The following is a 121,372-nucleotide window of genomic DNA, read 5'->3' as shown; positions in this document are numbered from 1 at the left end:
CCTGCACCTCTGGACCCCTTTACATTACACAGCACCCTGCACCTCTGGACCCCTTTACATTACACAGCACCCTGCACCCCTGGACCCCTTTACATTACACAGCACCCTGCACCTCTAAACCCCTTTACATTACACAGCACCCTGCACCTCTGGACCCTTTACATTACACAGCACCCTGCACCTCTGGACCCCTTTACATTACACAGCACCCTGCACCTCTGGACCCCTTTACATTACACAGCACCCTGCACCTCTGGACCCCTTTACATTACACAGCACCCTGCACCCCTGGACCCCTTTACATTACACAGCACCCTGCACCTCTGGGCCCCTTTACATTACACAGCACCCTACACCTCTGGACCCCTTTACATTACACAGCACCCTGCTCCTCTGGGCCCCTTTACATTACACAGCACCCTGCACCTCTGGACTCCTTTACATTACACAGCACCCTGCACCTCTGGACCCCTTTACATTACACAGCACCCTGCACCTCTGGGCCCCATTACATTACACAGCACCCTGCACCTCTGGACTCTTTTACATTACACAGCGTCCTGCTCCTCTGGGCCCCTTTACATCACACAGCACCCTGCACCTCTGGACGTGCCCAGCCCCTAATCTCCATATGCCGGCCCCTAATCCCCATGTGCCCAGCCCCTAATCTCCTTGTGCCCGGCCCCTAATCTCCATGTGCCCGGCCCCTAATCTCCATGTGCCCGGCCCCTAATCTTCATGTGCCCGGCCCCTAATCTCCATGTGCCCGGCCCCTAATCTCCATGTGCCAGGCCTCTAATCTCCATGTGCCCGGCGCCTAATCTCCATGTGCCCAGCCCCTAATCTCCATATGCCGACACCTAATCTCCATGTGCCCGGCCACTAATCTCCATGTGCCCGGCCCCTAATCTTCATGTGCCCGGCCCCTAATCTTCATGTGCCCGGGCACCTAATCTCCATGTGCCCGGCCACTAATCTCCATGTGCACGACCCCTAATCTTCATGTGCCCGGCCCCTAATCTCCATGTGCCTGGCCCCTAATCTTCATGTGCCCGGCCACTAATCTCCATGTGCCCGGCCACTAATCTCCATGTGCCCGGCCCCTAATCTCCATGTGCCCGGCCCCTAATCTCCATGTGCCCGACCCCTAATCTTCATGTGCCCGGCCCCTAATCTCCATGTGCCCGGCCCCTAATCTTCATGTGCCCGGTGCCTAATCTCCATGTGCCCAGCCCCTAATCTCCATATGCCGACACCTAATCTCCATGTGCCCGGCCACTAATCTCCATGTGCCCGGCCCCTAATCTTCATGTGCCCGGCCCCTAATCTCCATGTGCCTGGCCCCTAATCTTCATGTGCCCGGCCACTAATCTCCATGTGCCCGGCCACTAATCTCCATGTGCCCGACCCCTAATCTCCATGTGCCCGGCCCCTAATCTCCATGTGCCCGACCCCTAATCTTCATGTGCCCGGCCCCTAATCTCCATGTGCCCGGCCCCTAATCTTCATGTGCCCGGTGCCTAATCTCCATGTGCCCAGCCCCTAATCTCCATATGCCGACACCTAATCTCCATGTGCCCGGCCACTAATCTCCATGTGCCCGGCCACTAATCTCCATGTGCCCGGCCCCTAATCTTCATGTGCCCGGCCCCTAATCTCCATGTGCCCGGCCACTAATCTCCATGTGCACAACCCCTAATCTTCATGTGCCCGGCCCCTAATCTCCATGTGCCCGGCCCCTAATCTCCATGTGCCCGGCCCCTAATCTCCGTGTCCCCCCCCCCATCACCTGGCCCGAACCGGCTTCTTCTATCTGGGCACCGGGTCCAGGGCTTTTCCTGCGGGAAACCGAGCCCGGCAACGTCCCCATCCCCCAGCAACTGGACCTACCAGACGGACAATGAGCTGAGGCTGCCCCGACTGCCCGGGGAGCAGGAGAACGACAATCCCGCCGTCTACCTCGAGCTACTGGACATGACCAGCCGCATGGGGACCTTCAACAACTGGCCGTAACACACCGGGCTCAGGCCCGAGTAACGTCCCGATCCCCCAGCAACTGGACCTACCAGACGGGCACTGAGCTGAGGCTGTACCAACTGCCTGGGCAGGGCCGCCATCAGGGGGGTACAGGCATTACACCTGTAAGGGGCCCGGCTGGCCCCCCTCCTGGTTTTTTTTTGCATTACACCTGTAAGGGGCCCCCGAAGGTCCCTAGGGCCCCTCACAGGCCCAGCTGGCCCCCCTCCTGTTTTTGTTTTTTATGCATTACACCTGTAAGGGGCCCCCGAAGGTCCCTAGGGCCCCTCACAGGCCCAGCTGGCCCCCCTCCTGTTTTTGTTTTTTTTGCATTACACCTGTAAGGGGCCCCGAAGGTCCCTAGGGCCCCTCACAGGCCCAGCTGGCCCCCTCCTGTTTTTTTTTTTGCATTACACCTGTAAGGGGCCCGATGGTCCCCAGGCCCCCCGCTTATTATCTTGCGTCAGGAGAGAATAGATTAAGAGATTACATTTCCGTCTGCAGCACCCCCCCCCCCCCTGGTTCTCTGCTCCAGGGGGGCCCTGCCTAAAGCTGTATAAGGAGCCCCAAAATTTGTGATTGCTGTCCTGTGCCCGGGGAGCAGGAGAACAACGACCCCGTGGTCTACCCCGAGCTACTGGACATGACCAGCCGCATGGGGACCTTCCACAACTGGACGCAACACACCGGTCTCAGCCCGAGCAACAGGCTGATGCTGGATTCTTCTATACCGGTATGTACTGGGGGGGGGGGGGGGGGGGGGGGGGGAGACTGGGATCATACCCCACCATAGGCCCTATCTTTCTGGTTACCATAGCAGAGACCCGATCGAAGCCGATCGCTTGGGTGTCTGTCTAGCCAGCGGACATGCCGACTGGTAGATTGGGTCTCCCCCGGTGGGATGGGAGAGCCTGAGGACTGCGAAGGGCGGGGCCAACTCAATATTGAACCCTAAGGACTAAGCCTGGGAGGCCATTACAGTTGATGTGTGCGCGTAAAGGCCGGCGTCCCAATACTTTTGACAATATAGTGTATCTGTTTAAAAAACATTGGATTTGAATAGAATGAGAAAAGTGTCAGAAGCATTACTGATATAAAGCCTCAGGGAGAGGAAGACTGGAAGACTTATTAGTAAATAAAGTGACAATTAGTGGCGGGGAGAAGAGGAAGTGCTGTTCCCGTAATGCGCTTCTAGCGGAGATCGCAGTGCCAGATACATTCTCTATGTTGTCATTTCCAGTCTCGCTGCGATTATTTCTACAAACGCCGTTCCGCAATTCTGTAACCTAAAGCTCAACTCTAGAATCACTCACTCAGAGCAGCCCCAATCCTTCTCTTCTGGGGGTCCCTGATGATGCACTCCGCTCCCCCCCCCCGGTGGAGTGTCCCCATTACAAGCTACTTGACACACAGAGGGCGACTCGGCTTTGCCCTGCTCTCTCCTCACTGGTTGTGATTGACTGCAGCAGGAGCCAATGACTCCCACTGCTGCCTCTCTGCCCAATGAGAAGAGAGAGCTGTGATCGGGTGTGACAGGAGCCAATGACTCCCACTGCTGCCTCTCTGCCCAATGAGAAGAGAGAGCTGTGATCGGGTGTGACAGGAGCCAATGACTCCCACTGCTGCCTCTCTGCCCAATGAGAAGAGAGAGCTGTGATCGGGTGTGACAGGAGCCAATGACTCCCACTGCTGCCTCTCTGCCCAATGAGAAGAGAGAGCTGTGATCGGGTGTGACAGGAGCCAATGACTCCCACTGCTGCCTCTCTGCCCAATGAGAAGAGAGAGCTGTGATCGGGTGTGACAGGAGCCAATGGCTCCCACTGCTGCCTCTCTGCCCAATGAGAAGAGAGAGCTGTGATCGGGTGTGACAGGAGCCAATGGCTCCCACTGCTGCCTCTCTGCCCAATGAGGAGGGTGAGAGCTGTGATCGGGTGTGACAGGAGCCAATGGCTCCCACTGCTGCCTCTCTGCCCAATGAGGAGGGAGAGAGCTGTGATCGGGTGTGACAGGAGCCAATGGCTCCCACTGCTGCCTCTCTGCCCAATGAGGAGGGAGAGAGCTGTGATCGGGTGTGAGAGGAGCCAATGGCTCCCACTGCTGCCTCTCTGCCCAATGAGGAGGGAGAGCTGTGATCGGGTGTGACAGGAGCCAATGGCTCCCACTGCTGCCTCTCTGCCCAATGAGGAGGGAGAGAGTTGTGATCGGGTGTGACAGGAGCCAATGGCTCCCACTGCTGCCTCTCTGCCCAATGAGGAGGGAGAGAGTTGTGATCGGGTGTGACAGGAGCCAATGGCTCCCACTGCTGCCTCTCTGCCCAATGAGGAGGGAGAGAGCTGTGATCGGGTGTGACAGGAGCCAATGGCTCCCACTGCTGCCTCTCTGCCCAATGAGGAGGGAGAGAGTTGTGATCGGGTGTGACAGGAGCCAATGGCTCCCACTGCTGCCTCTCTGCCCAATGAGGAGGGAGAGAGCTGTGATCGGGTGTGACAGGAGCCAATGCACTGATTACTGTGTAAATGACACTGGCAGGGAAAGGGTTAACCTGTAAGGGGCGCTGTAGGGGTTAAGTGTGCCCTAGTGAGTGATTCTCACTATGGGGGGGGGCGTGGCTTGGTGTGTGACATCACTGATCGTCGTTACCTATGACAGGGAATAGACGATCAGTGACCGTCTCACTAGGAAGAACGTGGGAAATGTTGTGTTTACACTCCCCTCCCCCCGTTCTTCAGCTCTGTGACCCGATCACGGGACACTGGCGGCGATCGGGTCCCGTGGGCGCGGTCACGGAGCAGCCGGCGCCACGCACACGAGACCCATGGCTGGGCTCTTAAAGGGGACGTACCTGAACGTCCTTTTGCCCAGCCGTGCCGCTCTGCCGACGTATATCGTTGTTAAGCAGTCCTTAAGGGGTTAATGCAGAAAGAGCAGTAAGGTAAAAAAAAAAAAACCTTCTACCTTTACAACCGGCTTCAAAGTACAATCGTTCAGAAGAGAAAATATCTGAACCCCCTTGAAGCCGACGTAACACACACTGTAGATGGGGGTGGATGTCCGCTTTCAGTGCATGCAGTGTTAGTACCGGGTCATAAGACTTCTAGGCAGGGCCGCCATCAGGGGGGTACAGGCAGTACACCTGTAAGGGGCCCGGAGGTTCCCAGGGGCCCCCTTTTTTTGTAATTTTTTTTAATATATATTTCTCCATATTTCTTTTTTTTGTAGAAATGGATGGCAGCCCCCCTGCTTCTCAATTTCAAGCGGCAGTACTCCCCCCCCCCCCCCGGGTTTTTTTCTCCAGGGGGGTACAGGCAATACACCGGTAAGGGGCCCGGAGGTCCCCAGGGGCCCCGATGACAACCCCCATTGAATTTTATATATTTTTATTTTATTTTTTATTAAAGGGACAATTTTTTTTTTTTTTTTAGAGGTCCCCAGGGCCCCGGATGGCAACCCCCCCTTTTTTTTATTTATTTTTTATATAGGGGTACGGGGGGCCCGGAGATCCCCAGGGCCCCGGATGACAACCCCCCTTTTTTTATAAAAAAATATATTTTTTCTATATATTTTTTTATTTATTTTATATGTATATATATTTATTATTATTATTTATATATATACATATACAAATATATACTTATTTTTTTATTTTTTATTTTTTTATTAAAGGGTCCAGAGGTCCTCAGAGCCCTGGATGGCAACCCCCCCCCTTTTTTTTTATATAAATGTTTATTTTTTTTATATATATTTTTTTATTATTATTAAAGGGCCCAGAGGTCCCGGATGGCAACCCCCCTTTTTTGTAAAATCTTTTTTTATAAAAATGTATTTATTTATTTTTTATTAAAGGGCCCAGAGGTCCCCCCCCCCTTTTTTTATATATATTCTTCTTTATTTCTTTTTTTTTTTAAAGGCCCCCCCCCCGCTTCTCAATTTGCAGCAGCCCCCCGCTTCTCAGTTTCAGGAGACAGCACCCCCCCGGTTTTCTGCTCCAGGGGGCCCATGCCTGAAGCTGTGTAAGGGGCCCCATAATTCCTGGTGACTGCCCTGGGGGCCCATGCCTGAAGCTGTGTAAGGGGCCCCATAATTCCTGGTGGCTGCCCTGGGGGCCCATGCCTGAAGCTGTGTAAGTGGCCCCATAATTCCTGGTGGCTGCCCTGGGGGCCCATGCCTGAAGCTGTGTAAGGGGCCCCATAATTCCTGGTGGCTGCCCTGGGGGCCCATGCCTGAAGCTGTGTAAGTGGCCCCATAATTCCTGGTGGCTGCCCTGGGGGCCCATGCCTGAAGCTGTGTAAGTGGCCCCATAATTCCTGGTGGCTGCCCTGGGGGCCCATGCCTGAAGCTGTGTAAGGGGCCCCATAATTCCTGGTGGCTGCCCTGGGGGCCCATGCCTGAAGCTGTGTAAGGGGCCCCATAATTCCTGGTGGCTGCCCTGGGGGCCCATGCCTGAAGCTGTGTAAGTGGCCCCATAATTCCTGGTGGCTGCCCTGGGGGCCCATGCCTGAAGCTGTGTAAGGGGCCCCATAATTCCTGGTGGCTGCCCTGGGGGCCCATGCCTGAAGCTGTGTAAGGGGCCCCATAATTCCTGGTGGCTGCCCTGGGGGCCCATACCTGAAGCTGTGTAAGTGGCCCCATAATTCCTGGTGGCTGCCCTGGGGGCCCATGCCTGAAGCTGTGTAAGGGGCCCCATAATTCCTGGTGGCTGCCCTGGGGGCCCATACCTGAAGCTGTGTAAGTGGCCCCATAATTCCTGGTGGCTGCCCTGGGGGCCCATGCCTGAAGCTGTGTAAGGGGCCCCATAATTCCTGGTGGCTGCCCTGGGGGCCCATACCTGAAGCTGTGTAAGTGGCCCCATAATTCCTGGTGGCTGCCCTGGGGGGCCCATGCCTGAAGCTGTGTAAGGGGCCCCATAATTCCTGATGGCGGCCCTGCTTCTAGGTATTTATTACCTCTCACAGAAGAGAACACCCCCCCCCCCCTCAATTATACAAAATGTATTTCTAAAATACAGTCCTGACATACATAGGACCCCCCCACCCCACTCCACCCCACCCCAATCAATGGGAGTAGATGGAGATAAATTCTACTAGATTATCTAAGCGTCATCAGATAGCGCCACCTTGTGTTGGAATCATGTACTGCGCACAATGAGTCATTGTTTTGGCGGCCGATCCTCGCATTACAGTAGCATGACCTGCATGGGATGAGTTATCCTCCGTCTGTACTGACAGCCCGTCCCCGGGGCTCACGGGGTGTTATGTCATCATTACAGGACGTTCCATAACTGCCGCATTCCTGGCCGCTTCATCTCATGTACTGTACATCGCTCTTCACGCTTTGACAGGGACGGCGTGATCAGTTTGCACAGCAATGCTTTTCTTCTATTCTTTCTGCCTAATTTAACCGTTTGAGCTCCAGGAGATTTACCCCCCCCCCCAGAGCCGGCCCTAGGCTTTGTGAGGCCTTAAGTAAAACTTAGACCTGGGGGGGCCCCACTCGTGCCCATAATGGGTAAGAAAATTCAAGCAAATAAAAATGGCTGCATGGGTCTATCACATTAGGCGGCCGCAAGGCCCCTGTGATTGTGAGACCTTAGGCGACCGCCTAATTTGCCGAATTAAAGAGCCTCCTCTAAAATCCCCCCCCCCTCTTGCCCACCCCTTGTCGCAGCCCTGCCCCCCCTCTCCTTGTGGTGCCCCCGTACCTCACACGATACCACAGTGCCCAGGGTAGCCGCCCCTCCTGCACACCTCTTCGAATTTCCCCTCCTAGAACAATTCTTACCTGCTGCCACCCCCACATTCCCCCTCTCAACACAAATCCCCTCCCCCCAATCTCCTTGCGGTGCCCAGGTACCTCACACGATACCGCAGTGCCCAGGGCAGCCTACCCTCCTGCCCACCCCTTGTCCCAGCCCTGCCCCCCCTCCCAAATCACCCACCCCCACCAGGGCTATCTGAAAAAATGGAGAATGGGACCACTCCCCCATCCCCCCCCCCCAGTTCTGGGACAAGGTCATCTAGAGACCAGGGCGAGCATGCTGAATTGCGCCCCCCCCCATGACCAATCTTTACGAGCATTATGTGTCAGCAAAAATCCCCCCCCCCCATAAATAATTTGAGAACTAATCTGCATGCTTACCCCCTAAGCATTAATTTCCCCTCCTCCCAGTGCAAATCCACCCCCTGCTGAAATTCTCCCTCCCAGCATAAATCTTCTCCCCCGGGTAAAATCCTCTCATTCCGCATATACTCCCAGCACAGCCCCCCCCCCCCATTTGTTTCCCCCAAATTCTCCCTACCTAGCACAAATCCTCTACCCCTCAAATTTCCCTCGGAGTACAAATCCCTCCTCCCAGCACAAACTCCCCACCCCCCTATCCTCCATCCTAGCATAAATGTCTCCTCCTTGCACAAATAATGCCCCAAAAGCATTCCTACTAGCACAAATACCCCGCCCCCCTCAAAAAAATAATAATAATAATAATAATAATAATAATGCCTCTCCTAGCACAAATACCCCCCCCCCAAAAAAAGAATAATAATAATGCCTCTACTAGCACAAATACCCCCCCCCCAAAAAAAGAATAATAATAATGCCTCTACTAGCACAAATACCCCCCCCCCAAAAAAAGAATAATAATAATGCCTCTACTAGCACAAATACCCCCCCCCCCCCCCAAAAAAAAAAAAAAAAGAATAATAATAATGCCTCTACTAGCACAAATACCCCCCCCCCCAAAAAAATAATAATAATAATGCCTCTCCTAGCACAAATACCACCCCCCCAAAAAAATAATAATAATAATGCCTCTCCTAGCACAAATACCCCCCCCCCCAAAAAAAATAATAATAATAATGCCTCTCCTAGCACAAATACCACCCCCCCAAAAAAAATAATAATAATGCCTCTCCTAGCACAAATACCCCCCCCCCCCCAAAAATAATAATAATAATAATGCCTCTCCTAGCACAAATACCCCCCCCCCCAATAAAATAATAATAATGCCTCTCCTAGCACAAATACCAACCCCCCCAAAAAAAAAAATTAATAATAATGCCTCTCCTAGCACAAATACCCCCCCCCCCAAAAAAAAATAATAATAATGCCTCTCCTAGCACAAATACCACCCCCCCAAAAAAAATAATAATAATGCCTCTCCTAGCACAAATACCACCCCCCCAAAAAAAATAATAATAATGCCTCTCGTAGCACAAATACCCCCCCCCCCCCCAAAAAAAATAATAATAATGCCTCTCCTAGCACAAATACCACCCCCCCAAAAAAAATAATAATAATGCCTCTCCTAGCACAAATACCCCCCCCCCCAAAAAAAATAATAATAATGCCTCTCCTAGCACAAATACCACCCCCCCAAAAAAAATAATAATAATGCCTCTCCTAGCACAAATACCACCCCCCCAAAAAAATAATAATAATAATGCCTCTCCTAGCACAAATACCCCCCCCCCCCCAAAAAAATAATAATAATAATGCCTCTCCTAGCACAAATACCACCCCCCCAAAAAAAATAATAATAATGCCTCTCCTAGCACAAATACCCCCCCCCCCAAAAATAATAATAATAATAATGCCTCTCCTAGCACAAATACCCCCCCCCCCAATAAAATAATAATAATGCCTCTCCTAGCACAAATACCAACCCCCCCAAAAAAAAAATTAATAATAATGCCTCTCCTAGCACAAATACCCCCCCCCCCCAAAAAAAAATAATAATAATGCCTCTCCTAGCACAAATACCACCCCCCCAAAAAAAAATAATAATAATGCCTCTCCTAGCACAAATACCACCCCCCCAAAAAAAATAATAATAATGCCTCTCGTAGCACAAATACCCCCCCCCCCCCAAAAAAAATAATAATAATGCCTCTCCTAGCACAAATACCACCCCCCCAAAAAAAATAATAATAATGCCTCTCCTAGCACAAATACCCCCCCCCCCCAAAAAAAATAATAATAATGCCTCTCCTAGCACAAATACAACCCCCCCCAAAAAAAATAATAATAATGCCTCTCCTAGCACAAATACCACCCCCCCAAAAAAAATAATAATAATGCCTCTCCTAGCACAAATACCCCCCCCCCCCAAAAATAATAATAATAATAATGCCTCTCCTAGCACAAATACCCCCCCCCCCAATAAAATAATAATAATGCCTCTCCTAGCACAAATACCAACCCCCCCAAAAAAATAATAATAATAATAATGCCTCTCCTAGCACAAATACCCCCCCCCCAAAAATAATAATAATAATAATGCCTCTCCTAGCACAAATACCCCCCCCCCCCAATAAAATAATAATAATGCCTCTCCTAGCACAAATACCCCCCCCCCCCCCAATAAAATAATAATAATGCCTCTCCTAGCACAAATACCAACCCCCCCAAAAAAATAATAATAATAATAATGCCTCTCCTAGCACAAATACCAACCCCCCCAAAAAAATAATAATAATAATAATGCCTCTCCTAGCACAAATACCCCCCCCCCCCCCACCATATTACCTTTCATAGCGCAAATCCCCTTCCCCCATCCCTCCTCTCAGCACAAATCACCATTTACCTAGCACACCTCCTGCCACCCCCAAATTACCCCTCTCAACACAAATCCCCCCCCCCCCCAATCTCCTTGTGGTGCCCCCGTACCTCACACGATACCACAGTGCCCAGGGCAGCCGTCCCTCCTCCCCACCTCTTGTCCCAGCCCTGCCCCCCCCCCCCTCCCAAATTACACCCCCCCCCCCCAAAGAAGAGAGAGAAAAAAGGGGGGTTGAATCTCATAACTTCCTACAATATTCTAGACTTTGAGGTGGGACTTTATATGAGGAATGTGTGACAACAGAAACACAGAGAATGTTTATTGCTACATAATAATTCATTCATAGGTTTGTGTCCATAATGACAACATGTAGCAAACATCAATCGGCAATAACAAGAAATGATACATTGTATAATAAACACGAGTGCTGCATTGTAGGGGAAATACAGCTGTGCTCATAAGTTTACATACCCTGGGGCAGAATTGATGATTTCTTTCACACTTTTCCGAGAAGATGAACGAGAACACAAAATATTTTCTCTCTCTCTCATGGTCAGTGATCGGCTGAAGCCATTTATTATCAATCACCTGTCTTTACTCTTTTTATATCATAATCACAACAGGAACTACCCAAGTGACCCCGATCAACATGGACGCTTTTAACCCTTTCTTCAGCTGCTAGCGGGGGTAAAAGCGCCCCGCTAGCAGGTGATAAGCGCCTATAAAATGACGGTAAAAGCCCTGCTTTACCGCTAACGCACCCCCGCACCGTTAGAGGTAATTTACTTTTCCAAAGCAAATACACTTTTGCAAACTTGTACTGACTAGTATTCCAATGTTTCCCTTCTCCCTCAGTTTTTCTCCATCACCTTGAGACCCCCTGAAGAAACCGTCAAGGCACTCCTGAAGAAACCTCAAGACACTCCTGAAGAAACCTCAAGGCACCCCTGAAGAAACCTCAAGGCACCCCTGAAGAAACCTCAAGGCACCCCTGAAGAAACCTCAAGGCACCCCTGAAGAAGCCTCAAGGCACCCCTGAAGAAACCTCAAGGCACCCCTGAAGAAACCTCAAGGCACTCCTGAAGAAACCTCAAGGCACCCCTGAAGAAACCTCAAGGCACCTCTGAAGAAGCCACAAGGAACCCCTGAATAAACCTCAAGGCACCTCTGAAGAAGCCACAAGGAAGCCCTGAAGAAACCTCAAGGCACTCCTGAAGAAACCTCAAGGCACCCCTGAAGAAACCTCAAGGCACCTCTGAAGAAGCCACAAGGAACCCCTGAAGAAACCTCAAGGCACTCCTGAAGAAACCTCAAGGCACCCCTGAAGAAGCCTCAAGGCACCTCTGAAGAAACCTCAAGACACTCCTGAAGAAACCTCAAAGCACTCCTGAAGAAACCTCAAGGCACCTCTGAAGAAACCGCAAGGCACTCCTGAAGAAACCTCAAGGCACCCCTGAAGAAACCTCAAGGCACCCCTGAAGAAGCCACAAGGAACCCCTGAATAAACCTCAAGGCACCTCTGAAGAAGCCACAAGGAAGCCCTGAAGAAACCTCAAGGCACTCCTGAAGAAACCTCAAGGCACCCCTGAAGAAACCTCAAGGCACCTCTGAAGAAGCCACAAGGAACCCCTGAAGAAACCTCAAGGCACTCCTGAAGAAACCTCAAGGCACCCCTGAAGAAGCCTCAAGGCACCTCTGAAGAAACCTCAAAGCACTCCTGAAGAAACCTCAAAGCACTCCTGAAGAAACCTCAAGGCACCTCTGAAGAAACCTCAAGGCACCTCTGAAAAAACCTCAAGGCACCCCTGGAGAAACCTCAAGACACTCCTGAAGAAGCCTCAAGGCACCTCTGAAGAAACCTCAAGGCACTCCTGAAGAAACCTCAAGGCACCCTTGTTGAAAAAGGATGTCCTAGACCTATGCAGTAATATTGTGTGACATAAAAAAAATTGAAACTAACACTATTTTTTCCTCAAGGGTTCCTGCTGGGGGCAGCTCTGGCAGTGAAAGGGTTACAGTTGATTTAAAAACAAGCGGTGGAGGTCACATGTTTCCTGTGGAGAGTGGAGCTCCAGTCTGCAGCCAGATACTCTCGGGGACATGCAGATGTGACGGGAAACATGTGACCTCCACTTACACGAGTGTCTATTGAATGTTTGTTACATTAAAGTTCATTTTAAAAAAAAGAGTCGTGGAGAACACATGTTTCCTGTCGAAAGTGGAGCTCCAGTCTGCAGCCAGACTCCCTTAGAAAGACGCAGCCGATGTCGGCAGAAGTGACGCCCTAGCTGCATATGCTCAGTTGTGACTTGCAGGTTCCGACGCCATCTTGGAAACTGGCACAAGGAGAATCACACTGACATCACTTCCTGCTGCACATGCTCAGAAGCTTCTAAGTGCAGCTTGGAAGAGGGCATAGGAGCCCTGGAGGACTATAGAGCCCAGAAGAACTCAAGACATAAAGATACAAGCGCTATATAAATCCTGTATAATAATAATAATAATAATACAGGAAAACTGCTGCAACACATTTAAAGCTTACTTGAAGTTTGATTAGTGCTACTTAGCCTACCCCCGAGACCCTCAGACTGGCATCACCTCCATCTAGCTCATTTAGAGGCTGCACAGGATGGGACTTCCACCCAGGAGAGGCTGTACCTGGATGGGGCGGATGCCGTAAGGGGTACTGCGTGATCCCTCCGGTCCTACGCAGGTGAGGACCAAAAGGAGAATGCTGTGGTTGATCCCGGCTAAAGAACTTTTACTGACCGGTTCTTATCAGGTTGAGGGGGCAGAGCCATAACCCAGTGTAAGCTGCCATGACGTGCCAGGAAATCACTCTCTATCGCTGATTGATAGAAGCTTTACCAGGAGGGGGGTGCTTGAAATCATCTTCTTGTGTTAATCATGGTCACCTGCAAGGAAACACGCGCAGTCATCATTGCTTTGTACAAAAGGGGATTGACAGGCAAGGATATCGCTGCTACTGAGATTGCACCTAAATCCACCATTTATCGGATCATCAAGACCTTCAAGGAAAGAGGTTCAATTGTTGTGAAGAAGGCTTCAGGGCGCCCAAGAAAGTCCAGCAAGCGCCAGGACCGTCTCCTGCAGTTGATTCAGCTGCGGGATGGGGTCACCACCAGTGCAGAGCTTGCTCAGGAATGGCAGCAGGCAGGTGTGAGCGCGTCGGCACGCACGGTGAGGAGAAGACTTTTGGAGGCTGACCTGGTGTCAAGAAGGGCAGCAAAGAAGCCACTTCTCTCCAGGAAAAACATCCGGGATAGACTGGTATTCTGCAAAAGGTACAGGGATTGGACTGCTGAGGACTGGGGGAAAGTCATTTTCTCTGCTGAATCCCCTTTCCGATTGTTTGGAACATCTGGAAAAAACTTTGTCTGGAGTAGAAAAGGTGAGCCCTACCCTCAGTCCTGTGTCATGCCAACAGTAAAGCATCCAGAGACCAACCATCAGTCCTGTGTCATGCCAACAGTAAAGCATCCAGAGCCCAACCATCAGTCCTGTGTCATGCCAACAGTAAAGCATCCAGAGACCAACCATCAGTCCTGTGTCATGCCAACAGTAAAGCATCCAGAGCCCAACCATCAGTCCTGTGTCATGCCAACAGTAAAGCATCCAGAGCCCTACCCTCAGTCCTGTGTCATGCCAACAGTAATTCATCCAGAGACCAACCATCAGTCCTGTGTCATGCCAACAGTGAAGCATCCAGAGACCAACCATCAGTCCTGTGCCATGCCAACAGTAAAGCATTCAGAGACCAACCATCAGTCCTGTGTCATGCCAACAGTAAAGCATCCAGAGACCAACCATCAGTCCTGTGTCATGCCAACAGTAATACATCCAGACACCAACCATCAGTCCTGTGTCGAGCCAACAGTAAAGCATCCAGAGACCAACCATCAGTCCTGTGTCATGCCAACGGTAAAGCATCCAGAGCCTAACCATCAGTCCTGTGTCATGCCAACGGTAAAGCATCCCGAGACCAACCATCAGTCCTGTGTCATGCCAACAGTAATACATCCAGAGACCAACTGTCAGTCCTGTGTCATGCCAACAGTAAAGCATCCAGACACCAACCATCAGTCCTGTGTCATGCCAACAGTAAAGCATCCAGAGACCAACCATCAGTCCTGTGTCATGGCAACATTAAAACATCCAGAGCCCAACCATCAATCCTGTGTCATGCCAACAGTAAAGCATCCAGAGCCCAACCATCAATCCTGTGTCATGCCAACAGTAAAGCATCCAGAGCCCTACCCTCAGTCCTGTGTCATGCCAACAGTAAAGCATCCAGAGACCAACCATCAGTCCTGTGTCATGGCAACATTAAAACATCCAGAGCCCAACCATCAATCCTGTGTCATGCCAACAGTAAAGCATCCAGAGCCCAACCATCAATCCTGTGTCATGCCAACAGTAAAGCATCCTAAGACCAACCATCAGTCCTGTGTCATGCCAACAGTAAAGCATCCAGAGACCAACCATCAGTCTTGTGTCATGCCAACAGTAAAGCATCTAGAGACCAACCATCAATCCTGTGTCATGCCAACAGTAAAGCATCCAGAGCCCAACCATCAGTCCTGTGTCATGCCAACAGTAAAGCATCCAGAGACCATTCATGTGTGGGGTTGCTTCTCGGCCAAGGGCGTGGGCCCACTCACAATTGTGCCCAAGAACACCGCCATGAATAAAGAATGGTACAAAAACCTCCTCCGAGAGAAACTTCTCCCAACCTGTCAGGGCACAGACCTTTTACGGTCTCTTTCCCTAGTTGGTCCTGGGTGGAATCGAACCCAGGATCTCTCCATTGAAGGTCCAGCTCTTTTTCTCTGAGCCACTGCTCAGTTCTATTCTGTGTGCTGTCCATTGGAGCCTGGTTCTGAAACCTGTACTTCTGTGGACCAATCAGTGGCCAGTGCGGCCTATTTGAGCCAGCCCCTTCCCCTTTGCTAATTGCTGGTTCGTTGTCAGCTTTACCTTGTTTGAGACACTTTGAAGAAACCTGAACCTTCACCTGTTTGACCCGGATCTGGACTTGACTACTCTTTGCCTTCTCCTGCACTTGACCCCTGGATTGTTTATTGGACCTGCTGCCGTCTCCACTCCCTTTGACCATTGGCTTACTGACTTGGACTCTCTGCCTTCCGGAACCCCTGACCATTTGGCTTGCTTCTTGGATCTCCTGTTGTCCTGACCTGAACGGGCTCTCAGCCTTCTGGACTTTGTTTGCACCTGCATCTCTGCTATATCTACCACAGCTCCCCTGGTGTCTTCGCATCACATCTCCAGTGATTCTCGTCTTACCATCTTCCGCTGCTGGTAGCCGGTGCCTCTTTGTGCCCCTCCTCGCTGTTACCACCTCCAGGGGGTGAGGTGCACAGAGTCGCAAAGGTGAGCCGCCCTCAGCATCTCGGCCTCGGTAAGTAACGTTCCTGACACAACCATCCAAGAACAGTTTGGTGAGGAGCAATGCCTTCTCCAGCATGAAGGACCTCTTTGCCATAAGGCAAAAATCATAACGAAGTGGCTTGGGAAACAAAACATGGAAATTTTGGGTCCATGGCCAGCAAACTCCCCAGACCTTAATCCCATTGAGAACTTGTGGTCAATCCTCAAGAGGCGGGTGAACAAAAAAAAACCCTCAAATTCTGACAAACTCCAGTCCTTGATTATGGAAGAATGGGCGGCCATCGGTCCGGGTGTGACCCAGAGGTTGATTGACAGCATGCCGGGGAGAATTGCAGAGGTCTTGGAAAAGAAGGGTCACCACTGCAAATATTGACTCTTTGTATAAACTTTATTGCCAATAAAATCCTCGGACACTTATGGAATGCTTGTAACTAGGGTTGTCCCGATAACACTTTTGTAAGACCAAGTACAAGTACTTTTTCCCAAGTACTCACCGAAACCGATTACCGATACTTTTTTTAATGTCACATGGCAGTGTTTTTTTTTTAATACTTTTTAAAAAACACAATAATTTTTTTTAGAATGCTTTCTTTTTTTTTAAAGGGGGGGGGGGGGATGGTGTGTTTTTTATTTAAATTTTAATTGTTTTTCACAATAACTTTTTTTTTTATTATTTATTGCAATACTTTTTTTTTTTTTTAATCACAAAAATAGAGCGACAATTTTGGAAAAAAAAAAACCCAATATTTTTTAATAATAAATATCCCCAAAAAAGATATAAAAAACATTTTTTTTCCTCAGTTTAGGCCGATACGTATTCTTCTACATATTTTTGGTAAAAAAAAAATCGCAATAAGCGTTTATTGATTGGTTTGCGCAAAAGTTATAGGGCCAGATTCTCGTAGAATCTGCTGCGGCGTAGCGTAAGCCATTTACACCACGCCGCCACAACTTACTGGAGCAAGTGCCAAGTCCAAGCACTTGCTCCGTAATTTGCGGCGGCGTAGTGTAATTGGCCCGGCGTATCCCCGCATTATTCAAAGGGGGCGGCTTGTATTCCAATTAAGCGCGCCCCCGTGCCGATTGAACTGCGCATGCGCCGGGCTGAAAAATAGCCCATTGCGCATGCTCCAGCTCACGACGGAAAACGTCAATGACGCCTACGTGAGCGTCATTGACGTAAAGTTGTATTCAAGAACAACTTAGGAAAACGACGTAACCGACGGAAAAAGACGATGCTGACCCGACGCCATACTTAACATGGCATATTGCAGACTGGCGTAAGGTTACCCCTCATATAGCAGGGGTAACCTTACGCTTACGCAAACGACGTAAACGACGAGTACGCAACGCAAATTCGTTCGGGAATCGGCGTATCAGGCTCATTTGCATAGTCAAATGAGACCTGAACCTAAACACCACCTAGCGGTCAGCGTTGTATTGCATTTAGGATCCGACGGTGTAAGTGACTTACACCAGTCGGATCCTAGCCAATTCCGGCGTATCATGTTTTGCGAATACAAAACAATGATACGCCGGCGGTAATTTCGAATTACGCCGGTGTATCAGTAGATACACCGGCGTAACTCTTTTGAGAATCTGGCCCATAGTGTTTACAAAATAGGGGATAGATTTATGGCATTTTTATTAATATTTTTTTTTTTTTACAGGTAATGGCGGCGATCAGCGATTTTTATCGTGACTGCGACATTGCGACGGACACTTTTTAAGCTATTTTGGGAACATTCACATTTATACAGTGATCTGTGCTATAAAAATGCACTGAATACTGTGTAAATGACACTGGAAGTGAAGGCGTTACCACTAGGGGGCAATGAAGGGGTTAAGTGTGTTTTAGAGAGTGATTCTAACTGTGTGGGGGCGTGGCTACGAGTGACAAGACACTGATCGCTGCTCTCGATGACAGGGAACAGACGATCAGTGTCCTGTCACTAGGCAGAACAGGGAGATGTTGTGTTTACAAAGGCACCCCCCGCCGCCGTTCTGCAGCTCTGTGACACGATCGCGGGACAGCGGCGGACATCGAGTTCCGTGGGGTCCCGCGGGCACGGTCATGGACCCACACGGCGTCAAATTTAAAGGGACGTGTATACACGCCCATTTGCCTGTCCGTGCCATTCTGCCAACGTAAATGTTCGCGCAGCGGTCGGCAAGTGGTTGTAAAAAAAGAAACGCACCTCTCCATTTAATTAGCGAATTTTCGGATTTAGTTGTTTACGAAATTGTGATCATAACGAATGACCCGAAAAACGAAAGAAAAAAAAAACAAATGAAACGGAAACGAAGTTTTCGGCAGCGCACATGTCTAGTGATTGGCAGTAGGCTGAGGTTCCTGACCAGTAGGACACACCCCATTTGGGAACGGACCAGCCAGGCCACATTCCGCCCCCCCTCCCCTCCCCTCCCCTCCCCCAGAGAGACGCTGTCGGCACACCTGAGACCCGTTCGGCTACACATTGTTGTTATTGCGCTGCGAATGTTCCCGCCTCCTTCCCGCCAGGTTTGCTGGGAATGCGTTCTGAAATAATACAAGTTCTGTTCTCTGCCATCGGAATCTGAGTTTCCTGCCGCCGCAAAACACGCCGCACCTCCCCACACGTGCAGGGCAGGACTCAGGGTAATGGGGGGCCCCTGGGCTTAATAATCGAAGGGGCCCCCTGGAGCAGAGAAGCAGGGGGGGTGGGCTGTTACCACTGACCGATCATAGTTGTTTGTCAGGTTCTGGCGACCGACCTATCAAAGTCGTTGAGGGTGGGGGGGCAGTGCGCCGACTGATCATACTTGTTGAGCGGGGGGGGGAGCCGCCGACCGAACAAGGTTGATGAGCGGGGGGGGGGGGAGCCAGTGGACGCCCAGGGCCACCTTCAGTAATTTTGGGGCCCCTTACACAGCTGCAGTGAAGTTGCCGCGAACGGGGGATTGTCGGGAAATTGCTGGAGGGGGTTGCTGCGAAATCGCGGGAGGGGATTGCTGCGAACGGGGGATTGCCGTGAAATCGCGGGAGGGGGTTGCTGCGAACGGGGGATTGTCGGGAAATTGCGGGAGGGGGTTGCTGCGAAATCGCGGGAGGGGATTGCTGCGAACGGGGGATTGCCGTGAAATCGCGGGAGGGGGTTGCTGCGAACGGGGGATTGTCGGGAAATTGCGGGAGGGGGTTGCTGCGAAATCGCGGGAGGGGATTGCTGCGAACGGGGGATTGTCGGGAAATTGCGGGAGGGGGTTGCTGCGAAATCGCGGGAGAGGATTGCTGCGATTGGGGGATTGCCGTGAAATTGCGGGAGGGGGTTGCCGCGATTGCCGCGAACGGGGGGTTGCCGCGATTGGGCCCCCTAGTCAAGCCCAATGGTAAGTACGGCCCTGCACACGTGTGTTAATGGCCAGATCACCAAGTGGGGGAAAAGGGAATAGCCGCTCCAGGTGGGAACCCAAAGGAACATCCACCGCTGACTAAGCACAAGTTTCAGTGCGAAACGCGTCAGGTTGGGTTTTATTTTACTTTGCTGTGACTTGTAGTGCTGTCCTTCTTTTAATAAAGGCTACAATTTGTTCAGAGTGTGGCTGTCCAGAGACAATTTTTGTTCCATGTCACCAAGTGACAATAAAAAAAAAGAAGAAGAAAAAAGCCCAAAAAAAAACGAATGCAGCTGCCACATTTTATATGTACAACATTAAATATGAAGGAAGACAGTAACAAGAAGGTCGTGAGGCCCCAGCTTACTCTCAATATCTGATATTACTGAGAGTCGGTCTGCCACCAACAACCGCGCCACGTTCAAAGTCACCGGCATCCCCTTTCTTCCCCCATTCTGATGCTCAGGTTTGAACTTAAGCAAGTCGTCTTCACCACGTCTAGATGCCTGAATGCATCGAGTTGCTGCTGCCGTGTGATTGGCTGAATAGCGATTTGTGTTCCCGAGCGATTGAACAGGTGTACCTAATAAAGTGTCCGGTGAGTGTAAATGAAGGGTAAGTGTAATTATTTCTTCCAGCCGCCGCCATTGATGACAATTCATACAGCGGTTATTCTAATAAAGATATAAAACAGCCCTGCAGTATCATCATATGACCACTAGATGGCAGACAAGGCAAAACTTTCACAGGTCTAATAATACTATGTTGGTGCCGAGCTACAGAAATGTCACCACCGACTCGTTTCACATAAAGCTTTGTATATACAAAAGTGGATGAAAGTTCCTGAAGAGTTTATTAAAGAGGAACTGCAGTCCGCTCACATCATGTGTGTGTCATGATGACAACTGCCCCCCCCCCCGGCCGCCGCTACGCCTGCCCCTATACTGCCCCAGCCTGTCCCTATACTGCCCCAGCCTGTCTATGTACTACACTAACCTGTCTATATACTGCCCCAGCCTGTCTATATACTACACTAGCCTGCCTATATACTACACTAGCCTGTCTATATACTACCCCAGCCTGTCTATATACTACACTAGCCTGTCTACATACTACCCTAGCCTGTCTATATACTACACTAGCCTGTCTATATACTACCCTAGCCTGTCTAGATACTACCCTAGCCTGTCTATATACTACCCTAGCCTGTCTAGATACTACCCTAGCCTGTCTATATACTACCCTAGCCTGTCTATATACTACCCTAGCCTGTCTATATACTACCCTAGCCTGTCCCTATACTACCCTAGCCTGCCTATACACTACCCCAGCCTGTCTATATACTACACTAGCCTGTCTACATACTACCCTAGCCTGTCTATATACTACCCCAGCCTGTCTATATACTACACTAGCCTGTCTACATACTACACTAGCCTGTCTATATACTACCCTAGCCTGTCTATATACTACCCTAGCCTGCCTATATACTACCCTAGCCTGTCTATATACTACCCTAGCCTGCCTATATACTACCCTAGCCTGCCTATATACTACCCCAGCCTGTCTATATACTACCCTAGCCCGCCCCGTGGAATTGAACATGATGGTCTGTCATACAATTTTGTATACAGACAGTGGGGCAGATCCTCAAAGATACGCCGCGTAATTTCAAATTTTGCGCGTCGTATCTTTGTTTTGGTATCCACCAAACAAGATACAACGGCATCTGTGTTAGATCCGACAGGCGTACGCCTTAGTACGTCGTTGGGTTTAAGATGCAATTTTCCGGCGGCTGCTGGGTGGCGTTCACGTCGTAATCCGCGGCGAGTATGCAAATTAGCTATTTCCGACAATCCACGAACGTACGACCAGCCGTCGCATTTTTAAATGTCGTTTCCGTTTGTCTTTTTCCGGCGTATAGTTAAAGCTGCTATATGGTGGCATACTCAATGTTAAGTATGGCCGTCGTTCCCGCGTCTAATTTAGAAAATTTTACGTCGTTTGCGTAAGTCATCCGTCAATGGGGCTGGACGCCGTTCACGCCGAAAACAATGACGTCCTTGCGACGTCATTTGGAGCAATGCACCCTGGGAGTTTTTACGGACGGTGCATGCCGTTTGGCGCGGGGACGCGATTCATTTAAATGAAACACGCTCCCTACCCGCCCAATTTGAATTCCGCGCCCTTACGCCGCGAGAGATACACTACGCCGCCGTACCTTACGGCGCAAATTCGTTGAGGATTCAAACCAAAGCCAAGTAAGTTACAGCGGCGTAGCGTATCTTACATCTGCGCCGGGTGCAGCGTATGTATGTGGATCTGCCCCAGAGATTTTTCTTCCAACATTTCCATCCCGCAAGTTGAATACAGTGGCCCAGATTCTCAAAGGGCTTACGACGGCGCGACGTCATTTGCGCCGTCGTAAGTCCTAATCTGGGCCGTCGTATATATGCGACTGATTCTTAGAATCAGTTACGCATAGATATCCATTAGATCTGACAGGCGTAAGGCTCTTACGCTGTCGGATCTTAAATGCATTTTTTTTTCCGCTGCTAGGTGTCGCCTTGTCGTTTTCCCCGTCGTCTATGCAAATTAGCTATTTACGCGAGATTCCCGAACGTACGCGCGGTCGACGCAGTGAATTTACGACGTTTCCGTAAGCGTAAACTTACCCCTGCTATATGAGGGGTAAGTTTACTAAGGTCCGTCGTATGCCATGTTAAGTATGGCGTTGGGTCAGCGTCGTCTTTTTCCGTTGTTTACGTCGTTTTCCTAAGTCGTTCGCGAATAGGACTTTACGTCAATGACGTTCACGTCGGCGTCATTGACGTTTTCCGTCGTGAGCTGGAGCATGCGCACTGGGCTATTTTTACGCCCTGGGCGCATGCGCAGTTCGATCGGCGCGGGGGCGCGCTTAATTTAAATACAAGCCGCCCCCTTTGAATTACGCGGCCTTACGCCGGGCCATTTACACTACGCCGCCGCAAATTACGGAGCAAGTGCTTGGAGAATACGGCACTTGCTCCAGTAATTTGTGGCGGCGTAGTGTAAATGGCTTACGCTACGCCGCCGCGGATTCTACGAGAATCTGGCCCTTTATTTATTCATTCATGTGGCCCAAAACCCAAACTGTCTCCAAAAATAAACAAAAATAAAATAATAATAATAAATGATCTCCCCCCCCCCCGGCCCCCCCCCCGGCCCCGACTGCTGACGCGTTCGTAAACATTCTCAATGTCATACGGCTATCAAAGCCGATCTTGCAAAAATATCGCCCTGTCTGCCAGCAGCCTGCGAACACCGAGCCTGATAAGAGCGGGACCTGAGCGCTTGCCAAATTCCGTCCGCGTAATGACACGGGCGCTGATCTCGAGGTCGCCGACTGTTATGGAGGAATTCTGAATAACGAAGGGCACGGCTCCCCCCTGTAGGCCAATCTTCAGACACAACTGTTGGGCGAATTTTTGTTTTTTGTTTTTCCTCCTCAATATTATCTTTTCTGCGACATTGCCAGGAATGCGGTTTAATCCTTTCACTGCCGGAGCCGTTTTGTACAATTGTTAAAAAAAAAAATCATTTGAGGCCTGGAAATTGCTTAAAACCCGTCAAAACATGATACAAAGACCCTGGAGAATTAAATGGTGGTAGTGTCATTGACAAACCATATTAGCACATTGGCACAAGAGGGCACAGTACAGTGGGGTAAGGAGAACACAGTATAGGGGAGGGGGTCAGGAGGGCACAGTACAGGGGGGTAAGGAGAACACAGTACGGGAGGGATCAGGAGGGCACAATACTGGGATCAGGAAGTCACAGAACAGGGGGGTTAGGAGGGTAGAGTACAGGGGGGGGGGCAGGAGGGCACAAAACTGGGATCAGGAAGGCACAGTACAGGGGGGTTAGGAAGGTACAGTACAGGGGGGGGCAGGAGGGCACAGTATGGAGGGGCAGGAGGGCACAGTACAGGGGGGGTCAGGAGGGCACAATGCTAAAAATCAGAAGGGCACAGAACAGGAGGGGGTCAGGAGGGCACAATACTGGGATCAGGAGGGCACAGTACATGGGGGGGTCAGGAGGGCACAATACTGGGATCAGAAGGGCACAGTACAGGAGGGGGTCAGGAGGGCACAATACTGGGATCAGGAGGGCACAATACAGGGGGGGTCAGGAGGGCCCAATACTGGGATCAGGAGGGCACAGTACAGGTATACTTCTCCACAACTGTATCCCTGACCTGTCTGGTATGTTCCTTGGCCTCCATGATGCTGTTTGTTCACTAAGGTTCTCTAACAAACATATGAGGGCTTCACAGAACAGCTGAATTTATACAGAGATTAAATGACACACATGTGAACTCTATTTACTAATCAGGTGACTTCTGAAGGAAATTGGTTCCACTTCCACAGCTTGTAACATTAAGGCCCCATACACACGAGAGGATTTATCCGCAGATACGGTCCAGCGGACCGTATCCGCGGATAAATCCTCTCAAAGATTTCAGAGGATTTCTATGCGATGGAGTGTACACACCATCGCATTGAAATCCGCGCTGAAATCCTCTGCCGATGACGTGTCGCGCCGTCGCCGCTATTATGACGCGGCGACGGGCGCGACGCTGTCATATAAGGAATTCCACGCATGCGTCAAGTCATTACGACGCGTGCGGGGAATCCCTTTAGACGGATGGATCCGGTAAGTCTGTACAGACGAGCGGATCCATCCGTTGGAATGGATTCCAGCAGATGGATTTGTTGAGCATGTCAGCAAATATCCATCTGCTGGAAATCCATCCCAGGGGAGATTTATCTGCGGATAAATATCCCACGGAGTGTACACACCATAGAATCTATCCGCTGAAACCCGTTTGCACGGATTTATCTGCGGATAGATTCTATGGTGTGTATGGGGCCTCTGTGTATATAATAATTACAATATATATGTGTATACAGTATATGATGATGTAATTACTATTATATCTACAGACGGTACATCTGAAAGGAATGTTTTATTTATATGATATATGACATAATATGTGGTAATTCTCTGATATAGTTGGTAATGTGTGTCGGGATTTTGGTTTATAATACTGTCTGTACGGCCCCATACACACCATAGAATCTATCCGCAGATAAATCCGTGCAAACGGGTTTCAGCGGATAGATTCTATGGTGTGTACACTCCGTGGGATATTTATCCGCAGATAAATCTCCCCTGGGATGGATTTCCAGCAGATGGATATTTGCTGACATGCTCAACAAATCCATCTGCTGGAATCCATTCCAACGGATGGATCCGCTCGTCTGTACAGACTTACCGGATCCATCCGTCTAAAGGGATTCCCCGCACGCGTCGTAATGACTTGACGCATGCGTGGAATTCCTTATATGACAGCGTCGGGCCCGTCGCCGCGTCATAATAGCGGCGACGGCGCGACACGTCATCGGCAGAGGATTTCAGCGCGGATTTCAATGCGATGGTGTGTACACGCCATCGCATAGAAATCCTCTGAAATCTTTGAGAGGATTTATCCGCGGATACGGTCCGCTGGACCGTATCTGCGGATAAATCCTCTCGTGTGTATGGGGCCAGACAGTACATCTGACAGGAAAGTTATCTCTATGATATTATATATATGATATGTATATTAAATGGTTCTTTTGTATGGCCATTTAAATGATATAATATAAGTGATATTTATTTTATAAAGTGATAATTATATGAAGCACTCGTTCTGACAGGAATGTTTTGTTTATATGATATTATTATAGTATATATGATATTATTATAGTATATATGATATTATTATAGTATATATGATATGATTCTTCTATCTATATAAGACATGATTGACATGGTGATTATAATGTATAGCCGGTATATGTGACAGGAGAGTTTTATGTATATGATATGGAATGTATGATAATGACATAATATGAGGTGATTCATATGGGACAGGAATATTTGATACGATAGTAGTGATTATTATTATTGATATATATTGATATTATTGATTTTTTTTAATATTGATATACTTTTATATGAATGTTTCATATGATATTATATATATATATATATATATATATATATATATATATATATATTTATATTTATGATATACACTATAAGGTGATTATTTTTTATCTGCAGATGGCAGTTCTGACAGGAATTGTCTCTATATAAGATATGAGAATATGAGAGATTTATACTGTAAATACATATATATACATATATATATACAGTATATGTATCTATCGCTCTATATATACTGTCTGTATGATTTTTATAAATTGGCAGTGCATCTGACAGGAATGATGTATTGGTATGATGGGTACATACAGTATATGAATGGATTATTCCTGTCAGGAATATGTTTTGTGCACACATACCAATCACCTCATGTCATATACAGACCATACCGGATCAATAACATTGGTATCAGAAATAGTGTCCCTATATACAGTATATACATAAAATAATCTGTACAAAATAATCCTTTCATATGCTGTATGTACCCATCATACCAATACATCATTCCTGTCAGATGCACTGCCCAGTTATAAAAATCATACAGACAGTATATATAGAGAGTGCTAGATACATATACTGTATATATATACAATATAATCTATCTATATATACAATATATGCATCTATCAATCTTTATACACTGTACGTACGGTATAGATATATATATTTATAATATACACTATGAGGTGATTATTATTTATGTACAGATGGAAGTTCTGACAGGAATTTTCTCTATAAGATATAGGAATGTGAGAGATATATACTGTATATAGGGACACTACTTCTGATACCAATGTTATTGATCCGGTATGGTCTGTATATGACACAAGGTGAATGGTATGTGTATATACAGGGTATTCCTGACAGGAATGATTACATATATATATATATATTTATGATTTACACTATGAGGTGATTATTATTTCTGTCAGGAATAGGTTTTGTGCACACAAACCAATCACCTCATGTCATATAAAGACCATATCGGATCAATAACATTGGTATCAGAAGTAGTGTGCCTATATACAGTATATATCTCTCACATTCCTATATCTTATAGAGAAAATTCCTGTCAGAACTTCCATCTGAACATAAATAATAATCACCTCATAGTGTATATTATAAATATATATATATATCTATACCGTACGTACAGTGTATAAAGATTGATAGATGCATATATTGTATATATAGATAGATTATATTGTATATATATACAGTATATGGATCTAGCACTCTCTATATATACTGTCTGTATGATTTTTATAACTGGTCGGTGCATCTGACAGGAATGATGTATTGGTATGATGGGTACATACAGTATATGAGACATAAATAAATAAGTCCACATAAAGTCCATTCAAAAGACCATGAAATGTGATAATGAAATCAGACGTGTAACAATGGGGGTCATCTCATAAACCGTCTTGCAAAGGAGTGAGGGAGAAAACTCTTACCGGAACCGGTGGATCTACTTATTAGGCAGATCGTTCGAGTTTTTAAAATCCCGACGGCAAATCGCATCAAGGAAATCCCGGCCTCGAAGGGACTCGGGGTTCACTGGATGTCCCCGTGGTCCTCAGATGATGATGAAGTGACCTCCAATCTAGGAATCCTTTTCAGGACTGAAGGAGGGCATGATGGGAAAAAACCTCCAAACAGCAACTCAATCATCCCCATGGAAGAAAGGGGGAAAAAGAGAAGGTGCTCCGATAGTGCAAGTAAATGAGGGTTTAGTGAAAAACCAACAAGGCTTAAAAGTGATCACAATACAAAATATGTTAAAAAAAGGGCAATAAGTCGAGTGGTGTACCAAGCCGACGCGTTTCGTACACAAGTACTTCAACTGTGGACTTATTTATTTATGCCTCCTTTTGTGCGATTTGGTCTCTCTTATTTTTAGCGCTGCATTTTAATTACAGTTGTATTTGAATGTTGGTCGCGTTTTGTGCAGCTGCTCTTATTTGGTTTGCATTTTAACCTGTTTTTTGCACCTTTTGGTTTCGTTTTTGGACTAGCGCAATATTCCCCCTCTTATTCTCACATACAGTATATGAATGGATTATTTTGTACAGATTATTTATATATCATATAATTTCAGTCAGAGCCGGTTCACACAGGGGCGGCACGACTTCGGGGGAGACTCGGCCAGGCGACCTGAAGACGACTTCTAAGGCGACTTGCAAAATGAATTCTGTATAGAAGTCAATGCAAGTCGCCCCGAGTCGCCCCTGAAGTCGTACAAGAACCTTTTTCTAAGTCGAAGCGACTTGCGTCGCTCCTATTAGAACGGTTCTATTCACTAGAATGGGACGCGACTTGTCAGGCGGCTGCGTCACCTGACGAGTCGCCCCAGTGTGAACCGGGTCTTAGGAGTACCCTGTATATACACATACCAATCACCTCATGTCATATACAGACCATACCGGATCAATAACATTGGTATCAGAAGTAGTGTCCCTATATACAGTATATACATAAAATAATCCATTCATATACTGTATGTACCCATCATACCAATACATCATTCCTGTCAGATGCACTGACCAGTTATAAAAATCATACAGACAGTATATATAGAGCGATAGATACATATACTGTATAGATATATATATATTTATAATATACACTATGAGGTGATTATTATTTATGTACAGATGGAAGTTCTGACAGGAATTTTCTCTATAAGATATAGGAATGTGAGAGATATATACTGTATATAGGCACACTACTTCTGATACCAATGTTATTGATCCGGTATGGTCTGTATATGACATGAGGTGATTGGTATGTGTATATACAGGGTACTCCTGACAGGAATGTTTACTTATATGATATTGATAGATATATATATACAATATATGCATCTATCTCTATGATGGGGACACATAATATATGAATGGATTATATTCCTATGATGGGGACACATAATATATGAATGGATTATATTGATATGATGGGGACACATGATAATATATGAATGGATTATATTGATATGATGGGGACACATAATATATGAAAGGATTATATTGATATGATGGGGACACATAAAATATGAATGGATTATATTCCTATGATGGGGACACATAATATATGAATGGATGATTTCCTATGATGGGGACACATAATATATGAATGGATGATTTCCTATGATGGGGACACATGATAATATATGAATGGATTATATTCCTATGATGGGGACACATAATATATGAATGTATTATAGTGATATGATGGGGACACATAATATATGAATGGATTATATTCCTATGATGGGGACACATAATATATGAATGGATGATTTCCTATGATGGGGACACATGATAATATATGAATGGATTATATTCCTATGATGGGGACACATAATATATGAATGTATTATAGTGATATGATGGGGACACATAATATATGAATGGATTATATTCCTATGATGGGGACACATAATATATGAATGGATGATTCCCTATGATGGGGACACATGAAATATGAATGGATTATATTCCTATGATGGGGACACATAATATATGAATGGATGATTCCCTATGATGGGGACACATAATATATGAATGGATTATATTCCTATGATGGGGACACATAATATATGAATGGATTATATTCCTATGATGGGGACACATGAAATATGAATGGATGATTTCCTATGATGGGGACACATAATATATGAATGGATAATATTGATATGATGGGGACACATGATAATATATGAATGGATTATATTCCTATGATGGGTGACGTGAGGTGAATTGTTTTGCACACATTCGGTTTATTTATATTGTATTTGCAGCCTGTGATTGGCGGTGACACATGACAGGAAGGGTGACATTTCTTCTCCCCGGGGGGAGGGGAAGTGTCCGTTGTTGTGGTGCAGAAGGCCCGGCCACGCCGCTCAGAGGAGTCGAGCTTGCTCCCGCCCACAAGGCCGCTCTTCTCCGCTACAACCTAACCCTGACCCCGCCCCCGGCTGTCACTGCCATTCCTTACCCGAGCACGCTGCAACCCAACCATCCCAAGCCCCGCCCCGCCCGATGACGTCCACCCAGTCACACCACGCGTCTCAACCGAACCGTCCGCGCCAGGCCCCGCCCCGGTGGGCCGTCGGGCGGTCCTGATTGGCTGCGGGCCGTCGGCTGCGTGCCGCTGGAAGGTTAGGCTGCGCCCTCCCTCCCCCTCCTTCTTTCCTTTTCTGTCGCTGGCCGCCGCCGCCGGTGCCCGGAGTCACCTGAGAGAAGATGGCGGCGGTGGTGGCCCGGCTGGAGGGCCGGGAGTTCGAGTACCTGATGAAGAAGCGCTCGGTGACCATAGGCCGCAACTCGTCGCAGGGCTCGGTGGATGTCAGCATGGGCCACTCCAGCTTCATCTCCCGCCGCCACCTGGAGATCTTCACCGCCGGAGACGAGCAGGACGCCGAGTTCTACCTGCGCTGCCTGGGCAAGAACGGGGTGTTCGTGGACGGTGTCTTCCAGAGACGGGGGGCCCCGCCGCTGCCCCTCCCCCGAGTGTGAGTACCGGGGACACCGGGGAACCGGGAGGGGGCGTGTACAGAGGAGGAGGAGGGGCTCCGCTGCTGCCCCTCCCCCCATTGTCAGTACCGGGGAACCGGGAGGGGGCGTGTACAGAGGAGGAGGGTCCCCGCTGCGGCCCCTCCCCCGAGTGAGTACCGGGGAACCGGGAGGGGGCGTGTACAGAGGAGGAGGCGTGGCCCCGCCGCTCCCCCTCCCCCAAATGTGTGAGTACCGGGGAACCGGGGGTGTGTACAGAGGAGGGGCCCTGCCGAGGCCCCTCCCCCGAGTGTGAGTACTGGGGAACCGGGGGTGTGTACAGAGGAGGGGCCCCGCCAAGGCCCCTCCCCCGAGTGTGAGTAGGGGGGGTGTACAGAGGAGGAGGCACCCCGCCACTGTCCCTCCCCCGAGTGAGTATCAGGGAACAGGGATTGTACCGAGGAGGAGGGGCCCTGCCAATGCCCCTCCCCCGAGTGCGAGTACTGGGGCACCGGGGGTGTGTACGGAGGAGGGGACCTGCTGCTGCCCCTCCCCTGAGTGTGTCATGGTACCCTATGTAAACAGAAGGGGGCGCGTCGTGTCACATGGTACCCTATGTAAACAGAAGGGGTCGTGTCACATGGTACCCTATGTAAACAAAAGGGGGCCACGTTGTCACATGGTACCCTATGTAAACAGAAGGGGGGCGCGTCGTGTCACATGGTACCCTATGTAAACAGAAGGGGGCGCGTCGTGTCACATGGTACCCTATGTAAACAGAAGGGGGCGCGTCGTGTCACATGGTACCCTATGTAAACAGAAGGGGGCTGTGTTGTCACATGGTACCCTTTGTAAACAGAAGGGGGCTGTGTTGTCACATGGTACCCTTTGTAAACAGAAGGGGGCTGTGTTGTCACATGGTACCCTATGTAAACAGAAGGGGGCTGTGTTGTCACATGGTACCCTATGTAAACAGAAGGGGGCCACGTTGTCACATGGTACCCTATGTAAACAGAAGGGGGCCACGTTGTCACATGGTACCCTATGTAAACAGAAGGGGGCCGTGTTGTCACATGGTACCCTATGTAAACAGAAGGGGGCGCGTCGTGTCACATGGTACCCTATGTAAACAGAAGGGGCCGTGTTGTCACGTGGTACCCTATGTAAACAGAAGGGGGCTGTGTTGTCACATGGTACCCTATGTAAACAGAAGGGGGCTGTGTTGTCACATGGTACCCTATGTAAACAGAAGGGGGCCGTGTTGTCACATGGTACCCTATGTAAACAGAAGGGGGCGTGTCGTGTCACGTGGTGCCCTATGTAAACAGAAGGGGGCGCGTCGTGTCACATGGTACCCTATGTAAACAGAAGGGGGCCGTGTTGTCACATGGTACCCTATGTAAACAGAAGGGGGCGCGTTGTCACATGGTACCCTATGTAAACAGAAGGGGGCGCGTCGTGTCACATGGTACCCTATGTAAACAGAAGGGGGCTGTGTTGTCACATGGTACCCTATGTAAACAGAAGGGGGCGCGTCGTGTCACGTGGTGCCCTATGTAAACAGAAGGGGGCGCGTCGTGTCACATGGTACCCTATGTAAACAGAAGGGGGCCGTGTTGTCACATGGTACCCTATGTAAACAGAAGGGGGCGCGTTGTCACATGGTACCCTATGTAAACAGAAGGGGGCGCGTCGTGTCACATGGTACCCTATGTAAACAGAAGGGGGCGCGTCGTGTCACATGGTACCCTATGTAAACAGAAGGGGGCGCGTCGTGTCACATGGTACCCTATGTAAACAGAAGGGGGCGCGTCGTGTCACATGGTACCCTATGTAAACAGAAGGGGGCCGCGTTGTCACATGGTACCCTATGTAAACAGAAGGGGGCGCGTCGTGTCACATGGTACCCTATGTAAACAGAAGGGGGCTGTGTTGTCACATGGTACCCTATGTAAACAGAAGGGGGCGCGTCGTGTCACATGGTACCCTATGTAAACAGAAGGGGGTGCGTCGTGTCACATGGTACCCTATGTAAACAGAAGGGGGCGCGTCGTGTCACATGGTACCCTATGTAAACAGAAGGGGGCGCGTCGTGTCACATGGTACCCTATGTAAACAGAAGGGGGCTGTGTTGTCACATGGTACCCTATGTAAACAGAAGGGGGCTGTGTTGTCACATGGTACCCTATGTAAACAGAAGGGGGCGCGTCGTGTCACATGGTACCCTATGTAAACAGAAGGGGCGCGTCGTGTCACATGGTACCCTATGTAAACAGAAGGGGGCTGTGTTGTCACATGGTACCCTATGTAAACAGAAGGGGGGCCGTGTTGTCACATGGTACCCTATGTAAACAGAAGGGGGCCGTGTTGTCACATGGTACCCTATGTAAACAGAAGGGGGGCCGTGTTGTCACATGGTACCCTATGTAAACAGAAGGGGGCCGTGTTGTCACATGGTACCCTATGTAAACAGAAGGGGGCCGTGTTGTCACATGGTACCCTATGTAAACAGAAGGGGGCCGTGTTGTCACATGGTACCCTATGTAAACAGAAGGGGGCGCGTCGTGTCACATGGTACCCTATGTAAACAGAAGGGGGCGCGTCGTGTCACATGGTACCCTATGTAAACAGAAGGGGGCCGTGTTGTCACATGGTACCCTATGTAAACAGAAGGGGGCCGTGTTGTCACATGGTACCCTATGTAAACAGAAGGGGGCCGTGTTGTCACATGGTACCCTATGTAAACAGAAGGGGGCCGTGTTGTCACATGGTACCCTATGTAAACAGAAGGGGGCGCGTCGTGTCACATGGTACCCTATGTAAACAGAAGGGGGCGCGTCGTGTCACATGGTACCCTATGTAAACAGAAGGGGGCCGCGTTGTCACATGGTACCCTATGTAAACAGAAGGGGGCGCGTCGTGTCACATGGTACCCTATGTAAACAGAAGGGGGCTGTGTTGTCACATGGTACCCTATGTAAACAGAAGGGGGCGCGTCGTGTCACATGGTACCCTATGTAAACAGAAGGGGGCGCGTCGTGTCACATGGTACCCTATGTAAACAGAAGGGGGCGCGTCGTGTCACATGGTACCCTATGTAAACAGAAGGGGGCGCGTCGTGTCACATGGTACCCTATGTAAACAGAAGGGGGCTGTGTTGTCACATGGTACCCTATGTAAACAGAAGGGGGCTGTGTTGTCACATGGTACCCTATGTAAACAGAAGGGGGCGCGTCGTGTCACATGGTACCCTATGTAAACAGAAGGGGCGCGTCGTGTCACATGGTACCCTATGTAAACAGAAGGGGGGCCGTGTTGTCACATGGTACCCTATGTAAACAGAAGGGGGCCGTGTTGTCACATGGTACCCTATGTAAACAGAAGGGGGGCCGTGTTGTCACATGGTACCCTATGTAAACAGAAGGGGGCCGTGTTGTCACATGGTACCCTATGTAAACAGAAGGGGGCCGTGTTGTCACATGGTACCCTATGTAAACAGAAGGGGGCCGTGTTGTCACATGGTACCCTATGTAAACAGAAGGGGGCCGTGTTGTCACATGGTACCCTATGTAAACAGAAGGGGGCCGTGTTGTCACATGGTACCCTATGTAAACAGAAGGGGGCCGTGTTGTCACATGGTACCCTATGTAAACAGAAGGGGGCGCGTCGTGTCACATGGTACCCTATGTAAACAGAAGGGGGCGCGTCGTGTCACATGGTACCCTATGTAAACAGAAGGGGGCCGTGTTGTCACATGGTACCCTATGTAAACAGAAGGGGGCCGTGTTGTCACATGGTACCCTATGTAAACAGAAGGGGGCCGTGTTGTCACATGGTACCCTATGTAAACAGAAGGGGGCCGTGTTGTCACATGGTACCCTATGTAAACAGAAGGGGGCCGTGTTGTCACATGGTACCCTATGTAAACAGAAGGGGGCGCGTCGTGTCACATGGTACCCTATGTAAACAGAAGGGGGTGCGTCGTGTCACATGGTACCCTATGTAAACAGAAGGGGGCTGTGTTGTCACGTGGTACCCTATGTAAACACAGGAAGCAGCACGGTTCCCTACTCTATGTAAACAGAAAGGGCCGCATCCTGTCACATGACACTTTATTTAAACAAGACAGAGCTGCAGCTTCGCATGGCGCTGTCTATAAATGTAGGGGCTGCAGCAGCCTGTCGCATGGCGCTGTCTATAAATGTAGGGGCTGCAGCAGCCTGTCACATGGCGCTGTATATAAATGTAGAGGCTGCAGCAGCCTGTCGCATGGCGCTGTCTATAAATGTAGGGGCTGCAGCAGCCTGTCGCATGGCGCTGTCTATAAATGTAGGGGCTGCAGCAGCCTGTCGCATGGCGCTGTCTATAAATGTAGGGGCTGCAGCAGCCTGTCACATGGCGCTGTATATAAATGTAGGGGCTGCAGCAGCCTGTCGCATGGCGCTGTATATAAATGTAGGGGCTGCAGCAGCCTGTCGCATGGCGCTGTATATAAATGTAGGGGCTGCAGCAGCCTGTCGCATGGCGCTGTATATAAATGTAGGGGCTGCAGCAGCCTGTCGCATGGCGCTGTATATAAATGTAGGGGCTGCAGCAGCCTGTCGCATGGCGCTGTATATAAATGTAGGGGCTGCAGCAGCCTGTCGCATGGCGCTGTATATAAATGTAGGGGCTGCAGCAGCCTGTCGCATGGCGCTGTATATAAATGTAGGGGCTGCAGCAGCCTGTCACATGGCGCTGTATAGACGAGGGCCTCAGCGGGTTGCAGCATCCTGCCACAGCTTATAAATACAAGGGCTGGGGGGCCGAGGAGAGGATTGGCTGCAGTGTCCTGTACACAATGGAGTGCAGCATATGAGAAGGCTGCAGTGTCCTGCCTCATGGTGCGGTATATAACCACAGGCCTAGGGGAGGTGACTGCAGCAGCCTGTCACGTGATGCCATATATAGGGTAAAAAAAATTCCCAAGAGCAGGTGGCTGCAGGATCCTGTCACATGGGACTTGGTGTAAACATAGGGGCCCGGGGGACCACCTAGAACAAGCAACAGAAGAGGTCCTGAGGGAGAGGTGACTGCAGTATTCAGGGAGGCCACAACATCCTGTCGCATGACACTATGAGTACAGGACTCCAATGGAGAGGGGCTGCAGCTTTCTGTTACATGGCACTATGAGCACAGGACTCCAATGGAGAGAGGGGTCTGCAGTATTCAGGGAGGCCACAACATCCTGTCGCATGACACTATGAGCACAGGACTCCAATGAAGAGAGGGGGGCTGCAGCTTCCTGTTACATGGCACTATGAGCACAGGACTCCAATGGAGAGGGGGGCTGCAGCTTCCTGTTACATGGCACTATGAGCACAGGACTCCAATGGAGAGGGGGGCTGCAGCTTCCTGTTACGTGACACTATGAGCACAGGACTCTAAAGGAGAGGGGGGGCTGCAGTATTCAGGGGGGCCACAACATCCTGTCAAATGGCACTATTTGTTATAATGGGACTGCCAATGTTGCAGCTTCCTGTCGCATGACACTATGAGCACAGGACTCCAAGGGAGAGAGGGGTCTGCAGCTTCCTGTCGCATGACACTGAGCACAGGACTCCAATGGGGAGGGGGGGCTGCAGCTTCCTGTTACATGGCACTAGTAGCACAGGACTCCAAAGGAGAGAGGGGTCTGCAGTATTCAGGGAGGCCACAACATCCTGTCAAATGGCACTATTTGTTATAATGGGACTGCCAATGTTGCAGCTTCCTGTTACATGGCACTAGGAGCACAGGACTCCAAGGGAGAGGGGGGTCTGCAGCTTCCTGTCGCATGACACTGAGCACAGGTCTCCAATGGGGAGGGGGGCTGCAGCTTCCTGTTACATGGCACTAGGAGCACAGGACTCCAAAGGAGAGAGGGGGGTGCAGCTTCCTGTCACATGACACTATACATATTGTTTCCTTTTATTGGAGGCGGACACCACACAGTCCCCCCCCCCCCCCCTGCAGGGGGTCACATGACCTTGTATATAAACCTTTGTGCAGTGTGGATATGGGGGGGGGGGGGGGGGGACTTGTGTTGATGGGATATAAAGGGGTCGTAATATTGGTGTTCATCACCCCGGATGTACAGAATGTGATTTTGGTTTCTGTAGTTGTCTTGCCCCGTGATGATTATTTTGGGTTCCGTTGGGACTTCATGTAAACATTGCTCAGACCTCGCACGGGGCGCGGAGGAAGGGCACGCTGCCGCTCCTCATTCAAATGAGTGGAATTTGCCTTTCGGAGTGAATGCCCCTGTGATCGGCGCTGCTTGTGGTTCATGTGATGGTGAGCGACGATCGCAGCCTGTCCTTGCTCTGAGGAGGAGACGTGAGGCTGAGGTTGCTTGGCATCGCCCCCCCCCCCCCCGGCCGTCCTCGCCCCCCCCCCCCCCCCCCCGGCCGTCCTCGCCTCTCTGTGTTTTGGCGTTGCTGCAGGCTCCGTCTTGTCGGTTACAGAAGGCGTTGCCACTTGTAGCGGAGCTCTCTGGGATTTGTCACACCTGCCCCCCCCCCCTGTTCTGGTTGGGGGGGGGGGGCATTTTGGACTTGGCCCAGTTTCTTGTGAAAACTATGATTCTCCTGTCTGCGGGTTTCTTTTATTAAAAAAAAAGGGGGGGGGGCAGCTATAGAGGATCTGACAGGGGCACCAAAACACAAACATTTGGAGAACTTCCTCCTCTTTGTAATAAAACTCCTCCATTCATTGATTGCATCACATGGCCAGACAGGAGGATAGTAATGTTTACACTTCCTTCTCCCATCATGCTTTGCGGCTGGCTGCTTGTTGTATCGCTCTGTATGGCTATAAACACGCATTGTGCAACTCCCGTCGTGTGTGTGTGTGTGTATGGGGGGGGGGGGGGTTCACACCGCATGCCTGAGGTTTATTAGATAATTTATTATTAAATGTCATCGGGCTTCGCATGCTGATGAGAAGATTGCTGATTGGGAGGCGTTTGTTATGCTGTGTGTGGGGCTGCAGGAGATTATTATTATTATTATTATTATTATTATTATTATTATTATTAATGATAATCTTCCTAAAAAGTCTGCCCACCTAGAATGTTGAGGGGCCAAAATCTGTCTGTGCTCAGTCACTGATTAGCTTGATTGATGATAAAGGAATACATATTTGGTTTGGGTTAAAGAAGAATTCTAATCTTTAAGCTGGCCATACACCATACAATTTTCTTAACCACTTCAGCCCCCCCGACCATTTGGCTACAAAACGACCGGGCTTCATTTATTATAAAAAATATATATTTATTTATATAAAGTCTACACACCACTGTTAAAATGTCAGGTTTCTGTGATGTAAAAAAATGGGGGGCAGGTGACCCGCTGCATCTGGGGGGGGGGGGGGGGGCGCAGGTGACCAGCTGAATCTGGGGGGCAGGTGACGATGGCAAGTGACCCGTTGCATCTGGGGGGGCAGGTGACCCACTGAATCTGGGGGGCAGGTGACGGTGGCAAGTGACCTGCTGCATCTGGGGGGCAGTTGATGGTGGCAGGTGACCCGCTGCATCTGGGGGGCAGTTGATGGTGGCAGGTGACCCGCTGCATCTGGGGGGCAGTTGATGGTGGCAGGTGACCCGCTGCATCTGGGTGGCAGGTGACCCGCTGCATCTGGGTGGCAGGTGACCCGCTGCATCTGGGTGGCAGGTGACCCGCTGCATCTGGGTGGCAAGTGACCCGCTGCATCTGGGTGGCAAGTGACCCGCTGCATCTGGGTGGCAAGTGACCCGCTGCATCTGGGTGGCAAGTGACCCCCTGCATCTGGGTAGCAACTGGCAAGTGACCCGCTGCGTCTGGGGGGCAGTTGATGGTGGCAGGTGACCCGCTGCAGTTGACGGTGGCAGGTGACTCGCTGCGTCTGGGGGGCAGAACAAGTGACCCGCTGCATCTATTTGGTTTGGGGTTTAGCCGGGTGGCTAATGGAAAGCTCCCTATCATGTGATCGCCGCAACATTCAATCATGGCGGTCACATGATCATAAATCCCGCCCTGCCTCCCAACATCTGAAACCCTGTTTATCAAATGGGCCAATCGGATATAAGCATGCGTCATCCTACATGGCTACTTGGGCCACAAATCCTGTTTTTTTTGTTTTTTTTTGACCTTCAACTTTTCAGGTTGTTTCTGTAACGTGTCCCCCCCCCCCCCCTCACCTCTTGTATTGTTGTATCGCTCTTCTTCAGCACGCCTCCCGCAATTGTCCTTTTCCATGCTGGTCTCTGGTCATCGCCAGGTCCTCATTCCTGCATAGCAATGAAGGCAATTCTTCCCCCCCCCCCCCCTCTCGTTAACCATTTAGCTCAGTTCTCATTGATTCCGCATTGAGCCGTGTTCTGCGAAGGCCGCGGAGCGCTTAGCTTGCAGCTTGTCGGAGAGGCGAGCGGAAGGGTCTGCTTCCCTCGCCAACCAGTCTGATTCTTGCTTTGATACTGGGAAAAAATGGCCGCTAGACACTGGTTTCCACTCACTATATAATGATGATTGTTTGTTTTTTGTGCGCTGATCCCTTATTTTTTTTTATACTTGAACCCACTTTTTTTTTTTTTTTTTTTTTTTAAGGCGTCAAGTACATTGCAGCATGAAGCTTTGATTTGATTCTTTGTTTCACTTTCCCTTTTTTTTTATCTCCATAGAGTTGTGGAAACATTGCCTAATCTCCGGCTGTATCTATAGAATTCCTTCTGCTGTGGAGATTGTATACGCTGATTACGCTCCTTGCACCCCGTGTATGGGACGTGCGTGTCCGACTGGATTCACACCTATGGCAGTTATAGTGCTTTTTTTTTTATTTTTTGCATTTTTTCAAATTTTTACTACAGTCCATATTACTTTGTTTTCTATCAAACACGTTCTGTAGGGCAAATGTGCAAAAAAAAAAAAAGCACTAAAAATACCATCGGTGTGAATCAGGCCTTCGAGAAGTCCGTCTGTCCAAAGCCACCAATCGGCTCATTTCTAGATTGTAAGCTCTAACGAGCAGGGCCCTCTGATCCCTCCTGTATTGATTGTATTGTGACTGTACTGTCTACCCTGATGTAAAGCGCTGCGCAAACTGTTGGCGCTATATAAATCCTGTATAATAATAATAATAATAATAATAATCCCGTTCATGTTATCGGTGCAGACTAGAAAATAAAAGTGAGGTCCTGGTTGGTTGGTGCAGAAAAAGCCCAGATCCTGAGAAGTGAGGCCTCCTGTGTGGAGTGCCAAGAGAAATCCGCTCATTGAGAAGTCACAGGCCATTCATTCTCATGTGGGAGCTGGAAGGCGGCCTCAGGAAGATAATGAGAAGGTTTCCATTGACAACGGAAACAAAAGGCTCCCAAAAGATTCTCTCTGGCTTATTGGCTGTCTGGACTCCGGGTTTTGTCCTCCCCCGGCTTTTGTGATATACTGGGGGGGCTTTCCCCCTTTACATATCTCTACAGGACAACATGGGTTGTCACTGGGTTACCAGATCATTGCTTTGCCCTGTGTTTGGATGTAATTGTATTGTATTCGATTTTTTTTAATCAATCTCATAAATGTAAATTTTATATGAATTTGTTGGCCATTATTCGCACCTTTTTAGTGCAAGAAAAGCTCAAGAAAAATGCAGTCTGCAGTCTCTGACCATCTCTTTTGATCATGGCAGTAATCTTAATCGCGCTGCTAATAGCATGAGCATTAGCAATATTTCCATTTGGTGCACATCCTAGCACACGTGGTACAGGAGAGGGTCAGGGACTGCACACGTGGTACAGGAGAGAGGGTCAGGGACTGCACACGTGGTACAGGAGAGGGTCAGGGACTGCACACGTGGTACAGGAGAGAGGGTCAGGGACTGCAGACGTGGTACAGGAGAGAGGGTCAGGGACTGCACACGTGGTACAGGAGAGAGGGTCAGGGACTGCACACGTGGTACAGGAGAGAGGGTCAGGGACTGCAGACGTGGTACAGGAGAGAGGGTCAGGGACTGCAGACGTGGTACAGGAGAGAGGGTCAGGGACTGCAGACGTGGTACAGGAGAGAGGGTCAGGGACTGCAGACGTGGTACAGGAGAGAGGGTCAGGGACTGCAGACGTGGTACAGGAGAGAGGGTCAGGGACTGCAGACGTGGTACAGGAGAGAGGGTCAGGGACTGCAGACGTGGTACAGGAGAGAGGGTCAGGGACTGCAGACGTGGTACAGGAGAGAGGGTCAGGGACTGCAGACGTGGTACAGGAGAGAGGGTCAGGGACTGCAGACGTGGTACAGGAGAGAGGGTCAGGGACTGCAGACGTGGTACAGGAGAGAGGGTCAGGGACTGCAGACGTGGTACAGGAGAGAGGGTCAGGGACTGCAGACGTGGTACAGGAGAGAGGGTCAGGGACTGCAGACGTGGTACAGGAGAGAGGGTCAGGGACTGCAGACGTGGTACAGGAGAGAGGGTCAGGGACTGCAGACGTGGTACAGGAGAGAGGGTCAGGGACTGCAGACGTGGTACAGGAGAGAGGGTCAGGGACTGCAGACGTGGTACAGGAGAGAGGGTCAGGGACTGCAGACGTGGTACAGGAGAGAGGGTCAGGGACTGCAGACGTGGTACAGGAGAGAGGGTCGGGGATGGCAGACGTGGTACAGGAGAGAGGGTCGGGGACTGCAGACGTGGTACAGGAGAGAGGGTCGGGGACTGCAGACGTGGTACAGGAGAGAGGGTCAGGGACTGCAGACGTGGTACAGGAGAGAGGGTCAGGGACTGCAGACGTGGTACAGGAGAGAGGGTCAGGGACTGCAGACGTGGTACAGGAGAGAGGGTCGGGGACTGCAGACGTGGTACAGGAGAGAGGGTCGGGGACTGCAGACGTGGTACAGGAGAGAGGGTCGGGGACTGCAGACGTGGTACAGGAGAGAGGGTCAGGGACTGCAGACGTGGTACAGGAGAGAGGGTCAGGGACTGCAGACGTGGTACAGGAGAGAGGGTCAGGGACTGCAGACGTGGTACAGGAGAGAGGGTCGGGGACGGCAGACGTGGTACAGGAGAGAGGGTCAGGGACTGCAGACGTGGTACAGGAGAGAGGGTCAGGGACTGCAGACGTGGTACAGGAGAGAGGGTCGGGGACTGCAGACGTGGTACAGGAGAGAGGGTCGGGGATGGCAGACGTGGTACAGGAGAGAGGGTCGGGGACTGCAGACGTGGTACAGGAGAGAGGGTCGGGGACTGCAGACGTGGTACAGGAGAGAGGGTCAGGGACTGCAGACGTGGTACAGGAGAGAGGGTCGGGGACTGCAGACGTGGTACAGGAGAGAGGGTCGGGGACTGCAGACGTGGTACAGGAGAGAGGGTCGGGGACTGCAGACGTGGTACAGGAGAGAGGGTCGGGGACTGCAGACGTGGTACAGGAGAGAGGGTCGGGGACTGCAGACGTGGTACAGGAGAGAGGGTCGGGGACTGCAGACGTGGTACAGGAGAGAGGGTCAGGGACTGCAGACGTGGTACAGGAGAGAGGGTCGGGGACTGCAGACGTGGTACAGGAGAGAGGGTCAGGGACTGCAGACGTGGTACAGGAGAGAGGGTCGGGGACGGCAGACGTGGTACAGGAGAGGGTCGGGGACGGCAGACGTGGTACAGGAGAGAGGGTCGGGGACTGCAGACGTGGTACAGGAGAGAGGGTCAGGGACTGCAGACGTGGTACAGGAGAGAGGGTCAGGGACTGCAGACGTGGTACAGGAAAGAGGGTCAGGGACTGCAGACGTGGTACAGGAGAGAGGGTCAGGGACTGCAGACGTGGTACAGGAGAGAGGGTCGGGGATGGCAGACGTGACACGAGATCAATGCAGCCTTGCCAGTGCCCATGGGAGGCAGCCTTGCTCGGATCAGAGTGGCGATCTCCTGCTGTGTCACGGCGCTGGATTTGCATTGCCCGAGCCACAGTAACAATGTCCCGCCTCCTGTGATCATTTTCACACCGATTCAGTGTGCCGTCTATCGGACAAGGCGGGACATTGTTACTACGGCCGTCCCGGACAATTCAGCTCCCTGACACACAGGGAGACCACCGCTCTTCAAGGAGAGGCAGGCACCCCACAATATGTGGGACCCAGTGACGAGGCCACCACTGCGGTGCAATACGCGATTATCGGCACTTTTTTCTTTCGGCAAAATGCAGAAAACACAATTTTCGGCCGATAGGTTTCTACTGCCAAAATTTATGTGTGTGTGTGTGTGTGTGTGTGTGTGTGTGTGTGTGTGTGTGTATATATATATATATATTTATTTACACACTTACACACACACTTACAATGTATATACACAAATTGGATTTCTTACTGTTGTGGGTCAGCCGGTGTTGGAATGTTTACATTCTGAATCATTCTAGTATCTGGAGTAAAGTCGCACGTGTCCCAGTCCCGACCACCGGCACTAATGGTTTTCCTGTCAGCGTGTCGCGCAGCTTTTTCGTTGATCACCACGGCCCTGCCTGGTACAGATAGAATGCGGTAGAGAACCACCACTGGCGGGCCGCAGTAATAGTCCTTCTTCTGTTTTGTGGTGGCGGGAAGGATTTTAAGTTGTGACCTTTTATTCACTGAGCCTCTCCAGGGCTGTAAGTTACCCATCAGAATGGAATTCCCAGAGATGCGGTCCGGACCTCAGACTCGTCTTTTTCGGCAGCCAGGAAGTCGGGATTCCCTGAGTGTGACAGAGAGAGGGAAATTGTTCTGTGTGGTTGATGACCAATACAAGGAAATATTTTGGCGATTATAAACGGCCTCAAACTGATAGTTTTACACACCTGCTTTGTTTACAAGGTGTTCTAGCCGGGGGGGGGGGGTGAAACTACAAGTCCCATGATGCCTGCTTGTAACTGTCAGCCTTGCAATGCCTCATGGGACTTGTAGTTTAAGACCCCTGAGTTCTACAGAGAAGTCGTGTATTGGGCTGTCAGACCAGTCGTGCGATTTATTGAATTTTGTGTGAAACGCCCAGTTTATGTTTTAATATGGACAGAAGAATTTTTTTTTTTTGGGGGTTTCTTGAGATTACTCAGCTTCAGTGTTGATTCCTGGAAGTTTTTTGTTTTTGATGGAAGAAGGGAAGGGGGGGGGGGGTTCCACTGACCCCCCCCAACAGTATATGGCCAGCTTTACAGGGAGACAAATCCGCTTACCTGTGCAAAGTATTTTCAGTTCAATTTTAAAGTGTGGTTGTAAAGCAATAAAGTTTTTCACTTTTAAGTGAAAAACCTGATGTGCTGCAGCTCCCTCCCTCCGGAGCCCGATCCAGCGATGTGCACGAGCGCAGTCACTCTCCCCATTGGACCAATTGATAGCAGCAGGAGCATGTATAACTCCCACTGCTGCCAACCAAAAGCTGTGACATGGGAGCAGGGTTCAAGTCCTGTCTGTCAATGTCAGGCCCCAACGGGTGTCCCCATAGAAAGCCGCTTTCTGGGGGGGGGGGCATCTAATGAAGAGGAGGGGCCTGAGGTGCTAGTTGGGGGGGGACCCCAGAAGAAGAGGACTGGGGCTGCTCTCTGCAAAAACCATTCACATAAAATATTGCAACAGCCACCATTTTAATCTCTAGGGTCCATGTTTGGTTAGGTGTTTCAATTAATTTTCTAGCAGAAAATAATTAATTTTTACTTGTAAGCAACGAATGTCAGAAAAGGTTCGGTCTTTAAATGGTTAAACTTCATCTACACGCCGGAGTTCTTTCCTTTGATAAAAGAACGAAAAGATACTTTGTTTCCTCTTATTCTCTGTTGTAATAAAACTTGGCAGACCGCCTGGATTGTGTTTAGCTGGTTAGTGGGCGTGGAGGAGGGAGGGAGTGGCTTATCATTGTGTATACGCCCACATGTGTGACTCTATACATACATGGGCTGCTCAGATGTGATAGGGGGGAAATGCTCAGCATAGAAACTCGCTGAGAACTGAGCATGTACAGAGCTTCCACCACTGCGCTGCAAAATCCCCAACTGCATTGGGGACATGGACAGGAGGGGGGGGGATGGAGAGCAGCCGGATCAACCAGGATTTTTTTTATTTTTTTGCAGAACACAGAAAAGGAATCTGAACAGTGTATATAACCATTTATTGATGTTTATGATGCGGGTTTACTCACCGTTCTCCCCCCCCCCCCCCCCCCCCACATGCTGAGATTTTCCTAAAATGACGGGATCATCGCTTTAAACTATGGCGAGGTTTTCTCTCCATGGTAACCAGCAGATGACGTGACATTTTCTCCATTGTGACAATAGAATTCATGTGTTTTGCACAAAATGTACAGAGTTCTGCTTTCCTATTGGACGTGATTATGAATGAAATGTGTGAAAGTGACTCAACTTTTACTCTGTGAAATCCAAGGCCCAGCAGGTTCGAGCGCCCATACAAATCTCCCGTCTCCCCCCGTCCCGTCCCCCGCTCAGCATTCACCATTCACGCACATTGACCTTCTGCGCAGCACCGTACAGCAGAAATATTCTAAACAAGACCATAAGGCGATGAAGTCATTAATCCGAGATCGCAGCATGCCGGGTCACCGCGATTATCCCGTCCTGTTTGCTTTCTGACCTTCCTGTGATCACCGAGCAGTGCTGAGCTGGACCTCACCCGGGTCCAAGAAACCCGGACAGTGTTGTGAGCCTCGTTTATAACGGGCCAATTAAATCTTTGTATTGTAATATTTCAGGAACTTTACAAAGCTTTATATCGGGGTGGATTCCATTTAAATTGCTCGTAAAAGGGCGTGATTTAAATTATATATTTTAAAGAGTACCTGTTATCTCTGATCCGCTGTTTTCTCCCCCCCCCCCCCCCCCCAAGCTGTTGGCTCCCCCTTTCTCTGTCCCCCCCGCTGTTGGCTCCCCCTTTCTCTGTCCCCCCCGCTGTTGGCTCCCCCTTCGCTCTGTCCCCCCCGCTGTTGGCTCCCCCTTCGCTCTGTCCCCCCGCTGTTGGCTCCCGGCTCGCTCTGTCCCCCCCGCTGTTGGCTCCCGGCTCGCTCTGTCCCCCCCGCTGTTGGCTCCCGGCTCGCTCTGTCCCCCCCGCTGTTGGCTCCCGGCTCGCTCTGTCCCCCCCGCTGTTGGCTCCCCCTTCGCTCTGTCCCCCCCGCTGTTGGCTCCCGGCTCGCTCTGTCCCCCCCGCTGTTGGCTCCCGGCTCGCTCTGCCCCCCCCGCTGTTGGCTCCCGGCTCGCTCTGCCCCCCCCGCTGTTGGCTCCCGGCTCGCTCTGCCCCCCCCGCTGTTGGCTCCCGGCTCGCTCTGTCCCCCCCGCTGTTGGCTCCCGGCTCGCTCTGTCCCCCCCGCTGTTGGCTCCCGGCTCGCTCTGTCCCCCCCGCTGTTGGCTCCCGGCTCGCTCTGTCCCCCCCGCTGTTGGCTCCCGGCTCGCTCTGTCCCCCCCGCTGTTGGCTCCCCGACAGTGATGTGGCGGCAGCAGGTGAGTGGATGCCTCTAACAGGCACAGCCATGATGGATCTGCAATGACAGGTGCTCCTTATATGTAAGGGCTTATTCTTACTGGTAGCTGCAATCTTTATTATTTGCAAACAAAATGAAGGTTTCCTATTTAGAATAATAAGCTGTCGGGTTAGGAAATCAGCAATATCAGAATCGATTCAATCATACAGTTTGTAGTGTACATAGATTTGCAGAGCAATGGGATAAAGAAATATTCCTGAAATGTGGTTTATCTCGTGGTTAGTGTGAGATTGTGTGAATGTATCAGTGCAGTGCATGTTATCTCGCTGATTTCTATCCACCCTGCTGTCTATGATGTGAGGAGAATGTTTTCCTTTATAGGAATTCTGTCCTGCAAAGCAGAATGTTCTTTGATATCACGAAAGACGCAGGATAAGTTTATTGGCTTCCACCCAATAATCCGCTCTAGCGATGGACCGACTGTCATCGGGACAATAGATCGCAAGCTTCTTGGGAAAGTACCGATCTTTGAATCTTTTATAAAAATGTAATTCTCTAGTTTCTGTATTGATAGAGATCGGCGTGTTATAAAGGAGGCGGACTTGCTGCTGCTGAGAGAGTCGTTTTATTGACTCAAGTCCGGGACTGAAGACGTCATTTTATAGACCACTGCATGAAATCTTATCCAATCATTTACACTCCGCAGCCAGGCACCGCGACGTACCGGTAGGTGTTCGCAGCCAGGCACCGCGACGTACCGGTAGGTGTTCGCAGCCAGGCACAGCGACGTACCGGTTACGTGGCGCAGCCAGGCACGGCGACGTACCGGTTACGTGGCGCAGCCAGGCACCACGACGTACCGGTTACGTGGCGCAGCCAGGCACCGCGACGTACCGGTTACGTGGCGCAGCCAGGCACCGCGACGTACCGGTTACGTGGCGCAGCTGCTGCTGAGAAAGTCGTTTTATTGACTCAAGTCCGGGACTGAAGACGTCATTTTATAGACCACTGCATGGATCTTATCCAATCATTTACACTCTGCAGCCAGGCACCGCGACGTACCGGTAGGTGGCGCAGCCAGCCATGCAACGTACCGGTTACGTGGCGCAGCCAGGCACCGCAATGTCACGGTTACGTGGCGCAGCGACGTACCGGTAGGTGTTCGCAGCCAGGCACTGCGACGTACCGGCAGGTGTTCGCAGCCAGGCACCGCGACGTACCGGTTACGTGGCGCAGCCAGGCACTACGACATACCAGTAGGTCGCATTGTACTTCCTGGTATGGTAGCACACATGCACATATACCCCCTGCTGTCGCGTGCTGTGAGTGGATGCAGCCAAAATCATTGTCTGAAATCTGCCGACAGTTCTGTGTTGACAGATGCACAGAGTTCTGTCAGTTTCTTCTTCTTAAACCAACTCTGATTACAAGGAGAAGAAGCAGACGGACCTGTTAGTAAAAGCAGCACACAGGCGACCCCTTTATTGCCCCTAGGTGTTAACCCCTTCCCATCCAGCGTCATTAGTTCAGTCATCAGTCTTCTCATTCATCTCTGTATTGTTGTCCCTAGCAACGTCAGTTAGTGACCCTCCCAGCCGGTGTCTGTTGGCGCCAGATTGCCCGCCACCCTATCACACTATAAGTCGCTGATCACCGCCATTACTGGTCGAGCGTCTCTAGCTGCATAAATTGCAGTATGTACAGTGAGGGGAGAAAAGTCTTTGACCGGCTGCTGAGTTTGTACATTTTTTTTTTACCACTGACAAACAGTGGAGAAACCCTTGTTGGCAATATCGCGGGGCTCTGTGTGGGGGGCTCTCTCCTTGCTGGGATCTCCAGGGGGGGGGCTCTCTTCTTGTTGGGCTCTGCGGGGGGGGGGGGGGGGGCTCTCTCCTTGTTGGGCTCTGCGGGTGGGGGGGCTCTCTCCTTGTTGGGCTCTGCGGGGGCTCTCTCCTTGTTGGGCTCTGCAGGGGGGGGGGGGCTCTCTCCTTGTTGGGCTCTGCGGGGGCTCTCTCCTTGTTGGGCTCTGCAGGGGGGGGGCTCTCTCCTTGCTGGGATCTGCGGGGGGGGGCTCTCTCCTTGCTGGGATCTGCGGGGGGGGGGGGCTCTCTCCTTGCTGGGATCTGCGGGGGGGGGGGCTCTCTCCTTGCTGGGATCTGCGGGGGGGGGGGGGGCTCTCTCCTTGCTGGGATCTGCGGGGGGGGGGGGCTCTCTCCTTGCTGGGATCTGCGGGGGGGGGGGGGCTCTCTCCTTGCTGGGATCTGCGGGGGGGGGGGGCTCTCTCCTTGCTGGGATCTGCGGGGGGGGGGGGCTCTCTCCTTGCTGGGATCTGCGGGGGGGGGCTTGCTCCTTGCTGGGATCTGCGGGGGGGGGCTCTCTCCTTGCTGGGATCTGCGGGGGGGGGGGGGGGCTCTCCACTCCCTTTTTTCTGAAAGCTCAGACAAGCTGTATAAACTTTGAACAGACAGAGAAGACTGCAGATAAACGTGTAGGAGGATTTGTTTCACCTCTGTGTATCACCTGAGGCCAGTCATTTCACTGGGGATTTGTGTAAAGCTCCATTCACAGCAGAGCGGGTGGAATCGCCACGATTTGAAATCGCAGGACGCTTGTGCAATACCATTACTTCTTAATGGCACCCCAACCGCGGAACGTTTTGATGCGCGATAAATCGCGATGCTTGTCGTTTTTAAAGAAGGACCAGCAGCCCCCCATGTTGATTTGCCGCGATTGCAGCGTGGTTTAGCGTGACAAAATCGTGCCGCGTTTGGGGTGCCATTAAGAAGTAATGTCATTGCACAAGTGTCCCGTGATTTGAATTGCGGGCAGAATCGTGGCGATTCGGCCCGTGTTTGGCAACGTTTAGGTGTGGGTGGAGCTTTAAACGTATGTTTCAGTGGGACTTTCCATGAGGTTGTGTCTCTGCGGCGATGGGCGGCGTCTGTTCTGGTGAATGTTGTTTGTCCTCCGGTGTCAGTAATTCGGAGGCAAGTCATTATTCACAGAAAGGAACGAGAAACCGAAATGTGTAAATATTTATCTACAAGTGTGTGACCTGGTTGTGTCCAGTGTGAGCGGAGAATGTGCGACTTCCCCTCCGTGTGACCTCAGACCGCATTCTTTTTACATCTTCTACTTCCTGTTTGAAATGTTTAATGTATTTTTTTTTTTTTTTTTTTTTTACATGAAGTTTAAACTTTCTTTTTTTTTGTAATTTCCTTTAACTTCCTGTCCCAGGGACACACCAGGAAGTGAGAGGATTAGATCTCCAAAGTGTGTTGTAAGACTCGTGTCACCAGCACAGGTGTCCCCATTGGGGGGGATTTGCCTTCACTTCCTGTTCCTGTGTTGATTCTGTTATTTTGGATTTCCGATCACCGATTTGTTTATATGCGGACAGATTGGCCTTTTTCCAGCATCATTTTAATCTGAATTACAGGTGGTCTTGGTAGCAGTTCGGCCGATTGATCGTCACCCCCCCCTCCACCCTCCGGTGCTTCTCAGGCTTGCCCGTGCGACCGGTGACCCGAAGAAAGAAGCCGCTGTCATTGCCGGACGTGGATCATAGAGGTTTCTAGTGACTTGATGGTCCCCAGTCATCTCTATGATCTTCGGAGGCCCGGGTGTGAAGTCATGCTCGGCTGGCCGAAATAAACAAAGCGAAGATCTCGGCTGGAAACAAATTTTGTTAAATTTTTATTTTTTGATCTTTATCTTTCCAGCCTGGAGAAACGAAAACCTTTTTATTTATTTTTTCATTTTGATTTATTTTTTTTTAAATGCCGCCAAAATAAAGCTCTTTGTGTGAAAAAAAATCCAAAAATGTCCTATGTGTACAGAGTTACATAAGCGCAATTGTCATTCAAAGTGTGAGAGCGCTGAAAATTGGCCTACGCAGGAAGGGGGTGAAAGTGCCCGGAAGGGAAGGGGTTAAACTTTGTAAAAAATTAAAAATTGTCTGTTAATCAAATACCACCCTGATGCAGAGCTCCTTGACCAGGGCAAAGGCCACACTCTCAGCTATGTAACTCGCTGTCCCTGAGAAAGGAGTTCACTGCTGGGGGTTGGGTCACTTTCCCTTTACAGGCCTGTTTTGTAAGCATGAAGATTCAGTCAGTAAATGTCTACCCTCCCCCTCCACCCCCCCCCCCCCCCCATTCAACACATTTACTACAAGAAGGGATAGTCCTATGACTAGTACTAGCCCCACAGCAATTATTGTAGCGCGTGTGTGTGTGTGTGTGTGTCAGTTGCCTAAAATTTTAAATTATGCTGGAAACGTGCGGGGCTGCTGCAATCTGAAAATTAGAAAATAATTCCATTTACTTGCATACATTAATAAAAATATATATATATATATATATATATATATATATATATATATATATATATATATATATATATATATATATATATATATATATATATATATATATATATATAAATATATATATATATATATATATATATATATATGTAAGAAAATGGACTTATTTTCTAATTTCAGATTTTGCAATGCATGGTTTTGTGTGTGTGTGTATGTGTGTATTATATATATATATATACACACATACACACATACACACATACACACACACACACACACACACACACACACACACACACATACATATATATATATATATAATTTACACATACATACATACATACATACATACATACATACATACATACATACATACACACATACACACATAATTGGGCACAATTTGGACATTTTCACTTAGGCTGCATTCACACCTGAACGCAGCGTTTTGTCCTGTGATTTGCCACGACAAAATGCGTCGTTTTTTTAGCCTAAAATACGCCGGAGGGGTGATTAAACATTGTCGGCTATGCCGAACGCCGAAGCCGCCTGAAAAAAAGGTCCGGGACTTGTTTTGAGCTTCAGGCGTTCGGCGTGGAGATGTGAACCATCTCCATAGCCGACAATGTTAAATTGCCCCTCCAGCGTATTGCAGGTTGCAATAGCGTCGGGCGTAAAAACGCCTAGGTGTGAATGGAGCCTTAGGGGGGTGTCCTGACTTTTGTTGCCAGCGGTTTAGACATGAATGGCTGTGTGTTGAGTTCTTTGTTATACAAGCTGTACACTCACTACACAACATTGTAGATAACCCCCCCCCCCCCCTGTGTACACTCGCTACACAACATTGTAGATACAAAGTGTCATTTCTTCAGTGTTGTCACATGAAAAGATTTACACAAATGTCACTGAGGGGTGTACTTACTACTGTCAGATACTGTGTGTGTGTGTGTGTGTGTATGTATATGTATATGTATATATATATATATATATATATATATATATATATATATATATATATATATATATATATATATATATATATATATATATATATATATATATATATAATTATATTCACTCTCACACTATCTCACAAAAGTACACCCCTCAGTGACATTTCTTGTATCTTTTCATGTGACAACACTGGAGAAATGACACTTTGTATCTACAATGTTGTATAGTGAGTGTACACGGGGGGGGGGGGGTTTATCTACAATGTTGTGTACTGAGTGTACAGCTTGTGTGTATTTATTTATAGATGGAAGTTGTCCCAATACCACTTTTTTAAGACCAGGTACTGATACTTTATTCTAAGTACTTGCCAATATCAATACTTTTTTTTTTGTTTTTTTTTCTTCAATGTCATGTGACAGATGGGGACTGACAGGTGGCACTTGTGGGCACTGAAAGTACAATCAGTACCCGCAAGTGGCATTTATTAGTGCCCACAAGTGAGATATATATTCATCTTGTTTTTTTTTTTTTTTCCCCCACAAAGGTCACACGGAGGGCTCAGACAATCGGTTATATTCCTGGGAGGATTCTGTTCCTCCATATGAATCGGGCAATCCCATATCTGTGGGTATCTTTGGACAGTCTATTTTATATTTGTTTCCAACTCATTCTTGCCACCCATGTTGTAGGCCGGATTCTCTGCCGGGTTCTGTATTTGGAATCTGTCCGATGCTCGGCCTGTCGGCACATATTTGTATCCTGTGTGTGGTGGGCAGTGCTGGGAACAATGGGATTGTTTACATACAATGCTTATCACAGAGCCGCGTGTTCCGCAGGGATTGGAGATCTGTATATAGCGCTGTGTGTGACAGTGCTGGAAAATTACATCTCCCTCGCCCTCCAATCAGCAGAGACGTCTCGTTATTTATAACTCTCCAATGTTTTCACTCCTCCATGAGCTGCATCTGCTTCATGTCTTGTGGAAGAGTGGAAATTTCCAGATGTGTCTCCTGAACGTCTCCCGGGCTGCACCCAGCCGTGCGTCCAACTGAAATAATAATAATATGCCCTGTCATTGGTTTCTTACAAAAATCGGATTGTTCTATTGGTTGGGAGATTATAGATTTTTACCCTTCAGTGAGAACGGTGATACCTGAAGTCACCTTACCACCTGAAACGCCTCCATTTACTAATGTTACATGATACTCTGCTCCTTCCTCTATAACTCTCCTCTCCTGATATACTCTGCTGGAGGACTCTGCTCCTTCCTCTATAACTCTCCTCTCCTGATATACTCTGCTGGAGGACTCTGCTCCTTCCTCTATAACTCTCCTCTCCTGATATACTCTGCTGGAGGACTCTGCTCCTTCCTCTATAACTCTCCTCTCCTGATATACTCTGCTGGAGGACTCTGCTCCTTCCTCTATAACTCTCCTCTCCTGATATACTCTGCTGGAGGACTCTGCTCCTTCCTCTATAACTCTCCTCTCCTGATATACTCTGCTGGAGGACTCTGCTCCTTCCTCTATAACTCTCCTCTCCTGATATACTCTGCTGGAGGACTCTGCTCCTTCCTCTATAACTCTCCTCTCCTGATATACTCTGCTGGAGGACTCTGCTCCTTCCTCTATAACTCTCCTCTCCTGATATACTCTGCTGGAGGACTCTGCTCCTTCCTCTATAACTCTCCTCTCCTGATATACTCTGCTGGAGGACTCTGCTCCTTCCTCTATAACTCTCCTCTCCTGATATACTCTGCTGGAGGACTCTGCTCCTTCCTCTATAACTCTCCTCTCCTGATATACTCTGCTGGAGGACTCTGCTCCTTCCTCTATAACTCTCCTCTCCTGATATACTCTGCTGGAGGACTCTGCTCCTTCCTCTATAACTCTCCTCTCCTGATATACTCTGCTGGAGGACTCTGCTCCTTCCTCTATAACTCTCCTCTCCTGATATACTCTGCTGGAGGACTCTGCTCCTTCCTCTATAACTCTCCTCTCCTGATATACTCTGCTGGAGGACTCTGCTCCTTCCTCTATAACTCTCCTCTCCTGATATACTCTGCTGGAGGACTCTGCTCCTTCCTCTATAACTCTCCTCTCCTGATATACTCTGCTGGAGGACTCTGCTCCTTCCTCTATAACTCTCCTCTCCTGATATACTCTGCTGGAGGACTCTGCTCCTTCCTCTATAACTCTCCTCTCCTGATATACTCTGCTGGAGGACTCTGCTCCTTCCTCTATAACTCTCCTGATATACTCTGCTGGAGGACTCTGCTCCTTCCTCTATAACTCTCCTCTCCTGATATACTCTGCTGGAGGACTCTGCTCCTTCCTCTATAACTCTCCTCTCCTGATATACTCTGCTGGAGGACTCTGCTCCTTCCTCTATAACTCTCCTCTCCTGATATACTCTGCTGGAGGACTCTGCTCCTTCCTCTATAACTCTCCTCTCCTGATATACTCTGCTGGAGGACTCTGCTCCTTCCTCTATAACCCTCCTCTCCTGATATACTCTGCTCCTTCCTCTATAACTCTCCTCTCCTGATATACTCTGCTGGAGGACTCTGCTCCTTCCTCTATAACTCTCCTCTCCTGATATACTCTGCTGGAGGACTCTGCTCCTTCCTCTATAACTCTCCTCTCCTGATATACTCTGCTGGAGGACTCTGCTCCTTCCTCTATAACTCTCCTCTCCTGATATACTCTTCTGGAGGACTCTGCTCCTTCCTCTATAACTCTCCTCTCCTGATATACTCTGCTGGAGGACTCTGCTCCTTCCTCTATAACTCTCCTCTCCTGATATACTCTGCTGGAGGACTCTGCTCCTTCCTCTATAACTCTCCTCTCCTGATATACTCTGCTGGAGGACTCTGCTCCTTCCTCTATAACTCTCCTCTCCTGATATACTCTGCTGGAGGACTCTGCTCCTTCCTCTATAACTCTCTCCTCTCCTGATATACTCTGCTGGAGGACTCTGCTCCTTCCTCTATAACTCTCTCCTCTCCTGATATACTCTGCTGGAGGACTCTGCTCCTTCCTCTATAACTCTCCTCTCCTGATATACTCTGCTGGAGGACTCTGCTCCTTCCTCTATAACTCTCCTCTCCTGATATACTCTGCTGGAGGACTCTGCTCCTTCCTCTATAACTCTCCTCTCCTGATATACTCTGCTGGAGGACTCTGCTCCTTCCTCTATACCTCTCCTCTCCTGATATACTCTGCTGGAGGACTCTGCTCCTTCCTCTATACCTCTCCTCTCCTGATATACTCTGCTGGAGGACTCTGCTCCTTCCTCTATAACTCTCCTCTCCTGATATACTCTGCTGGAGGACTCTGCTCCTTCCTCCAGAACTCTCCTCTCCTGATATACTCTGCTGGAGGACTCTGCTCCTTCCTCTATAACTCTCCTCTCCTGATATACTCTGCTGGAGGACTCTGCTCCTTCCTCTATAACTCTCCTCTCCTGATATACTCTGCTGGAGGACTCTGCTCCTTCCTCTATAACTCTCCTCTCCTGATATACTCTGCTGGAGGACTCTGCTCCTTCCTCTATAACTCTCCTCTCCTGATATACTCTGCTGGAGGACTCTGCTCCTTCCTCTATAACTCTCCTCTCCTGATATACTCTGATGTTCTCTATGCCCTCTTATGAGTTCACAGAGTTGCTGATAAGAAGAATGAACTGTTGACTCTCTCTCTCCGGTGTACATTGCGGGTTGTGTTGTAATGAGGTCGTTGTGTAAAGTTTGCACAGTGCTGTGTGTAGAAGTTGTGAACTTTCTTCTTGTTTACTTTCCCCATTGAGAAAACTCTTCCCCGGACTTTGCTCATACCAGCGGTGGAGAGGAAGTTTTGTATGAGAGTGACATTGGAGTTCAGGAAGTGGGCGGGGCGTGTTACACTCTTCACCTGATAAGTAAAGACTCCGCCCACACCTTCACTCGCAGTGCGGTGCTGTTTATTCCTGGATGTAGAAGCTGTTTTTCTTGAACTTGATGTCACACTAATAAAGTTTGAAGACTCCCCGCGGTCTGCTTTCCTTTAATTCGGCGTTCCACAAAATGTGACGCTGCCGACTTTTAATAAACAGACACTCGCCTGTTCCCTGGCCCAGCAATGCGTCCGCTCCTCTCCGCGGCGCCTACATTGCCCCTATGGGCACCCGGCCACGACGGCTTCACGGCCGGGCATGCGCGAGTCGCGCTGCACCATCAGAGTGAACCGGCAATCTTCTGGGACCTGTCGTGTGTCCCAGAAGATCGCCTAGAGGGAGGGGCCGCCTAGGTGTAGAGGAGTCGCCACCTAGGAGGAAGTGGGACACGAAGTCCCACTCCTAATGAAGCCCCACCCCCCAAAAAAATGGCATGCTAAATGTGGCATGTAAGGGGGTGAGAAGTGCTTAAAGCAGAAGTTCCAATTTTGGGTGGAACTCCGCTTTAAACTCGAAACCAAAAATGTCCGTTTATTGCAGCTTACCATTTAGATATGGTAGCTGCATTCGTTTTTCTTTTGACACTTTCCCCCTCTGTTTTCACCTGGTGATCTGACCAGTAACGCACGTCCTGTATGAGAGCGCCCTCCTCTGGATGAAGGAGCACAGGCATATCTTTTAGACAGCAGCATTGTCAGTCTGTGGGCAATCCGTTACAGCAAACTGTCCCCCCCCCCCCTTTTTTTGGGATAAAGGTTTTGTATAAATACATTGGAATGATCAGCCTTTAAGTGGACTTTCAATAATCGGACACTTGCCTGTCCTGGGCGCCGCGATGTCCTCACCCGAAGCGGATTTGTCCCTCGGGTGGAGGCGTCTCCGTCTTCAGTAAGGGAATCGGGAAGTGAAGCCTACTGCACATGTGGGAGTCGCGCTGCGCGATCTCACTGGGACCTGTGTGTCCCCCAGAAGACAGCGTGGGTGGCCGGACATGGCGTAGAACCTGCGGCGAGCTATGCCCGGAAGTGGGAGAAAATGCCTGTTTTAGACAGGTATCTGCCCCCTCCCCCCTGAAAGGTAACAAATTGTGACACTGGAGGGGGTTCTGAAAAGCAGAAGTTCCAGTTTAGGGTGGAACTCCACTTTAATCACTCCTGTCAGTGTGACATAAAATATTGCAACGACTGCCATTTTATTCTCTAGGGTCTCTGATTAATATATATATTAAAGTTTGGGGGTTCAAAGTAATTTTCTAGCAAAAAATACTGATTTTAACTTGTAAGCAGCAAGTGCCAGAAAAAGGTTTGGTCTTTAAAGCGGCGTTCCACCCAAAAGTGGAGCTTGCGCTTTAAGTACTCCTCGCCCCCTTACATGCCACATTTGGCATGTCATTTCTTTCTGGGGGGAGGGGGGGGTTCTTTGTTTTTGAAGGGGGCTTCCTGTCCCACTTCCTCATGCCGCCTAGGTGACTTTGCCTCTCCCCCCTAGGTGGCTTCTATCTCTAGGCGATCTCCTGGGACATGCGACGGGTCCCAGAAGATCGCCTATCCTCTCCGAGAGCTCACTGCGACTCGTGCATGCGCCCGGCTGTGAAGCCACAAGCTGTCACGGCTGGGTGCCCACAGTTCCAATGGAGGCACCAAGGAGAGAAGGGGGGAGAGGAGCGCGCCTCATCACTGGACCATGGGACAGGTAAGTGGCTGTTGTAGCTGAGGACTTTTTAATAAACTAGAAATAGCCTGGAACTCTTCGCTTTAAGTGATTGAGATGCCCTCATTTGCAGATGGAAGTTCATCCCCTTGATCTAAAAACAAACAAATGTTACTTTGTTTCTCTTTATCTCTTAGCGCTGAGCAATGTTGATAAACATTTGGGTGGTTGTGTGTTTTTTTTTATTTTTTTTTGACAGAGAACTTCTCCCAATGTGAATTGTGGAAATGCTGGATTAGGATCGTGAGGGGGATTGAATCAAGATTTTTATTTTTTTTTAAACGATTATTCGCGCAGCTCTACTATATTTGTATTTTTTCTGGCTGTGTATTTTTAGAATTGCTATAATCGCTGCTTCTGTGTAGGTATAAAAGTGATTGGAACCTTTTTGTTTGTTGGGAGGTTCCTGTCCTCCCCGATGTGTCTGCACCCCTTTCTCTCTGAACGTTTCCTTGTACTGCGTCTGCCTTCAGCGGCAGAACTTGTGTTTACAAGCCGGAGGAGTACTGGTCTCGGCCTGCACACTTCCTTTGGCATCAGCGCCGTCTTTTTTGGCTGGAGCGATCTTTGTTTCACCCAGTCACAGCAAAGGGAGTGTTAGAGCTGAAGACAGAGCCAGCTTGTTGTGAGATTAGGAATGCGAAGGGATCAGGAAGAAGACTCTGCTGAGACATGCGGCTCCTTACATTCTCACTAACATATTGATGTCTGGGCTGTGCGATATGCTGGGACCTGTAGTATCCCAGCTTGGGACGTATGGATGGTGCACAGAGTTCTATTATTTTGAAGCTAGTCAGTATTGCAGAAATCTAGAGACTCGCTATAAACAAAGACTTGCCGACAGCAATGCTTTGTGTGTGTGTGTGTGTATGTATATGTGTATGTGTATATATATATATATATATATATAATTTTTTTTTTTTCTGTGTGTGTGGTATCGCTGCGAAGGTTTGAGGGTGAACAATAGTGCTGACACTAGACCGCCTCTGTAACTCTAAACTGGTAACCTGTTAAAAAAAAGAAAGTTGACCCAGCAGGATTAAAAAAAAAAAAAAAACCCAGCCATGGCTCATACGGCAGCATGCGATCAGTGAAAGCAGCGTGCACACCCGGGCCAGGAAAGGATATAAAAATTCCAAGAACACAAAACGTTTTCCTAGAAGAGAAAGTTGGCGGGCGTCTTCTCTCTCCAGGGTCACGAGACGCTCTCCTTACACCAGTTTTTCGGCAGAATAAAATGTTTTCCAGGAACCACAACTATGCGGAATATTTTACATCATTGATAACCGGACTCCATACATTCTTATAAATGATTTCACAATGGAAAATGTGAATTTCAGAACCAGAGTGGCCGGGCTGGGAAGGGGTTACAGACTCTGCCTCCTTTTTTCTTATTCTCTCTTCATACCGGTGCCATTTCTCGCACTTTAGCTGCCGCCTGACAAAGAATCCCCATTATCTATTCCAGTGTTTCTCAACTCCAGTCCTCAAGGCGCCCCAACAGGTCAAGTTTTCAGGATTTCCCTGTGGTAGTTACTAAGGCACTGATCAAATCGCCTGTGCAAAATAATGGAAAGCCTGAAAACATGACCTGTTGGGGCGCCTTGAGGACTGGAGTTGAGAAACCCTGATCTATTATTCTACAAGAACCGTTCGGCATCCATAGCCGCAGAATGCAGGACTCGGCCATTGCCCCACGGCGCGCGTGTCATTGGATTTGATTGACAGCAGCGGGAGCCAATTGCGGCGCTGTTGTCAATCTATCAAATCAAGAGCCGAGAAGACCAGGCAAAGATGCAGCACGTTCTCGTCGTGGGACGTTCCAGGGCTCAGGTAGCTTAGTGTCCTTCCTTTTTTATATATATATATATATAGATCAGAAATGTTGGAAATGGATGTTCTAGCGCAGGCGAGGGCAAACTCGCCCCTCCAGCTGTTTTGGAACTACAAGTCCCATGAGACATTGCAAGACCCTGACAATCACAGGCATGACTCCTAGAGGCAGAGGCATGATGGGATTTGTAGTTTCACCACAGCTGGAGGGCCGAGATTTCCCGCCCCTGTTCTAGCTGTTGGTCATGTGTTTCCCTCATAAATTTTTCTCCAAAATGTACCATTTTTTTCTGACGGTGGTTTCAGTTTATTTGCAGCACCCACTGTGATTATGGGGGCCTTTATAAAGTACTCGTTGGCACGTGTTGAAAAATACATATTTCAGTATTGGTGTGTCTTTGGGAAATGTGGGTGGAGACAGAAAGCAGTCTGGCCGAGGGGTTGTTTGGAAGAAGCATGCTTTGTATGAAACGTTTGCAGAGCGTGTCTGTACAGCGGACTGAGAATCTTTCATAATCCAAGCAGCATTCAGTCTTGGAGGTAACATAGCGGCTTTGTGCAGGCAGGTGTGGGCGGGAAAAGTCTGTATAAAAAAATGCTTTTACTGTACCGCAGCTCACAACATTGAGGGTCCAATCACACCACAATGTGTACATTGAGTGCATGTAGATGTGCAGTACATGCCTTGAAGTTTAAAAAAAAATTGATTTTGGTTTTGACTCTGTTTACATGCATTGAAGGGTTGCACAGGAAAAGTGGGAGCATACTCAGAGACCAGTGACATCACCAAGACCCTTCATATTCATGAGAACACAGCCTATCCAATCACTAGAGACCAGTGACATCACCGAGATCCTTCATATTCAGGAGAACACAGCCTATCCAATCACTAGAGACCAGTGACATCACCGAGACCCTTCATATTCATGAGAACACAGCCTATCCAATCACTAGAGACCAGTGACATCACCGAGACCCTTCATATTCATGAGAACACAGCCTATCCAATCACTAGAGACCAGTGACATCACCGAGACCCTTCATATTCATGAGAACACAGCCTATCCAATCACTAGAGACCAGTGACATCACCGAGACTCTTCATATTCATGAGAACACAGCCTATCCAATCACTAGAGACCAGTGACATCACCGAGACCCTTCATATTCATGAGCACACAGCCTATCCAATCACTAGAGACCAGTGACATCACCGAGACCCTTCATATTCATGAGAACACAGCCTATCCAATCACTAGAGACCAGTGACATCAGAGACCCTTCATATTCATGAGAACACAGCCTATCCAATCACTAGAGACCAGTGACATCACTGAGACCCTTCATATTCATGAGAACACAGCCTATCCAATCACTAGAGACCAGTGACATCACAGAGACCCTTCATATTCATGAGAACACAGCCTATCCAATCACTAGAGACCAGTGACATCACAGAGACCCTTCATATTCATGAGAACACAGAATATCCAATCACCAGAGACCAGTGACATCACCGAGACTCTTCATATTCATGAGAACACAGCCTATCCAATCACTAGAGACCAGTGACATCACAGAGACCCTTCATATTCATGAGAACACAGCCTATCCAATCACTAGAGACCAGTGACATCACAGAGACCCTTCATATTCATGAGAACACAGCCTATCCAATCACTAGAGACCAGTGACATCACCGAGACTCTTCATATTCATGAGAACACAGCCTATCCAATCACTAGAGACCAGTGACATCACCGAGACCCTTCATATTCATGAGAACACAGCCTATCCAATCACTAGAGACCAGTGACATCACCGAGACCCTTCATATTCATGGGAACACAGCCTATCCAATCACTAGAGACCAGTGACATCACAGAGACCTGCTATTGAATTATTATTATTATTATTATTTTTTTAATGGCTATAAAAAAAATAGTGGGTTCTGAGTGGAGTTTTTCCCCTATGAAAAATCAAATAAAAAATATGTTGGAAAAACTTGCTGCAAAGCTACTGGCGTTTTAACGTTGATATAAGGTGCATGAGGCCGAATTGTTATCAGACTGTTAAGTTCTGATCTCTCCTGTAGTGCAAGGGAGAGGGGGGAGCACGACACTCCACACCAGGGAGAAATCCTTGCATTACTGTGTGGAGTTACAGACAGAAGAACAGGAAGTGAGGATTTCTCAGAAGAAATAAGGACATTTAAAAGCAAAATGGAAGGATGAGGTAAGTGAAGGAGGATGGCACTGGGGTAAGTGAAGGAGGATGGCACTGAGGTAAAGGAAGCTATTTAGGAAAATGTTTTTTCCTTTACAACCCCTTTTAATGAAGGTTTCATCTTTGTTCGCATTTTTATTTTCTAAGAACATTGCTGGAAAGCGTGTGTGATGCGTCTGTGTGTCGGTGTGATGTGTATGTGGTGTGTCGGTGTGTGTGTTCTGCACTCAGCACTGGGCTGTAAAGCGTCTTTTTCCTTCCTGCTGCGGCTTCTCATCCTGTAATGTGGGCAGCCGTCCGCGTCACAAGCCGTTCCTCCCCTCTGCCTGCACATGGCCTACTTCTGAATATGGGTGATAAATAGCGGCACACAGAAGGCCGCACCGCAGGAACATGTTGTGTGGGGAACCAAAAATAGTCTTTCTGTACAAGAAGTGGGAGGAGAGGTTTGTTGTAGCAAAATACACGAATATCGCCCGAGGATCGACTGAGGGGTGTACCCAGCCGGCCTTGCAGGGCGTGTGAATGGAGATCATTCTTCTGGAATCGGTCTCTATTGCTGGCCGATGTTTAGGCTGCATTTTCATTCATGTTTTGAAATTTATTTACAGCAATGCTGTAGTTGAGCACTGTTCTCTTATTTTATTTTTTTTACACAGCCCATTCAATTTATAGGAAAAGTGTGCCCCCTTCTGTAGTGTAAGCGGGGCCCCCTTCTGTAGTGTAAGCGGGGCCCCCTTCTGTAGTGTGAGCGGGGCCCCCTTCTGTAGTGTAGGCGGGGCCCCCTTCTGTAGTGTGAGCGGGGCCCCCCTTCTGTAGTGTGAGCGGGGCCCCCCTTCTGTAGTGTAAGCGGGGCCCCCTTCTGTAGTGTAAGCGGGGCCCCCTTCTGTAGTGTAAGCGGGGCCCCCTTCTGTAGTGTAAGCGGGGCCCCCTTCTGTAGTGTGAGCGGGCCCCCTTCTGTAGTGTGAGCGGGCCCCCTTCTGTAGTGTGAGCGGGGCCCCCCTTCTGTAGTGTGAGCGGGGCCCCCCTTCTGTAGTGTGAGCGGGGCCCCCTTCTGTAGTGTAGGCGGGGCCCCCTTCTGTAGTGTGAGCGGGGCCCCCTTCTGTAGTGTAGGCGGGGCCCCCTTCTGTAGTGTGAGCGGGGACCCCCTTCTGTAGTGTAAGCGGGGCCCCCTTCTGTAGTGTAAGCGGGGCCCCCCTTCTGTAGTGTAAGCGGGGCCCCCTTCTGTAGTGTAAGCGGGGCCCCCTTCTGTAGTGTAAGCGGGGCCCCCCTTCTGTAGTGTAAGCGGGGCCCCCTTCTGTAGTGTAAGCGGGGCCCCCTTCTGTAGTGTAAGCGGGGCCCCCTTCTGTAGTGTAAGCGGGGCCCCCTTCTGTAGTGTAAGCGGGGCCCCCTTCTGTAGTGTAAGCGGGGCCCCCTTCTGTAGTGTAAGCGGGGCCCCCTTCTGTAGTGTAAGCGGGGCCCCCCTTCTGTAGTGTAAGCGGGGCCCCCCTTCTGTAGTGTAAGCGGGGCCCCCCTTCTGTAGTGTAAGCGGGGCCCCCTTCTGTAGTGTAAGCGGGGCCCCCCTTCTGTAGTGTAAGCGGGGCCCCCCTTCTGTAGTGTAAGCGGGGCCCCCCTTCTGTAGTGTAAGCGGGGCCCCCCTTCTGTAGTGTAAGCGGGGCCCCCCTTCTGTAGTGTAAGCGGGGCCCCCCTTCTGTAGTGTAAGCGGGGCCCCCCTTCTAAGATTCAAGCAGCACCCAGAAAGCTTGTAATGAAAATGTATCTGTTGCAAATTAAGGATCACAGGCAGCACTCAGTTTGTGTTTTTGCAATGGTTCTAATCTCCCTTAAAATGGATGTCCGGCCAAGAAAAAATATTAAAAGCCAGCAGGTACAAATACTGCACCTGCTGACTTTTAATATTAGGACACTTACCTGTCCTGGAGTCCAGCGCCGTCCGCAGCAGAGGACGAGAGATCGCTCGTCACTCTGCTCCCCCCTCCATCCACTGTGAGGGAACCAGGAAGTGAAGCGCTCCGGCTTCACTGCCTGGTTCTCTACGGCGCATGCACGAGTCGCGCTGCGCCCGCCGATGGGCTCCCGCTGTGTGCTGGGAGCCGAGTATTCCCAGCACACAACGGGGGGGACGGGGGAAGGCTTGTGATGCAATGCCCGTCTTTTGCCCGTGAATGCTGGGCAGGAAGTGGGTGCAAATACCTGTCTTTAGACAGGTAGCTTCACCCCCCTCCCCCCTGAAAGGTGTCAAATGTGACACCGGAGGGTTCCAATCAGCGCGAGTTCCACTTTAGGGTGGAGCTCCGCTTTAAAATGGAAGTAAACCCTATATTTAAAGAAAAAAAAAAAAAACCCTGTAAGACAAAGGCATAATGAGCTAGTATACATGATGCGGTTCGTAGTGGCACTCTCTGCAGCCGCCGGACCTTGCCGGGGTGAAGTCTCCTGCGCGCATGCGCGGGAGTGACATCGCTGCTCTAGCCAATTGCTGCGCTGGAGCGGCGATACCCGGAAGACACACCGACGAAAAATGTCATCTCCCTCGGCGTGGATTAAGTAAGTTCACCTCACCTCGTTCTGAGGTAAGTATTTCATAATGAGCTAGTATGCGGTGCATATAGCTCATTATGGCTTTTGCGTTTCAGGTTAAAAAAAAGACAGCGGGTTTACTACCGCTTTATATTCAGACTGTTGTGTCTGTCCATGTGGCCTTCATGCAGTCACCTACTTCCTCCTTGACCCTTCAACCTTTTATTGCCTCTTCATTCCTTGTGCCTTTTGTTGGTGCTTTAGCCATAATACTCTCCAAGGGGAGAAATTTCGAGCATTGCTTGTGACAGGCTGATGGGTGCCTCAGATGGTTCCTTTTTCCTTCAGACGGTTCCTTTTTCCTTAACTGACACTCCCAGCAGTTTATATAGGGCAGTGTGAACTGCCGCCGGCAAACATGCGGTGCAGGAACCCGCAGTGGGTTCGCAGGGTTCCCGCATTGTGACAGTGTGAACCGGACCTGACACACACACGAGAATTAGGGTTGTGTTAAAAATTAAGCAGCAATTCGCTATCATGAAACACAAACTATTGTCAGCTCCCCCCATTGATTTCAGTAGTAATGCTCTGTATCCACTCCTTGACGTGACGTTCCCTCCAAAGGGGGAAGCTCCGCCTATCTGTATCCGAGGAGCTTACAATCTAATATCCCCACCACAGACACTGATGTTATTGGCTCAGTGATCTTTGTACAGCGCTGCGGTATATGTCAGAGCAGCTATATACATGTATAATAGTAGTGGAGGGGACATTGGAGTGTAAGCTCCTCTGTTGCAGAAGTTGGTGTGAATGGCTTGATGATCTCTGTACAACACTACAGTATATGTCAGAGCTAATAGTGCGATTAGAAAAGAAAGGAGGGCGCACCGACCTTGTGCATTACCACTTAAATTTAATTTTAATTAAAAACAGAATAAAAAGCAATGGTCCTACTCACAAAAGAATTATAAGTAAGTGCTTTTCAGACAGCTGGACTGGACCTCACGGCACCTGCCAGTAGAACTTCAGATATCTAAACGGCTGACGCGTTTCTGGGGCGTACCCCCTTCTTTAAAGCCTAGATGGTCTGTGATACCTCTCTCGCTGCTGCATATCCTCCTTAATATAGGTATATGTTTGTATGCATGCACTTGTGCAAGGGCGGCCCCCAACGCTAATGGCCACTGATTGGCAGTCCCCACCCCTTTCCTAGGAGCCCCTCCCATCCAGACTGCCACCCCAAAAAGGCATGCACAAGTATGGTATAGAGAGGCACATTGTGTCAGGGTGATCCCTGCACCATTGTAGACTCAAAAGCCTCATTGTTTTATGTTTGATAACAGGGATCACCAGGGAAAAAAAAAAGGGGTGAGCATGATCTAACAAACGGGGCAGTGCCCAGATGGTCAGATAGGAGTCCTTACCTGCTCCCCCTTGTATTGCAGGACAGGGACCATGATGGGGCCGTTTGCTGCCATCATCTCAATAGTCTGAGTGTTCCTGGTCAGCGCGTGTGTGCTCTGGAACGCACACCATCATACAACCAGGAAGTGCGGGGATCCCCTGCGTTCCACCCCGCACTTCCGGTTCCGCCAAAAAAATAAAAATAATTTAGAGCGTAAGCTCCTTTGGTACAGAGACCAATGTGACTGGCTCAGTGATCTCTGTACAGCGCTGTGGTATATGTCAGATCTATATTATTATTATTATTATTATTATTATTATTATTATTATTATTATTATTATTCAGAATTTATATAGTGCCAACAGTTTGCGCAGTGCTTTACAACGTGGGGGCAGACAGTACAGTAACAATACAAATCAATGCAGGGGGCCCTGATCATAGGAGCTTACAATCTAGAAGATATAAATGTATAACAATAGTGCGACTGGGGGGGAGGGGATATTGGAGTGTAAGCTCCTCTGGTGCAGACTGGTGTGACTGGCTCAGTGTTCTCTGTACAGCACTGCGGATTAAGTCAGCTATATACTGTGTGTGTGTGTGTGTGTGTGTGTGTGTGTGTGTGTGTGTATATAATATATTATATTTATTTTATGTATTCTCACATTGGCTCAAATAAGATGAGCACTTTCCTGGTAATCGTACAAGTGTATATATTGTATATACAGATTATATATTGTGTGTGTGTGTGTGTCCTCTCTGATGATGGGGCCCCTCATAGCCTCGCATTGGAAAGTTGTACACAGAGTGGCTCCAGTAAACACTTTCTATTCCCTGAGCTGCAATTAATTCCTCTTCCTTGTTTCTACTTTCCTGCAGCTGTCCCCGACCGTCGGCGGTGATGTGCGGATGGGGGACGGCGCTGTGATGTGTAAAATGTTCTCACGTGTGTTGTGTTTGCACATCATACAGAACTATGGAGCACACATGGTGATCACTGCTGGGAATGGATTTCTGTGTTTACATCACAAACTCCTTATTTACTTTTACTTTGGAAAGTTAATGGACAATTAAATATATTTAAAGTATATATTGTAAAGGGCTGCACCCTTGTGTGTGTGTGTGTGTGTGTGTGTGTGAACGTCTGTTTACTGTCCAGCTTGTCTGTCCACAGAGTGTTGTATTGTGATGTTTACAATGTAGACAGACAATGAATCTGCCTTCTGTTCAGCAGGATCCTGGGGTTGTACTTTCTGTACCCATTCTACCCTTCCTGTGTAGTAGAGCTGCATTCTTCCCTTCCTGTGTAGTAGAGCTGCATTCTTCCCTTCCTGTGTAGTAGAGCTGCATTCTTCCCTTCCTGTGTAGTAGAGCTGCATTCTTCCCTTCCTGTGTAGTAGAGCTGCATTCTTCCCTTCCTGTGTAGTAGAGCTGCATTCTTCCCTTCCTGTGTAGTAGAGCTGCATTCTTCCCTTCCTGTGTAGTAGAGCTGCATTCTTCCCTTCCTGTGTAGTAGAGCTGCATTCTTCCCTTCCTGTGTAGTAGAGCTGCATTCTTCCCTTCCTGTGTAGTAGAGCTGCACCATTCTTAAATAAAAATATATTTTTGTTTGTTTTGAAGATAGATCACAATTCTTGTGGTGCAACATCTTTCACATTAATCCAAAAAAATGGGCTAACTTTACTGTTTTTTTTTTTTTTTATTAATTGAAGTGTATTTTTTCCCCAAAAATTGCTTTTGAAAGACGATCGCCATTTTTTTTTTCAAATAGATCATTTTATTAATGCCCAACATGGGCCAAGGCATTACAAACAAATACAGGAGGACATTCAAGGAATAACAACAGATATTAGAAATGAGGAGGGAGGGGGGCCATCATCCAACTTTGCATCAGGAGGTAGAGGCGAGGCCGGGGTCCAGCACAGCTGCCAAAACAACAAACATGTAGTATGACCATCGCCATTTTATTCCCTAGGGTCATTGCTAAAAAATATATATATTCTTTTAGTATAAGCGACCCGAGTATAAGCTGAGGCACCTAATTTTACCAAGAAAAACTGGGAAAATGTATTGACTCGAGTATAAGCCTAGGGTGTCCATCTGAATGCCTTCACTGTGCCCATGCCTTCACTGTGCCCATGCCTTCACTGTGCCCATGCCTTCACTGTTCCCATGCCTTCACTGTGCCTTCACTGTGCCTTCACTGTGCCCATGCCTTCACTGTGCCCATGCCTTCACTGTGCCCATGCCTCACTGTGCCCATGACTAGACTGACATTTAACATGGCAGTCTATGGAAGGGGTGCCCTGCTTTGAAAAATTGGTGCTCCCTGACCGCAGATCCCCCGGACAACAAACTTTGCACACTTGTAGAGAGAGAGAGTGGGGTCCCCAAAGTCCTGGAGATGAGGTGCAAAAAGGTGACTCGAGTATAAGCTGAGGGGGGGCATTTTCAGCACCAAAATGTGTGTGTGTGTGTGTGTGTGTGTGTGTGTGTGTGTTTTGGGGGGGGTTCCAAGTAATTTTCTAGCAAAAAATTCTGATTTTCACTTTGTAAGAAACAAGTGTCAGAAAACGGTTTAGACTTTTAAGTGGTTAAACTTTCCTCCTTTACACACAGAAGTTTTACCCCTTTTGATCTAAGAATAAGAGTTACAATGTTTCTACTTCTCTTCTAAAACAGACAATGTTGTTAAAAACTTGGAAGACTGCATAGAGAACTCTCTACACTCGTTTCATGAAAGAATCAGGAAACTCTGGAAGTGTGAGGGGGAGGGGAGGTTGAATGGAGATCTTGTGTTGTGTGTTTTATTTTTTTTACGATTTAATTGTGCAGCTCTACTGTGTAGTCAACAGAGGGAAATTGCAGATTTTTATCTTCCAGCTCTGTTCCAAAAAAGTTGTGTACAAATGACATAAATCTGGAGACAGCAACGTGCCGCATTCAATGCAATAATTCCCCAGCGTGCGCTAATATTGGATGTGGCGGGAATGGCTTTTGGGTAATCAGACAGCCGTTTGCTGTGCGTTTTGTAAGAAACAACCGTTTGTATGTCGGCCTTCAGGAAAGATTATGTAATCCAATCCTTGAGAGAAGATGACGGGGGAATTCACTGACCACAGAGACCGACCAAGTGCTGGAATACGACTTGTATACGTCTACCAAACCTCACCCCATGTTCTTCCTTCACTCTCTAATTCTACTATATAGAGAACACTGAGCCCTTCATATCTGTGCACCCGAGGAGCTTACATTCTAATGTCCCCTCCCCCCCCCATAGTCACAAACACTATTATACATTTATATAGCTCTGAGAGCTTACACTCTAATGTCCCCTCCCCCCCCCCCATAGTCACATCAGTCTCTGTACAGAGGAGCTTACACTCTAATGTCCCCTCCCCCCACAGCATTATAATATAATAATAATAATAATAATAATATGTATTTGTATAGCTCTGACATATACCGCAGTGATGGAAGCTGATTGGTTCCTATGCAGAGTTGCACCAGATTTTTCTCCCCCCCCCCCGGGGTGTATTATGATGAAGACGATCGCACACACATTCTGCTCTTGCAGTTTGTTTTAGAAAAAGCGTTCCGGGGGGGGGGTCACATTACATGGCCCCTCCCCTGTAGTCGATCATCTGTACACATGTGGATGGTGTTTGGGTCCTCGGCTTGTGCCCGTTCAGCATGTGTCAGGTGGGCTCAACCTGCGACCCCCCAGCTGTTGCTAGAACTACAAGTCCCATGAGGCATTGCAAGGTTGACAGTTACAAGCATGACTCCCACAGGCAGAGGCATCATGGGACTTGTAGTTCAAAAGAAGAAAAGTAACCGCTCAGATGTAACCAGAGAACCTTCTCACAGGATCCAAACCATGGGTGCTGGCAATGCAATGATATGCAAATAATAAAGAAGAACTTGGACAGCCGCAAACGTTCCTTTTTAATAAAACTGGTCACAAAAAATACATGCCACAGCAAAAAATAGGACAGAAACTGACGCGTTTCACACTGTAACTTGGTGCTTAGTCATAGTTCTTCTTTATTATTTGGACTTGTAGTTCAGCAACGGCTAGAGGGCCACAGGTTGAGCACATATGTTGTAGTGGAAGCTTCTACTTGTGGGGGGCAGCGGAGACACGCAGAGATAATCATCACCCCAATATTGGGAGTACAGCTGTACGGTTGTCATACTTAATCCTTCAGAGTCTGACCCTTCTGTATAGAATCTCGCACCGCTCTTTACATCGATCGATCGTAGAATAACTCCCGTCTTATTATAGAAAAAGAGAAATATCTGGCATAACATTTCAGAAAAGACGGGATTTGGCCTGTAGGGGGGGCTCTCATGGAGTGGGGTGAGGCCTTTTCTCTCTACATCCCCCCCCCCCGCCCGGCTCCTCTCAGCTCTTTGCGCTCTCGGTTTCCGGGAATGTTGGAGGGGGGGGGGGGTGTCTGTAGGTTGTGTTGTATTTCAGATCTCAGTGTTGGGGGGTCTGTAGGCTGTGTTGTATTTCAGATCTCATTGTTGGGGGGGGGGGGGGGTGTCTGTAGGTTGTGTTGTAGTTCAGATTTCAGTGTTGGGGGGTGTGTGTCTGTAGGTTGTGTTGTATTTCAGATCTCGGTGTTTCCGGGAACGTTGGGGGGGGGGGGGGGGGGTGTCTGTAGGTTGTGTTGTATTTCAGATCTCAGTGTTTGGGTCACTCAAAGCTCTGTACACTAAAACAGATTGAGCTTTGTGTGTCCGGCAAGTTCAGCGAAGTTCAAGTGACGACACAGGAAATATGAGAGTTCCTATGGCAGGGAATGGCGGGATCCGTGTTCCCAACAATCGCTTCCCACGTCTTGTAAAAACCCCAAATGTTTACTTTCTAATGAGCGCCAACAATACAGATAAAGGAACGTTTTTATGTGCAGATGTTTTATTCGGGTGATTCTTTTGTTCTCTGTGATCAGATCTTAGGAAGAGTCGACTGCCTGGAAGTCAGGTGTGTGCTGGGAAATGTCTTCCTCCGGGGTCAGATCCGTGACACCAACATGGACAACTCACAGCTGTGATTAACCACTTCAGGCCCGCGCCAATTCTGACACTTCGCTCCTCCTACATGTAAAAATCCTTATATAATATATATATATATATATATATATATATATATATATATATATATATATATATAAATATAATTATATTTTTTTTTATTTTTTTTGCTCGAAAATTGCATTGAACCCCCAAACACTATGTGTATGTGTGTGTTTTTTTTTTTTTTTTTTTTTAGCAGAGACCCTAGAGAATACAATGACGCTCATTGCAACTTTTTATCTTGCATGGTATTTGCACAGCAATTTTTCAAACGCGTTAAAAAAAAAAAAAAGCTTAAATAAAAAATCAGTAACGTTTGCCCAATGTTTTTTTGCATAATGTGAAAGATGAAGTTATGCCGAGTAAATGGATACCAAACCTATCACGCTTCAAAATTGCACACGCTCGTGGAATGGCGCCAAACTTTGGTACTAAAAAACCCCCATCAGCGATGCTTTAAAATGTTTTACTGGTCACATGTTTTGAGTTAGAGAGGAGGTCTAGGGCTAGAATTATTGCTCTCGCTGTAACGATCGCAGCGACACCTCACATGTGTGGTTTGAACACCGTTTTCATATGCGTATGCGTTCGCTTCTGCGTGCGAGCTCAGGGGCACTTTAAAAAAATAAATAAAAATGTTAAGACATTATAAAGACGATCATAGAAACTCCGGCGACCAACTGGTTCGCGGGAAATCTCTGTGATCAGCATCCGGGGGCCGGCAGATCCGTTCTCCGACTCGCCAATCGCAGCGATGAGTCAGGAGAAGCACCAGATGGCGGCGCGAGAGGGGACTCGCCACCTTATGGTGTAGGGAATCGCCGGCAGAAAACGGCAATATCTGAATGATGGGTGCAGCTACAGGCATCATTCAGAGATTTCCCCCCCCCCCCACAAAGCCATGGACGTCATATGGCGGCCTCTGGGAGCGAAGTGGTTAAGTCATTGAATTTCAGGAGATCTTTTGTGCAGAAAACACTGAAATCTCTTTTCACTTTGGTTGTACTTTGTTCCGAATTTCTTTTTAAAGATGGATATTCCCTCTCTGGAGCTCAACTTTAAGGCCTCTTTAGGTAATGACACTTTTTCTGGGTGGGAGGGGTGGAGCAGGTTCCTGGTTTTCACAGGCTTCTGCTCCAACCACCTAGGCAACCTCGGCCCCCCAGCTGTTTTGAAACTACAAGTCCCACGAGACATAGCCAAGACCCTGACAATCACAGGCATGACTCCTAGAGGCAGAGGCATGATGGGATTTGTAGTTTCACCGCAGCCGGGAGGGCCGAGGTTGCCTAGGCGGTTGGAGCGGGAGCCTGTGAAAACCAGGTACCTTCTCCACCCCACCCAGAAAAAGTTCCATTACCGAAAGAGGCCTTAAAGTTGAGCTCCAGAGAGGGAATATCCATCTTTGTGAAGACCAAGTAGTGACTGTCATGGGGGGTAATTTTATATATAAAAAAAAAAGTGCGGAACCCTGCTTTTATCTAATCTTCAGGCCTAAAAAGTGCGGAACCCTGCTTGATCTAATCTTCAGGCCTAAAAAGTGCGGAACCCTGCTTGATCTAATCTTCAGGCCTAAAAAGTGCGGAACCCTGCCTTATCTAATTTTCAGGCCTAAAAAGTGCGGAACCCTGCTTTATCTAATCTTCAGGCCTAAAAAGTGCTGCATTAGATGGCGGCTTTCTTTTCCGACTCTGGAGCTGTGAAGCCGAGTCTATAATCTGCTTCCCTGTGAGGGTGACATTGGCCCAGAACCAGCATGATGCTTGGAGTATAACCTCTTCCAGATGTTTCTTTTCGGGGGAGGGTGATCCCCCTATAACAGGGATATGCAATAAGCGGACCTCCAGCTGTTGCAGAACTACAAGTCCCATGAGGCCTAGCAAGACTCTGAAAGCCACAAGCATGACACCCAGAGGCATGATGGGACTTGTAGTTTTGCAGCAGCTGGAGGTCCCACTATTTGCATATCCCTGCCCTATGATCTGTAGTGTTCTGCACACACTGCTCCTGTACCCCATGTCTGTCTCCATTTTGCCCTTTCTTTTGCCTTTTTTTTTTTAGCATTGATATAATTTTTCCCTTCCGCCGTCTGCGAGAGTCATTCTATTTAAGCAAGCCCCAATTAAATCTTCCTTGACCCAATTTGTTGCATTAATAGAAAGTGAATTGACTCTTCAACCTCCACCAGAGAATGAAAGCAGAGCGCGTCCCGGAGGAGAGCGGAGGAGGAGGCTGGTGAAATGTACAGGGCCACACATGGAGCCGGCCTGGGAGAGATCGCCTCAAGCTGGAGATATCTGTTCCCTTCATCTGGCCCTGCATGTTCAGAGGCTGCATCCCCCGGGGTAGGCGCTGTCAGAGGCTGCATCCCCCGGGGTAGGCGCTGTCAGAGGCTGCATCCCCCCTGGTGGGTAGGCGCTGTCAGAGGCTGCATCCCCCCTGGTGGGTAGGCGCTGTCGGAGGCTGCATCCCCCCTGGTGGGTAGGCGCTGTCAGAGGCTGCATCCCCCCTGGTGGGTAGGCGCTGTCAGAGGCTGCATCCCCCCTGGTGGGTAGGCGCTGTCAGAGGCTGCATCCCCCCTGGTGGGTAGGCGCTGTCAGAGGCTGCATTCCCCCCCCGGTGGGTAGGCGCTGTCAGAGGCTGCATTCCCCCCCCTGGTGGGTAGGTGCTGTCGGCGGCTGCCTCCCCCCCTGGTGGGTAGGTGCTGTCGGTGGCTGCATCCCCCCTGGTGGGTAGGCGCCGTCGGCGGCTGCATCCCCCCCTGGTGGGTAGGCGCCGTCGGCAGGTGCATCCATGGTGTTCAAACCTCATGCCATGTGTGAGGTATCGCCACGATTGTTAGAGCGAGAGCAATAATTCTAGCGCTAGATCTCCTCTGTACCTCTAAAATTGTGGAATAGCAACAAACTACGGTACTCGATAATCTCCATTTTGATTTTGAAAGACCGCTGCACAAATTCAGCGTGACATAAAATATTGCAACAATTGCCATTTTATTCTCTAGGGTCTCTGCTAAAAAATAAATAAAAAAAGTTTGGCGATTCAAAATAATTTTTCTATCAATGTCTGATTTAATCTTTTAAACGGTTCCAAAAAAAGTCGGGTCAGCAAGGGGTTGGACTGGAGGGCGCTGTCTACAAGTCGGACTTGTTCTGTATCTTTCATATCCTGTTCTTTCCATCACTTCTCTACATCTTCCCGCTGCTGCCTATCCACAGTTTGCACGGTGGCTTTTCATTGGACATGCTGGCACTTGTAGTTCACCGGAAAGTTTTAGGTTTTGTGGGTTGCACCTCAGTCTGTGGTCGGTCTTGTTGCTCGGCGAGGACACGTCATCACAAACAATGGCGGCGTGCGGAGAGGATATCGGCGGCTTCTCTCTGTTGTGTGAGCTGGAAGACGTTTTCTGGGAGAGTGGAGTCACTATAGCAACAGCCGCCGCCGCCGGGCTTCGCTCGTAGACTTGTGGAAACGGCTTCATACAGATTCCATTTTCTCGGGGGTGCAAGCTGTAGCCCGGGAGATGGTTGCTTCATGTATTGCACGGTCATGTGCGGTGGCATGGCGGCCATTTTGTGTGGGAAACTGATGCTCTTGGTGATGTTGCAGTTGGTTGATTGGATACTTGGGTGACGTCACTGAGGCGGGAGAACCTTGCGCCTTACCGGGTGACGCTGATCGCTTTGCCATTGTACTCTGGCTTGGTTAAAAATGGCGGACCCGTGTACCTCAGAAGGTGCCTGCTGTTAGAGATGAGCCTTTGATTGGCTTATCCATTGTGAGCGCCGCTCTGTTTAGGGCAGGAGGGCCGCTGTGTGACGCTGTAGAGCGCATGCGCAGTAGTAAACAGGCTGTGAAGCTGCAAGGCTTTAGTAAAGACGCTGTCGCCTGCATCGCGGGCTCCCCGGACAGGCAAGTGTCCTTATATTAACCACTTGCTTACCGGCCACCTAAAGCCCCCCTCCTGCCCAGACCAATTTTCAGCTTTCAGCGCTCTCGCACTTTGAACGACAATTGCGCGGTCATACAACACTGTACCCAAATACATTTCCCCCCCACAGAGATTTCTTTTGGTGGTATTTGATCACCTCTGCGGTTTTATTTTTTATAAAGAAAAACAGATTTAAAGAAAATAAAAATAAATACAAAACCGTTTTATGTTATAAAATTTTGCAAATGGGTAATTCCCCTTCATTGATAAGGCTGTGCTAATGGGGCGCAGGAATGGGCACTGGTAGGTGGCACTGGCAGGCAGTACTGGTTGGCGGCTGTGCCTCTTCCGGACCAATGTCCCTTGCGCAGAAGCCAGCGATCGGCTTTCTTTTTTACGCTGTCGGCACGAGGAGAAAAAAAGATTACCGAGGTTCTGTTTACATCAAGTGACTGACAGCTGATCACGTGGTAAGGGGCCCGGGATTGGCCCCTTATACCGATCTGTGATTACCCGAATCTCCGTGATCAAAGTGGGGAGCATGCAAAGGGGAGGACATCTATTGACGGCCTCCCAGCTGAGTATTTCAGAGCTGTAGCCATCATTCGGCGACAGCGCAGATCTGAAGGAGTTAAGTCAGCAGCTGCAGTATTTGTACCGGATTTGTAGCTGCTGACTTTTTAGAGTCGGTCCACACTGCAGCGGCACGACTCCGGGGGCGGCTCTGCAAGTTGTCCTGTGGACGACTCCAGAGGCGATTTGCAAGACAACTTCTGTATAGAAGTCAATGCAAGTCGCCCTGAGCCGCCCCCGAAGTCGTACAGGGAGTAAATTTCTAAGTCGGAGCGACTTGCGTCGCTCCGATTAGAACGCTCCCATTGCACTGCATGGGAAGCGACTCGTCAGGTGGCTGCGTCGCCCCAGTGTGAACCGACTCTAAGAGTTAAAGTTACTCTGCAGAGCTCAGTGAGGAGATCTCCTGGGAGCTGATTGGAGGGAAGAGACACGCCCTCCACAGCACGCAGCAACAGAGCTGAGGCTGTCAACCACAAGCTGCGTGCTGGAGATCCCTCCCATGTCACCATGTTTCCTCTTGGTGTCAGGAAAACTTATTAGAAGTGAATCATGCAGATAGCAGAGGAAGGAGGCAGCAGACAGAAATGACACTTGGTGCTCTGGCCTGAGACAAGTACATACTATAGAGCAGGGATAAGCAATTAGCGGACCTCCAGCTGTTGCCAAACTACAAGTCCCATCATGCCTCTGCCTCTGGGAGTCATGCTTGATGCTGTCAGTCTCGCTATGCCTCATGGGACTTGTAGTTTGGCAACATCTGGAGGTCCGCTAATTGCTTATCCCTGCTATAGAGGGATGTGCTTTGTTCAGATTTCGTGTCTGAGGTTTACAAACACTTTAGTTGTCAGTAATGTGTAAAATATGATAAACTTTTTTTTTATTTTTGTTTTTTTTTATATATATATATATATATATGTAAATTTATTTTTGAAAACCTGCAGTTCTCTGCACATATTCAAATATCGGATTTAGTTGCAATCCTTACCCTGCCCCCCCTCCCCCCGGGATATCACTGTGCAGTACAGATGACTGTCGGGGGCTCTGGGGTTTCCTGCATTGTGGATTGGGTTTTTCCATGATAAAGCCAGTTTATAAATCGCTCTTTATATGACAGGTTCTCTTTAAGGAACGGCCCGTGTTTTTCATAGGATGCTTTTCTGCCGCTTGTTCTCTCTTCTCCCAGGATCAGTTCCCGAGTCTCCTCCCATGTACAGTAAGTAGTGCCAACACTTCTCTGAACCCGCCACTGACCCGTCCTCTCAGGTTTCCCTTTTGGCCGCTTACATGAGGACTTCCAGGAATCGTGCAAAGTCTTTCTACACGAGTCTCATGGAAAGAAAGTTCCGTGTTCTCTGCAGAACATTTTTATATTGATAGTCCGTGTAAAGATATTCATGCGGGAGATCTGTTCCATACGCCGGGGTGTGTGTTCTTCTTTCTCCTTCTTTCTCTTTTTCTTTTCTCTTTTTCTTTTCTCTTTTTCTTTTCTTTTTTTCTTTTCTTTTCTTCTTTCCTTATTTTTTTCTTTTCTTCTTCTTTCCTTATTTTTTTCCCTGTCTTCTTCTTTCCTTATTTTTTTCCCTGTCTTCTTCTTTCCTTATTTTTTTCCCTGTCTTCTTCTTTCTTTCTTTTTCTCTTACTTTTTTTCTCTTACTTTTTTGTGCTCTATCTCAAAAAAAAAAAAAAGATATAAAATTAGAAATATATATAAAATTTCAACATATTAAAGAATCCCTCCAGCCGCAGTACTTGTGAGCTTTTCTAGAAGTTTGTGCTCCTCTGGATGGCGGGCGTTATTATAGCGTTTATTCTCTGCTTTGCGGATTATAATTTTCCAACATTCTGCGTTGAAATTTTGCAGGAACATTCTGCAGCGTTTTTTGTTTCTTTTACAAGGGGGTGTGTACTTTGACTTTGGTTGTTCCTCAGCTGTGTATTTTCTTGCTTGGCTTTTATTACCTTCCTGGATCGCAATCATTTTGCTGACTATCCTGAAAGTGGTTCGATTTGCATCTGTTTTATTTATTTTATTTCATTTTTTTTTTTCTCTGAAGTTTTCCTGATGGACAAATCTGCTCTGCCACAGCGCCCTCTAGTGTCAGATCTTGTTTTATATACTGTGTGTGAATGACATAAATGGTAACACAACAAATACACAAAAATTCAAGGAGTTGTGAAGGAATCATTTTTTTTTGCTGAAATGACTGTTTACAGGGTATGGAGACATAATAGTTAACTGATTCCTTTTAAAAATGATTAAAAATAGATACAAATCAATCCTATAATGTGCCTGCAGTTTAGTTTTGTTTTTGCCTGTTGCTTCCTGTCTCTCTGATGTAGAGAGCCAATAGAGGGCAGTGATGGTTTGTAAAACGAAACTGGATTGGTGCTGAGGGGTTTTAATCACACCTCCTTGATTAGTGACCACAGAGAGAAATCTCCCAGTCCTGTGGTGATCAGGAAACAGACAACCAGGAAGTGTCGAGAACAGAGAGGAATTACAGCAACATCAGAGCAAAAACGAACAATGAGGACATGAAACCAGGACTGCAGTAAGGTAAAGGAAGCTCTTTAGCTAAAAAAATTTTTTCCTTTAGTGACCCTTTAAAGCAGGGATCCTCAAACTACGGCCCTCCAGCTGTTCTAGAACTACACATCCCATGAAGCATTGTAACACACGGACATTCAGACATGACTGGGGCATGATGGGAATTGTAGTTCCTGAACAACTGGAGGGCCGTAGTTTGAAGATCCCTGCTTTAAAGTGTTTGTAAACTCACTATTACCGATAGGTGATCCTATAACAAGGCTTGCCTGTACAAGGGAACCGTGATTATCTCCTATACTTCCACAGTTCAGGAGATAATGAATGTATCCGCGTGTGCTGAAGTCATCGGCACTGAAGAACTGGCCCGCTCGTGCCGTTTCTTCAGTAGCCGTGACCGTCTCCTAATGCCAAGGGATGCTTCCTAGTGGTAAAATATTCAAGTGTCTCCACAAAAAACATTAGAATGTCTCGTGACCAAAATCTTAGTTGGACAAAGTGAAGGAGCAAAAGAGATGGAGGGGGCAGGGAAAAAAATAAACAGAGGGGGTGGGGAAGGGGGTTGGGGGTGGAGATCCTGGGATACCTCATGCCTGCAATATCTCCAAAGCAAAGCCAACTCTGAAAAGCCCCTCCGACTCTTCGCCCCCATTCACACCTTGGCGTTTTGTCGCCTGTAGTGTGACGCCGCCGCAGCAGCCCGAGACGCTGGAGGGATAAAAACACATTGCCCTCTATGGAGATGGTTCACATCTCCACGCCGGACGCCGTACGCCTGCCGCCTGAAAAAAAGTCCCGGACCTTTTTTTCAGGCGGCGTTCGGCATAGGAGATGTGAACCATCTCCATAGAGGGGGTGAGGCTGCATTCACAATCGTGGCTTTTTGTCAAATCGCGGTACAAAACGCCGCAATTTGTCGCCGCAATTCGCGGGACAAATCGCCGCGATTTTGTACGCCTAGGTGTGAATGCAGCCTTCAGGTGCTGTAAGCGAGCGTTCTCATAGACTTATATGGAGGTGTTGAAAATGCTTTTAAAATCACTAAGACCCCTTTCACACTGCGGCGATTTGCAGGCCGTATAACGCTAAAAATGTCACCTGAAACAGCCGCCGCTGTCTCTCCTCTGGGCTTTCACACTGAAGCGGTGCGCTAGCAGGATGGTAAAAAAAAAAAGTCCTGCTAGCAGCATTTTTGGAGCGGTGTGTGTACCCCTCCTCCACCACTCCTCCACATTGAAATCAAAATCCTGCCTGCAGCTCCTCATTACCGGCGCTAGAGTACTCCTGCTACCGGATGCGTCTTTCCGGCACACACCCCCACCTCCTGGACACATGCGGTATTGCATGCCATAGAAGTCAATGTGGAACAAATTATTTTCGTTTTCTATTGACTTCTATGGGGAAACTCGCTTTTGATATGCGAGTGCTTTGGATTACAAGCGTTCTGGAAGGGATAATAATCGTAATCCGAGGTTCCACTGTATATAGTTTTGCCATGGCAACCAGAAATCTACTCTCAGGAGTCATTATCCTGCAGAACACTAATTTGCAGTGGTGCTCCTGTGTACTTCAATGCATAGCGCACGTGTGCGTGCGCGTCTTTTCTCTGCAGATGTGGATCTATGTTTGGTGATCGGTGGGGTCCGGGTGTTCTTCAGGCGGTGTATACTGTACTCATGGCAAGATCACCCGGCTCTTTGTGTTTTTTTTCTCCTTTTTGTTGCGCTCTCTTTCCTGATTTGTGAAAAGCTGAACACAGGGGGGGTGTGTGAGGAATGCGAGGAATCGCTGGGTGCCTGGTTACTGCAGTAACGGATTGCCCGCAGTCTGCAGAGCTGACCAGAGCCGCCTTTTCCAGCCCCCTGCGTTTTTTTTCTTCTTCTGGGTGAATTCCTTCGTTCTCTGTGTCCATTCATTCCGCTTTCATAGAACTCTGAGAACGCGCACCCCCCCCCCCCCAGCACTTTCACACAGTCTATTGCTGAGCGAGAGGCTGGAGGAATATTGATGTGTGGGGTTCTTGGTTTATTTATAGGACTTTATTGTATTCTGTGGAGCTTTACAGAGGACACCCAGCCAATCAAATGAGACTTCTCACCAGAGGAGCTTACACTCAATCCCCCGGTCACACAATGCATTATACATTTATACAGCGCTGACATATTCCTTGGTGCTGTACAGAGAACACAGACCGTTGTATCAGTCTGCACCAAGGGAGCTTACACTCTAATGTCCCCTCCCCCACAGTCACACTATTTATACATTGATATAGCTCTGACATATACCGCAGTGCTGTACAGAGAACACAGACCGTTGTATCAGTCTGCACCAAGGGAGCTTACACTCTAATGTCCCCTCCCCCACAGTCACACTATTATACATTGATATAGCTCTGACATATACCGCAGTGCTGTACAGAGAACACAGACCGTTGTATCAGTCTGCACCAGGGGAGCTTACACTCTAATGTCCCCTCCCCCACAGTCACACTATTATACATTGATATAGCTCTGACATATACCGCAGTGCTGTACAGAGATCACTGAGCCAATCACTTTAAATGGACCTTGCAAGAGTGTGCATCAACACAGGGTGACTGGTTACTGGGGATGCAGCAATAGAAGTATTTTCCAACGTCCCGATATATTGGAAACTAATCTAGACTAGAGAAGATGGACCTTTGGCGGCACACAAGTAATATAAAAAGCTATACATATTTATTATAGAAAATTCATATAAAAAGTATACAAACGTATAGTACAGTATTACATCAGCAGAAGTACCCAGTGGGTATTTCAATAACACTTCCAAAACCTTATAGCAGGGATATGCAATTAGCGGACCTCCAGCTGTTGCAAAACTACAAGTCCCATCATGCCTCTGGATGTCATGCTTGTGGCTGTCAGTCTTGCAATGCCTCATGGGACTTGTAGTTCTGCAACAGCTGGAGGTCCGCTAATTGCATATCCCTGCCTTATAGTAATGCAGGTACATAAACATCAAAGAGTACATGTACCGGCTGGGGTGTACTTACTTTTGTCAGATACTGTATATAAATGAATAATTATTATTCATTCATATAGCTCTGAAACATTGCTTGGTGCTGTACAGTGATCACCAAGTCTCTGTACCAGAGGAGCTTACACTCTAATGTATAATGGCAGCACCAAGGCATAGGTCAGAGCTTTATACATGTAGTAGTAGTAGTAATAATAATAATAATACATTTTATATAGCTCTGACCTATGCCTTGGTGCTGTACAGAGAATGCTGAACCAGTTGTTGTTTTTTCAAAAAAAAAAAATTCTTGACCATCAAAGGCAAGTCTAGGTTCTCACAACAGGGATATATATATGTGTGTGTGTGTGTGTGTGTGTGTGTGTGTGTGTATATATACATGCGCACACACACACACACACACACACACACACACACACACACACACACACACACACACACACACACACACATACACACACACAATAACGTTCACAGATATATTTTAAGGAATTGGAACGGTAGTCCAAAAATAGAAATCGGATCTTTCCCAGCACCCTCAATATACATCCAGTGAGAGTATTTCAGCCACCGCAGGGAACACCCTGAGTGCCTATACCCGGGGTTGCCCTATACCCGGGGTTGCCCTATACCCGGGGTTGCCCTATCTGTTTCCCATTTTCTAAGTTACTAAAACAAAAGGGTGGTGGGAAGTGTCTCTGCACCTGAGGAGCTCACACTCTAATATCCAATAATGGTCACATAATATACATTCTTATATAGCTCTGTATAGGGCTGCAACTAACGACTATTTTCATAATCAATTAGTTGATTTATTGTTTCGACTAATCGGATAATCTTAAAAAAAAAGTGTGGTGTACAATTTAGTTAATATGTAAACAAAATAAAAAAGAAAATTTTTATTCTTTAATATCCATACGCAGTGGTAAATATACCGTATTTATCGCGGTATAACGCGCTCCCGCGTATACCGCGCACCCCTAAAGTTGCCCCCAATCCTGTGGAAAAGTTTTTTTTGTACTTACAGTTTTGGTGTCTTGCGCGGCGTCCATCGGCGGCCTCGTCGGGTCCGGCGTCCTTCTGCGGCTTCGGGTGTTCTCTTTGTCGGGTCCAGCGTCCGTCTGCGGCTTCGGGTGTCCTCTTCGTCGGGTCCGGCGTCCTTCCCGCTCGTTTCCCGCGCCAAGTTTGATTACTGCGCCGACATATACAGAGCGCAGTACACTCGTGTATTGTCGGCAATGCTTGGCTACCCGCGCAGACGTCCTGTACGTCCAGGACGTGAGCGCGGAAGGAGCAGAGACTGCCCGACAATACACGAGTGTACTGCGCTCGGTATATGTCGGCGCAGTATTCAAAACTCGGCGCGGGTATCGGCGTATACCGCGCACCCACGATTTTGCCCTGATTTTCAGGGCAAAAAAGTGCGCGGTATACGCCGATAAATACAGTAAATAACAAACTACAGTAATTGTAATGCCTTCTATTACCTCCACTTTCTCTGGGCTCCGATGCGGATCTTCCCTGCACAGAGTTTTTAAAGTGATTTTTTTTTTTTTTTTTTTTTAAAACAAACTTGTTATACTTCCCTGCTCTGTGTAATGTTTTTGCACAGAGCAGCCCAGATCCTCCACTTCTGGGGTCCCTCACCGATGCTTCTGGCTCCTCCTGCCTTCAGAGTGCCTCAATAGCAAGTAAAGTATAGAACGCCCGCTATAGCAAGATAAAAAAAACTTCTGCCTTTAGAACCACTCACTTCCTGCCCAGGACTACATGTCCCATGAGGCATTGCTCCTCACACTTTCACATTCACAAATTCTCAGGCACTTAGTGACATGTATGGATGGTGTACTGAACTGTATGTGTGCTGCACTGTATTTCCTGTTATGTAAACAAATAATGAATTCTGTATGCAGGACAACTAATCAACTGGCCGATTAATCGATTATGAAAATAGTTGACAACTATTTTCATAATTGATTGGTTGTTTCGGCCCTAGCTCTGTACAGAGAATAACCAGCTGGTCACATCAGCGGAAAACTTAGTAAAAGTTGTGTGTGTGTTTGTATTTGGCGCTCTTCTGGCTGTAGAATGTTTTTGCTCCCATCCCCCCCCCCAGGCTCGGGGTCACAATAACATTCCTGTATTGCCAAGGTCTGTGTGTCGGTAGAGTTGGTCCCCTCCGCTGATGTCATAGATGATGACATAGATGTCTGCGCCGTCACCTCGGCCTTCAATGTCCTCCCCATGACCCGCACTGAGGTTCAATGTCTCTGTTCTGTGTCGCAATCCTCTACTTTTTATTATTATTACTCTCCAGATCCGGTGGAGGCATTTATGGACAGAGCAAGTATTGTCAGCTTTGAAGTTGCCTAATAAACTGACCAATGAAAGTCCAGTTTATTTTTTGGTATAGGCAACATAACCTCAGAACCTTTTTTTGCTGTAAAAAATATTTCTCTATTTATTACTTTGTCCACATATTTAAAGTGGACCTTCAGTCATTTTTTTCATCTGTTAAATTTTCTGCCCTTGTTGTTTTTGTTGTTTTTATCTTTGGATAGTAAAACGTTTTTTTTTTTCTGCCAGTAAATCCCTCATAAGGGCCACATCCTGTTTCCTGTCTGGTCATTCGTCCCGAGTCTGTAGGGGGCCAGTAGGGAGAGATGCATTGTAAAGAAATTTGTATATCACATGGCAAACGCAATATTCAGTTTACCTCAACGTTATTTTTTTGTTGGTCTAAATATTAGCGAGAAATTGGGGGGGGGGGGGGGAGAGAAGAGACATGTGCCGTGTATTGGGGGGGAGAGAGACATGTGCCGTGTATCGGGGGGGGGAGAGAGACATGTGCCGTGTATTGGGGGGGGGGGAAAGAGACATGTGCCGTGTATTGGGGGGGGGGGGGAGACGTGTATCGGGGGGTGGGGGGGGAGACGCGTGCCGGGGGGGGGGGGGAGGAGACGCGTGCCATGTTTTCGTGGGGGTGGAAGACGTGTGCAGCGTATCGGCTGTGGATTGCTGGGTGACATGGATGGAGCGGGTAGATTACTGGGTGTATTTCTGGTGCTCGGGTCAGTCTGCTCGTTTTTCTCGCTGTATTTCTGGTGCTCGGGTCAGAGTCTGCTCGTTTTTCTCGCTGTATTTCTGGTGCTCGGGTCGGAGTCTGCGCGTTTCTCTCGCTGTATTTCTGGTGCTCGGGTCGGAGTCTGCTTATTTTTCTCGCTGTATTTCTGGTGCTCGGGTCGGAGTCTGCTCGTTTTTCTCGCTGTATTTCTGGTGCTCGGGTCGGAGTCTGCTCGTTTTTCTCGCTGTATTTCTGGTGCTCGGGTCGGAGTCTGCATGTTTCTCTCGCTGTATTTCTGGTGCTCGGGTCGGAGTCTGCTCGTTTCTCTCGCTGTATTTCTGGTGCTCGGGTCGGAGTCTGCGCGTTTCTCTCGCTGTATTTCTGGTGCTCGGGTCAGAGTCTGCTCGTTTTTCTCGCTGTATTTCTGGTGCTCGGGTCGGAGTCTGCTCGTTTTTCTCGCTGTATTTCTGGTGCTCGGGTCGGAGTCTGCTCGTTTTTCTCGCTGTATTTCTGGTGCTCGGGTCGGAGTCTGCTCGTTTTTCTCGCTGTATTTCTGGTGCTCGGGTCGGAGTCTGCTCGTTTTTCTCGCTGTATTTCTGGTGCTCGGGTCGGAGTATGCGCGTTACTCTCGCTGTATTTCTGGTGCTCGGGTCGGAGTCTGCGTGTTTCTCTCGCTGTATTTCTGGTGCTCGGGTCAGAGTCTGCTCGTTTTTTCTCGCTGTATTTCTGGTGCTCGGGTCAGAGTCTGCTCGTTTCTCTCGCTGTATTTCTGGTGCTCGGGTCGGAGTCTGCACGTTTCTCTCGCTGTATTTCTGGTGCTCGGGTCGGAGTCTGCACGTTTCTCTCGCTGTATTGTGGATAAATACAAGCGTTGTGTGACCACTAAACACTTCCTCCTCCTCGGACGGCCGCCTCCTGCTCGGTGTTGTGCGGTTACAGAGGAAGTAAACACGTCCGGGTCTGAGACCTCGCAGAAAAACAATTGCTTTGGCCTTATTTTTGGTTCCAGCTGTTACTGCTGATCGCTGCCAGACGCTGTAAAAGCTGAAATGTAATGTACGGCTATAATGACTTCCTTTGTTCTCTCCTGACCAACATGCGGTTAGTTTAATAAATCGTTTCATTTTGAAGAATTGCCTCTCGAGTCAGAGTGGCCAGGGCCGGTGCTACCACTAGGCAAACTAGGCAGTCGACTAGGGCGCCCGGCCACTGGTGTTCCTACTCTCTTCTCTGTGCAGCAAGCAACTAAGTTTTAGCATCAGCAGGCAGCAGCCGCTCCGTTCACACATAGTGTTTGAGGTGCAGCGGAGGACTGTGTCTGCGTCACGAATGAATGGAAGCAAGCAAACATTAATTGATGGGCGCTGGTGAAGGCTGCATATGCCCGGGCGCTGGCGAGGCTGCATATGCCCGGGCGCTGGCGAGGCTGCATATGCCCGGGCGTTGGCGAGGCTGCATATGCCCGGGCGCTGGCGAGGCTGCATATGCCCGGGCGCTGGCGAGGCTGCATGGCTCATTTGATGGGCGCTTCATTAAAAAAAAAGAATAAGGAGAGAAGCGCCACTGAGTAAACTGTGTTTTTAATATAACATATGAAATAACATAATATAATATAACATAACATAATGGGCGCTTCATTAACCACTTACGGACCTTCGCTACTTTGGAGAGGAATAGCCTTGTTATGGCAGTAGCTAGCTACCATCACACCAGTACCCTCTTCAAGAGCGGGTCCACAGGTTCGCCGCAAGATCGCTTTTATTGGCGGCAGGAGAGGGCCCCCCCTCCCGCTGCTTTCCGGTGCCCTCCCGCTGCTTTCCGTAGCCGGTGGCATTCGGATCCTTCTGTGTCAGTGGCCTGGAGACGAGTCTCCATACCACTGCAGGGCGGAAGCGACATCAAAACATCACTTCCGCCCATCGCTCTTAAAGGGCCATTTTATTTATTTATTAATTACATTAATTTTGTTTTGAGGTATTTTTGACCCCAAATATCATATTTAAGAGGACCTGTCATGCGCTTTTTTTTTTTTTTTTTTCCTATTACAAGGGATGTTTACATTGTTTTTATGGCTCTCATGTTATGTATGATGGTTTTATGTCTTTTTTTTTTTTTTTTTTTAATACCGTGATATCAAAAAACCATAATTCTTTGTAATCCTTTTTGTATGGTGAGTGAAGTTCCAGAGACATGTGCTACCATAGGGGGGGTTGATCTACAGCGGGATTTTACTGCACTACAGTGACTGATGCCAGTCCTGAAGAGAATGCCCACACATGAAGAGGAGGCAAATGGCGGTCAGAGGCGATTGATTGAAATTGTTCTGATAGGAAATGAAGGCCTTGCTCATGATAGGTGCTGCAGCTTTGAAGAGTGCAATGAAAGTGAAGTTCCACCCAAAAGTGGCATGTATTTTTTTTGGGGGGGGGGGGGTATAGCAGGGGCATCGTTAAGAGTGGGACTTCCGGTCCCACTCCCTTCTCCCGCCTATGGGCCGCCTAGGCAACTCCTCCTCTCCCCCTAGGCGGCCCCTCCCTCTAGACCAGTGGTTCTCAACCTTCTAGTGCCGTGACCCCCTTAATAAAATTTCCCAAGTTGTGGGGTCCCCTAACAGTAAAATTATTTTCGTAGCGTGGGTTGTCAGCACCCAAGGCAAGACAAGTAATTTGCGCCCCTAACCTGCCCCCCCAGCCATACCGTGAACTGAATGGGCGGCTGCGAAGAGGCTGAGTGGGCGGCCCAGTGCTTTATGAACAAACCCAGCTGGGCGACCTTGAAAAGACTGGGAGAGCAGCGCGGGCTTCAGGAACAGCCCAGGATTCGGTGACCCCTGGAAAATCGTCATTCAACCCCCCAGGTTGAGAACCACTGCTCTAGACCATCTCCTGGGACACCGGTCCATTTTGAAAGTGCAGCGCGACTCGCGCATGTGCAGTGCATACCCGGCTGTGAAGCTAAAGGTTGGCGCCAGAGTGGCAATGGCGCTGGCGGAGAGGGGGAGGAGCGACGCCCCCAGGTGGCCACATTGCTGGACGGTGGGACAGGTGAGTGTCTGTTTAAAGTCATCAGCTCCACTTTTTTTGGGGGTGTAAGGCTGGAGTTCTTTCCTTTTGGTTGGGTTTGTTGCTGTAATATGTGGTCGGGTCTTTCCTTGCCCATTGTTGGGGTGTGAATTGGATGTCTGTGTCGCGTTCCCCGCCGTTGTTCCTCTGGTGAAAAGCCTTCACTTTCCCTCCTGAACGCCGATCTTCCTCCGGAATAAAGATTGAATATGGAGATAGCGGGGAGCGGACGAGGATTAGCCGGAGCAAGTCTGTGCGTTAATCCGGAATCTTCAGAGGAAACGATTAATGGACAGTTTCCACATACTAATCCTGACCTCTGATTGGCTGCGTTTTGCTTGAAGGCCTTCGCAGGGGGAAGAGACGCTGCAGTCTTAAAGAGCCCCTGACTCTAATATTGCAAAACTGCCGTGACATTCATGTTCTTTCCTTCAGAACTGAACTGTCATTTCTTAGGCCTCGGTCTTCATAGTACTTGTAGGTATAGGTCAGGATTTGACAAATTTGCTTGGAATCTCGGAGCCAGCTAAAAAAGTTAGGAGCCAGAAAACGTGCCCCGTCCCGACGAGCTCGCGTGCAGAAGCGAACGCATACGTAAACGGTATTCAAACCACACATGTGAGGTATCGCCACGAACGTTAGAGCGAGAGCAATAATTCTAGACCTAGACCTCCTCTGAAACTCAAAACATGCAACCTGTAGATTTTTTAAACGTCGCCTATGGGGGTTTTAAAGGGTAAAAGTTTGTCGGCATTCCACGAGCGGACGCAATTTTAAAGTGTGACATGTTGGGTATCAATTTACTCGGCGTAACATTATCTTTCACAATATAAAAAAAATGGGGATAACTTTACTGTTTTATTTTTTAATTAAAAAATTTATTTTTCCCCAAAAAAACTACGCTTGTAAGGCCGCTTCGCAAATACGGCGTGACAAAAGTATTGCAACGATCGCCATTTTATTCTCTAGGGTGTTAGAATAAAAAATATATATAATGTTTGGGGGTTCTAATTGGAGGAAAGGAGATGGCAGTGAAAAATTACATAATTGCTCTGTAGTTGGCAAGTTTTGCAATCGTGCCCCAAGGTTCTGCCCCCCCCCCCCCCCCCCATCCTGCATCGATCGATGTTCTGGGCACTCCTGCACAGTAGTTTCCATTGTTGTTGTTGTTTAGGACTTTATCCTGAAGTAGGAGATGCTGGAGCGATTTGAGTTCTAGAATCCTATGGGAAGTTGCTGTGCATGCGTGGCCAGCCCACTCCACCGGGATGTAAACCAAGAGCGGAGCCCGTGGATCTGGGAATGGGAGAAGTACACCTGTGCAGTGCGGACTTTTATTTCACGTAATATGTAGAGCATGTTAGGAAGATTATATGGAGATTTTAGGTAGTTTTATACTTTTTGTATGCAGGTAATGGAACTGAAGGGCGTGTTACATTCACCTGCATTCCCACCTTTTTCCTCCGCTCGTGTGATCAAATGAGCCTCTATATCGGGAGAATGCTGAGCAAGTAACGGGTCGGCTCATCCTGCATGTGCGGGGGTGGGGGGGGGGGTGTGTAGATCGTATTCCTGCCGGCCTCTCTGGCATTTTCCATTCTAGGATAACTCATCTGACGACTTTCTAATACAGCAAATGACACCGAGTTCCCTGAAGGAATATTTTGAAGGCTGCGGTGTTCATCGGTGATCTCTGACACCTCTATCTGGTTGTCGGCTGAGCAGTTAGCAGCCAGAATGGGGGTGTGGCCCCTGACTTCTGCTGCCCCTGACTTCTGCTGCCCCTGACTTCTGCTGCCCCTGACTTCTGCTGCCCCTGACTTCTGCTGCCCCTGACTTCTGCTGCCCCTGACTTCTGCTGCCCCTGACTTCTGCTGCCCCTGACTTCTGCTGCCCCTGACTTCTGCCGCCTTTCAAGTCTATAGTAAAGACTTTATATGAAGCCAGCAGTATTTGTAAAGAAATACAAGTGTCCGCTCACCTTGCCTGCTACAGAATGCCGAACACCTGTGTGATCCTGAGGAAGTCTGTGTGACCTAGAACTTGCACTTCTTGGATTGTCAAATTCCGGGGTCCCTCGCAGCATTCACTGGCTCCTCCAGCTGAGCTTCACAATTTATAGAATATATTAGTGATGTGCACCCCTAAACCCGGCACCCTGTGCGTATAGCGACCTGTGCGCCGCGCACCCCTAAACCCGGCACCCCCTGCGTATCGCACCCTGTGCGTATGGCGACCTGTGCGCAGCGCCCCCCTAAACCCGGCGACCTGTGCGCAGCGCCCCCCTAAACCCGGCGACCTGTGCGCAGCGCCCCCCTAAACCCGGCGACCTGTGCGCAGCGCCCCCCTAAACCCGGCGACCTGTGCGCAGCGCCCCCCCTAAACCCGGCGACCTGTGCGCAGCGCCCCCCTAAACCCGGCGACCTGTGCGCAGCGCCCCCCTAAACCTGGCGACCTGTGTGTATCGCACCCTGTGCGTATGGCGACCTGTGCGCAGCGCCCCCCTAAACCTGGCGACCTGTGCGCAGCGCCCCCCTAAACCTGGCGACCTGTGCGCAGCGCCCCCCTAAACCTGGCGACCTGTGCGCAGCCCACTCCAGGGCCCTGTACTCTTTACCTAATGCACCCCAGCTACAACGGGCCCTTTCAGGACTACCATACTGCTGATGCGGCTCACAATGAAGTTGAGTGACTCCCCTGCTTTGGAGTGTGGGTCTGTTTCGTACACGGGGTGAATGTAGGAGAGAAGTAGGTGTGATACAGAACACAAGTTGATGATGTGCAGGCAGACTTGATCCTGAGTTATTGTGTATTGTGAGGTGTTGTGTTGGCGGTGTGCCCGTTGTGTACATACGGGCCAAATACCATCACTGCTCTCACCCTGTAAGGCCTTTGGTCTATTTTGGCTGCAGGCTGTCGCTGGGCAGTTTTCCTCGCACACTGCCAAAGTCTGAGCTAGATTAATGCCCCGGGTTATTTTCACTTCGTACTGGCGCGCTGCCATATTGTGCGTTCGCCTTCAAAAAAAACTTGGCCGTGTTCAACCTCGTTCAAATAAATAAAATGAAATGAACACTCACACCTAGAATGACAGGCAAGAGCAAATGAGGGAGAATGCCGATCCCTCCCCGCCCCCGCCATCATTTCCTCTGAAATATGGTGGCTGCCATTATTAAAGTTGCCAGCCCTGGTCATCATTGGCCATTTGGCTTGGAGACTTTGTCACTGGCCTGCAGCAATTGTAGATTATAACCGGCATATTCTTTTTCTGGTCAGTTGCTAAGCTCAGGATCAGTGATAACGGCTTCAGTAGTCTCAGTGCAGGTATTTCTAATGTGATCTCTGTACCAACACATGGGGAGTCATTGGTACAATACAAGAGCCACCAGTTCCTGGAGCGTCCATGTTTGCGCTATCAGGACCATACTGGATGATTCTACTGATGAGACATTTTTTTTTTTTCTTTTTTTTGCGCTTCCGCTCTTTTCTCCTTCAGATGTCAGTATGTGAACACTCATTCCTGCAGTTTCTTCCATACTTTGTCTGTCCTATAGAGGTCTGGGTGGGTGACAGACCATGTTTAAACTTGACTTCCCCCCCCCTGGTTGGTTGCGTCCCCCCCCGTCCCTGGTTGCGTCCTTATCCCCTTCCCTGGTTGCGTCCTTATCCCGTATCCCCTTCCCTGGTTGCGTCCTTATCCCGTCCCCCCCGTCCCTGGTTGCGTCCTTATCCCGTCCCCCCCGTCCCTGGTTGCGTCCTTATCCCGTCCCCCCCCCCCCCGTCCCTGGTTGCGTCCTTATCCTGTCCCCCCCCCCCCCCCCGTCCCTGGTTGCGTCCTTATCCCGGCCCCCCCCCCCGTCCCTGGTTGCGTCCTTATCCCGGCCCCCCCCGTCCCTGGTTGCGTCCTTATCCCGGCCCCCCCCGTCCCTGGTTGCGTCCTTATCCCGTCCCCCCCCGTCCCTGGTTGCGTCCTTATCCCGTCCCGTCCCCCCCCGTCCCTGGTTGCGTCCTTATCCCGGCCCCCCCCGTCCCTGGTTGCGTCCTTATCCCGGCCCCCCCCGTCCCTGGTTGCGTCCTTATCCCGTCCCTGGTTGCGTCCTTATCCCGGCCCCCCCGTCCCTGGTTGCGTCCTTATCCTGTCCCCCCCGTCCCTGGTTGCGTCCTTGTCCCCGTCCCTGGTTGCGTCCTTATCCCGTCCCTGGTTGCGTCCTTATCCCGTCCCTGGTTGCGTCCTTATCCCCGTCCCTGGTTGCGTCCTTCTTCCTCCCTCCTCCCCCCCCCCCCCCCCCCCCCCGTCCCTGGTTGCGTCCTTCTTCCTCCCTCCTCCCTCTTCCTCCTCCCTCCTCCCTCTTCCTTCCTCCCTCCTCCCTCTTCCTCCTCCCTCTTCCTCCTCCCTCTTCCTCCTCCCTCTTCCTCCTCCCTCTTCCTCCTCCCTCTTCCTCCTCCCTCTTCCTCCTCCCTCTTCCTCCTCCCTCTTCCTCCTCCCTCTTCCTCCTCCCTCTTCCTCCTCCCTCTTCCTCCTCCCTCTTCCTCCTTCCTCTTCCTTCCTTCCTCCCTCCTTCCTTCTTCCTTCCTTCCTCCCTCCTTCCTCCCTCCTTCCTCCTCTCCCCCGTCCCTGGTTGCGTCCTTCTCCTCCTACCCCCCCCCCCCCTTGGTTCCTGGTTGCGTCCTTCTGTCCCCCTCCCCCTGTCCCGGGTTGCTGCAGTTGTGTATTATAGATACACAATAGAAATCCCTGTTGGGCCACAGCCTTGTCCTGGGTGGTTATGTCCGTTAACAGTGTTTCCTCTTCCTTGATATTTATTGTGATATTTTTGTACTGAACCCCATTTTCTCTTTTTTCCACAGATGCACCTTCAGGTTTCCCAGCACAAATATCAAGATCACATTCACTGCGCTCTCACGTGACAAGAAAGAGAAGCAGGAAGCCCCCGAGTCCCCCATCAAACCAGTGCAGCCGCAGATCTCCCCCCTGACCATAAACATTCCAGAGAACATAGCTCACCTAATCAGCCCCCTGCCTTCCCCGACCGGAACCATAAGGTGAGGATGATTCTACCCCTTTTGTATTACTGTACAGTGGAACCTCGGATTACGAGTATAATCCGTTCCAGGAGACCGCTCGTAATCCAAAGCACTCTCATATCAAAGCGAGTTTCCCCATAGAAGTCAATGGAAACGAAAATAATTTGTTTCCGCGTTGACTTCAATGGCATGCAATACCGCATGTGGCCAGAGGTGAGGGGGAGGTGCCGGAGAGCCTCAGAAAGGCCCGGAGACAGTTTGGCTAAACTTGGTAAGACTCGGGAATGGAGTATTTCCGAACTGCTCCGATCGGCTCCGGTGCCCCCGCACCTCAGGCCAAAAGTGGTACTGCACACCGCTGTGGCTTGAATCCTGCTCATTTTGCAAACCAAGTCAGGATTTTCCCCGAAAAATCCTCGTATTACAAAACGCTTGTTAACCGTGTTACTCGCAACCCGAGGTTTCACTGTATACCTGAAATGACCAATGACAGTCCTTGCTGTGCTGTGCTGGGCGGTGTTGTGAGCGGTTAATCATGTTGCAGTTTTCTAGAAATCTCTAGATAGCAGCTGTGAAAACTTTGTATAAAAATACACTTTATCTGTAAAAGTCAGATGACTGTAGACACATGCTGGGCTTTCCAAAAACCATCTACCTAATCCCTGTATACACGTGTCAACCCCCCCCCCCCTTTTTTTTTTTTGGCAACAAAGCTGTGATGAAGGGGGGCGTGTTCTGACCCCCCAAAACGCTTTTGGTTGTGTAATAAGATCTTTTATTCTTGTTTGGAAAAATTTATTTTCAGGACGATCAACTTGCTGATTATTATTTTTTTTGTGTTTTGTTTTGTTTCATACGACAGACTGAACATAAACTAGAAGATTTTCCTCACAAATATAGGATACAGAGGGAAAAAAGAGAAAGGGCTAGATTCAGCAAAGAATTACGCCGGCGTATCCATATTTACGCCACGTAAATTCAAAGCTGCGCCGGCGTATCTTCTTTCTGTATTCAGAAAGCTAGATACGCCGACATTGGCCTAAGATACGACTGGCATAAGTCTCTTACGCCGTCGTATCTTAGGGTGCATTCTCACGCTGGCCGCTAGGTGGCGCTCCCGTCGTTTTCGGCAGAGAGTATGCAAATTACCTAGATACACCGATTCACAAACGTACGTGCGCCCGGCGTTCGTTCTTTACATCGTTTGCGTAAGGCTTTTTCGGCTTAACGTTGCTCCTGCTTCTATGAGGCGCACTCAATGTCACGTATGGACGTCGTTCCCGCTTCGATTTTTGATTTTTTTTACGTCGTTTGCGTAAGTCGTTCGCGAATAGGGCTGGACGTAATTTACGTTCAAGTCGAAACCAATGAAGTCCTTGCGACGTCATTTGGAGCAATGTACACGGACGGCGCATGCGCCGTTGGTACAAAACGTCAATCACGTCAGGTCAACACACATTAATATAAAACACGCCCCCCCCTTACACATTTTAATTACGCGCGCTTACGCCGACCCAATTTACGCTACGCCGCCGCAACTTACGGAGCAAGTGCTTTGTAAATACAGCACTTGCTTCTGTAAGTTGCGGCGGCGTAGCGTAAATACGATACGCTGCGCCGCCGTTAGATTGCGCGCCCCTACCTGAATCTAGCCCAAAGTGATTATACTTCAATAAAACACGGGGGTCAGCTTTCATCTGGTGCTAAATTACATTTATTTTGATATTTTTTTTTTTTTACTTCCTGTTGCCTCTTCAGGACAGGAAATGATGGCAAATCTTCTGTACGTGTCACAAAAGTGTTCCCTTTACTTCTCTCTCCAAGCGAAGGGGGGGAAATCTACACAAAGCAAATACTCGAAACGTTTTATTACTTTAACAATGGCGCACGTGTCAGTTGGGGTTGGACCTGTGAGTTGGGTTTGATTCCTGCTGGGGACCATTGAGGAGGAGAACGCAGCGAACACAGCCGAGTACAGAGCTGGCCTTTCATCCGCTTCCAGTTATTTCCTCTTTTTTTATTTTGTTTCTTCTAATCTAAACACAGACTGTTCTACTTTCCTAGGATAAGGATCCAATAAACAAAGCGATCGTCTGAGTCAGCCATTGCCATCTGTGGGTGGCCTTTTATTTAACCACTTCAACCCCGGAAGAATTTACCCCCCCTTCCTGACCAGAGCACTTTTTGCGGTTCGGCACTGCGTCGCTTTAACTGACAATTGCGCGGTCGTGCAACGCGGCTCCCAAACAAATTTGATGTTCGTTTTTTTTTTTCCCACAATAGAGCTTTCTTTGATCACCTCTGCGGTTTTTATTTATAGCGCAAAAAAGAGCTACAATTTCGAGGAAAAACTTTTTTTTTTTTTTTACTTTATGATTTAATATCACTTTTTTTTTTAATGACTCCTTTTTATCATGAATGTGATTGCTTAATTCTGTACATGGACAGTGGTGAGCTTTCTCTATGGTAGTTTGTATCTCTGTCCCACAATGATGAGTCGCCTGCTGTAGTGTCTCTGCCCCTCCCACATTGGTGAGATTTCACCACCGTAGTTTGTCTCCCCCCCCATACTACAGTTTGAGGGGCCGTTTATTCTTTCCCACTATTCAGAAGGAATGACGCCGCACCACGCCAATGCACCGTAACCCGTGTTACTGCAAAAAGAGGGTGTAAACAGTTCATGTATGTATTGCAGATGTCAGATGTCCAATCAGAGTTGGAGTTGCTCCCCGATCGAATACTTTTTTAATTTTTTCATTGTACAACAAACTCCAAAACACACCATTACCCACAAATTACCCCCCCCCCAACACACACACACACACACACACACACACACACACACACCCACCCACCCAAACAAGAGAAAACCCCACAGTTCTCCCGTAGTGATGTTCAGTTGTTCATGGAATATTTCTCTCCCTTTCTCCATTCAGCGCTGCAAACTCTTGCCCCTCTAGCCCCCGGGGGGCCGGCTCATCTGGGTATAAAATGGGTCGTGTTATACCCGCTGACCTGATCTCCGACAATTCCCACTTGGAGAACGACAAAGAAGCTTCAGGCGGAGACAGTCCCAAGGTAAGGTCTTATCTCTGCTTTCCCCGTCCAGTGTGTGCCCCTCGTTGTTACACGTGATCCCTGTGTGTGTACCCCTCGTTATTACACGTGATCCCAGTGTGTGTACCCCTCGTTATTACACGTGATCCCAGTGTGTGTACCCCTCGTTATTACACGTGATCCCAGTGTGTGTACCCCTCGTTATTACACGTGATCCCAGTGTGTGTACCCCTCGTTATTACACGTGATCCCTGTGTGTGTGTACCCCTCGTTATTACACGTGATCCCAGTGTGTGTGTGTACCCCTCATTACACGTGATCCCTGTGTGTGTACCCCTCGTTATTACACGTGATCCCTGTCTGTGTGTGTACCCCTCGTTATTACACGTGATCCCTGTGTGTGTGTACCCCTCGTTATTACACGTGATCCCAGTGTGTGTGTACCCCTCGTTATTACACGTGATCCCAGTGTGTGTGTGTACCCCTCATTACACGTGATCCCTGTGTGTGTACCCCTCGTTATTACACGTGATCCCAGTGTGTGTGTACCCCTCATTACACGTGATCCCTGTGTGTGTGTGTGTACCCCTCATTACACGTGATCCCTGTGTGTGTACCCCTCGTTATTACACGTGATCCCTGTGTACCCCTCATTACACGTGATCCCTGTGTGTGTGTGTACCCCTCGTTATTACACGTGATCCCTGTGTGTGTGTGTGTGTGTGTGTGTGTACCCCTCATTACACGTGATCCCTGTGTGTGTACCCCTCGTTATTACACGTGATCCCTGTGTACCCCTCATTACACGTGATCCCTGTGTGTGTGTGTGTGTACCCCTCGTTATTACACGTGATCCCTGTGTGTGTGTACCCCTCATTACACGTGATCCCAGTGTGTGTGTGTGTGTACCCCTCATTATTACACATGATCCCAGTGTGTGTACCCCTCATTATTACACGTGATCCCAGTGTGTGTGTGTGTGTGTGTGTACCCCTCATTATTACACGTGATCCCAGTGTGTGTGTGTGTACCCCTCATTATTACACGTGATCCCAGTGTGTGTGTGTACCCCTCGTTATTACACGTGATCCCTGTGTGTGTGTGTACCCCTCGTTATTACACGTGATCCCTGTGTGTGTGTACCCCTCATTATTACACGTGATCCCAGTGTGTGTGTGTACCCCTCGTTACTACACGTGATCCCAGTGTGTGTGTGTGTACCCCTCGTTATCACACGTGATCCCAGTGTGTGTGTGTACCCCTCGTTATCACACGTGATCCCAGTGTGTGTGTGTGTACCCCTCGTTATTACACGTGACCCCAGTGTGTGTACCCCTCGTTACTATAAGTGATCCCAGTGGGTGTGTACCCCTCGTTACTACACGTGATCCCTGTGTGTGTGTACCCCTCATTACACGTGATGTGTGTACCCCTCATAACGTGTGTGTGTGTGTACCCCTCATAACACGTGATCCGTGTGTGTGTACCCCTCATTACACGTGATCCCTGTGTGTGTGTACCCCTCATTACACGTGATCCGTGTGTACCCCTCATTATTACATGTGCTGACTGATCTCCTCCTTCTTACAGGATGACTCCAAGCCCCCGTACTCTTATGCACAGCTAATAGTACAAGCAATCACCATGGCCCCAGACAAGCAGCTCACCTTAAATGGAATTTACACGCACATAACGAAAAACTACCCCTACTATAGAACAGCGGACAAAGGCTGGCAGGTAAGTGCCCAGGAGGTGTGAGTGGGTGTAGGACTAGGATAATAGGGACACCAAGGGATCTTTTATTGAAGCTTGGGTAGGGGGCGGTGGTTGTTAAAGATGAGCTCCGGCGTGTTCGCAGAGCCCACTTGCTGAGCCCACCAGGAAGACGACGTTGCGCTACGCTAATCACAGGCAGGGAGACATTGTCCCGATGCGTGGCTGCAGAGATCGCAAATTGTCTCGGCTGCCTGTGATTAACGTAGCGATTAACATGTGGGCTTTGAGAACACGCCGGAGATTATCCTTAGTGGTTGTACACTGTGAGCCAGACACATGGGAGCTGATTTACTGAAACTGGGGAGTGCAAAATCTGGTGCAGCGCTACATAGAAACCAATCGGCTTTCAGGTGTGCTTTTTTTTTTTTTTTTTATAAAGCTTAAAGCGGAGGTCCATCCTAAATTTTTTGTTTTTTTTTTAAAAGCTACAAAAAAATTTAAGAATTATTATTTTATTTTTTATACTTACCAGAAGTGGCTGTTGCTAGGCAGATCTCCTAATCTGCCTCTTCCTTGTCCGCGGTGGGTCGTCTTTCTTCTCCTTGTTGCGCTGCCTCCTGCGAAATGGGGAGCGGTGTCTTCTGGGACCTTGTGTGTCCGTGTCCCAGGAGACATCCGCCCATTCACATAGCGCCGCGCGGCAGGGAATTGGTCTTTACCTCCTGATTCCCTCACCAAGGATGGCGGCGGGGCAGTCGAGACCCAATTTTTAATTTATTTTTTAAGCCGGAACCTCCGCTTTAATTGAACAAGCTGATTGGCTACCATGCACAGCCGCACTAGATGTTCCACTCTTCGGGCTTAGTAAATCACCCCTCTAGTGTTTTTGAAGTGCAAGTTTTTAGTTGCCCATGATTGGATTGTTAAAGTGAACACACCTTCGCCTTCAGTATGCAAACTGAATATGCACTTTGCTAAATGAACAGCTTTATTTAGTATTGATGGAGCTCCGTCACCTTATGCACAGGACCTGTTACTGGCGGGATTAGCAGGTGAAATTAAAGGGGTGGGGGGACTAATGCAGCCACCATATCTGAGGACAGGCAAGCTGCAATATTGTATTTTTTTTTTTTTTTCTCTACTTGCTTTAGGGATTTTTAAGTATCGTAGTCTTGTCACCATTCCATGAGCATGCGCAATTTTGATGCATAACATGTTTGGTATCCATTTACTCAGCGTTGCTTCATATTTCATATTTTACACAAATAGGGCTGTTTTTCCCTATTAACCACTTGCTGACCTATATATATATATATATATATATATATATATATATATATATATATATATATATATATATATATAATGTGTAAGAGGGTGCAATGAGTGAAGGCCTAATGTTGCACTTCCGGCGCCCAGTGGTAGTCAATTACTTCAACCGAAGTGGTGGAGATGTGATATATACTATTATAAAGTGATGGGACAATCCCCACAATAAAGGTGGAATTGCTCAATATAGCAGCTATTTAAGTTAAATGGTGACCGACCCATCTAAAGATATAGAAATAGGTTTATCAATAAATTATGAACTGGTGTTCAAAAAGATAAAAAACAGCGCTTATGAGTGGGTAAGTGACCACTCAGTACTAAATAATCCCAAAGATCGGTGATGGTGTGATAGGTGATAGACTATGGTACAGGTGCACCGAACTACCAAGAAAATCACCTGAATGTGGAATACTCCCCTAATTGGGGTGCAGACTTACCACAGTAGAATAAATTCTACACTCAAACCATCAGATCAACAGGTACTGTATGGGGTTAACTTCTCAGACGGAGACATATGAAAGGCAAGAAAAACACATACGGATTGCATAGTGTGATATTGCACAAACAAAGTCCTGCTGATATAGGTAAACTAGTGGTTAATGCCCGTACAGTGTATCAAACGAAAATGAACATATAAACAAATGGTATCACCGCTGTCGCTGACGTCTTCCAACCCCCAGGGGCCGCGCGTGTGCTGCGGGAATAGTAAGGTGTTTTTTCCTTGCTGTGGTTGGCGTCTGGTGGAACGCGGTGGAACGCACTGTTGTCTTCCTGTGTAGCGCCCTCAGGGCGTGGCTACAGACAGCGCTACACAGGAAGACAACAGTGCGTTCCACCGCGTTCCACCAGACGCCAACCACAGCAAGGAAAAAACACCTTACTATTCCCGCAGCACACGCGCGGCCCCTGGGGGTTGGAAGACGTCAGCGACAGCGGTGATACCATTTGTTTATATGTTCATTTTCGTTTGATACACTGTACGGGCATTAACCACTAGTTTACCTATATCAGCAGGACTTTGTTTGTGCAATATCACACTATGCAATCCGTATGTGTTTTTCTTGCCTTTCATATGTCTCCGTCTGAGAAGTTAACCCCATACAGTACCTGTTGATCTGATGGTTTGAGTGTAGAATTTATTCTACTGTGGTAAGTCTGCACCCCAATTAGGGGAGTATTCCACATTCAGGTGATTTTCTTGGTAGTTCGGTGCACCTGTACCATAGTCTATCACCTATCACACCATCACCGATCTTTGGGATTATTTAGTACTGAGTGGTCACTTACCCACTCATAAGCGCTGTTTTTTATCTTTTTGAACACCAGTTCATAATTTATTGATAAACCTATTTCTATATATATATATACACATACATACATACATACATACATACATACATACATACATACATACATACATACATTTTTTGTATGTGTATATATATATATATATATATATAATGTGTGTGTATTCTCTAAATTTTGAGGAAATTTGATTATTTTATTTTTTTCCATGAAGGAGGGTAAATCTTTTGGGGGTTTAAGTGGCTCGGTAATGAAAGTCAGGAAAATGCGATGTCCTTTTTAAATCTGTGTTGGCGAGAGTCCAGCCAAAATAAGTGAGGTCAGAGAGGAAGTGATGTCATGTCCTTTTATTAGTGTCCAGCTTGTGAGTGTTCAACCGCAATATGGAGGCGATTTGTTTCCTCTCCGCCCCCCCTGTAATCATCTTATACCTTATTAGTAACTATTCTCCACTTTAAGAACATGAATATAGATTTACCTTTTTAGGTAGTAATAGTGTTCACTTTTTTTTTTTTTTTTACCCAAATGCATTATCCGCATCAAGTTAAACGTCCCACTACGTGTCCCCCTCCACACCCCCGTCCATCCGTCTGTCCCTCATACACCTAACCCACCTCCATGTCCACTCTGCAGCCTCGCTCCCCCTTCTTTCATAGGAGAGCCATAGGCACCTGCTGCAGTCAGTCCAACCTGATACTAGCTAGGTGAACCCTAATAACGGGGGTCCAACCCGATACTGGCAAGGGGGACCTAATAAAGGGGGTCCAACCCGATACTAGCAAGGTGGACCCTAATAAAGGGGGTCGACCCGTTACTGGCAAGGGGGACCTAATAAAGGGGGTCCAACCCGCTACTAGCAAGGGGGACCTAATAAAGGGGGTCCAACCCGCTACTAGCAAGGGGGACCTAATAAAGGGGGTCCAACCCGCTACTAGCAAGGGGGACCTAATAAAGGGGGTCCAACACGCTACTAGCAAGGGGGACCTAATAAAGGGGGTCCAACCCGCTACTAGCAAGGGGGACCTAATAAAGGGGGTCCAACCCGCTACTAGCAAGGGGGACCTAATAAAGGGGGTCCAACCCACTACTAGCAAGGGGGGCCTAATAAAGGGGGTCCAACCAGCTACTAGCAAGGAGGACCTAATAAAGGGGGTCCAACCCGCTACTAGCAAGGGGGACCTAATAAAGGGGGTCCAACCTGCTACTGGCAAGGGGGACCTAATAAAGGGGGTCCAACCTGCTACTGGCAAGGGGGACCTAATAAAGGGGGTCCAACCCGCTACTAGCAAGGGGGACCTAATAAAGGGGGTCCAACCCGCTACTAGCAAGGGGGACCTAATAAAGGGGGTCCAACCCGCTACTAGCAAGGAGGACCTAATAAAGGGGGTCCAACCCGCTACTAGCAAGGGGGACCTAATAAAGGGGGTCCAACCCGCTACTAGCAAGGGGGACCTAATAAAGTGGGTCCAACCTGCTACTGGCAAGGAGGACCTAATAAAGGGGGTCCAACCCTCTACTAGCAAGGGGGACCTAATAAAGGGGGTCCAACCCACTACTAGCAAGGGGGACCTAATAAAGGGGGTCCAACCCGCTACTAGCAAGGGGGACCTAATAAAGTGGGTCCAACCTGCTACTGGCAAGGAGGACCTAATAAAGGGGGTCCAACCCTCTACTAGCAAGGGGGTACCTAATAAAGGGGGTCCAACCCGCTACTAGCAAGGGGGTTCCTAATAAAGGGGGTCCAACCCGCTACTAGCAAGGGGGTTCCTAATAAAGGGGGTCCAACCTGCTACTAGCAAGGGGGTTCCTAATAAAGGGGGTCCAACCGGCTACTAGCAAGGGGGACCTAATAATAATTGTCCGGTGATGTCATTTACAGCTGATGACAATGAAGTAAACGGCAGACAAAACAAGATGTCTGCATGCTGAGAGCGATCTGGAAAGTTGGCGACTTTTCACCTTTGTGGAATCCTCGCCATCCATTTCCTTTTACTCCGGAAACCTCTATTGTCTGTCCTGTGTAGAGCGGCAGCGGGGTGAGATGGGGTGAGATGACCTGCGATGCCACGGGGGTTTATTTTGGATGAAGGTGCGCTCGATTGATATCAGTCTGTCGTTTTTTGATCCTGGTCTGTGTGGATTTGTGTTTTCCTTCCCAAGCTGACTCAGCAGTCCGCTTTCATCATGCTGCTTATCGGCACATCATACATCTATTATCAGGTCTGGGGGGGAGGGGGCTTCATGCACTTCCCGGGGTACATTTCTTTAGGCTGTAAGAATAGAATATAAAAAGATCAGTATGTGATAAAAACACGATGTCGGCTTTTCACATCGCCGCTCTCCGCTAAACCTGATCCTCCCGCAGGAGGCCGGAGCCCCTTCCTACCCGTCATCTTGTTGTAGCCTCACCTTCTCCCATGACTTCTGGCTTTGTTAATGGGGAGCGGCTGGATCTGTCCGTAATGTGTCCGGTCAGTCTGACAACGGCCAGATGTGATGTGATTGTGGGTGGAAAGAAGAGATTTCAGCTTCTCATCCTAGCAATGCGACGGCTCAGAACTGGAAACAAAGCGTCCACCATCTTCAATGTGACTGGCTCAGTCTTCTCTGTACAGCGCTGCGGTATATGTCAGAGCTATATAAATGTATAATAATAGTGTGTGACTGTGGGGGAGGGGACATTAGAGTGTAAGCTCTTCTGGTGCAGAGACGGATGTGACACTCGGCATTCTCTGTACAGCACTTATTATTTTTTTTTTGAAAGTGTATGTTTGATGATTTTTCACATGGATGTTGCTTTCCAAAATATTTCTCATCTTTTTTTTTGTGTTTTTTAGAATTCTATCCGTCACAACCTTTCTCTCAACCGGTATTTTATCAAAGTCCCGCGATCCCAGGAGGAGCCCGGCAAAGGATCCTTCTGGAGGATAGACCCAGCGTCCGAGAGCAAACTTATAGAGCAAGCTTTTAGAAAACGAAGGCCCCGGGGTGTGCCGTGTTTCAGGACGCCCTTAGGACCCCTTTCCTCAAGGTAAGAAGTGGACGTCCTTCCTACAAACACGCTTATAGGTCTGTTTATAGAATGTCGCACAATGCTTAGTATCCTGCACTATATATATAACTGTGTACAGTTCAGCATCCTATGACTCTTTATATCCCCGCACCGTCTATGTGGAGGCGTCAAGAGTTTTGTTCTAATGCCATTCATAAAGAGAAGATTAATAACATTCACTCTCTTTAAGCATCACTTCAAAACTTCAATATGGGAAGCCAATGCACTTGCTGATCCCAGTCTGTAAACCTTTCATTTTCATGAGAACACAGCCTATCCAATCACTAGAGACCAGTGACATCACCGAGACCCTTCATATTCATGAGAACACAGCCTATCCAATCAGTAGAGACCAGTGACATCACCGAGACCCTTCATATTCAGGAGAACACAGCCTATCCAATCACTAGAGACCAGTGACATCACCGAGACCCATCATATTCATGAGAACACAGCCTATCCAATCACTAGAGACCAGTGACATCACCGAGACCCTTCATATTCATGAGAACACAGCCTATCCAATCACTAGAGACCAGTGACATCACCGAGACCCTTCATATTCATGAGAACACAGCCTATCCAATCACTAGAGACCAGTGACATCACCGAGACCCTTCATATTCATGAGAACACAGCCTATCCAATCACTAGAGACCAGTGACATCACCGAGACCCTTCATATTCATGAGAACACAGCCTATCCAATCACTAGAGACCAGTGACATCACAGAGACCCTTCATATTCATGAGAACACAGCCTATCCAATCACTAGAGACCAGTGACATCACGAGACCCTTCATATTCATGAGAACACAGCCTATCCAATCACTAGAGACCAGTGACATCACCGAGACCCTTCATATTCATGAGAACACAGCCTATCCAATCACTAGAGACCAGTGACATCACCGAGACCCTTCATATTCATGGGAACACAGCCTATCCAATCACTAGAGACCAGTGACATCACAGAGACCCTTCATATTCATGAGAACACAGCCTATCCAATCACCAGAGACCAGTGACATCACCGAGACCCTTCATATTCATGAGAACACAGCCTATCCAATCACTAGAGACCAGTGACATCACCGAGAGCCTTCATATTCATGAGAACACAGCCTATCCAATCACTAGAGACCAGTGACATCACCGAGACCCTTCATATTTGTAATATTGTATCAGAATGTAATGAATACATTTACTCTTGTATGCAGCTTTCATCAGGCGTGTATTTTCTTCTTCCTCCATCCTGTACATCTCTCTGTCTCTTTCGTGTTTTGCACGCAGTGAGATGATGATTTTGTATGCTGCTTGTCTCTGTATTTCTCTTATCTTTCCTCTCTTGTGTGAATTGTGCGGCTGTACATGTGGCTGAACGGAGCCGCTCTCCACATCCAGCCATTGTCTGCCTCTCTCCTGCCCTTCTCTGATATCCTTTCCAAGGCAACGCATTAGTCACCCGTGCCTGGAATTCATCCCGCTTCCAAGCTGCTCTTGTGCACGGCGCCCTCTGCTGGTGGTTGTTGTTGCTACACTGCAGACGGCTCTGGTTAAACACGTGTCTGGAAATTTCTATACTGTGTTTATAGGATAATGTAAACCAGATTTCGCCAGGTCAAGCGACCCTGCCGATCGTTTCTAGAGACGCGATTGGCAGGCCTTCCTGGATTTTCCCAATTGGTCCCTAATTCCCCCCCCCCCCCCCCTGCTCAGATGAGCTAAGCGTCTGACTATTCTTAGCATCAAAAGTCCCGCTTGGCCAGTACCGGTGTACCTTGAAGTGGATCCCGAATCCAAAACCTAATACATTCTAACTTGTCTGTTCTTAGATGTGGTGGCTGCATTTTTTTTCCCCCTCCATATTTTTTTGTATCTTTTTTTTCTTTCTTTCTTTCTTTCTCTCGTTCTCTCGTTCTTCTTTCTTTCTTTCTTTCTTTCTTTCTTTCTTTCTTTCTTTCTTTCTTTCTTTCTTTCTCTCTCTCTCTCGTTCTCTCGTTCTCTCTCTCGTTCTCTCTCTCTCTCGTTCTCTCTCTCTCTCGTTCTCTCTCTCTCTCTCGTTCTCTCTCTCTCTCTCTCTCGTTCTCTCTCTCTCTCTCTCGTTCTCTCTCTCTCTCTCTCTCTCTCTCTCGTTCTCGTTCTCTCGTTCTCTCTCTCGTTCGTTCTCTCTCTCTCTCTCTCTCTCTCTCTCTCTCTCTCTCTCTCTCTCTCTCTCTCTCTCTCTCTCTCTCTCTCTCTCTCTCTCGTTCTCTCTCTCTCTCTCTCTCTCTCTCTCGTTCTCTCTCTCTCTCGTTCTCTCTCTCTCTCGTTCTCTCTCTCTCTCGTTCTCTCTCTCTCTCTCTCTCTCTCTCTCGTTCTCTCTCTCTCTCGTTCTCTCTCTCTCTCGTTCTCTCTCTCTCTCGTTCTCTCTCTCTCTCGTTCTCTCTCTCTCTCGTTCTCTCTCTCTCTCGTTCTCTCTCTCTCTCGTTCTCTCTCTCTCGTTCTCTCTCTCTCGTTCTCGCTCTCTCTCGTTCTCGCTCTCTCTCGTTCTCTCTCTCTCTCGTTCTCGCTCTCTCTCGTTCTCGCTCTCTCTCGTTCTCGCTCTCTCTCTCGCTCTCTCTCGTTCTCGTTCTCGTTCTCTCTCTCTCGTTCTCTCTCTCGTTCTCTCTCTCTCGTTCTCGCTCTCTCTCGTTCTCGCTCTCTCTCGTTCTCGCTCTCTCTCGTTCTCGCTCTCTCTCGTTCTCGCTCTCTCTCGTTCTCGCTCTCTCTCTCGCTCTCTCGTTCTCGTTCTCGTTCTCTCGCTCTCGCTCTCTCTCTCTCTCTCTCTCTCGTGTGATCCGTCCAGTTACACTTCCTGTCCTGGGAGCACAGTGTCTGAGGAGTACTGTTGTCACCCTAGGTTGCTCTCTTCTGATTTGGACTTCTAACCCCCCCCCCCCTCTCCTCTGCACTACAAAACAACCTCCACCCTGTGGTGCAAATAAAATACCTGAGGTGGCTGATACAAAAAGTGTAACTTCACCCTCCTCAATCAACATTGACTATTTTTGTGAAATCCTAATGCTGCTAGCATTTAGTAAATAGTGTCTTGAAAAAGTATTCATACCCCTTGAAATTTTTTCAAATTTTGTCATGTTGCAACCAAAAACATGTATTTTATTGGGATTTTATGTGATGAACCAACACAAAGTGTCACATAATTGTGAAGTGGAAGGAAAATGATTTATTATTATTATTATACAGGATTTATATAGCGCCAACAGCTTACACAGCGCTTATTGTGTCATTTATATGGCGCCCCCTTTACTCTGATACCCCTAACTAAAATCTAGAGGAACCAATTGCCTTCAGAAGTCAACTAATTAGTAAATAGAGTGTCATTTAATCTCAGTATGAATACAGCTGTTCTGTGAAGTCCTCAGAGGTTTGTTAGAGAACTTTAGTGAACAAACAGCATCATGAAGGCCGAGGAACACACCACACAGGTCAGGGATATAGTTGTGGAGAAGTATAAAGCAGGGTTAGGTAATTAAAAAAAATCTCCCAAGCTTTGAAGATTTCACAGAGATCTGTTCAATCCATCATCGGAAAATGGAAAGAGTATGGCACAACTGCAAACCTACCAAGACATGGCCGTCCACCTAAACTGACCGGGCCGGGCAAGGAAAGCATTCATCAGAGAAGCAGCCAAGAGGTCCATGACGCAATTTCTTAACAAGCATTGAGACATAGATGGATGGGGGGAGTTTGCTTTGAATATTACAAAAGTATTTTATAGTGTTTGTGGCGCTCGGATTCCTTGTAGTTCCACTTTATGATTTCAGTGCAAGGCACAAGGACATTACATTTTTTAGGGGGATCAACAGATTTTCTGTATTTAAAGAAAATGTCATTAACCCAAAAATCAGAACGGATAACGGCCATATATTACATTTTTGTTCTGATTTTTAGGTTTTCTTAAATCCTCCTCTTCTGGTGCTCCTCTAATGTCTGGCCTGTGCAGACCCATCACACCCCTTGTATAGTATTGTCATCTTTTTGTATCCATCTGTGGAGGTCTCAGTGTGATTTGTCTTTCCTCCTAGGAGTGCGCCAGCATCTCCCAACCACTCCGGGGTTTTGTCGGCACACTCGAGTGGAGTCCAGACCCCGGAGAGCCTGTCCAGGGAAGGCTCGCCAGTTCCGATGGACCCGGAGCCAAGCGCCATCCAGCCAAAGCTTGCCGTGATCCAGGAAGCGCGGTTTGCACAGAGCGCCCCAGGTGAGGAAACGTTCTTTACACCCAACAAAACTACCTTCAGCTTTTTTTTTTTGTGAATTGACATAGCAATAAACTTTATTGCTAGGGAAAGGGAGTATCACTGCTCCAGGTGGGTCAGACGAAGGTAAAACCTCTCCTCCAGTTTGGAAGCCACAGGTGCTGGCAATGCATATAGCAATGAAACAGAAGTTCCGGACGCCGCACTCCAAAAGTTTTTGCCTTTTTTATTCCAAAAATTAAATCAAAAATACATGCCACAGAACGGACAGAAGTCTGTTGGCTATTCGGCTAGTAATCAGCACTGTTAGTGTGAAACGCGTCGGCTCTTCTGTCCGTTCTGTTGTGGCATGCATTTTTGATTTCATTTTTTGAATAAAAGGCAAAAACTTTTTGGGAGTGCGGCTGTGCAGAATTTCTTCCCGTTTCAAACTTTTTTGCTAGTTAATTTTCTGTGTCGCTATTTACATATGTTTCAAAAAGATTGTTGGCGGAACTCTGAACTCAATGATAGGCTACAAATCAGTTTGGTTTACAGGCCCGCTGTCTGTCAGCCAGAGTATCCCTGGGGGGGTGTGTGTGTGTGTGTGTGTGTGTGTGTGTGTCAGTGGAGTGATCATCCCTGGAGTGGGGGGGGGTCAGTGGAGTGATTATCCCTGGAGTGGGGGGGGGGGTCAGTGGAGTGATCATCCCTGCAGTGATCACAGGCTCGACACCTAGAGGCAGAGGCATGATGGGATTTGTACCCCTGCCATAGATGGCCGCTACACCCAAAAAAGGCACTTCCCCTTTTCGTATAACTCCCCCCACCCCCCCCCCCCTCCTCCAGTGTCACATTTGGCATCTTTGGGGGGGGGGGTCGGAGCAGATACCCGTGTAAGCCTCAAGGCTTCGCTTCCTGATTCCCTTACCGAAGATGGCGACGGCAGCACCCGAGAGCCCAGGGACCAATCGGCTTCAGGAGAGGACATCGCGGGCGCCCAGGACAGGTAAGTGTCCTAATAAGTCAGCAGCTGTAGTATTTGTAGCTGCTGACTTAAAGCTGAGGTGTTTTTTCCCCGAGTCGACCTAATCCACATATAAATACAAGCGAGAGAAGGCGGCTCCCCCATTTAAGTGTAAACCTGGTTATTTGAATAAAAAGTGACGCACTCGCAGGATTTTAGGAAGGGATCGGCACATCAGTAGGATTCTTGTCCTCTAAGGAGTTGCAGATATCGTCAGGCAAGCAGCTGGTGTGTCACTAGCCTGAAAAACGTGCGTTTTCATCTCCCAGCTCTACAGCGCTTCTCTTCCATCCAGCCGCTTCACAGCTCAACACTACTGCATTCGACAGCCGCTTGCCTGCGGTTCTCTGCAGCTCCTTAGATGACAACATTCCTGCTGATGATGTGTTAATCCTTTCCTAATATCCTGTGAGTGCATTACTTTTATTTACGATTTCTATGCAGATAAACAGGTTTACTCTTAGATGGATGCGTCCTCTCGCTTGTTTTCATTGTTCAGTATACCCTATTACAGGGCTCGACCAACCCCCGGGTGCCAGGTCGCAATTGCGACTAGAATTAGCGACCTGTCGCCTGGGGCGGCACAGCTGGGGTACCCGGTCTCCGTGCGCAACCCCCCTCACGATCGCGTCGAGCCGCGCCGGCCGGTAATTGAAGCTGCGGCTCTGCGGGCCTATGCTTCTTTCTGTGATATGGCGCCCTCTTGTGGTGGCTGTTGGTATGTCAAGACAACCAGCGATGCTAATGGAGTTTCCCTGCCTGTTTCCATCGCCATCCCTTTACTTAGAAGTTAGAACCCCCAAACATTATATATATTTTTTTATTCTAACACCCTAGAGAATAAAATGGCGGTCATTGCAATACTTTCTGTCATTCTGTATTTGCGCAGCGGTCTTACAAGCGCACTTTTTTGGGGAAAACTTTTTTTTTTTTTTTTTTTTTTTTTTTTTTATTTAATTCAAAAAAAATAAGACAACAGTAAAGTTAGACCAATTTTTTTTTTTTTTTATATTGTGAAAGATAATGTTACGCCAAGTAAATTGATACCCAACATGTCACGCTTCAAAATTGCGCCCACCTTGTGGAATGGTGGCAAACTTTTACCCTTTAAAATCTCCATAGGTGACGTTTAACTTGTTAAAGCATGCAAGCAGTAGGAATGCTTGCATGCTTTGAGGCATATAGAGAGCGATTTCACTGTAAATGGTGCTGCTGTATTTTAGTTTGTATCTGAGCGGAGTTGGATCTTGGTCATCCCTAACTGCAGTTTTTGTATACCGGGGTGGGATTGCTGATCATATGACCAACATGCAGATATTATAAAGGCGTCTCATTGATGTCATTTCTTCTTTTTATACAGGATCCCCCCTTTCCGGCCAATCAGTCCTCATCACTGTGCAGCGGCAGCTCCCCCAGACGATAAAACCAATGACGTACACAGTGGCCACCCCTGTTACCACCTCCCAGCAACAGCAGACCCTCATGCAGACTGTGCACGTGGTCCACCAGATCCCTGCAGTGTCAGTTACCAATGTTTCGGGCCTGACCCCCGTCAACACCTACACGGTTGCGGGACAGGCGATGGTAGCCCAGGCCACAATGGTAGCCCAGCCTAAACTAGAGCCACACGAGAACGGAGACCACAAGGAGATGAAAGGTAAGACCTGCGATGGTGCACAATGCATGTAAAGATCTTGTCTTCTCAATGTTTATTGCCTCTTCTGTTTTTATTTCTTTGTATAATTTAATATTGTCCTGGTCCAGGTGTTCTGGTCCAACCCACTATTTGTTGAAAAATAAATAAATGAATATTGCTAACGTCTGTCACTCTTGTAGGTAGAGACGCTCACCCTCCACTGTCTATCTACTTCCCCTCAGTAAAAGTAGAAGCAATTCCTGCGATCAACCACCAAGCGCTCAACACAGCCAGCCGAATTATCCAGACCTCATCGTCTGCCCCCCTCCAGACGGTTACTATAGTGCAGCAAGCCCCTCTAGGTCAACACCAGCTCCCCATCAAAGCCGTCACACAGAACGGGACACACATGGTGCCCATCACCACTGCCATACAAGGACAGGTCACTACAGGTAAGAGAATCCCCTCATGTCTGTGTATGGGGCTCTGCTGCCGATTTACCACTGTAGGCTCAACACTTACTGAGGGAACTCACCCCCCTCCACCCTTGAGATCCCCCGCTCACTCTTCTCCTCCACAACCCACTCTCCACCCTGGCACCTCTTCCTTCCATATACCAGCTCACCCTCCTCTTCTACCACCCACTCTCCACCCTGGCACCTCTTCCTTCCATATACCAGCTCACCCTCCTCTTCTACCACCCACTTTCCACCCTGGCACCTCTTCCTTCCACATACCAGCCCACCCTCCTCTATCACCCACTTTCCACCCTGGCACCTCTTCCTCCCACACCAGCTCACCCTCATCTTCTACCACCCACTTTCCACCCTGGCACCTCTTCCTTCCACATACCAGCTCACCCTCCTCTTCTACCACCCACTTTCCACCCTGGCACCTCTTCCTCCCACACCAGCTCACCCTCTTCTACCACCCACTTTCCACCCTGGCACCTTTTCCTCCCACACCAGCTCACCCTCATCTTCTACCACCCACTCTCCAACCTGGCTCCCCTTCCTCGTCCAGCCCAACACACCCTTCCTCTTCCACCACCCCTGCTTCGTTCCTTCCTTCCACAGCCCTTTTTATCCTGCCTTTTCTCCCTCTACATCACATCCCCCACTCACTCTTCTTTTCCACAACCCACTCTCCACCCTGGCACCTCTTCCTCCCACACCAGCTCACCCTCCTCTTCTACCACCCACTCTCCAACCTGGCTCACCTTCATCCCACCCCAGCTCCCCGCCCTTGCTCCCCTTCCTCTTCCACCACCCCTGCTTCGTTAGTTCCTTCCACAGCCCTCTTTATCCTGCCCTTTCTCCCTCTACACCACATCCCCCACCCACTCTTCCACAACCCACTCTCCACCCTGGCACCTCTTCCTTCAACACCAGCTCATCTTCCACCCCCCACTCTCCAACCTGGCTCCCCTTCCTCCCACCTTCTCACTCTTTTCTGCCACACCGGGTGCACGCCCTGGCTCCCCTTCCTCCCACCCTTCCTCTTCCACCCCAACGCCCCCTTCCTTTTCCACCCCCCACTCTCCAACCTGGCTCTCCTTCCTCCCACCTTGTCACCCCCTTCCTGCCACACCGGCTCCCTTTTCTGCCACACCAGTAACCAGTCCTGACTCCCTTCCTCCCACCCCGGCTCTTCACCCTGGCTCCCTTTCCTCTTCCACCACCCACTCTCCACCCTGCTTCCTTCCACAGCCCTCTTCCTCCCACTACACCATATCCCCTGCTCACTCTTCTCTTCCACAACCCACTCTCCACCCTGGCACCTATTCTTCCTCCCACACAGGTCACCCTCATCTTCTACCACCCACTCTCCAACCTGGCTCCCCTTCCACCCACCTTGACTCCCCTTCCTGGCACCCCTTCCTTCCTCCCCAAGCTCTCTGCCCCAGCTTTCCCTTCCTCCCACCCCAATTCACCCTCCTCTTCCACCACCCACTCTCCACCCTGCTTCCTTCCTTTCTCCCTCTACGCCACATCCACCCCCTCCTCCGCCACTTTCCCAAACCTTCCATACAATGCAAACCACCCTGAACCCTACCACCCCTTTTCAGTACCCTCTCCACTCTCCATCTGATTTTAAAGCATTGACATTTTGGTGATGGAACCCCTTGCCTTGCCTGGATAAGCACAGCTCTCTGTATTGGACGACTGCAGCAATTGTGTCCTCTGGTGCCCCCCTAGATCTGTCAGTTTCTGGGGCCCCCCTGCACCTGTCGCACTCTGGGGCCCCCTCTACATCCAGCTTTTTTCTGTCTGTTAATGTGTCTGTCAATATTCAATCACGTGTCCAATCCCTCCCACTTCCCCGCCCCTCTTTCTAAATTTGTTAATCTCGGGACGGATGATTAGTCCCGTCTCTAGTCTATTCAAATCTTGAGCTGAATATTTCTTTCAGCAAACTCGAGTTCCCACCTGATTGACAGAGCTTGGCAGTGGAGAGGAAATGGAAGCCGAGGTAGGAATATTTTGTGTTTTTTTTTACTCTTCCTGTTTTGTGTGCTGGCAGTGTTGGTGTTGCAAAGAGTTAGTGTGACTTCACACCCGAGAGGCTCCCTGATTGCAAGTAGATGTGAGAACCCTGCAGTGAGAGGATGCCGCCTTCAGCAGCTAATCGCTTCTACACGCATGTTTTCTTTCAAGCTGTGATTACATGTAAGTAATCTTCCCCCGGACGCAGACTGCTCGTGTCCGGGTCTGATCACTCGCATGTGATCGCTGCTTGAGAGATTACAAGTGGACACTATTGGCTGCAAGAGCCGGCAGACTCCTATTGCTTACTTTGGGGCTGCCCTTACTCGCAGAAACTTCCGCTGGGGATCCTGCATCTAATCGCGGGCACCTCCGCTGGGGATCCTGCATCTTATCGCAGGCACCTCCGCTGGGGATCCTGCATCTAATGGCGGGCACCTCCGCTGGGGATCCTGCATCTAATCGCGGGCACCTTCGCTGGGGATCCTGCATCTAATCGCGGGCACCTCCGCTGGGGATCCTGCATCTAATCGCGGGCACCTCCGCTGGGGATCCTGCATCTAATCGCGGGCACCTCCGCTGGGGATCCTGCATCTAATCGCGGGCACCTCCGCTGGGGATCCTGCATCGAATCGCGGGCACCTCCGCTGGGGATCCTGCATGGAAGGGCAAAGCATGTCAAAACCAATGAAAAGTCCCCAGTTCAGCTTACTGACCGGTTTTCCACTGTACAAACTAATGGCCAGGCCTCTGCCCTCACCAATACCTGCCCTTCGCAGCAAGGAGCACGTGAGTGATGGGAAGTTCGATGAACTGCCTAGAGAGCGCTCATCAGCACCATGGTAGTTCATTCAAAGAACTCTGTAAATGAATGACGTAGAGGTGAAGCCCGCACGGCCATGCGTTTTTTTTTTTGTTTTTTTTTTTACAGCGAGTGCAGACTGAAGATCCCCTGCCCGCTGTCACAGGGAGGGGGAGAGCAGGCAGATTCTGAACGTGTTGCACCCTAAATATTCATGTTGTGTGATCACAAAGGTGAACTTATCCTTTAATGGCAACACCCCTGGGTGAAAAGATGTACAGGGGGCCAAAAAGTGTGTGTGGGGGGGGGGGGGGGGGGGGGTTGTGTATATGGGACTGTATATTTTTTATTTTATTTATTTTTATGGTTGAACTGGATGGACTTGTCTTATTTTTTTAACCTGACTATGTAACTGTGACACAGCTGAAGTCATCACAGATGCGTTTGATATCCCCACCTACAAGAGGCCGCTAGGTGCCGCTAAAATTAAAATCGCGCTTAAGGTGCGGCCTTCTGGAGCTTGTTGCCGTCTTAGCAGATGCCAGCCATGGCCGCAGAGTTTGGGTTCTAGGTTTTGTTGCTTTTTGTTTCTGGTGTCCACTATTTTTAGCGACGCTTTACCATCGTTTTTGCGGGGGGGTATTCGTCCGCCAGTGGGGCACTTTTAACCCCCGCTAGTGGCCGAAAAACGGTTAAAACCACCCGCAGCACTTTGCCGGCGGTATAGCTGTGGTCCCAATTGATTTCAATGGGCAGGAGCGGTATACACACCGCTCCAAAGATGCTGCTAGCAGGACTTTTTTTAGTGTCCTGCCAGCGCACCGCTCCAATGTGAAAGCCCGAGGGAGAGACCGGAGTGGCTCTTTCAGGGCGCTATTTTTAGCGATGTACCGCCTGCAAATCGCCCCAGTGTGAAAGGGGGGGTCTTAGGCCTGATTTTAAAGTAGGACTTTAGGCCAAACTTTTTTTAATTGTGGATTGCATAAGGGAGGGTCCTAACCCGTCTGGCTTATTTTTTATTTTTTTGCCACCTGTGTCCCTTTTGGGGGAGATTTCCCTTCACTTCCTGTCCCATGGCCTAAACGGGAACCGTGAAAGGAAACCCCTGCAAACTAGGGGAATCCCCCAGAACTAGTGCCCCTCATTGGAAGATTTCCCTTCTATTACTTTCCCTTTCAATGATAATCGGGACACAGACTGGTGAATCTCCCTAACGGGGGCACAGACAGCAATAACAAAAAACGGGGGTTCTAATCCATCAAAAATATAAAAAAAAGAAAAAGTTTTGTCTTAGTTATACTTCAAGTTTAGTTGAGCCTAGCCCTCCACTCCTGTAGGTGGCGGCATGAAAACCCATCCATGATGACTTCAGCTGTGTCCTTCAATGAACACCAAAAAAAGTATTTTATGGTGTTTTGTTTTTATTTTTTTGCATATTTAATTTTTGTAGATGAGAAATGGATGTCAAAGATTGTGTTTTATTATTTAAGAAAGTGTCTTAGACTTTTATAGCTAGATTCAGAGAGACTTAGGCTGGCGTATCAGTAGATACGCCAGCCTAAGTCTGAATTTGCGTCGGCGCTAATTTAGGCGTATTCTGGTAACCATATACGCTTAAATTAGGCTCAGATACGAGCGGCGTAAGTGTCTTACACCGTCGTATCCTAAAGTGTAATTTTTAGGCTGGCCGCTAGGTGGCGCTTCCATTGCGGTCGGCGTAGAATATGTAAATCACTAGATACGCCTATTCACGAACGTACGCCCGGCCGACGCAGTACAGATACGCCGTTTTACGTAACGCATTATCAGGCCTAAAGTTATTCCATCAAATAGCTGGAATAGTAATGTTAAGTATGGCCGCCGTTCCCGCGTCGAAATTTGAAAATTTTACGTTGTTTGCGTAAGTCGTCTGTGAATAGGGTTTTACGTCCACGTCGAAACCAATAGGACCGTGCGGTGTACTTTGCCTCAATGCACACTGGGATATGTAGGCGGACGGCGCATGCGCCAATGGTAAAATACGTCAATCACGTCAGGTCAAGCCCCATTAACATAAAACACGCCCTCTTAGCTAAATTTGAATTAGGCGCCATTACGCCCGCCCGATTTACGCTACGCCGCCGTAACTTAGCAGGCAAGTACTTTGTGAATCATGTACTTGCCTCGCTAACTTACGGCGGCTTAGTGTAAACACGATACGCTATGCCGCGGCAAAGTTCTGAATCTATCTATTAGTTATTACTGTGTGAACCGGAATTTCAGATTTCACACACTCGCACTGTTTAATCCGCTTTAAGGGACCAGGATTTATTTATTTTTTTTAAACACTTTCCCACTTTAAATGTAATGGGGTGACTGGCGCCCTTATCAACCATTGACTTGCATTGGTGACGGGTTAATCCAGTGCAATGTGGCAGTTGCATCAATGAATTTTTTTTTTTATTTTTTTATTTTTTTTACCCCTTGGATCAATTTTTTTTATATTTTTTTGTTAATGTGTGCTTTCTTGTCACCTGTGTGTGTAAACGTGTCGCCCTCCTCCTACCTTGCAGCTGCAGCCAGCCCCCTCCACCTGTTGGCCACGCACGCCTCTGCGTCAGCCTCACTCCCGACCAAGAGGCAGATCGGAGACCAGAACGACCAGCTGGACATCAAGAAACACAAGAGCGAGGAAACGGAAGGTTTAGGCGTGGCGGAGAACGCCCAGACGGAAGGAACCGCGGCAGCGTCCAACGACCATGACAACCAAAAATAGGAACCGCGCACATTCTTTTTCTTTTCTTCTTCACTCCTTTTTTTTTTTTTTTTTTCTTCCACTTTGTTCCGGAAAGAAGATGCCACCCCCACCTTTTACAGATTTACAGCGTCAGAGGTGCCAAAAATGAATGCGCTCTCTCATCGTACGCACCGGGGCGCGCGGGGGGGGGGACGGGACGTGGTAAAAAATGATGTTCCGAATCAGCACTGAATCCACATGGGCAGCCATAGAAAACCTCAAACACCGGAGAAATATTTCTGATATTACTCGGCTGCCTCTCCCCCCGCCCCCCCTGCCCAAAGTACACACAGGATGTATGGACATGCGCAAAAAGCTGACAAGCTTTAAATTATTATCCCCCCCCCCCCTTTTTTTTTCTTTTTAAGTCCTGTACTGAGCACATTATTGTGGCAAGCATGGTAATGGCTTGATGTGGTCTGGATCTGACAAGTGATGGATTGTATATTCCTCTTCCGAGGGGTGTGTACCGTGTACCTACCGGCAGCTAAGTCCTCCACCCCTCCCCCTTTGCAGAACGCCCTGGACGGGTCTCCTCGGCGGAAGGGTCAGGCGTTACAGCGAACTTCTCTAGCAGTATTTTTTTTTTTTTTGCTGTACACGGGACTGTTTTTTCATTTTTTTCCAGCAGATCAGGATAATGGGTCATACATTTCATATATTCCAGCCACTCCAATGTCAACATTTTCTGTTGCTTTTTAGTATAATCAATTTTTTTTTCTTTTTTTTTTCTTCTGCAAAATGAATGTAGGTGTTTTTTGTTTTTTTTGTTTGTTTTTTTTTAGATTTCCTCCGTCACATATTGGATATTTTATCTGGAAAGAAAAAAAAACTTTAATTTTCCAATATTTTGCCCTTCTATTTTAGTCTGAATTTTTCAGATCTTTTTTTTTTTTTTTTTTCCCATGTTTGGTGATTTTTTTTTTTTTTTTTTTTGCATGTTTATTGGAGGAAGAAAAGAAAAAGAAGAAAATTTAAAACCATCCGAAAACCTAAAGAGACATTTTAACAAATTGTAAAGAGACTGCTATTGATTTTTGATCAGAGCTGCACTTAACCCTTTGTCCCCTTCTGTTCTGTGTCCCGTCCTAATTTTACCATCTCACTTTCCCCTCCCCCCCCCTCTCACCCGCCCCGGTCCCACCCCCTCCTTCCTTACTTCTAAAGGTTATAAAAAAAATGAGAAAAAAAAACCATAAAAATTATCTTGCTTAATATTGTGTATGTTATGGCAAAGGCTGCTGTTAAAAAGTCCCACTTAGGAAAAAAAGAGAAAAAGATCCGAAAGGCAAGAAGGAAATGATAAAAAAACAAAATAAACAAAAAAAAAAATAGTAAAAGAAAAATGTGTCAAGGGTAACTTTTCATCCAACCGCCGAATCCGAATGTGAGCGGCAGAACTTATTTGGTTTCCGTTATGTTTTTTGTTTTGTTTTATTTCTGGCAAAATCCACTTGTAACAATAATTTTCTTCCTTTTATTTTTTATTTTTTTTTTAAGTTCACCGTTATGCAGAAAATTTTCTTGGGCCTAGCGTAGTTTTTATATTTGTTTCTCAGTTCTCCATTGTGGCTTTTTTTTTTTTATCCTGGTTCCGTTTTTTCATTATTCAAAATGTCCGGCCTTCCCTGAAAAAATGGCGTTTGGATAATGCAAGGTGACATTTATTTATATATATTTTTTTTTGTTTAATGACCTCATTAAAATATTTATAATCTTGACATTTAATAAACCTAGGAGTATGACATTTTACATCAAAAAAAAAATAATACTTTTTTTAAACTAATTTCTTGTCGTTTTATACATTTTTGTTCTGTTGTGTGTTTCTAGAATTTTAGAGCCAATCAGGGACGGGCCTGTGAGGGGAATCTGAATACCAAGTCTCAGCCCAGGTTCACACTGGGTACGATTTGAGATGCGATTTCACATGTCAAATCGGCGGCATTTATCGACAATGGCACCGTCCTAATCGGTGCGATTCTGCAGCGCTGCACCGATTTCAAAAAGTAGTTCCTGTACTACTTTTTGCGATTTCGGGCCGCGATTTACATTGAACCCTGCACAGATGTCTCTTAAATCGCGGTGAAATCGCGATTTTAAATTCGCAGCAGTGTGAACCTAGCCTCAATCGACACACACACTGTATACAGAGGATATAATATACACACACACTGTATACAGGGGTGTGTAGACTTTTTCTATCCCCTGTAGGGATCCTTCGTACACCCCTGTGAGCGAGGCCTATAATATATATATATATATATATATATATATATATATATATATATATATATATATATATATATATATATAAATACATGGGGTGTGTAGACTTTTTCTATCCACTGTATATGAGGGCCGTGTGTTCCATACATCCCTGTGCAGGCAGTGCCAGTCGGATGGGACACATCTGCTACTCTCGGTATGACATTGGTGCGGGTGCACAGTCCCGAGTGCAGGCAGTGTGTGTGTGTGTGTGTGTGTGTGTGTTTGGGGGGGCCCATGCACTCACATAGATGTCAGACGGGAACAGCGGTTGTGTCCGTGTAGCCGCTGCGTCCCAATTGCAATGTCTAGGACTTCCTGTATGGGGTATGCATGACAAACCCTTGTAGACAGGTATACACTGCTCCTGATTGGTCTGTATGCCCTCCCACACTGTCCATCGGGTACAATGCCAGGATACATGAAACTTCGGGACGGCTGCATTCTGCAACACCTTATATTAAAGTAGAACTATAGCCAAAACTTTATTTATTTTTTTCATTTTGGACAGAGCAATTTTTTTTCATTCTGCAAAAAAAAAAAAAATTTGGCTGAGATTTCCATTCACTTCCTGTCCCATAGCCCAGGAAGTGTGAGGAAAATTCCTGGAAATGAACCACTTCCTGCCCAAGGCTGTCATGTGACGTCCTGGACTTTGAGTGGAGATATCTGGATGACGGGTTTAGCTGCAGGCGCATCATTCGGATGTCTATTTTTTTTTTTTTTTTTCTGCTGGTGACTCCCTGCACTGTAAAAACAAAAATATTGGCTTTTTGGGGACGTCGCCACCCTCCGATGTGTCTACCGTCTTGCCCGTGCGATCCGCAAGCCGGAGAATGAATCGGTGTCCGTTTGCCATAGAGAATACCGCGGACCAGACGGTCCCTGGCAATCTCTATGACCTGAGATGTAAACATGGATATTTCTATTTTTTCAGCCTAGTGGTGAGATGCGGAGATTTGTAGACCTCGGATCTTGCTGTAAAGAGGACCTGTCATGCCCGACCCCATCACAAGAGATGTTTTGCATTCCTTGTAATAGGAATAATGGTGATTAAAAAAATAAAATAATAATCTAAAGGGCAAGTGTTCTCGCATGCAGAAGTGAAGTCGTTCGTAGGTCGCATCCGCAAATGACTTTCAAACCACACATGTGAGGTATCGCCAGGAACGTCAATGCGAGAGCAATAATTCTCGCTCTAGACCTTCCCTGTAACGCTAAACTGGTCACCTGTAAAAAAATAAATAAAAATTAAAGCTTCGCCTATGGAGATTTTTAAGTACCGAAGTTTGGTATCATTCCACGAGTGTGCGCAATTTTAGAGCGTGACATGTTGGGTATCTATCTACTCAGCGTGACATCATATTTCACATTTATATAAAAAAAAAATTGGGCTCACTCCCCCCCCCCCCAAAAAAAAAAGTCTTTGAAAAAATGCTCAAATAATATGTAGGAGAAGAATGCCAGAATTGGCCTGGTATGGGAGGGGTTAAGGGGATTTTTTGGGGTCACCAGAACTAGTGTCCTTATTGGAAGATTCACTCTCTATTACTTTTCTGGGGGCAACCCAAAATTTGGGATTTTCTTTTCAATGGTAAATGGGGAGAAAAATAGAAAAGGGGCAATCTCCCTAATGGGGGGGGGGAAGAGACAGACGGCAATAAAAACTGACAGGGGTTCTAATCCCTTTCCACACCATCCAACACAAAAGAAAAAAAATGCATTTAGTTATACTTTAATAATGTATAAAAGCACATATACAAATAAATAGAAGCATGGGGTGCAGAGAAGAGCTAACGCATTTCGCACTCGTTTGGTGCTTACTCATAAGTAACGAGAGAGCTAAACGAGTGCGAAATGCACCAACATTGGTATGAATGAGCTCCTGAAAAATGATTTGAAAGTGCCACAAAACTGGCGTTTTTAACCTTTTTTTGGGGGGCGTGGAAAGCAGCGCAAAAGCACTGTTAGACCGATTTCATACTGAAAGCGCCGCTCGTTTAACACTTTCACAGCCTAAGATTAAACCAAATCTTAATGCCCAATTTTGCAACTTTGTTTTTATTTTTTTCAAGGCGAATTGGGCTTTCATTGGTGGTAAAATGTTTTTAACCACTTCCTGCCGGCCGTACGTACGATTATATAAGGCCGCAGTGTGGTTGCCAATTGCCGGGGAGGCCGTCTATATACGGCCTCCAGCCACTGGGGTGCGCGTGCCCGCCGCGTTACTGATGGCACCCGCGATCGGCAGTTACAGAGACAAGGACGTGGAGCTCTGTGTGTAATGATGAGGTGTAAACACAGAGATCCACGTCCTGTCAGGGAGAGAGGAGACCGATCTGTGTCTCTTGTACATAGGAACACCGATCGGTTACCTTCCCCAGTCACCCCCCTTCCCCCACACAGTTAGAAACACTATGCAGGCTACACATTTAACCCCTTCCTCACCCCCTAGTGTTAACCCCTACCAGTCACATTTATACAGTAATTGGTGCATATTTATAGCACTGATCGCTGTATAAATGTGAATGGTGCCAAAAATGTGTCGCATGTGTCCGCCATAATGGCGCAGTCCCAATAAAAAATCGCAGATCTCAGCCATTACTAGTAAAAAATAAATAATAAAAAATAATAATTCTGTCCCCTATTTTGTAGGCGCTATAACTTTTGCGCAAACCAGTCGCTTATTGCGAAATTTTTGGTAAAAAAATGTAGAAGAATACGTATCGGCCTAGAAATGTTTTATTTCTTTCAAATTGGGGTTGGAGGGGGGGGGCGGGGGTGAAATGTGTTGGGGGTGTGGCCTGAGGGGAAATGTGTGGGGGGGCGTGACCTGGGGGGAAATGTGTTGGGGGGCGTGACCTGGGGGGAATGTGTGGGGGGCGTGACTTGGAGGGGCAAATGTGTTGGGGGGGGGGGTGAAATGTGTTGGAGGGGGGGGGCGGGGGGTGAAATGTGTTGGGGGGGGGGCGGGGGGTGAAATGTGTTGGAGGGGGGGGCGGGGGGTGAAATGTGTTGGAGGAGGGGGGGGGGCGGGGGGTGAAATGTGTTGGAGGAGGGGGGGGGGGGCGGGGGGTGAAATGTGTTGGAGGAGGGGGGGGGCGGGGGGTGAAATGTGTTGGGGGCGTGGTGAAATGTGTTGGGGGCGTGGCCTGAGGGGAAATGTGTGGGGGGGCGTGACCTGGGGGGAAATGTGTTGGGGGGCGTGACCTGGGGGGAATGTGTGGGGGGCGTGACTTGGGGGGGCAAATGTGTTGGGGTGCGTGGCCTGGGGGGCAAATGTGTTGGGGGGCGTGACCTGGGGGCAAATGTGTTGGGGGGCGTGACCTGGGGGCAAATGTGTTGGGGGGCGTGACCTGGGGGCAAATGTGTTGGGGCGCATGGCCTGGGGGCAAATGTGTTGGGGCGCATGGCCTGGGGGCAAATGTGTTGGGGGGGCGTGGCCTGGGGGACTCTGACAGCCACAAGTATGACACCCAGAGGCATGATGGGACTTGTAGTTTTGTATCCCTGATGTAGAATAAAGCTTTGACAAAAAAAAAAACATACCTAGAAGCTGATTGGTTTCTGTGCAGAGCAGCACCAGATTTTGCACTCTCCAGTGTTCACAAATCGACTCTCACACTCGCCATTAGCGCTAAACCGCCACCCTAACCATGAGCGCTTTTTTTTTTTTTAACCCCATGAAAGGGTAAAGGGGAAAAAAAATAACAACTTGTTTTGGAAGCGCTGCCCATTCATTGCAATGGGCAGGGTGTTTTGGGAGCGATAAATACGGCGCTCCCAACCCAAACACACCGTTTGCAGGACTTTTGGTAACGCTCCGCCCCCGAGTGTGAAAGGGCAATGGGGGGAGGTTTTTAGGCACTTCGAGGCGATTTTCAGCACTAAAGTGCCTGAGAACCTCCCCAGTGAGAAAGGGGTCTTAGTGTCCAGAGTGGCCTGACGCCTGTGTCAGTCACTCAATTGGCAGGAGGGAGGGATGGTGGCATGTTGGTGGGGAGGGATGGTGCCCCATCATTGGTATCAGTGGGGATAATGCACCCCCCCCCCCCACATTCTCGGTGGGAGGCGTTTGGAGACCACTATCCTGCCAAATGTTACTTTTTGATGCAGAGACCATTTTCCAAAAAGCTTGAAAGTAGCAGAAGAAACAATTGTATTGGCTGCATTATTTTAGCTCTGTCAGCCATATGACCACTGTGATTGGCTGTTACGGCAGCTCTTGATCATAAATCGCTGACTGGGACCTTAAACCTACCCCCATAGGCTAATACTCGAGTCACCTTTTTGCGACCCATTACCGGAACTTGGCACACATGTAGTGCCACTCTTCTTCTACAAGTGGTCAACGTTTGTTGTCTGGAGGACCTACAGCCGGGCACCCCTTCCATAGACTCCCATGTTAAACGTCAGTCTGGGTACAGTGAGGCATGCACATGGACACCCCAGGCTTATACTCAAGTCAATACGATTTCCCAGTTGTTTTTTTGTGGTAAAATGTGCTTCGGGCTACCCCCCCCCCCCTGTTCCGCTAGTACAGGGGGGGGGGGGTCCCCAAACTTTCTAAACACAGGGCCAGTTTACGGTCCTTAAGACTTTAGGGTGCCAGTGGGAGTACCGTATTTATCGGCGTATACCGCGCACTATTTTGCCCTGAAAATCAGGGCAAAATCGTGGGTGCGCGGTATACGCTGATGCCGGCATATACCGAGCGCAGTACACTCGTGCATCTTCGGGCAGTCTCGGCGCCTCTCACGCTGACGTCCTGAGCGTACAGGACGTCAGCGCGAGAGTTGCCGAGCCTGCCTGAAGATACACGAGTGTACTGCGCTCGGTATATGTCGGCGCAGTATTCAAACTCGGCGGGGAGGACGCCGGACCCGACAAAGAGGACACCCGAAGCCGCAGACGGACCCGACGAGGCCACTTTAGGGGTGCGCGCTATACCCCGGTAAATAATACCATATCCTTGGTGTCAGTGGGAGGACTGGTGCCCCATTGGTGTCAGCAACAAGAATTATGCCCCATTTAAAGTGGATGGAATAGTGCCCCAAGGGCCACATTAAGGCAAGCAAGGGGCCACAATTTGGAGACCCCTGCTCTAGTACATACCAGTATTAAATATTGCACTTAGATGGCGCCCCCTTGTGTTCGTCTTTCAGATTGAC

General features: G+C 48.5%; 1 protein-coding gene across 4 annotated transcripts; it reads left to right on the top strand.

Annotated features, from left to right (window-relative positions):
- Positions 1 to 29,557: 29,557 nt before the first annotated feature.
- On the top strand, positions 29,558 to 115,722 carry FOXK2 (forkhead box K2). 4 transcript variants are annotated; one of them, XM_040331151.1, is made up of 10 exons: positions 29,561 to 29,918; positions 90,353 to 90,547; positions 93,466 to 93,607; positions 95,177 to 95,323; positions 100,774 to 100,967; positions 105,057 to 105,232; positions 107,597 to 107,893; positions 108,073 to 108,324; positions 110,285 to 110,344; positions 113,713 to 115,722. In XM_040331151.1, exons 1-10 carry the CDS (start codon positions 29,650 to 29,652, stop codon positions 113,913 to 113,915), a joined length of 1,935 nt encoding a protein of 644 aa, XP_040187085.1. In that variant the 5' UTR covers positions 29,561 to 29,649; the 3' UTR covers positions 113,916 to 115,722. The 4 variants fall into 4 exon arrangements, with proteins under 4 accessions (XP_040187087.1, XP_040187089.1, XP_040187085.1 ...); XM_040331152.1 differs by having other exon boundaries at positions 29,563 to 29,918; positions 108,115 to 108,324; XM_040331153.1 differs by lacking the exon at positions 110,285 to 110,344 and having other exon boundaries at positions 29,558 to 29,918.
- Positions 115,723 to 121,372: the final 5,650 nt, after the last annotated feature.

The sequence above is a fragment of the Rana temporaria genome, chromosome 12 (genome assembly GCF_905171775.1).
Source record: "Rana temporaria chromosome 12, aRanTem1.1, whole genome shotgun sequence".
Taxonomy (NCBI): Eukaryota; Metazoa; Chordata; class Amphibia; order Anura; family Ranidae; genus Rana; species Rana temporaria.
The sequence above is the reverse complement of the archived record's forward strand: the minus strand, read 5'-3'. Positions and strand labels throughout refer to the sequence as shown.

What these genes read in the sequence shown, in the direction of transcription:
- FOXK2 (XM_040331151.1), top strand. Translation starts at nt 29,650, where the DNA reads ATGGCGGCGGTGGTGGCCCGGCTGGAGGGCCGGGAGTTCGAGTACCTG. An exon ending in CCGCTGCCCCTCCCCCGAGT is followed by an intron (nt 29,919 to 90,352) that starts GTGAGTACCGGG and finishes TTTTTTCCACAG; the next exon opens with ATGCACCTTCAGGTTTCCCA. An exon ending in TTAGGACCCCTTTCCTCAAG is followed by an intron (nt 100,968 to 105,056) that starts GTAAGAAGTGGA and finishes CTTTCCTCCTAG; the next exon opens with GAGTGCGCCAGCATCTCCCA.